At 38.4% G+C, this 144,179-nt stretch overlaps 5 protein-coding genes and 1 pseudogene across 19 annotated transcripts in view; 1 reads left to right on the forward strand and 5 right to left on the reverse strand.

The window, feature by feature from the left end:
- LOC104603991 (uncharacterized) overlaps window positions 1-15,845 on the reverse strand; it is a 17,551-nt gene extending 1,706 nt beyond the window's left edge. The window contains exons 1-9 of one of the 3 annotated variants that reach the window (XM_088901138.1): window positions 15,571-15,845; window positions 15,374-15,457; window positions 8,435-8,596; window positions 7,835-7,999; window positions 7,634-7,739; window positions 3,134-3,316; window positions 2,055-2,220; window positions 946-1,271; window positions 278-370 (exon numbers count right to left, since the gene is read on the reverse strand). In XM_088901138.1, the coding sequence (XP_088757264.1) occupies window positions 278-370; window positions 946-1,271; window positions 2,055-2,220; window positions 3,134-3,316; window positions 7,634-7,739; window positions 7,835-7,999; window positions 8,435-8,449 (1,054 nt within the window). In that variant the 5' untranslated portion in view covers window positions 8,450-8,596; window positions 15,374-15,457; window positions 15,571-15,845. Of the gene's footprint in view, window positions 1-277; window positions 371-945; window positions 1,272-2,054; window positions 2,221-3,133; window positions 3,365-7,633; window positions 7,740-7,834; window positions 8,000-8,434; window positions 8,597-15,313; window positions 15,458-15,570 lie in introns of all 3 variants that reach the window. The other 2 variants (XM_010268188.3, XM_088901139.1) reach the window with 2 other exon arrangements.
- A 3,023-nt stretch (window positions 15,846-18,868) lies between these two features.
- Window positions 18,869-19,640, reverse strand: LOC104603990 (small ribosomal subunit protein eS7 pseudogene; annotated as a pseudogene).
- Window positions 19,641-46,391: 26,751 nt separating this feature from the next.
- LOC104603989 (uncharacterized) lies at window positions 46,392-91,622 on the reverse strand. Its single transcript, XM_010268186.3, has 6 exons — window positions 91,363-91,622; window positions 91,186-91,250; window positions 90,958-91,075; window positions 90,391-90,859; window positions 64,480-64,607; window positions 46,392-47,292 (listed from the first exon to the last, which is right to left on the reverse strand). Exons 3-6 carry the CDS (start codon window positions 91,033-91,035, stop codon window positions 46,828-46,830), a joined length of 1,140 nt encoding a protein of 379 aa, XP_010266488.1. The 5' UTR covers window positions 91,036-91,075; window positions 91,186-91,250; window positions 91,363-91,622; the 3' UTR covers window positions 46,392-46,827.
- Window positions 91,623-102,318: 10,696 nt separating this feature from the next.
- Window positions 102,319-103,825, reverse strand: LOC104604096 (exosome complex component RRP45B-like). The gene has a single exon (XM_010268323.3). It carries the CDS (start codon window positions 103,211-103,213, stop codon window positions 102,371-102,373), a length of 843 nt encoding a protein of 280 aa, XP_010266625.1. The 5' UTR covers window positions 103,214-103,825; the 3' UTR covers window positions 102,319-102,370.
- A 7,449-nt stretch (window positions 103,826-111,274) lies between these two features.
- On the forward strand, window positions 111,275-121,746 carry LOC104603988 (DEAD-box ATP-dependent RNA helicase 31-like). Its single transcript, XM_010268185.3, has 10 exons — window positions 111,275-112,546; window positions 114,440-114,546; window positions 116,697-116,752; window positions 116,887-117,111; window positions 117,241-117,447; window positions 117,519-117,605; window positions 117,753-117,848; window positions 118,103-118,318; window positions 120,085-120,267; window positions 121,212-121,746. Exons 1-10 carry the CDS (start codon window positions 111,528-111,530, stop codon window positions 121,437-121,439), a joined length of 2,424 nt encoding a protein of 807 aa, XP_010266487.1. The 5' UTR covers window positions 111,275-111,527; the 3' UTR covers window positions 121,440-121,746.
- A 16,478-nt stretch (window positions 121,747-138,224) lies between these two features.
- LOC104603986 (uncharacterized) overlaps window positions 138,225-144,179 on the reverse strand; it is a 13,619-nt gene continuing 7,664 nt past the window's right edge. For 3 of the 13 annotated variants that reach the window (XR_016084237.1, XR_736307.3, XR_016084238.1), the window contains 4 exons: window positions 142,002-144,179; window positions 140,167-140,762; window positions 139,469-139,663; window positions 138,225-138,795 (listed from right to left, as the gene is read on the reverse strand). The exon at window positions 142,002-144,179 is cut by the window's right edge and continues 269 nt beyond it. Coding sequence is in view for 3 of the 13 variants with exons in the window: in XM_010268179.3 (XP_010266481.1) it covers window positions 139,519-139,663; window positions 140,167-140,762; window positions 142,002-144,179 (2,919 nt within the window). In the remaining 10 variants the exon portion in view is untranslated. Of the gene's footprint in view, window positions 138,796-139,049; window positions 139,686-139,765; window positions 140,037-140,160; window positions 140,763-142,001 lie in introns of those variants that run through there. The other 10 variants (XR_016084236.1, XR_016084239.1, XR_016084241.1 and 7 more) reach the window with 10 other exon arrangements.

A 144,179-nucleotide genomic window follows, 5' to 3' on the forward strand; every position in this document is an offset into this window, starting at 1 on the left:
TAGGGCTGCAAGATGGGTTGCCTGACTTGACTTTTCAACTACATTGGACTTGGGTTAGGGTTCTAGCCCATTGAAAATTTAACAAATTCCCAACCCAACCTGACCTAAGTTGCACCCTTACATTCTTCTGCATCATGTCCTTGAGCAGGTAATTTACATGTAACAAATGGGTTCAGTATTCTCAGACAATGGAAGAAGATTAACAAACAAATAAAATGCGTCAACTGAATTTATGAAATGAAACATAAGAAAAACAAAGGAAATTCATTTTTCATACCTATATCATCTTGCTCTGGGGAATCGAGCAGAATATTATCTGAATCAGAATGCAAGAAGGGGGAACTGGGATAATTACCAAGGGCTCCAAGATCTGTGAAAAGTTTGAAAATATGTTCAGAAAGTTAACATTTTCTAGTAAAAGTAATATTTATCTGTATAGAGTAATTACATGTATTCTGGTTTTCAGTTCTACTTTCATTTAGCTTTGTCTGCATTTCAGTAATTGAGCAACAGCTAAAAAATATATTATAATAACTGCCAATGTATTAAATTGTGGTTCTAGAATTTTAGCCTTCTCAATTGATACTTGGTCTTTTTTGAAAGAACTCTTTTTTACCTTTCACAAAACTTAAAATTATTATTATTATTATTATCAAGCATTTACTCAGTTTCTTTATATGTCACATAATAATAGTCAATGTTGAAAATGCATATATTATTAAAAATAATTAACAACATTTTATAAACCATACTCCAAAAAAATATAGGGATTTACCACACTTTAATTTCAAAATTTCTATTTATTTATTTTTGGTGGGGAGGAGGATTGATCAAAGAAACAAGGTCACTGTATATCAATTATCTGAAGTATCATAGTTTTCAGTGGCTGCAACAACAAAACTGCACACTCAAATATGGTTTTAACTTGAAAAATGACAAGATTACCTCCCAAGTTTGACAAGTCGGCTGTAAGATCTGAGAGGCTGAAATTCCAAGGGATCTGAGCCAATGATCTAAGGGAGTCCCTCAAATTTCCAGAGCCACTATCTGCTCCTAGTTGCATACCTACTGAAGTTGTTACATCTGATGTAAAAGCTGTGTCTAGTGCTGATGTGTCAACACCAATACCTGATATCTCTGATGGAGTAAATGGAAAGTGACCACTAGATGCCACTGATGTAGGACTCACAGCCATCTCTGTCATGGATGACATGGCACTGCTTGGGGGTATAACTGGTGCCACATCAGATGTGTTGTTGTCCATTATGGTACTGCAAAGACAAGCAATTGCATTAACAAAGCTTCTTGCAAGAAAAACCAAATGCATGGACAAAACCAGTAGATCAAACATTATCAGGGCACCTCACACCATACATTTCATACTGTATTCACATTCAAGGTTGGACTTGTAAAAGAGTAACTCTTTGACAAGACAAAAAGTATACACATAATAGAACAATTTATAAAGACAGAAATATGCTAGGATTCTCAAACATTCTCCGACAGAGAAATTATCAGGTTTACTGATAGGAACAATCATTTAAACCTGTTTGTACTAATTTATCTACACTTTGTGTTGACCAATAGGCACAGATTCCAAGGCTTAGAACTGAATCCCCTGAAAAGTATCAGGTCAAATACTGACATGGAAACTTGGGAACATGTCTAAAACAAGATCATTTTAACATCCTATCCAATTGGCTCTATTTCTGACTCAATAGGGTGCAAAGTTCAGGTTTCTCTTCATACAGTTTTTACCTTAATTTTGATAAAGTAAATTCTTTTATGCAGTTATTTTCAGCAAAAAAAAAAAAATCATCTAAGAGAGGAAGGTACACATGTAACCATGTAATCAGCATTTCATAAGAAGAGTAGCGGAGAAATAAACATGGAACATAATCATAGATATGACAAATTTGAAAACTAATGCTTCAACAGGGAAGCTGATTAGACGTTGCTCACTTGCTTGATCAGCCTCAAGCATAGGATTCACATGGGGAACTGAGCAACTAGGTACCAAGGAACAACAAGCTTGAGATAAAAAATGTTCTTACTCATTCCCAGAATTAACCCGAATGGGATGAAAACTTCCTGGTGCTGGGACTCCATTTACCACATGACAGCTTGATATGCCGCAGGCCATGGAATCAATATGGGGCTGACCTGGAGCTGGAATTGGGGGCTGCTGCAGGACGGGGTAGCCCATTGGTAAATTGTTAACTGCACTGAAAAGGAGGTGGCATTGAATAAGAATGATAACAGCGATCTAGCTCCTAACATATTACAGGACTGAAATTTGTAGTTATAAACTTGAAACCTAGAAACTTTTTCCAAGAAAAGGATGTGGAGAATTAAACTAGCTATCCTGACTTTTATATGATGACAAACAGAAGATTCTTTCTGTTTCTCAGGAAGCATGATAAAACATTATAAAATCAGAAACTAAACATGAACCCAACTAATTTAGACAAGTAGACCATGACTCTGGGCAATAGCTTTTATCACAAGCATTGACATATGAACATTGTTAAATTAAGGATTGAACCATAAAGTTTAACAATGCACAAATGATGCTCCATTGAAATTGTCAAAAGAAATAGGAACCAGATTGACACAACAGCATCGGATGATTAAAACAAGAGAATCATTAAATTGGAAAGTCATGTTTTTTAAATGTAGGTAAAGCCAAGCCTGAATTCTGTCAATTTGCAGCTTTAAGTTTAATTTAGTGAATTTTGTTAAACACACTTGTAATCTGGTTGATTTTATGCAACTTTGGACATTTCGGGAAGGTTGTTCATATCAGGAGGGTACATAGACTCATAGGTATATGATTAGGGAGTTTGGGGACTTGATGAAGTCATGCTCTAGCAGATGGATTGGCAAAATCAGATGTTCTGGGGTTCGGTGACCCATGGAGAGAGTTGTAATTCATAATTGTAGGAGTGGTTACCTGAAGCTATCTACCTATCTAAGGAACACTACAAGAATGTATTTTTCTTATTTTAAATACATTTGATAGTTACTGATCAAAAAGGGAGGGGGATTGTTCATCTATTGAAATACAAAGGTTATTGCAGTGCCTTCACCTTTCTGATCAGAATATACTGAAAGATTTGAAGTGAGAATTTACCAGGCATGGGGTGGATTCCATTTTGTATTGGAGCAAGCGGAACCTTTGGAGGTGCAGGATACTTTATCAAGTGGTATTGATGCTCAAGTAAATGATTGAATAAGATGATCTGTTTTTTCAGCTTTAGTCTTACATAATATGCCCTGAAAAAGTCTGCATTTTCTTCTTCCAGTTTCTGCCATACTGAATTAACAAGAATCCAAAAGAGAAAAAGAGAGACATTAGGCCAGCCTGCACAAAAAAGAGTTGGCTGAAGAATCAATAAAAAAGGTTCAGCTGAAGAAGATAGATGGTGGCTAGGATCATAGTTTCAAATGGATATACATATCCTTGTCAGATGCATTGAAACAATAATAATGCTACAATCCAAATCTGTAATGCATTTGGTGCCAATGGAAACAGTGGGACATGGAAACAATATTTTTATCCCTAGGCAAGGTTTAAAATTTCGATACGATACGCCCGACATGGGGTGTATCATATCGTATCGTATCTTTGAAAAACAGATACAGGATACGCATGGAAATCGAACGTCTCGTCTTTTTTTCATGCGTACTGGACCTGTATTGGGGCGTACCGGGGGCATATCAAGGTGTATCATGAGTGTACCGGGGCGTGTCAGTAACGGATCGACGAAAAAGATACAGCCAAAAACTGAAAAAAAAGGGAAAAAGCAAGCTTATTTTCCCTGAAATAAGCCTTCTTTCACCCCCAAATGACTCTAAAACTCCAAACCTCATTCCTAGAGTGCTAAATTTGCAAAAAAAAAAAAACAAGTGTGAATCATTAACTTTTTTTTGAAAATTTTTCAAATTTTGAAAAATATGGCAAAAATAGATATGTTTTTCCAAATTTTTATAATATCTTGTGATTTCTTTTTTTCTTGAATGTTTAAATTTATGTTGATCTACATTTCTTACATTCAAAATCATATTTTTTTTGTGTTATTAATAAATTTATGGAAAATTCATGAAGATATTTAGGGAAAATATAAATTAATAAAAAATTTGAAAATGTAATTTTTCTCTGCCTATAAAGACTAAATATGTTTTAGATCTATGAATTTATCTATCATATCCATGGAGCAATTGAAATTTCTTCTTTAGTATTTTTTTGATTTTTTATATTTTTAGAATTAAAAAATAAATAATAATTAATTATATTTTATCATTTGATCACAATAATTGAATAAATTATAATTCTTTAGATGATTTATCATATCCACAGACCAATTGAAATTTCTTATTTAATAATTTTTTTTTTTATTTTTGTATTTTTAGAATTAAAAATTAAATAATTAATTAATTATATTTTATCATTTGATCACAATGATTGAATAAATTATAATTCTATGGATGATCTATCATATCCACAAAGCAATTGAAATTTCTTCTTTAATAACTATTTTTTGAATATATTATATAATGTTTATTTATTTTTTATAATTTTTGGAAATAAATAATAAATAATTATTGATTATATTTTCACTTAGAAGTTGTGCTAGTGCATGTTTTATGGTTGGATAGGAGAGTTGGGTTTTTCCCATCCCATAAAACATTAAAATTTAAGAATTATAATTTATAAATTATAGTTAAGCATAGGATTTTTAATGAAATTATAATTAACTACAATATATTTCTTCATAAAACCATTAAAATATATTAATTTATCGTATATACACCTCATTGAGGTCTTATATTTAGTATTATTGATGTATTTTTATGATTTATTAAAGTATTTATAGTGTTTACAAGCGTATTTATGTGTATCTTAGTTTTTCTCTGATACGCATGCATATCCAAAGTGTATCCCGATACGTCTCTTAAAATTGCCTTTCCGATACACTTGGTGTTTCCGATACTTTGAACCTTGCTCCTAGGTGGTTTTTTTTTTTTTTTTGATCAGCAATTCAGAAAAGATTCATTAAATTAACAGAATGTGTACAACAAGAAGTTGTGGGTAGACAAAAAGTCCACATAAACGCCACTAATTACAATGCAGACCCAAGCTTAACACAACAAAAAAATTCATTAGTTACAGACAAGCCCCAAAAGGACCCAAAGGATATCCCACTAGCTATAATATAGCCCAGAGCATAGCTTGCCTTTGGACTCCTTGCTTAGATAGACAGACCATCAGCTATGCTATTAGCTGATCTCCTAATCCATCTTATGTGAATTTCCATATCTTTAGAAGCTTGCTTAAAGCGCCTGAACTCATTTCTTAATCTCCAGATTGATCCTTCCTCTTTTTTTAGCCAGTTTACAACAACTTTTGAATCCCCTTCAATAACCAACCTGTTAATCCCCAGGTGGGTATTTCACATTATTCACTCTATACAGGGGGTGGGTCCTCACCCATACTAATTCTCAAGCATGGTACATGGAAACAATTGTTTCATCTAATATAAATAAAATACAATTAAGTATTTCATGAATAAATATAGCAAAATAATTAAGTCTCACGAGCAAAGCTGTTCCAGCAGTTGTGGTCTGAATCAAAAAGAATGGGCAGAGGAGGGAGGGGATCCCAGGTTTGGTGTGCAAACTGGATACAGAAAAAGCTTATGACCATGTAAACTGGAGATGCCTAGATTCCGTGTTGGAAAAAATGAATTTTGGACAAAAATGGAGGAATTGGATGAAAAGTCTGTGTTTCTTCCCCAAAGTTCTCCATTCTGATAAATGGCCAATCAGCAGGTTTCTTTGAGAGCTCCAGAGGACTTATGAAAGGAGATCCTTTGTCTCCTCTGCTTTTTATTTGTATAGCTGATATCCTATCTCTCTTCAGTCTAAGGGTGGCTGAATCTGGTTTGTGGGAAGGGTTTGCAATTTCCCTAGGGGAGGAAAAAGGCAACATCCTCCAATTTGCTGACGACACCTTATCCTTCATAGATGCATCCCCGGAGTAGTTGGAAAACTTACTAGGGATTCTCAGCTGGTTTGAAGTAGTGACCGGTCTGAAAGTCAACCTCAATAAGAGTCAAATTATCCCAGTGGGTCAAGTTCCTAATTTGGAGGATTGTGACAGTGATGACTTGTCGGGTGGAGCCTCTACCTGTGAAATACTTGGGGCTGCCCTTGGGAGCAAAATGCTCTTCAGCTATCTGGGATCTAGTAATTGAAATATTGGAGAAAAAGCTTTCCTCTTGGAAGGCAAAATATCTTTCTTTTGGAGGAAGAGTAACCCTTTTAAAAAGTAACCTTTCAAATCTTCCTACTTCCTTTCCCTCTTCCCTATCCCAGCAAAAGTGGCAAAGAGATTGGAGACTCTTCAAAGGAATTTCTTGTGGAGAGGTAAGAAGATTCATCTTGTCAACTGGGAGCAAATCTGTCTTCCTATGGAAGAAGGGGGGACTGGGTTTAAGGAAAATTAAGGTGACTAATTTGGCTCTTCTTAGTAAATGGATATGGAGACTTGCCTTAGAAAGACGAGCTTGGTGGAGAAACCTGATTGCTGCCAAGTTTGGGGTAGAGTGGGGAAATTGGAGATCGAGAGATCCACGTCCTAATTGGGGCTGTTCTTTGAAAGGCATAATGAAATGCTTTCCCATGTTTAGAGAGTGCTTAAGTTTCAAAGTAGGCAGAGGAGATAGAATCAGATTCTGGAAAGATCCTTGGTGCTTGGAAAACCCTTTGGCTGAAGTTTTTCCTCTTCTTTATCAGTGAACCACCAATCAGAATGCTTTGATTGCTGACTCTTACACCTTCTCGGATAATGAGGTGACCTGGGCTCCACAGTTCAGAAGAAGTCTTTTTGATTGGGAATTGGACGAAGTTATGAGATTGTTGGAAACATCAGAGTATCAACTGCAGTCAGGACGATCAGTGGACATGGAGTTGGTCTAAAGAGGGTAGCTTCTCAATAAAATCAATGGCTGGTATGCTCAGTAGCAGATCTGCAGTGGGGAGTGAGGACTCTTCCATCTAAGCAGATTTGGATTTTGGAACTCAATCGGTCCCTCAAAAGTAAACTTCCTAGTCTGGACTATGGCTCTAAATAAATGCCTGTCCAGAACCAACCTAGAAAGAAGAGGCTTGCAGATTTCTGATAACTCTTGTGCTCTTTGTGAGTCACATCCAGAAACTACTGATCATCTTCACATTCACTGTCCGGTTGCTGCCCAGGTGTGGGACCATTTCTTAAAGGCTGTGGGGATTTGTTGGGTCATGCCAAAATTTGTGAAGGATTTGCTCTGCAGCTGGAAAATCAGAAACCTGAAGAAAAAGGGAAGCTAATTTGGAGTACTTTCCTATCCATGGCAGGTTTCTGTTTGTATCTTCAATTTTCCTAATAAAATTACCTTACCTTTTCCAAAAAAAAGGGCAGAGGAAAAGACAATGGAAATGGAATGCCAAGAAATAAAGATCAGTGTTTTTCCCTTTTTCTATCGATAATAAAAGATCTAGTAAATTTATTTATGTGTTAAGAAAACAACAGAACTTAACTCATATTACCAAACAGTTTATTGAAAAACTAATTAGAATTATATGGACTTACCCAGAGTTGTAAATCCAGGCTCTATTCTTGCTCGATTTAAGAGAGTTTTTACCACCTCATCTTTATTCATATACAACTGTAGACAGCGTTCAATCAAATTCTGGACCTGCAACAACAAATCAATGCAACAGATGTTAAAACTAGAAATCTAGAATTAATTGAAAATCCTTTTGAAAACAAGGAACATATAGAATTTCTTACAAGTTCAATATCCTCACGAGAAACCTTTCTGCTATCATTACTTGAGACAGATATTGAACCCGAGTCTGCTACAGGAGCCTCAGCTGTCGTGTTGTTTGGTTGGTCACTTTGTGATTCATGTGACACCTGTGTTGAGGATTGTATTTCTGGTGTGCTCTGTGAATCCTGAAGGAGTTCTCTTCAATTTAGTGGCATGCCGAAAATGTAATAAAGCAAGACAAATTAGAATGAAATTCTATAAAAAAGACACCAAGTTAGAAAAGTTGTAACTTAAAAGGTTTAAGGGCAATCTGAGCTGCACCAATGGCCATAAGTTAATTGGTCCCCACTACCCGGGACCTTGGGAGTGGTGGACTGGATACTGTCTTGAACTTTGTCTATACACAATTATCTGTAAGTTGAGAAAATGCAATTGACAAGTAGCAAATTATCAGTATATCTGATTTGGGATCATTAATCAGCAGCTGGTCCATTCACCGAGTCTCTTATGATTTAGGCAAGCCAAGTCATTGTTGATGATAGATAAAAATGCATGCATGCAAACATAGAAAGAAGTTTAAATTGATTAACATAAAAAATAATAGAAAAATATAATATTACCTGTGTGGTCTTCATTTCAGTTTACAGCATGCTTGACTGCATCCTCTATCCCCAATTTAGATTGGCATCCAATTAATTTGTTGGCAATTCTAAGGTTGATGAGATCAAAGCTTATCCTTCCTAATCAAGCTTTACAATGCTGATAAGTTCATAGCACTTCACCTGGAAGGAGAGAGATATCAGGGACGCACAAAAACTAAAAAAAAGGATTTATGCAGGCTATGCAGCTTAGGAATAAGAAAAGGTATCTCTCCAGGAGACCAAGATAAGTACTCTATTGGGCCCTACCAATGCAACCAATTCTCTCTAGGAGGCCAAGATGAGTGTCAGTTACTTTAAATCCCAACTTCACTCATTCATTTGAAAGAATAAGAAATCTCTAATTTGTCAGGATTTAAGGGCATTGCGAATATTGTTACTTTTTAGTTTTAGTTAAGTTTTAAGTTGTAATGTTTTTAGCAAGATATCCACAAAGTTTTCTTCGACCTTAAGCTGGAAATACCAAACTTTTCTTTAGGGCTATTTTTCATAGATCAAAACTTCTTTTTTTTTTATTTTGATATATCTAGCGATTTTTTTTGAGTGAACTATCAAACAAGACCAAGATCTTGTAAGTCCCATGTAGATTTGGAAATCTATTAACAATTTTTTTTTATCAAAAGAAATCTATTAACATATTATTAGAAGGGTATCAATGGATATGGAAGTGAAACTAGAGTTCTTGTTTTTATTTGAATCTTACTTGAAGAAAGTGTTACAATCCAGTTTCACCAAAGTTGCTTCATCTTGATTGTTTGAACATGTATATTTAGCATCCAGCAAAGGCAAGTCCACCAACTCCCATCTTTCCATAAATTCAGCAAGCCTCTAATTCCCCCATTCGATTTGGATCCCACCATTTCTTTTCATGAGCAAAGTTAATATTGTTGAGATCTCCCCCTACAACCTAGGGTTTGTCCCATCTTTAATACCATCAAGTTCTGCCTTCCCTCAATTTGTTCTCATTTGGATCATACATTGAGGTGAGAACAAACTCCCAACCATCCTTTAGTGAGCTACACCATATTGAAATAAAAAATTGCCCCATTTCTGGGCCCTTGACCTCTATTGTGTCTTTGTCCCATATCACTACCAAGCCCCCAGATGTGCCTTTATCCAACGATGTTACCCAATTTTTTTGACCAATTACAATGTTACCCAATCACAGCTATGATCTTCCCAAATGCTTCTGATAATTTGAGCTCCCACTAGTTCTATCCTGATTTCTTGCAAACAGAGAATATCTATGTCTTCACATGAGAACCGGTCACCATTCTCCTACGGCCTGAATTCAGACCGCAAATATTCCATGAGACTATTTTCATGGTTGGTCCCTCTAGTAATGTACAACTAGCACCTCCTCCCTTAATCAGGGGGAGCTTCTTCCTCTCCTTCCCTCCTTACCATCCTTTGTCGCTACCCCTACATTTTCATTTAAGTCCCATGCTAGCCTAAAGAGTTTTCTCTTAAGTCCTCCTTCCCTTTTTACCCTTCTCCTCTAGTGTTCTCCTCTCCACCTCCATCAGAAAAGTTATTGTTTCCTCCTCCATCCCTTTCAGTGGCACTCCTAGGAAAGAACCAAATTCCAAAAGCTTTGATAGCATCCAAGATGGTGGTTCTGCATTCAATCCTCCACTTGTGAGTGCCACATTCAAATTAACCTATTGTTACCATCAAAACTCCTTCTCTAGGTATTTCTCATTTTTATTTGGACTAGCTAGGCCATGGACATGTAAAGCATGTGCAAGGCTTGATGCTTTGTTTATGACAAGGGAGATGTATATGTAAAAGGTTAAGAAGGCCTGCATTCTGCAGCTTGGTACATGGTTTTTAGTTTAGGTGAAATTTCACAAAATTTCATGAAATTTTGATTTCACTACAAGAGAATGAAATCAAAAGCACCAAATTTCTCTCTAAAACGTTTTTGACAAAAATTCAAGATTTCATTGAAATTTGGGAGGGGGGGGTTAACTATTTTTAGATAATATTGAAGGTAGAGGAGCTATGAAGGATGGGCTACCCCCATTGTGTAGCCCAATGAAAATTTTGATAGTGGATTAGCAGTTTTTTAGGTTGCATGGCCTAGCCCATCCCACACCTTTAAGTGTAATAATATTTGTCTGGGCCTATAGGCTTGCCCGTGTTAATTATAAAACTATGGTTTTTTACAAATTAAAATTTTTATCTAATTCTAGTCTACTATATATATATATATATAACATTTCTATACATATTAAAATAAAATTTGTTATCTAAATATTATATAATAATATTTACCATATATGCATATAACTTCCAAGTTGAGCTTATTAGGGGTTGCTTAGCTTGGGCCATATCCGCTAGGGCCATCATTAGACTCCGAAAGTTCGATACCCAATTAGACTTCGAATTCGATTATCCTAGATTTGGATGTTAGAACTTGCATCTGGTTAATAATTCGATTGGATGTGGATTTAACCCCATCCAATTTGATTAAAATCCATGTCTAATAAAAGATTATTATTTTGTATATGTAGTATAATTATTGTATACACAAATATATTATGTGTAGCTATACATATATGCATTTATGCTTTAAAATTCAAAATTTAACATAATAATAATAAGATGTTAGAAATTTCATAATCGATGTTGTGTGGATGTAGTTGGATTTGATTTGAACCTGATCCATTTACAGCCCTACTACCCACATTATGTGTGGGCTAGACCTAACTCAAAAGAAAATAGTTGCTTGAGCATGGACATTTATAGATCAAATCGAGTTAGACTAAGTTATAAACAATTTGCTACTTTTTATTATTAATTTTAATTATCCTATCAATACTAATTTTTATTAATTTCTTAATTTTTAATAGTTGCTAGACAAAAGTTGCTAAAATTTAATACTTTTATTAACTTTAGTAAATTTTTTATTAATTTTACAGCCCTACTGCCTACATTATGTGTGGGTTTGGTGTGGGTCTGAGCTAGACCTAGCTTAGAAGAAAATATTTGCTTGAGCCCAAAGTTGGGCTAAGTTATAAATGATCATCCCTAAGTGGAAGGAGTCTTACGACATTTTAATTATTTTTTATATGGAATGCAAATGGTTTATTTTATTAAATATTTTAGTTTTTTAATTTATGAACTACTAATTTTTATTAATTTCTTAACTTTTAATAGTTGCCACTTGCTAGATAAAAACTTGCCAAATTTTAATATTTTTATTAACTTTAGTAATTTTTATTAATTATAGTAATTAGGTTTCAAATTATTATTATTATTAGTCGTAGTAGAAGTATTATAATATTAGTATTATTATTTTATAAATTACAATCATTATTACTATTTTTATACGTCGTGTATCACATGTTACAGGTTTCTAGACGAACTAGAACCATTTTCAAAAATAGGTCAACACAAACCCGTTTAGCTTGTCTTCTTTGTCTGAGTGATAAACGGGTTTTACATTTTAAATTTTCATTATTTTTTTATTTTTATATCATTTTTAATGGGTCCTCTATTTTATATAAGTTTCTTGTGTAGTATGGGCACTATGCACAATAAAGGTCTCAACTCATAAAAATTATTAACTTTAACAATATTATTAATTAATTAATTAAAAATGAATTAATACAAAGTTATCAATAAAATAAAAATAATAAACAAAACAAAATACAACATTAGAACACAGGTTTTATTTGCAATATATCAAACCCATGTTTAAATCTTAATATTATTAAAACTTCCAATTAATATTTTTTGTATTTAAATTTCTTGTTTTTATTAGTGTTTATTAAGTTTGATATTTAAGTGGAATTGAAATGTTTTTAATTTTTACTAAGTTTTGTTAATATTTATTAGTTTTAAGTGGAAGTTTGATGGATTTTTAAATTAATAATTTTTAAAATAATACTTTTATTTTTGTTATTTCATGTTTGATTGTTTAACCTCAACCTATTTATATTCTTTGACTTATTAATATTTTACTTTATTATGTTGTATTACTATTCCCTCCCTCCCTCTTTCCCTCTCTCAAATGTCTCTTTTAATAATAATAACATGCACTTAAATAAGAGGCCTTCGAAAACCCAAAGGCCATCAATAGTAGTGTACAACTTTATTGATCTAATCAAAATAGACAATGATTACTTTTTTATATTTTTAAAACAAAAGAAAATAGGAAAATACAAAAAATGGAGAAAATAGAGAAATAGCTTCTCTCAAGGGAGAGATGCTAATATGCTAATATGTCTCTCAAGGGAGAGACATGCTAATAGATAGAGAGATAGATAGATAGATAGATAGATAGACCCTTTGTCGTCCATTGCCTGCACCTCCTTTCCCTTTTAAAGAGGTCTGGTGCAAACTTGTTCCCCCTAAGATCTTGGCTTTCTGTTGGGAAGTGTTTTATGGGAAAGTAAACACCTTGGATAATTTACAAAGGAGAAGGCCCTATCTCCACATCTCACCCAATTGGTGTACCCAAGGTTCAAAATATCGATAGCCCGATGCGCCGGTAGGGGCATATCAGTACTTGTTTTTTTACTTTTTATTTTTTTCAAAACTGGTTCAGGGGAGCCGGTCTAGGACCCGTCCATCCCCTGAACCGATCAGACCCCCGATACACCCACTATAGGGGCGTATCAGAAGGGTCTCAGAATGATACGTATCGGCCGATACATAACGATACTTTGAACCTTGGGTGTACCCTTTGCAGATCCCATGGTGAGGACTGCAACCATTTGCTAATTTCCTTTACTGTTATAGCAGATTTGTGGGATTGGCTCTTCTTGGTTTTTGGATGCAGGTGGAATAGGCCAGCAGATGTAAGCTTACTTTTTGACCCTTCTACCTTTGCTTGGTGCCATCGAAGAAGAAGAATATGGAGGGTTGCAAGAGCAGCACTACTTTGGACAGTGTGGGAAGAAAGGAATGCTAGAATATTCCAAGAGAAGGTGAGAAGACAACAATATTTGAAGGAATGTATCCTGTACAGGGCTATAGTGTGGCTAAAATCTTTGGAGTTATTTCAGCAGTTTTATTTTAATGACCTATGGAGGCATTGGGCAGAAGTGGCAAGTGGTTCCTCATTGAAGATAAAGATGCACATGAGTAGGATACCCCCACTTGAAGGATCCTTGAAATCAAATTTTGATGGGAGTAGCCTAGGCAACCCAGGCCCTTCTGGGATGGGAGGGGTTATAAGGAATGAAAGTGGTGTTGTGGCTCTTCTATTTTCAGGCCCATTAGGTGAGGGGGACTCCACAAGAGCAGAACTACTAGCTGCACTACAAGGGGTACAGTTTGCTGTACAGATAGGAGGGAGCAGCTACTGATAGAAGGTGACTCTAAGGTGGTTGTGGGCGGTTACAGAATCCAGAGACTGCAGTTTGGTGCTTCAGAAATGAACTTAAAAGATTCAAATGCTCGATGAGAAACTTGTATGTTAGAATACAATGGGTAGGGAGATCTGCCAATGCTATGGCTGACTGTTTAGCCAAGCAAGGGGCAATGAGGGAACATTTGTATTTGGCTCAGCTGTAACCTTTTTTAGTGTTGGATGGGTTAAGAGGTCGCAGCTCGTGCCTCTCCAAGTGTTGGATGGGTTAATATATGTATACATATATTAAATGACATTAGCATTAATATATAAACAATGCAATAATAATACATATACATATATTATGCAAGTAGAAAAAAATTGTGTTTAGCACTTTTAGGTATACTATTAGAGAGGTTAGGTGATTTACATTTGTATTTGGCTCAGCTGTAATCTTTTTTAGTGTTGGATGGGTTAAGAGGTCGCAGCTCATGCCTCTCCAAGTGTTGGATGGGCTAATATATGTATACATATATTAAATGACATTAGCATTAATATATAAACAATGCAATATAATACATATACATATATTATGCAAGTAGAAAAACATTGTGTTTAGCACTTTTAGGTATACTATTAGAGAGGTTAGGTGATTTACTACTAGGTCAAACAGCTTGTTTAGATGGCTCCCTAGCCAGAAAAAAGGGTCAGAAAACTGAGCTATGTCAGAAAACAACACTTTTAGGTATAGTACTCTAGTGCCATACATCTTCATACTTCTTAATATAAGACATCTTTCATAAAATAAATAAATAAATAAATAAAACAAAAGATGAGATCCTCCTTCCTCTTCTTCCTCCCCTCCCTCCTCCTCACCCCCCTTCTACTAAGGAGGCTTACGCCTGGACTACACCTTATGCATCCAAGTAGTGGAATGCCTTGCGTTATGCCTCTGTGTTTTAAAACATTGGCCAAAACAACATTCATAAATGCAATTAACAGAAAAGGCCCAACCCCAAGGGGAAACCTCCAAGAATAGTCATGGAAACAAAAGCATAAAATAGAAAGTTCAATATGACAAAATACAAAAATGAGTATTGGCACCAAAACAATCATAGAACTCAACTAAAAACATAATTCTAGTATAGATTCAATGCCACAATAATTATAGAAATAAAAAGAACAGATGCCGTAAGTACTCGGAAGCTCTTCACTATATGCAACATGGAAGCAAGTAAAAAAAACAACGGAAAATTGTCAAACTGCAATAACATGCCATTGATTGTTAAACAACAAAGCAGCAAAAAATACTAATTTTGAAGATTCAAGCTTCTAACCAACCGTAAGAATAGTAACTGAATATTCTCCCAGGAAAAGAAATTCCTGACAATTAACCAGTGTTACGCACATTCAATGCCTCTAACATCAGAGACGAGATTGCACGGCAGAGGAAACTTTCTCATGTGCCATCGAGTAATCGAAGTCAGAAAGACAAAAAAGAAATGAAAATCTAGAAATGAATATATACTACAAATTACCATGTACCACTAGCTCAATCGTTCCAAAACTTAGCAAAACAAGATCCAGCAAGCATTTACCTCCACCGAACTTCTAACATCTCCAGGAAACCGTCTATAGCGGTTCGTGTCGACGAATTCGAAACCCTAAGTCATTAGAGTTTCCTAATCCACAAACACGAAGAAATACATATCAAGCTTCACGGCACAGAATCACTAATCCAGCAGGAAACCAAAGAGTCTTAAATTTACAGGAGAAAACGAGTTTCAAAGCTAACCTACTCTTCCTCCGTTAAACCACTACCGCATTACAATTTAAGAGCTTATCCTCAATGAACCAGAGAATATTTAGATCAAAGCAAATAGGAGATTAAGTAGTCCGAATTTAAAAGCCAGTAAAGCTGAAACTGCTCTTAAAAATGCTTAGATATGTAAACAAAATCCTGTTAACATAATCTAGGGTTTGCACAACAATTGATGCTGCAAGGTGTCCTGAAATTTCATTGAACGACCGAGTGGAAGGGAAGCTGAAGAAAGAAAAAAAATCTCACCGAACAAGACCATTGCTTTGGTTTTATACCTTTATTTGCTGTGAAAATACGATAATAATGACACGGTGAGTGGCATTAACATGCCGTGATTTTTTTTCGATAACTACCTTCAGTGAAGTAAATTCCTGATATCCTCCCTGCATTTAGAGATGATAACACTTAACCTCCTGATATTTACAAAATCTCCCTCAAACGTCTAAATTCCAGCATTTTGCCCCTAATTCTCTAATAAAACTTAGATTTCTCATCTAAGATTTTGTAAGGCGACAAGAATTGGGATCTACTCCTTACAGAGCGCTCCTTACACCGACCTCACAACCACATCTTACATTCTTACCCTTTATTGGGAACATCTCCCATGAATAATAACAAATTAGTATGGGAGATGTTTCCATCCATGGTTGAAACATGATGTGAGACCAGTGTGAGGAGCAGATCCGGATTCAGCTGACAATAATAAATATCAAAATAATAAAAATAATCCTTGTATAGCACAAATTGTTGTAAGACATTGATCAACCAATCATTTTCAAGTCATTCTTAAGATGAATTTTGTTAAAAAGAAATTTAGAAAAGGGAAAATCTATGATGTAGAAAAGATATGGTATTGGAAGAAATTTGACCAATCAAAACCCACCCATGAATTTTGATAAATAACACCTAATTGGCTAACACATTTATGATTTCAATTGATTGGTCAGAAGTTTTTCAGATATCATATCTTTTCCATATCATCATCGAACCCGAGAAGAAAAACATGATTTTGTTTGCTTTCACAATCGAATAGCTCACGCTTCAAACCCAAAACCCCAACCCTGGTGTAGGCGGGATTTGATACCCAGTCTCCACTACAATGAGTTAGGATGCTAGAAAAATAAAGTCAAAAAGACAAATCATCTTATAAAATGGCATAAGGATGATTTGAACTTTTAAAAATATTTCACAAAATTAATTAAAAGACTTTATTGACCAAAGTATTGAAATCTAGGGATGGCAATTTTCTCTATCTTTGTCAGGTATTCCGCTTTCCAACCTAATGGAGATAGGGATGAAGAGTGAATTCCCCACCCCACCCTGCCCATGTTTATATATATATACAAGTCAAAGAATATGGTCCCGCTCCAAACCCGTCCCATTTCCATTCTTAATCAAATTCAAAAGAGGGCAAATGCCAATTCAAAACAAAGTTGGGAGGGTAAGTGTCACTTTCCCCAAGGTGGCTGTGCGTAAGATACCCTTCCTTTTCACACTGAATTGAAGACAATACAATAGACCTTGGTGTGGTAAAAGCTAAAAACTTTAAAGTGGGTAACTATTTACAACCCGCTTTTACCGTTTTCCGTTGCCCGACGGACGGCTTCGGCTCCTAGAGTTGCGTTGCGGCTGAGGTTCGAGCAGCTGAAGCCATGCGACAACACTCATTATTCACGTGAAAACCTCTGTCTTCTTATAATCCTATTTTAAAGCTTGGCGACTTTAATTAATATTGCCTTAATTAATGTAATTTATAAGTAGTTTAATGTCGTGTGGCTGTTATGTCTATAACTGCACAACATGGTTGTCGTTTGTAAGCTCAAACCATTAGATTGGGACCTTTTTTGTCGGTAGTTGTTGTTGCACGGTAGTCAAGATTGATTCAACAGTATGGATCCTTCGATAAAACCGTAGGATTGGAATAGTAAGGACCGTGCACAAGATGTATCTTAAGAACCATTGGTAGAAGTTCCAAATCCCAATGTATGGATCCCAATATGATGGGTATTGACTATTGAGATGTTGGAGTCGGACCATGGAATAATAGATCATTTATGGTCCAGATCCAACTTGGAAAGTTCCGATCTACTCTTCAAAGAGCGCTCTCACACAGAGCCCATAGCATAAATCAGTCGTGTATTAGGAATATCTTCCAATGAATAAATAACAATATAGGAAAATATTCTAAATGTATGGATGGTATGTGTTGTGAGGTTGGTGTAATTCGAACTCCAATTTTGATATATTACTCACAAAAAAAAATCTGAAATAATTTGACTAGAGGCGTGATGACAGAATATATTTATGGCATGTTTAGAACAATCTGCTTCTCTTAGGGGGTGTTTTGTAGTATGGATAAGAAATTAGTTGGTATGGACTGATCCACACTATATCCTGTGGCATAGACCAATTTACATCACACCACAGTCCACAGTTATTTTGAACTGTAAATATTGTGTGGACCGGATTAGCCCATACTCACGTTGGCGTTCTGTAAGTGTGGTGTGGACTAGTCCATAACACACTTTTTGATTCCACTCCACGTATCTTATATACATTTTATGGGAAATCTACACAATCAATCATAAATGTCTAATTTTTGCATTTGATATGATAAATAAATTGAAAAAAGATATCAATAAATTAATATGTAAACAATAATTGTACTTTCTAAATAATTAAAAAATATTATTGTAAATATTAAAAGATATATTTTAAATATTATTTTATTGATAAAAATATTACAAAAATTAATATTTAAATAATGAAAAAAGAGTAGAGAAGGAAAACCATCGGATTTGTGCTATAATTAATATTAAAATTTATTATTTTATTGATAAAATATTAAAAATTATTAAAAGATTAAAGTAATTCGACTAATATAACATAAGTGCATTATACTGAAACCTTCCCATTAACTATACACACCATAATATGGACCATTCACGAGAAAATACTATAAATAATAATTTGGGGTGTGGTCCATCTCTGTCCATACTATTTTGTGGACAATCCTCGCCAGACATAACAAAACACCATATTTTATCGTGGACAGGACCACAAAGGTCCCGTCCACAATATTTACACACTAACAAACGCCACCTTACCCACACCTTCCCATAAAACATTATAGCCACACTGATTCAAGTGAGCTTAAGATTCAGTTAACCTGATTCAACTGCTTTGAGTCTCTCCTGATAAGCTATTTAAATATATTGTAACACACGATAATAAAAAATTGGGTGCTTTTTTTTGTTTTTTTCTTTTTTTTTAGAACCTTAGCAAATGCTATCCAAGTAGTCAAAATTTAAATAGCACCCAACATCAAAATTATGAAAAACTCAATGGAAACATAGTAACATCTCTACGCCTCTGTTATGGGATAGTCGAACACGACATCCTTTCCTGAAAGCTTCCTGTAAACTGCTGTAAAAGTTTCAAGCTTGTATTCTGTGTTGTTCCGTTCCTTAGGGTCAAGCAAAATCTTCATAATTTTGGAACCATCAATGCGGTATCTAATCCGCTTCCCCACAATCTCAGCTGGATACACGATATCCTCCAACATGGCATCATGCACAGCGGTAAGTGTGCGGCTACGGGGCCGTTGCACAGCAGAGCCTTTCTTCGGGGGCCTCGATATCCTTCTGGTTGCAATGAGGATTACGTCCTTTCCACTGAATTTCTTCTCCAGTTCCCTTACAAGTCTAACATGAATTTTGCAGAAAGGTTTTCTCAGTCGGTACTCGGTAGGGAACATGGATAACAATAGCTTTCCGGTTGCCAGAAACATCAATTTGGACTGCAGAATTGATGTAAAGATGCTTGAGATCACTTTTAAGCTCCTGGTTGGTATTCTCCAAATCAAACAGTGACTGTGCAACTGGCTCCTCAAACTCAGAAGGTTCAGCCTCCTTGTCCTTCTGGATCTTCCTCCTTGCTGTATACATCTTGACTGATCTCACTCACTGCCGCTGGAGGCTCGATCTGAGAAAAGCCTTCACTTCTATCTCGCAGGTCAGAGAAAAATTGGGTGCTGTGATAGACACAGGACCCCAAACATCCAAAACTTCCAAACTCATATGATTTTATCTTGGTGATTTTTTAAACTGATATATCACATCCCGTATTGAGTGTATCATGCAAATAGTTTAATCGGCTGAAACACAACAATTACTATAACTTTCTAAAGATTGGTCTTACATGAATAATTTATAAATCATGTTCGTGAAAAATCTAGAGAGCCCAAATTGGTTGTCTGTCATTCATTTGAAGAATTGTCCCCTTCAGCCTCTTTGAATAATTTATCGGGACAGCTTCAAATCAACTTAGCGGAAATCTTCAGCTCAACCATTTTCAACGGGCCGTCAAATAACTGACTGACAGCTGATTTGGGCTCTCCAAATTTCCAACCTAAGCTGTACATGTGAGATTCACCTGGGAGAGTCAGAAACCGCTGTGCTTCAGCCCTCCCAAACGGGCACCTAGAGGTTTACTTCTTCTGTGTGCAATGAAAAAGAATAAAAAAAAAAAAGGATTAACAGGATCCTTTATCTGTAGTGATTGCACATGTCTCCTCATCCGATTGGCATTCTTTTAAAAGTCCGACCTGGAATTGCCTCAGTCAGCTATCCAGTTTACCGATTCAGTGGTTCAATACTTCAATTGAGTGGTTTTCTTGTTCAGTTGTTCTAATGTTTAAAACAGTCCAAATCTCTAGATTGGGTCCATTGCCTGGTTCACCCGTTCAACCATCTGGATCAACACGTACTGGTTAAGAGTCAAGTGTTGGTCTCACATGAGAGCGCAATTCACCAAAATCCGGGTTATAAATATCATTCCTCACACCACCTTGTACAGGGTATAGACATCTACGTCCCATTTGACAGTATGACACCAATCCAAGGAAAAGATACATAAGAAGTTAAACATCTTTTCCCCTTTAGATATCTTAAAAATGCTAAGTTGGTAATAGGATTAGATTTGTTTTATGTTTTATTCAAATTCCAGGGTAGCTTGTGTAAGGGGAAAATCTATGATGCGGATGGTACCCGAAGAGCTTTGTTCAATCAAAACTTACCCATAAATTTTGATAAATGTCATTTGATTGGTTAATATGTTTATGATGCCGCTGTTGATTGGTCACAAGTTTTTAGATATGATATCTTTCCGATATCATACAGGAACGAGGGAAGATGACTCCAACCTAATCTAGGAGTTGAGGACCTTGAGTGGGGTTGGGTTTGGATTGAGGGTTTTTTTTTGTGATAACCCATACCTATGGCATACAATTGAATACCTACTTGTGGAATCCTCAAAAATGTACTGACAATACAGAAAGTATGATTTATCCAACACATAAAAGTGTATTTGTGGAATCCAATTGATTTGTTTGTTTTCTTTTTTAGGATTTTGAGAGGGGGGAAATTGGCCAATGGGATTTTGGTTCAGATTTGGGGGGTTTATAGAAAATTTATTTTCTCTATCCATCTCCTAGGTGGGTAGAGAAAATACCCACCTAAGGAGAAGGTTGCCAACACTTGATGAGACAAAATTACCTTTTTAGTAATGACTTTTTATGGCTAAAACAATTATTTTCTTATTTACATTTATCTGAGAAATAAAAGAACGTGGATAAATTCACTTATCTGAGTAAGTACTTTAGACGAAACATTTACCCGAATAAGTAACTTCCCGAAAAGTGAACGGGCCCTCACTTCACAGTAGAGCGGCCCATGTAAATGTTAAATATGCTTGTAATTATTAACTCTCAAGACCAGTTTAATCAACACTAATAAGCTGAACAGTATTCTACTAAAAATAAGTGCTTATTGGGGCGGAGACCACACCATTAAGCACTTATTATTGTTTGGGAAATAAGCCTAAAATAAATGCTTATTTTAAAAATAAGGGCTTATTTTTTAAGTTCAAATTTCCTGTTGTTTTTAAGTGCTCATACAATAAGCACTTATTCAATTTTTTTCTCCCAAAATTGTCTCTAGTGAATTTTTAGAATACCAATTATAACCCTTTTACAAAAATAATTTTACAAAGACAGTTTTACAAAATAAAGTATTTTTACAAAAGCACTTTTATGAAAACATTTTTATAAAAGTACTTTTTATGAAAGTACCTTTATAAAAGCACTTTTATGAAAACACTTTTATCAAAGTATTTTTATGAAAACACTTTTTATAAAAGCACTTCTATCAAAGTACTTTTATTCATTCACTTTGGATTGGATGTTTTGAAAATTTGAAAGAAAATGAAGGACCAAAAAGTCACAATTGCTTATTTAAGTGATTATTGGAGAAAAAGACCACTAAGCATCCGATATAAAGTAAGTGCTTATTTTTTAAAATAAGCATTTGAAAAAGTTGAGTGCCAAATGCAAATAAGTGAAGTGCTTATTTGAATGAATAAGCACTTATTCAATAAGAATTTATTTTTAATATAATCATTCCCAAACATGGCCTAAAGCCCAAAAAAAAAAAAAGAATCCCAATAAGGACCAAAATATCAATATATGCACATTTTGGGTATTAGACTATCAGTGCATATCATGGTTTTTAAAACCGACCCGGTGACCGAACTGATCAGGGGTCCGGTTACCGGTTCGAACGGTCGACCCGTTTTGACAAAAAAATTAAAAAATGGTCAAAACCGTTCGAACGGTTAACCAGCCGGTTCAGCGGTTTACTGACCAAAATCAACAAATTTGGGGAAAAAAGCGGTTTTGAGGAAAAACGGAACCAGTCAGATGACCGATTCCCGGTTTTTCTGATCCAACCGTCCAATCTGGTCCAGTTTTAAAAACCATGGTGCATATGATAGACTGATACTCTTTTTTTTTAACAGTGAGAGGGATGCCTTCTATCATCTCAAATTTTCAAAAACCCCAAACGCTTGGTATATACCGCATATTATATAATATTTTTTTCCAAGTGGCCATTTGAAGCGGTCTTTTCACAAAGAAGAGATTCATCTTTTGTTTGGATATGAAGATTTTATGTGCCCACAATATATTTGAATTCGTGGCTTTCCCCAGCCTCCTTCATATATAAGTGACCATTTGATGAATTGAAATGGTGTATTTTCACAAAGAGACTCATCTTTCGTTTGAACTTTGAACTTTGAAGATGAAGATGTCATGTGGCTACAAGTTTATTTGAATTTAATAATTAATAATAAATTATTTTTGAAAGACAACAATTTTATTAGCCAATTGTAAAGCTTTGTAAAGGTTTCTTATCTTTCTCCATTTTTTCCTTCAAACCAAATACAACATATATATATATATATATATATATATATATATATATATATATATATCATAATTGTCAAATTTGAATAACCTGTAGTTTGAGTATCACTTAATCAATAAAGAATTAAATTAGTACATCTTAAATATTCCTGCATTAAAGGTCAATTTGATTATTATCTCCTTCTCCGCTCAATAGATTGCACTTTTTTTTTCTTTTCTTTCGGTTGAAAGGAGAATAAGATGAAAAAGGCAAAGGCAAAGGCAAGGTTCTGAAAATAGACTCAGAAATGGAACCATTTTGGTCACCGTTTTTCTGGTCATGGCCCAATTATCTGAGTCAAGCGGTTTGACCCGTGATGTTTTAAATAAAATAAAATATAAAATATAAAATATTTATAAATTCTAAAAATACCATTAAATAATAAAATATTTATAAATAATGAAAAAAATCGTCAAAATTAAATAAATACAAGAAAAAATTGTAAAAAAACATCATATAGAAAAACTAAAAATTTATTTGCACAAATTTACAGAACATATTGTACTATTAAGTCTATTATAGACTAATTTACAGCTTGAATAATTTAACAACGCATTTTCACATATACAACATTACACAATTATGCTATTCTGATATGCTCTTACATATATATAGAATGACAGAGATTTAGGTTTTACATTTTATAGAAAATTGAAAAAAAATAGCAAGAAGCAAGAGCCAAGAAAATTAAAAATATAGAAAATAGGTAGCCATTATTGGTAATGGTAACAAGCATTTTATTCACAAAATCAAATAACAATGTATCATAGATTTTTTTTTCAATAAATAAAAAAGGATTATTTGGTGTATTTTATACCTTAACCACCGTTGGTAATGGTGGTGTCAAACAGAGAGAGGAAGAGAGCAGAGGATTTGGTGTGGTCTGGGCCGAAGTCACCGGTTTACCACTGCAAATAACTCAGGTGGAGCAAACTCAACAAGTTTAAAAATTAGATTTTGGAAGAAAAATCATTGGAGGAGAAAAACCAGGTTGTCGCTGTAAATAACGCTGGTCGCCTATCACGGTTGAGGGTTTCAAGTGTCAAGTTTGAACTGAGAAAGAAAGAGGGAATCATTAGATTCTAAGGCTAACTAATCCAATGCCCAAATTCCATTTAGGACTTAAATGTCTTTTTTATTTTTGTTTTTCTTGTATTTAATTGTAAATAATAAATATTAAACATGACAAGTGAACCACTGCCCAGTCAAACGGTTTAGAGATTTGACTGTCTGAGAGCAGTGCAGTCCAAAACCAGACCTAAAGCCATGACTGATTCACAAACAGTCCGACCATCTAGTCCAGTCCCATTTACTCCTATCAATAGCATCTCTCTCTCTCTCTCATCTTATGGATTCTTTGGAAGGAGAGATGCAGGTGCATCTTTGGACTCATTCACTTTTTGGTAAGTTATTCTTGGAAAATACTTATGGTGTAAGTGTATTTATCCATATTTTTTATTTTTCAAATTAATAAGAAAATAATCATTTAGCCATAAAAATCCATTATTAAAAGGGATAATTTTGTTCCATCCAAGTGTTTGCAATCCCCCCTAAGTGGGAAAATTATTTATTCACCTGGGAAATTAAGTAATACCCACGAAAAATAAAATTTCCATAAACGACCTACATAAATCTGAAAAAAGAACATGGGTTTCTTGGTCAATGGAAACTAAAATCCCATTGACTAACTTCCCCCCACTCAAAATCCAAAAAATGATCGGACCCTTGAAGGTAAAGGTCAGCCGGCCAATATTTTGGCCTACAAAATCAAGCACTGGCTTAAAGAGAGACAACATTTTGGACAAACCTCTCTACAACAACAGCAACTTTACGGTGCTTCAGCTCTTGAACATCCCTATCAAAGGTATAATATGTGAACAGACCTCATTGGATTTGGATCTCTTGAAAATTTGAGTCCAGATTTACTCCTCACATAGTGCACCTCATGCCAACCTCACAACACATTGCAGCCATGTAATGAAAATATCTCCCCATAAATGACAACATAGAAGTACAGGAGATATTTAGTTACAATGTGCAACTGCAAATGTTGTGAGGTTGGTGTTAGGCACCGTCCCTGAAGAGTAAAGCCAGGAAATTTTCACTTTATCACCCTCACAAGCTGAATGTGGAAGGAGCTAATAGAAGGAATTCGGGTCACATTGCTGAAGGAGTGAGTGCTAAGGAATTCTCAAGGTGTATTTTAACTTGCTTTTCACAACCACTATGGAAACCACCACACCACCCTTATTCATTCATGATTCAGGGCTCTCTATGATGGTCTCAAATGTTGCTATAATCATGTAATTTTCAAGACGGAAGTAGAAAGTGAATGCAAGAGCCTTGTTGACATCATGGAAGGTAACATCAACAACCCGTGGGAGATCGCTTACATTTTGATAAGAATCAAAGATATTCTCTCCCACATGATTGTAGCTTTTCTCCAATCTCTAAATGAGGGCAACAAATATGTAGGCTTCCTCGCCAACAAAGGCATTGACGAAGCTAGATTCTCTCCCATTACCTCAATCACTCTCCTACTAGTTGCTTTGCCACCTCTTTGAAGATTTTCTCAGCATTTCTATATGTCGCCATGCATGATCCTTTTAGTAACAATTCGTATCGGCCGAACGCGATAGTTGTTCAGAGAACCACTGGCAAATACCCCATGTGAGTGAAAAAGTACATGGAGGCTACGGTGAGAATTGAACGGTAATACCCCAGGTTCCATGTATTTTTTTTCTAGAGTAGAGATATCATTGATTCCACAGCCCACTGAACAACCATTCTGTTCAGGTTATTCAAATTCCTTTCATAAGTCCCTAAGCTCTTCTTTGTTGGCCCTAGGCAGGGTAGAGTGTGTCGTAGATTTTCTTTTGCTTATTGGGGCAAGGCGGGCCATGTCCTCTACTGTTATCTTTTAGTTCCCTTATGATAATGGCTAATAAAATTATGAATTCAATTGATACATAATTAGCTAGTTTGTTTCTAAAGAGGCATGAATTCTATTCCTGCAACCACTAACATTGGGGAAGGGGATTATTAGTGTGGTGTTTTGCTATTCAAACAACCCCTTTGGGGGATTCAAGCATATCACCAAAATGCCGAATATAGGCTAAAAATGCTGATGAAAGCAAAGTAAATAGCCAATAGGCAGTGAGAGAGAGAGAGAGGCAACTTAAACATGGGCCAAATAATTCTTAGAGATGCATGTCCAACTTTTAGGCTATGTTTGGTTTGAAGGAAAGGAAGGAAAAGGTAGGAAAACTCATACAAGGTTTATAAATGTTTCTCCACCTTTTCCTACTTTTTCCTTCAAACCAAACACAGCCTTTAGTAACAGACTAACGGTATCCATGCATTGCGTTTGGTTGCAATGCAAACATAAATATGTACACTGCATATTTATCGTCTTTTCGATTCATGAATGCAAATATGGTTCATATTTTAAACCATTTTTTGCATTCATCTTGTTTGCTTGAAATTGGTGCTAAATGTGGGCCCCATCATTAAATGTTCCAACTAACTTATGCTCTAATGCCTTAACTTTGATTAAAATATTGATTATCAAAAAATACAAAATTGTATAAAAAAATAGATACAATAATACTTTCCTTTCAGAGTATAAAAAAATGTTAGAAAATACATTTTCTATCCGATAATCATTACTTTTTTACATATCAAACAAATAAAGCTTAGGCTCAGTTTGGAAGAAGTGCAAATACAAATATGTACAGTGACTCTACAGATTTGTATTGTACTCCTTCCAAACCTAGCGTTATGTGCTTAGTATACGGTGTTTGGATAACTACTAAAGTCAGCCCAAGTTGTGGAACTAGGGGCGGCAAATCTTGCCTCAGCTTGACAAACCGCTTCCTGGTTTTTGGATTAGCCTGGGTAATTCTAACGTGGTCTCGGCCCTTTCCCAAACAAATCTACTTTGACGACCTGACTGGTTGGATCTAGGTTTAATATGCACACAAATTTTAATTTTTTTTGAAGATATAATATGCACACAATTTAGAATTGGGATTGCTCTTTCACTTCATATGGATCTCACAAACACATCCCATCATGTAATCAAAACATCTCCCATTAATAATAATACACAAGCACGGGAGATGTTTCCAATGTGTGGGGTTATGTAATGAAAACATTTCCCATAAATAATAATACACAAGCATGAAAGATGTTCCCGATATGCGGGGTTGGAATATATTGTGACTTGTGAGGGTGTGATGAATCATTTTTTTGTGCTAAGTACCTCATCATTTGGTCTGTTTCCAAGTGGCTGATAACTTAGAGGCCGAAGTGGAGAATTTTGCTGGGTGAGGACCTATATGTCGAGTTGACCAGGCCGAGATGGAGGCAGATTAAGTGTCGAGCTGTCTGAGCCGAGTTGGGCAGGTTAGGTGCCGAACTGACTAGGCCGAGCTGGGCAGGTTAGGTGCCGAACTGACTGGGCCGAGCTGGGCAGGTTAGGTGCCGAACTGACTGGGCCGAGCTGGGCAGGTTAGGTGCCGAACTAATTGGGCCGAGCTAGGCAGGTTAGGTGCCGAACTGACCAGAGCTAAGCTGGATTGATTGTTGAGCTTCGTAGTTCTTTAGAGACCTGCAAGGAATCAATGTTAGAGGACCCAGGGTGGCTAACCCGGCGAGGTTGCTCTGATACTTAAGTCAGTACTCTCATAGTAGACTGCGAGCTAAAAATCACAAAGTATGAAAGCTAGAATATGCTTACTTGCCCCCTTCATGTCATTGGGGTTGATGCCTTTATATAGGCATTGTTTGGCGTGGGCTTCACGCACTATATCTGAGATTTCCGAGAGGTAGCCTAAGTGGTCCGAGATTCCCGGAGGCAACCGCCATGCATGTTGACCACCCTCCGGATCGTTCAGTACATGGGCCAATTTCCAAGGATCGTGGGAGTGTTGGGATATGCATGCCGAATTTGTCAGTGAGCACGTCTCACAGGTCGCCAGGTCGGCGCCTGTGCTAGGTCGCCAGGTTGGCGCCTGTGCCAGGTCGGCGACGCCTATGCCAGACTACCAATTCGGTGCCTGTGCCAGGCCACCAGTTCGGCACCTGTGCCAGGTCACCAGCTGGGACACCATCATCTTGGCTAAGATAAGTTGTTGCCTAAATGATTCCGAATGTCACGTAGTTGTTCCAAGATGCCACGTGTCACAATATCATTGAAGGGCCAAATCCACCCTCATCAAAATGTATTGTGACTTGTGAGGGTGTGAGGCAGATTCCACAATTTATAACTTCTTCCTCTTTTCCCAACCCATGTAATTATTGAAATTAAACAAGAACTAATAAATAAGAGAATTAATGGATTAATGTTAAGTGAAGAACAAGTTTATGTAATTCTTTGAACTATTCTCTAATGACATGGTTTACACGCTATAAGAAAAAAGTTGTTAAGGCTTAGTTTGGGAAGAATAAAAATACAAATATGTAATTGCAAATTCAAGGTTTAGAAATACAATACACAACATTTTGAACCATGCAAAATCTTGTACACCATATTTGCAAACCTTGTATTTAAGCTTATATATTTATATTTATACTCTTTCCAAACTGAGCTTTAAAACACATCCTTTTCGTATGTATGTGTTTAACAGTAATTATGTAAGCTAATTGTCCTATCCTCATCAGATTGACCCTGCAGCCACGAGATTGGCTTCAGTGATCATAGTATTTATACAGCCTTTTATACCATTCATTGAGAATATCTTCGTATTTATATATTTTTACGATGTGAATATGGTTTTATGAGTAGATTTGTTCTTGGGCTAGGCCATGTTTTGTATATGTATCAATAGAATACATTCAGGCCCGAGCTTAAGCTCGGTCCGACCATCAGGCCTAAGTCTTGAGCTCGAGTCCAGTTAAAAATTTGAAAATAGATTTTTTTTCTTTTTTATTCAATAAAAAAGTGTTTTATTTATATTAAAAACCTTCAAAACTCAAAAATAATAAACATCCCACTATTACTTAGAAAAAAAGAGAAGAACAAATAAATAAAATATATTTTTATTATTTAATATATAGTATCAAGTCGGGCTTAAGCTCAAACCGGGCTTTTTTGAGAAAGCCCAAACCCGGCCCGAAAAAAGTCGGGCCTGGTATTTTAGGCCCAAGCCCAAATCTGTGAGCCTAAAATTATGACTAAGCTCAACTTAATAACGGGTTGAACCAGCCCGGACTACCCGACCCATAAAGAGGTCTATTTATGAGCACTGAAACTGATTTCTACGGTCACCATCTAGCCTTGTAATATAGTGTAGATATGATCCTACTTGAAATCCCATTTACTCGTTTAAACTCCACATATGTAGTATATAGGTGATTTGACTTTGTCATTCATGCCAAAAAGATTGATTTTGGTTGACAGATTTAACTTTAAATTTTTGTTCCCAATTTGGGTAAATAAAAAGTTGTACCACTATTTAGGTCAGGTTATGTGCACGAGGGTGTTGGGTAACCAAGTAATTTTCACTTTGGCACAATCTTATGTGGTGTCTATAAGTGCTTTGGTGTATATGTTTTAGAGTTCACTTTTGCTACGCAGTAAGGCTAAAACAAAAAATCTAGGCATTTGATTTATTGTTTTAGCCCCACCACATGTGCCTGTACCCAATGCTTCTGCCATGCTTCTCCTTCAGCTGCAACCAATCCCATATGATATTCTTAGAAGTTCATGAAGGAGAAGTCTGACCTTTGAGACAAGACACTATGAATATCAAAGTTAAAAATTCTGTGAAATTCGACACCAAATCATAAGCTTCACAAGCCACCCAAGCTTCACTCGCATTAATAGATGAAATGCCTAAAATGAGTACACTTCTTGTGTTCAAAGTGTGGACCCCACCCACATGCGTGGAGTGGGACCAAACGGTAAAAATTCTATTAAATTAATATTTATTTTTTTAAACTTAAGAAAAAGATTTAAAGTGAACAAAAAGAAGCGGGAATTGACCCTGGACTCCAAACGATGAAATCCTCCTTCAAGCTTCAGCCATTAACGATCGCAGAAGAAGGCCTCCTTGAAGCTTCAGCCAAGAGCGAAAAATCTATATGAAAGCATTCATTTGCGAGTTGTTTCATTGAATCTTCATGATGAAACCTCTTTTGAATTGCGAGACTCAATATTTTTTCAAATCTGATTTTTTTTCTTCCATCTTTAGTCAAGATCAAAAGCGGGATTTAAAGGTTTCATTCAAGACAAATCTGAGTTTTATTCTAGTTCTAGTCAAGACTGAATTTTCTTCTTCCATTTTCGGTCAAGAGCGAGATACAAATAAATAAGACACAGATTTTTTCTTCATCCCGAATTTGAATCTTTCAAAATTAATTTAAAGGAGGGTTTCATCATTTGGAGTCCAGGATCGGTTTTCATTCTTTTTATTCACTTTTACTTTTTTTTGAAGTTAAAAATTAAATATTAATTTAATGAAAGTTTTGCCATTTAGTCTCACTCCATACATGTGGGTAAAATCCACACTCTGAACACAAGACATATTCATTTGTTATTGGAAGTGCACGCTCGCCCACATACTTCGAATGCAGGAGATCCGGGCTCCTAAAAAACAACCAGTCCAAAATCTTGCGAAAATGGTTTCTCGCAGTAGCAGCTACTGAACAACTACCGTTGGTGGTACATCACACATCAACAAAATTAATTTAAATAGTAATTAAGAAATTAGCGCCACAGATTACGCCATTACGGTTCACGACGATAATACGTTGTTTTCTACTGGAGCATGGACCGCATTTGCTGACATCGGCGTCGTCAGTTTGTAGACATATTGTCCGGTGAATCAAAGGGACGCGTGTTACAAGGGAAGAGGCGAATTGTGGCTCTATAGATGACCGTTTATCGTTTTGTTTGGATTGCCGCGACGTGTTTGTCGCCTGGGGAGGACAGCAAAGCTCTCAAAATTCCCACTTACCCGCATCTTGATCTTGACTCTGGTGTCTGGGTCTGGACATCCCTTCATCCACTATGAAATTTGAAATGTTTTCCGACGTTTCCATCATCCCATGATCCCATCCATCGTCTATAGGTCCCACCACCATCACAATCAGTATTCACTGTCACAAACAAAAGAATGAAATGCTTCCCCGTCCCGTCCCCACGCCAGCGGCGCAGGTTCCTCTTTGAGCGCCGAAGGGTGAATCCGAACCAATGAACACTTTGATGGGAAATTTGAGTCATTGAAACTAGGTGGAGAAGTTTTGAGGCGTGTCTAAAGATATCCATCTTTAAAATGTTATTTGTTTTCATTCAATTCTATTGAGTTTGTTGTTGGATACAAATCGGACTAAGAGAGACAGGAGTGATTTTAAAAACTTATGTATAATTGCTTGATTGCTTGATTCATGCTCCTTAAGTCATTTTTGAAGAGTCATAGAACAAAGAAAATTGATGGTTCAGAAAATGCTCCTTGAACAATCATAATTTAAAAAATTGTGACTGTTAAAAGTAGTTAATTAATGATCGTTAGTTTTGAATAGTGTCTCCTGATCACACCTAATCAAATTGTGGTTGTTGAAACATCAACGGTCAGTCTCGCACCAAAAAGTCAAAACCGCCCTTTGTACGTACAAAATAATACAAAATTCAAGGTTTTGCATTCTACATTTTTGTATTTGTACTCCTTCCAAATGGAGCCTAAACTACTATTTAAAAACTCAAAACAAGTCTTTTAAATTTCCAATGTGGGACAAGTTAAAAACTAGTTTTAGTAAGAGAAAAAACCATTTTTTTCAAGACATGTGTGTAGGTGTGTTTTTCATGTAATTGATCAATCAAACCCCATTGGATTTAATCTCTAATGAGATTAAAATCCAACACACTCTCTCGATCTTTTTTTTTTACTTGATTTTTTCTCTTCTTGGATGACCACCTTCTTAGATTGTTAGCATAAAATTTAATATGATAATCACTAGCACCATCACGTCAATTTTTTTTTCCTAACACCAAAGTGTTTTCAAATTGTTCCATTCAGTCTGAGAACCATTCAAGCAACTGGTTCCATTTCACCTTTAATTTGTTATGTGGCCAAAAGATGTTGACTTGATCAGCAACCTGCTGACCCAAGCAGCCAAGTCATTAACTCATTCAACCCAACAATGGTTTTTGGTTATTTTTTAATTTTAATCATTTTTTATTTTTTTTATTTTTTTAATTTGAAATAGGTCGCCCATTCAAATCAGACGACTGATTTGGCAATCCGAAAACCGATGGCCAAATTGGTTTCGATTCCAAATCGATTTTAAAACATTGGATTCCATTCTCATTCACAAGGATTACAACAAAATAACTAGATCTGATAGGCTTAGGCTATGTTTATGAGGCCAGAAGATGTGGTACTAGAAAAATTTTAACCCATTAGAACCCTCGTGGATTTTTAAGAGCTACAAGTTGGGCCGAGTTAGGTCGGGTTGAGGCCAACCCTAGCCCAACCCTAAGTTCTAAACCCCAACCCTAACCCTAACCCTAACTAAATTCCTTCAACTCTAACCCAACCCAACCCAACCTTCTTCCCATCCCTTAAAACCTTATAGACTTTCTCGATTTTAGATCTTAACTCAACTTTCACTACATATATTAATCCTATGTTTCATTAGTATATGTTTGTTGACGTTTTTTTCTTTTTGTTCTTTTGGTACAAAATTCAAAAAAAAAACAAGTGTTAGAAATGACTATAGTTTATTATGAGTTATGACCTACGATAGGTCTTTCTTGGGTGACAAACAACATAGAGGAGATGAAGAATAAAATTTTCAAAAAACATAAAATAGTGTTATTAAGGTTTTAGTCTTCCTGATTAGGATTAAGTGAAATGATTATTTTAAAAGAAATACATGATACTATGTGGTGGGGGCTATACAAATATCATGCATCTAAACAAATCAATGTATATTATATATTACATATAACATATATTTATATATGACATGTACTATAGAGTCGGGTCGGGTTGGCTAAGGGGTCAACCCTAACCCTAACCCGACCCAACCCAACTTTTTTGGGTTGGGTTCGGGCCAACGCAGCCCAAGTTGCAGCCTTAGAATTTTTATTGAATATCAATGGGTCTAAGAACATGATACCCTATAACGTAGCTCCGTGAACAAAATATATAAAACATTATAATAATAATAATAATAATAATAATAATAATAATAATAATAATATTATTATTATTATTATTATTATTATTATTATTATTATTATTATTATTATTATTATTATTATTATTATTATTATTATTATTATTATTATTATTATTATTATTATTATTATTATTATATATCAAGGTTCAAAGTATCATTACATATCGGCCCGTATCGGCCAATACATATCATTCTGGGACCCTTCCGATACGCCCCTATAGTGGGTGTATCGGGGGTCTAACCGGTTCAGGGGATGGAGGGGTCCTAGACCGACTCCCCTGAACCAGTTTTGAAAAAAAATAAATAAAAACAAAGTAAAAAACAAGTATCGAAATGCCCGATACGCCCTTACTGGCGCATCGGATGTATCGATATTTTGAACCTTGATATATATATATATAAACGGAATATTGTATATAGCATAATAATCTCCTTGAAAGTTTTTTCTTTCTTTCTTCTTTTCTCCTTTTTAGGATGATCTCAAAATTCAAAAATATGAAAAAGGAGAAATCAAAAGAAAGGCATTTAGCATGTGGATATGAAACGAAGCTGAAGCAGGTAACTAAAATGTTGCAATAAGAGGCCTAAGACTGTCATGGTCACGTCTCATGTGGCGCGGGGTGAGCTGAGTTGGTCCAATTCAGATCTCCTGCCTAGAAGAATCCTACACACTCATAACCCCATGATACTATAGCTATAGATTGGAAATATCTTCTCATAAATAATAACATGCAAACATAAAGATGTTCTCAATGTATAGCTCTAATGAAGTGTAAATAAGTTTCTTTTGGATAGGAGATTTGCAGCAAGGTCGGACCTTGAAGTGGGGTGGCACCTTCCTTATGATTGTAAGTGTGGCCGATGTTACAAAAAGGAAATGAAGGCACTCCAACACTAGTGGGGATGGTTACGTCTAATGTGGCACCTCCACTATGTTTTACCTTTTCATGAACGGGCCATGCAGGATTCTGACCACTTTATAAACAAAAAATGACTAGACCCAAGCCAGCAGCCCGGGCTTGAGTATAATGCCCAGTTTGAACATAAATTTTGTAATATATTAATTATATTTTATTAATAATATATTATATATTATATAATGTATAGAATATTCTAATATATAGTATTATCAAACCGGGTTCGAACTTGGATCGGGCCTATTTGGGAAACCCAAGTCTGGCCTAAAAAATAATTGGGTCCGGTATTTAGAGTCCAAGCCCAAACCATCAGTCTTGAACATTTGTCTAAGACCAATATAAAATGAGTTGGATCGGGTCAGCCCGTCGGTCTACCTGGCCCACGAACAGGTCTATATTGAAGCAATAGTGCTGAAACTACTAACCCATAAAACATAGAAGATATTTAAAGCCTGGATCTGGTCCCGGTCCCAGCCTTGAAGAATAAGGAAGATGTTCCCAATGCTACAATGCACCACTGCAATGTAGCTGTTGGAACCTTGAGTTGGGACTAGATTTGAACTCGAAATTTAAGGGTTAACTTTGATGCATACAAATTCATAAAAGTGGTAACCAATTAAATGATATTTATCAAAATTAATGGCGATTTTGATTCGTCAAAACTCTTCCAGTCTTCTTTTTAACAACATGGGAAAAATTAAACAATTTACCCCAAGTTTGCAGCGTTGAGGTGTGATGAATCGATTTTTAGTGATGTATCCATTTTTTGTGCTAAGTACCTCGTCATTTGGTCTGCTTCCAAGTGGTCAATGATTCAGAGGCCGAAGTGAACTTTTGCTAGATGAGGACCTGGATGCCAAACTGACCAGGCCGAGCTAGGGGCAAATTAGGTGCCGAGTTAACTAGGCCGAGCTGGGCAGTTTAGGTGCCGAACTGACTAGGCCGAGCTAGGCAGGTTAGGTGACGAGCTTACCAGAGTGTCGAGCTGCCTGGTGGCGAGCTGGATTGATTGTTGAGCTTCATAGTTCTTTAGAGACCTGCAAGGAATCAATGTCAGAGGACCCAGGGTGGCTAACCCAGCGAGGTCGCTCTGATGCTTAAGTCAGTACTCTCATAGTAGACTGCGAGTTAAAAATCACAAAGTATGAGAGCTAGAATATGCTTACTTGCCCCAATATGTCATTGGGGTTGGTGCCTTTATATAGGCATTGTTTGGCGTGGGCTTCACGCACCGCATCCGAGATTTCCGAGAAGTCGTCTAAGTGGTCCGAAATTCCCTAAGGCAACCGCTATGCACGTTGACCACCCTCCAGATCATTCGGCACGTGGGCCAACTTCCAAGTATCGTGGGAGTGTTAGGATATGCATGCTGAATTTGTCGGCGAGCACGTCTCGCAGGTCACCAGGTCGGCGCCTGGGCTAGGCTGCCAGGTCGGCGCCTGTGCCAGGCTGCCAAGTCGTGCCTGGGCCAGGCCACCAGGTCGCGCCTAGGCCAAGCCGCCAGTTCACGCCTGGGCCAGGCCGCCAGGTGAGACACCATCAACTTGGCTAAGGCAAGTTGTTGCCTAAGTGGTTCCGGGTGTCACCCAGTTGTTCCGAGGTGCCATGTGTCACAATATCATTGGTGGGCCAAATCCGCCCTCGTCAAGGTGACCTACCCAAATGTCACTATTTCATGACTCGACCTTGCTATGGAACTCTACTAATACTCTACCAAATTGGACCCCGCAAAATACAAACACAAAAGAGCCTTGCTAAACAATTAGAATTGAGGTCCCATGTGAGTGAGTTGGAATCACCTGCCAACAAAACAAATTCTAACACCCTACCAACTTGATCTGACACCACACATCTTACCATAAAACTAGGGCCCACCAAAGTGGGACCCACCATGTATGAAATGTGTGGTGTGTTATTAATAGGTGTTGGAAGGTATTTTGTTGGCAAGTTATCCGGACTCCAAATGAGTATTGAATTGAGAAGTTATAAGATGGACCAGTGCCATTTCATTCTCCCCCACATCTTTGTCCACACACAGGAGAGGAGGTGAATATTCTGACTAAAGCCCGAGTCCACTTGCGTCAAATGTCCCAACAAGGACCACTAATGCCTTGCAGACACGATTTTCAGGGTAGGGAATAGGGACGACGGACGACCTACCCATCAATGCCTCATTTCTTTGGTGCTTGTAATCAATATTTGAGGTGTCAATGCAGGTTTTGGGCTGTGAATAAGGGTGTTCACGAGCCAAGTCTTTTAGCTATTTGAGCTCAGTTCATAAAAAGTTCAGTTTGGGTTGGTTTAAATCGAGCTTTGAGCTAAATTTGAGATTGATATATAGGTTCGTTTGCTAATCAAGTCGAGCTCGAGTCCAGTAAAACTTGGCTCATGAGACTCACAAGCTTAGTATTAAATAAATAAATTTTATTATATACATGCATACATACATACATATAAATATATATAATAATATTTTTAATATTATTAAATAATTTTTTATAATTCTTAAATTTTTGTCTAAAAAATAAAAAATAATAATTTTATACATAAAATTTTTATTTTTCAAAAAACTTGGCTTATAGTTGAGCTCGGGTTCAAGTCTCTAGCTCGAATTCGAGCTTGAACCTAATACTATTCCTGTAAGCCGAGCTTGAATAATCAAGTGTTCATCTCGGCTCGACTTGAATCGAATCCACCCCTAACTATGAAAAACAATTAAGCCAAACGTTACAACACAATTCAAGTTAGTGCCAAAAGTAGTTATATTTGTTAGGTTGTCTCGCCGGGAAAAACTGTTATGAGTTGCTACTAGAGTTGTGGTCTATAACCCATTGCTTGCATTGTAGAAATTTGGTATCTTATGGTGATTTTGGCCACAAGATGGTGCATTTTTATTATTCCATCTTAATTTGTTATCTAAGCTGCTGGAAAGACATGATACTAGAAGAGCTTTGATCAATCAAAACCCTTTCGTGAAATTTGATAGATATCACCTTATTGGTTATCACTGTTATGATACCGTTTGATTCACTAAGAATTTTTCTGATATCACGCTTTTTTATATGATAATTGAGTCCCTAAGGCTGCGTTTGGAAACGATACAAATGGAGTGTAAATTCCGGCTCAGTGTAAATTTGCATTCTGGTTCACTTTTGCCTGTGTTCGGCAACATTACATTTATACATTGACAAATGACTGAAAACATATTTTCCAATGCATATTTACATTGATAATAAGATGTAAATGTACATCAATAAAAAAGAAGTAAATTTGCATTCAAGTGAGCTTTTGATACAAAAGGCATATTATTGGAATTCGTGTTTGCATCCACAAGTAAAAGTCTGCTTGGTAAGAAGTTAAATTTGCTAGTGCAAAACTAGCCTAATTTTGCAATTTATATGGACCGTTTTACACTCTACATATTTACATTCATACTAATTTGCATCATTTCCAAATGCAGCCTAAATGGATTTTACACCAACACCGCGCTTTTGAGAAAAGTTCATTGACCTCTTGGTTACCTACCACTTTTATGATACCGGTTGATTGGTTATAAATTGTTTAGACAATACCTTTCGGATATCACAGTTGGAAATATCCATGATGCCAGAAAGGTATGACACCAGAAGAACTTTGATCAATCAAAACCCAAATTACCCTTGGCACATGGTGCATGTTTAGGCAATGGAGATATTCATTACAGAAGCAATGAGGTTTTTATCAACCGTGGTTCATGATTCCTCATTTGTTTTAAGGATCCATTTGGAAGGAGTACAAATACAAATACGTAGAGTGCAAAACCTTATATTTTATATTATTTTGTATGTATTTGTACTATACATATTTGTGTTTGTACTCCTTTCAAACTGAGTATGCTCAATTTGGAAAAAGTAAAAATACAAATATATACAGTGTAAATACATAAAAAATACAAGGTTTTGCACTCTACATATTTGTATTTGAATTCTTCCCAAATGGAGCCTTAGGCTCAATTTTGAAAGGGATACAAGGCTCAGTTTGAAAAGGATATAAATACAAATATGTATGTACGATACAAATACATACAAAATACAAGATTTTGCACTCTAAATATTTGTATTTCTAAGTAGATAGAATAGCCATCGCAGGAAAGACGTAATAACATGGAGGTAACCATTCAAAAACCTGTAATGAAGGTCATGACCAAGGTTCAAAGTATCGGACAGGCAATTTTAAGAGACGTATCGGGATACGCTTTGAATATGCATGCATATCAGAGAAAAACTAAGATACACATAGATACGCTTGGAAACACTATAAATACTTTAATAAATCATAAAAATACATCAATAACACTAAATATAAGACCTCAATGAGGTGTATATACAATAAATTAATATATTTTAATGGTTTTATGAAGAATATATTGTAGTTAATTATAATTTCATTAAAAATCCTATGCTTAACTATAATTTATAAATTTTAATGTTTTATTGGATGGGAAAAACCCAACTCTCCTATCCAACCATAAAACATGCATTGGCACAACTTCTAAGTGAAAATATAATCAATAATTATTTATTATTTATAAAAAATAAATAAATATTATATAATATATTCAAAAAATAGTTATTAAAGAAGAAATTTCAATTGCTTTGTGGATATGATAGATCATCCATAGAATTATAATATATTCAATCATTGTGATCAAATGATAAAATATAATTAATTAATTATTAAATTTTTAATTCTAAAAATACAAAATAATACAAATAATTATTAAATAAGAAATTTCAATTGGTCTGTGGATATGATAGATCATCTATAGAATTATAATATATTCAATTATTGTGATTGAATGATAAAACATAATTAATTATTATTTATTTTTTAATTCTAAAAATATAAAAATAAAAAAAATACTAAAGAAGAAATTTCAATTGCTCCATGGATATTATAGATAAATTCATAGATCTAAAACATATTTAGTCTTTATAGGCAGAGAAAAATTACATTTTCAAAATTTTTATTGATTTATATTTTCCCTAAATATCTTCATGAAATTTCCATAAATTTATTAATAACACAAAAAAAAATGATTTTGAATGTAAGAAATGTAGATCAACATAAATTTAAACATTCAAAAAAAAAAGGAAATCACTAGATATTATAAAAATTTGAAAACACTTATCTATTTTTGCCATATTTTTTCAAAATTTGGAATTTTTTCAAACAAAAATTAATGATTCACACTTGATTTTATTTTTTTTTTTGCAAATTTAGCACTCTAGGAATGAGGTTTAGAGTTTTAGAGTCATTTGGGGGTAAAAGAAGGCTTATTTCAGGGAAAATAAGCTTGCTTTTCCCCTTTATTTTTTTCAGTTTTTGGTCGTATCTTTTTCGTCAATACGTTACCGGTATGCCCCGATACACCCATGATACACCTCAATATGCCCCGATATAGGTCTGGTACGCATGAAAAAAAGACTAGACATCCGATTTCCATGCGTATCCCGTATCTATTTTTCAAAAATACGATACGATACACCCCGTATCAGGCGTATCGTATTGAAATTTTAAACCTTCATCATGACCACTGCTAGAGCAGACATGGTCGTGCATCCAAAAACCAAAATCACAATCCACATATCTCCTAAACCCCTATTTGCCAAAATTACAAGAGTTTGCAATGTCACTTGCGATATCGCACTACCCCTTCCAATGGTAGTGATGTCATGTCACCTTAAATAGACACCTGCAAAGGGTAGTATTACAATGACACCAACAAATCAAGAATGCCACACCACGAGTATCAAGTCGTGGAAATCGCAATGCATATCCAGCTTTCAATCTGTGATGAAGGCTACACGTTGTCTTGATCACCTTGCTGCTTGACTCGAATCGCCAAGACCCTCTGAAACAACATCTAACATGATCATAACATTATAGTCTTGCAAACTGAGCAACACCCTAGGTGCGCTCCCACGACGCCTTGACATCGCACCACTTGTGATGCTACCCTCAAACACTTAAAGCGTTCCCACGAGAGAGTACATCACATGATAGTGGGCAAGCTTCTACAAGGGGTCGTAGTTTCAAACGTGCCTACATGTGGACTTTGAAGAACAGGAATTCCCAATCCTGGAAAATTCACATGGACACGACTAGGGGTGGATTCGAGCTGAACCGAGCCGAATACTACCAGGCCTGAGCTCGAGCTCGAGCTCGGTTTGAGCCAGAACCTTGAGCTCATGCTCGGCTCGAGTAAAAAATTCATAAGTTTGAGCTTGGCTCAAGCTCGATTTTGAGAAAAAATATTTTATAAAAATAAAAAATTATATATAAAATTATTTTTTATTTGATATTTAAAAAATTAATAATTATAATATTATTATTATTATATATATATTATTTTCTATAATTTTATTATATTATATATATATATTAAATATCAAATGTATATATGTATATATTCGAGCCGGCGAGCTCGAGCGACTCATTGCCACCCCTACACATGACGAGAACCCAAGTCGCTTGTTTGTTTTAGATCTAACTCTAAGGGGGTATTTGTTTTTCAGATTTTAAGAGGGGGGAAAGTTGATCAATGGGATTTTGATTTCCATTGACCAAGAATCACATGTTCTTTTTTCAGATTTATGTGGGGACTAGGGAAAGTTTATTTTCCTGGGTATCACTTACCCATCTCCTAAGTGGGTAAATAACTTTTCCACCTAGGTGGAAAATTGCCTACACTTGAATGGGACAAAAATGCCCTTTTTAATAATGGATTTTTATGGCTAAAATGGTCATTGCCTTATTTAGATGAGAAATAAAAGAACATGGGTAAGTGCACTTACCTGGGCAAGTGTTTCCCAAGAAAAACTTACCCAGGTAACTGCATTTACTTGGGTAAGTAACTTACCAAAAGACAAACGGGGCCTAAGGGGGTTCTTTTTTTGGATTTTGAGAGGGGGGGAAGTTAGTCAATGGGATTTTGGTTCCCATTGACCAAGAATCCCATGTTCTTTTTTCAGATTTATGTGGAGACTAGGGAAAGTTTATTTTCTTAGGTATCACTTACCTAGGTAAGTGGGAAAGTTGTCAACACTTGAATGGGATAAAAATACCCTTTTTAATTATGAATTTTTATGGTTAAAATGGTCATTGCCTTATTTACATTAGAAATAAAAGAACATGGGTAAATGCACTTACCCGGGTAAGTGTGTCCCAAGAAAAACTTACCCAAGTAATTGCATTTACCCGGGTGAGTAGCTTACCGAAAAGCAAACGGGTCCTTACTACTTTTCCAAAGCGAAAAAGTTTTCCTCTTCCACCCTCGTTTCCTCTTAGGGGGTTTTCTTTTTTTGGATTTTGAGAGGGGGGAAAGTTAGTCAATGGGATTTTGGTTCCCATTAACCAAGAATCTCATGTTCTTTTTTCGGATCTACGTGGGTACCAGGGAAAGTTTATTTTCCTAGGTATCACTTACTCGGGTAAGTGATACCCATCTCCTAGGTGGTTAAATAACTTTCCCACCTAGAGGGAAGTTGCCAACACTTGAATGGGACAAAAATGCCCCTTTTAATAATGGATTTTATGGCTAAAATGATCATTACCTTATTTACATGAGAAATTAAAGAACATGGGTAAATGCGCTTACCCAAGTAAGTGTTTCCTAGGAAAAACTTACCCAGGTAGCATTTACCCAAGTAACATACCAAAAAGCAAGCAGGGCCTTAGATTCTTCTCCTTTCTATCTATAAAAAGGAAAGTCTCGAGGCCCTCCATATGAGATCATCCATCGAGTACCTGTAAGAACCCTAGCACTCCAGCTCTCTACCACCTACAATCTTCCCCTCCTCCTTTGCCCTTGTCTTTTATCCCATCCTTCCAGTCATCTACCATCCTTCAAGTAGACTTCCATCATTGCCTTACCCCTCAAACCCACAGTATTTGCTTCTTTAAAATTGAGCCTAGGCCCTGTTCGCTTACCAGTAGACTTGTTCATGGGTCGGGTAGCCCGATGGCCCGGCCCGCACCCTGGTCGAGCTTGGTCATATAATTAGGCCCGCGGGCCTAACACAGTAAGTCCGACTGTGTTTTGGGCCGGGCTCGGGATTTGTCAAAAAAGCCCGACCCGAGCTCGGCCCGACTCAACATTATATATTTTATAAAATACATAATATGTATTTTATATATTATATAAAATATATAAATAATATAATATTTATTGAAATGTATATATTTATAATTTAATATATACATTTTTTATTTTTTCTTTAAAATTTCTCTCTTTCTCTCTCTCTAATTCTATTCAGCCGCTTCAACAATAGTAACAGCATGGGCTAAATTTTGGGCTCGGGCCCAAGCCCGGGCTTCGGGCTTTTTATGAGGGCCGAGCTCGGGCCCAAGTTGTAGGCCCGATGGTCGAGCGGGGCTCGGTCTCGGGCCTTAGAAAAATTTGTTAATACAGAGTGAAAGCCCGGCCCGAGCCCGGCCAGGCCCGACCCATGAACAGGTTTACTTACCAGTAAATTGAGCTTAGGCCCCGTTCGTTTACCAGTCATCTACCATCCTTCAAGTAGACTTTCCTGGATAAAACTTACCATCTCCTAAGCGGGTAAGTAACTTTCTCACCTAGGAGAAACTTTTATAAAACATAATGGAACTATTTTGACCATTTTATTACTAACTTGTTGTGGGTAAAAATGTCATTCTATTATTTATTAGGGAATCCTGTAAATCAAAAGAATATGGGTAAGTGCATTTACCCAAGCAAGTTGCACTATTGTAAATGAACAAAGCCTAACAGTGAACTTTGTTAAAAAAACAAAGGGGGTAAAAGTAGGACTTTGCCCTTTGAACTTCAAGAGAGTAGCCTCTTTTTGGCTTCAAATTGAGAGAGTTAGAGACTTGCCTAGGCCAAGTTTGCTCAAAAAATCGTATCTTTATGGAATAGACGTGCTCGGTTCTCAAGCATTTGCTCATATAGAGTGATCCTAACCATGTTCAAATCCTAATTACCAAATCCCCACTCAATTCATTTTAGAAACGTGGATTCCATCCCAAGTCCCTGCTACAAACCTTACCAACTATTCACTTGGCACCTTGCTTTTTTTTTTTTTTTTGAATAAAACCCAAAGGGTACTACAACAAACGGGGGGTAGTGCACCCCCAAAAGTCATCTAAACAAATAGAGAAAAGAGAAGGGGGAAGGGAAGAAAAATTAAAAGATAAACACTCTAACGTAGCAATCTGGGCTTCGCACGTCATCCAATCTGCAGCCTGGTTCGCTTCTCTGTAAACATGCCAGAAGAAAAGACTTCTAGAAAAAGTATTCTTCATCCTCGAGCAGCTCTCAATAATGTTCCTCATCTTCCAAGGGGGTTTCGTCTTTTGGTTGAGGCACGAAATCACCAACTTTGAGTCGCCTTCAATAATGATCAGAAATTGGTGGAGATTTAAGGCCATCTTAAAGGTCTCCCAGGCAGCCCATGCTTCAGCTTGATTGATGGAACAGTAACCAATCTTGACAGCTTTGGCATCCAGGACATGACCAAGATGATTACGGGCAAATACACGCAGCAGTATAAGGACCATCTAAGTAACGAGACGCATCAAAATTGATTTTAATGCAGTCCTGAGACGGGGCAGCCCACCGGATGGGCTTCCAGGGCTCGTACAGTTATTAAAAACTTTTTGATTTCGATTCTTCCAAATAGTCCACAAAATAAAAGCTATTTTTTTCTTTAATAAGTAGTTTTTTATTATTTTTTGCCAATTCACCCCACCAGTCAATGAGTGTTTGGTCATTATTCGACGGACCCACTAAAAGGGTCACATAGAATCGACCAAATTTGGTAAGAGAAATGGCAGAATTTAAAAATATGCTCCAAGTCCTCATCCTCACCGTAGAAGATACCAGATCCGTAAATATCAAAACCTATTTTCCTCAAAAACATCTTAGCAGGTAGCTTGTTTTGAAAGAGAAGGAAAAGAAAAGTTTTAATCTTATGAGGGCATTTGATGTTCCAAATAATGTCGAGCCAATTTGTAGTGTTATTATCCCCCAAGATTGAAGAACATTTCAGCAAATAGGCTGATTTAATAGTGAACACTCCAGAGGAATTCCCCTCCTAAATCATTCTATCTTCAAATTGTCTAGGAGAGATAAAAATGGATTTGATTTTTCCCATAAATTGTTAGGAACAATTGCTCGAATTCTGGGTTTATCCCAGCACTCACCATCAAAGTTAATTAAATTCGATACTATAATACTCTCATTCTCTTCATTTTCAAAGGAAATAATTTCTGATAAAGGTTTGTTGGTAACCCATTTGTCATGCCAAAAACTAATTGTTCTACCATTCCCAACTTGGTATCTAATACCTTTTTTGAGTAGATCTCTAGAATGGATAATGCCTTTCCAAGCCCACGATGAACCATTTTTGGGGCTAATATCCCAAAAACCTTTCGTATATTTGCTTTTAATAAGTTTAACCCAAAGGTTATTTTCTTCATTTAAAATTTTCCATCCTAATTTTGCAAGGTTTGCCTCATTTACCCATTGGATATTTCTAACTCCAAGACCTCCCCATCTTTTGGGAGTACAAATGCATCTCCATTTCATTAAGTGCAAGGGCTTCTTTCCTTCATTCTTTTTCCATAAAAATTCTCTTTGAATTCTTTCCATCTCCTCTAAAGCATTATTTGGAATTTTAAATGACCTCATGGGATATTGGGGCGTCATGTTTGTAGTGGAGTTTATAAGAGTAAGTCTTCCCGTTAATGTGAAAGAATTTTTTTTTCCAATTTGCTAGTTTTTAGAACATTTTCTCCTTGACGACTGAAAACGTATTCTTTGTCACTCTTTTGTTAATTAGAGGAACACCTAAATAGTTCTTTGGATTCAATTCATTTGAGATTCTAAGCATCCTTGAAATTATTTTTTAAAGCTTTAGGTGAATATTCCTTGATATAAAAACTGAAGATTTATTGAAATTTGGAGTTTGTTCCGATGCTTTAGGAAAGTGGATCCTATCATTTGGTCCACACGCCCAATAAATTAATTTTGATGCTAAAGGCATCGGAGCTGACATGCCTTTCATTTGTTGCAGAAGGGCGCGAATATTGTGAAAGCGGTGGCACGTTGGTTAGTGGAGACAGCCTTTTCGTTTTTGGAGTGGATTTCTCTTCCAATTGCAATGGAGACAAAGATTCCTCCATTCAATTGCGCGCTTTGGGCCACATGTTTTTGAAACGCTAGCGACAATAAAAACCCATACCCCCTCCTTGTCCTCTTTGTCTTGGTCCTTAAAATTACAAAGTGCATCGTACACATGTAGATCTGGAACAATGTTCAGGTGGGTCTTCGTCCGCCACTCCATGTGGGTCACACACCAGATATCTGTGGGGATATAATGTGTTTGTAAGCAGGATTCCGGAATAAAAATCGTATATCTTGCCGCTATTGATTTGGACAACTATATTGACAATTAATAACGCCACCAGTCAAATCCAAGATAAATTGGGATTTTTTGGCTACTGGTTCATTTGTCAGTATTTAGCAGGGGTAAGTTGGTCAATTAATTATGATCCCACATTCATTTGCCGCTAATGCTGCTCAGTTTGGAAGGAGTACAAATACAAATTTACAGAGTGCAAAACCTTATATTTTGCATTATTTTGTATATATTTATACTGCATATATTTGCATTTGTACTTCTTCCAAACTGAGCCTAATATCCTACAATAACTGAAGATATGAGAAGGCATCAGTCATACACTAAAAAGGTGGATAAACAACCTACCCATGCATCAATAGCATTCTCACCTAAACACTTGCACTGGTAAATATACTTAAAAATAAACTGAGCCTTACAAGTTATATCTAATGAGCGCAATAACAATTTTAAGCAAACATGCAACAGGGCTCAAAATCCATTTCAACAGTGGACAATATAATCCACACTGGATTGACGTGGGACTCCAAGACCATCTTAGGGTTTCTGAATAAACATCAAATACTCACTAATACCACTTGGCGATGTTGTCACTTGTCACAAGCGGATCGGACATAACCATAAAACCATTTTGGTTACTGAGTCACGAGTGAAATGGTCCGAGCATTTACTTCCCTGTCGAACTCATTCAAATAGACTAGGAGGGGACTGCAATTCAGATTTCTGAGGTGGATTGCAGTCCACTTATCCCAAAAAAAGGTGTAAAACAAGAAAAGAAAATTAAAAAAATAACAAATAAATCCAGATCATCTTTTAAAACTATTTCAGATCAAAATAAGCTGCACTTTAACACATCAATCTGATACGGGTTTGACCAAGCCAAGAGTCCAATCCGAATCAGACAACACTGTCACTAGGAATAAGAATTACTCAGCATATGAAGAAAATTTTGAAAATAACGTTGCCCAGTTGCCCTGAGCAAGAGCACTGCTTATGTCATAAGAAATTAAGAATAACACTCTTACAGTCTTACTACAGCACCCAGTAGTAGAAAGAAATCATGCTATTTAATCCCTAGTCACTTGGGATTTTGTTAAGTATTTAGCCCACAAAATACAAATCTTAACACATCTGGTAGGTTGAACGATCTTGACAGAGGACACTTTTTTGAACAATTGCTCATGGAAGAGAAGTAACACTCGAATAATTTTAATTTTCCTTTCAGCATTCAAAAAAGTATTCCTGACTGATAATTTTTTAGGCGTATAGGTAACAATCTAATTTGTCCTTTAATTAACGTGTATGAGAGAGAAAAACTTACACACCTTTTTTTTCTCACAAATGCATTTCTTTCCATGTCTCCAATCTCCGTCCGAAACACACCTAATCCTTCCACCCTTCCTTACTTACTCGTCTTGTGGCAAGGCCCTTGGAGGAAAGGCTCGGTGTAACAGGTTTTGAAGGCGTCCTTGGTGCCTCTTCATCATCCCAATCATCATCCCAACTGTTATCCCATCCATCAGTTACATCTGATTCCATCTTTCCCCCACCTGAAACTGGCAATTCTGTCTCCAACTTTTGGTATCTAGAGCTGTTGGTAGGGATCAATCTCCTATAGAATTTGGCACAAATCCAGGATGATGCCATTAGTAGCAGTACAGCAGCGGTCATGTATACAATGGAGGGGACCTGTATCAGAAAAATAGCATATGTAGACTTGGGGGAGTAATCAATTCTCTCGACAGCATTGTGCAAGACTAGATCCCTGAAATCAAGGCTGCAAGAACCAGTTCCAGTTGTCAAAACAATTGTGGTGTCTTTACCAACTTTTCCAATCGGTACTTTTACCTGCAGTATTTAAGTCTCAAATCACAATTCACTCCAATGATTGGAAAAGAGGAACAGTTCAAGGTTCAAATAATTGAGAAAGAAACAACATCCATGAACACCATTGCCAATTCAAACTGCCAAATTTCTGATAATACCTTGTGTCTTTGCCACAACTCCACCAGTTACATTCTACAAATCCAATAAACCATCTACCTTTGGAATGTGTGGTTAGGATAGTCTGGTCCTGATTCCAGACAATGTTAATCAAACTAACTTACACAGACCAACCTTTTATAACAACCCAAAGAAACGAATGTGATACATGACAAAACTGTGGAAACCAGAGTGGGCGAAAATAGATAGATATAGAATAGGCACCCATTGTCCTCTCCAGAGAAGAATGCTTTAGTGCACATCCAAAAAGAGATGGTGAGGCCTGAAAGCAAGATTCTAATCTTGGTGGGAAGGAAGTTAAAATTAGCTTGATCTGCACAGAGTGCAAGCAATCAAGGAAAGTTGGTCCCACACCCACACTATGGGCAGACATGGATACATACATCAGACATTGCAAAATATTTGTCTTCCTCTAAAGTGAGACCACACAATATGCTGAGACAAAACTGCTGCATTATTTTCACTTGTAAACATAAATATACTAGGGATACCTTAGTATGCTGTAGTTGCATGGTTACTAACCACAATCTCACTCCAAAATACATGTACACACAGGGAAACATGCACATGTAATTTTTCTAAGGATAGTTAAGGCAAGGAGCTTAAATCAAAGTTTCAGAAACTTAGCATAATGTAATGGGAAAAAAAGAAGCATCTTTTTCGTAAGACTACTAGGAAGAGTTTTAAAATATTGACTCCATTAATAATAACCAAAAGCTTTGCGGTACCCGTGCAATATAGGAAGAGTTCAATAAGATAACATAAATAAACAAAGTTACTTGAAAGGCATAGACAAAGTATCAAAAATGGGATGCACTAAAACTTGCAGAATCAAACAGGAACACAGAACCCATTTTGAAACATACATACAACATGGAAAGGGTTGAATATTGACTACATGAATAACCAAAAGTTACTGGAAAGAGAGGGCACAGAACATGGAGAGGGTTGAATATTTATGTATGATTCTAGGCTGGACCAAGAATTATCATTCTAAGGATCATGCTGCAGAGCTTCACAGATACAGCAAGAGCTGTGCTGGCATATTGCAAAAATGCCACATTGCAACCCCAATCCAAGGGAACAGGGAGCTGCAAACATAAGTGCATGTCAGTGTTCTATACACATGGGGCCCGCAAGTGTAGTGGACCCCATGTCTATGGAACAATGGCGTGCTCACTTATAATTGGTTACATAGCCTGTTTCACACACCACTGTTTGCAGAAAATCCTATGTCAATCCAAGGGCATCCGACATATTAGTTTGTTATGGGTAGCATAAACATGTTAATTTCCATTTGCCAACACAATCTTAACCACAGACAAATTGAAGATTTTTTGTTTTGAAGAATTCCAAGATTTCCCATGAATGAGTCACAATCACAAATAACAATTTATAAGCTCTAATTAGGAGGACATTATCAGAAATTATCCTTGGGCATCTAGGGGAAAATAAATAAGAAATGTGCCACTATAACAATTCTAGTTATTATCAATGTATCTCTGTAATAATCCCTGTCCTTCTGACGTCATAACTTGTGATTCATATTTTAAGATTCTAACTTTGAGTACCTCTCCATAGTTGGATTTCCTGTGAAGACAGTTTGGGGTGGACTGCTAGCACCCAAATCGAGGGCTTTTTGTTGAGAAACTATTCACATGAAAATTAATACTTCTAGGAATCTTGAAAAGAGAACAATGGCTTTTTATCAAGATTGTTGACAGATATTGGAAGAGGACATTTATGGACATTTTTGAGGAATTCTACAAAATGGGAATAATTAATCTGGACCTGAAGTCCACCTTTGTGGCTTTGATCCCTAAGAAGATAAATGCTGTCCATCCAAGAGATTTCAGACCGATTAGCTAGGTGAATAGCTTGTATAAGATCATGGCAAAAGTGCTGGCCCGTAGGATGAGGAAAGCCCTACCTAATATTATAGCACCGAATCAAGGAGCCTTTGTGGAGGGTAGGCAGATTACTTATCAAAACTTAATAGCAAACGAAAGTGTGGAGGACCTCAAAAAGTCTGGAAAGAGAGGAGTTGTGGTTAAACTCGACTTGGAAAAAGCTTATGATCTAGTGGACCAGTCATTCTTGTTTCGAGTAATGGTGAAGTTTGGGTTTGGGGGCAGATGGTGCAAGTGGGTGATGCGATGTGTTAGAATTGTCATTACTCTTAGTAAATGGGATAGTAGTTGATTTTTCCCCAGCCTTGAGGGGAATAAGGCAAGGAGACCATCTCTCTCCATTTCTATTTACCTTGATAGTTGATGTTCTGGGAAGGCTAGTCACTAGAGCAGACTCTAGGAATCTAGTTAGAGGGTGGAGAGTGGGAAGAGATGGGGTACCTTTGACTCCCTTGCAATTTGCAAATGATACAGTGCTTTTTTTGAGAAGGTGGTGACTTGAGTTGGATTAGAAATTTAAAACTTATTGTACAACTTTTTGAACAAATGTCAAATTTAAAGGTGAATTTTGATAAAAGTTGAATAGTAGGGTTGAATTTAGAGGAGAGGGAGGTGGTAGAGTATGTTGGAATTCTTGGGTGTGAGGTATCCATTGAGGCAAAGTTTCTTCGACCAAGTTGTAGAAAGATTTGAAAAGAGACTGGCTTCTTGGAAGAGAAACTACTTGTGTCTTCACTGTCTTGGGGGAAGAGTCACTTTGATTAAATCCACATTAGCTAACTTCCCGGTCTACTTGCTAATTTTTAAAATTCTATAAGGGGTTTCAAGAAGGGTGGAGAAGTTAATGCGAGATTTTTTATGGGAACCAGGAGAGAAGAAAAAGGACCATACGGTTAGGTGGGAATTGGTTAGCAGAAGTAAGAGTTAGAAGGCCTTGACCTAGGAAATATTCAGAAAAGAAATGTAACCTTGTTGGGGAAATGGTTGTAGAGGTTTCCATTTGAAAAGGAATAACTGTGGACAAAGATAGTGGTAAGTATTCATGGGCTTGCGGATAATGGATGGTGATGATGCGCAATCCGGTCGATCCTAGCTGCCGGTTACCTCGCCTCTGATGGAATTGAAGGTGCCTGAAACAAGGAAGAAACTGGAGACTTTCGGGGAGGAACCCGGTTGGAACACTCCGAAGCTCAAGTTAGTGCTCTTGAGAAGGCAAGGGGAAATAAAGGACTTCAAGACCAGAAAGCACAAAAATCACATACCTCCTTCTTTGGGGGAAGGGGGCCTTTTATAATCACCCTGGTACACTCACCCCATACCTCTGCCAAATCGGGTATCATCACCTCCGCCAGATCGGGTGTCGTCATTTCTGCCAGACGCCAATTCGGGTGTCATAACCTCTGCCAAATGCCAGTTCGGGTGTCATAACCTTTGCCAGATGCCAGTTCGGGTGTCATAACCGCCACTGTCTTCCTTGTCAGGGCCGTCTCTGCCACGTCTGAGATGGCGGTGGCTGGTGGCCATTGGAGGGCGGCTGTCATGTGTCAGACCCTTAATCAGTCAGGCGCGCCACCTCCGTGTACGGGCTTCCTTGGCGTCAGGTACGGTTGTTCAATCAGGCGACTTGGAGCCGTAGTGGTGTGCGAGGTGGAGTCTTGAGTTCGGATAGAAATGTGACCCGAACTGCCCCAAGGTGGGCCAGCTCGGGTTCTTTCCCTTTGCGCTCCTTGTAAGGCTCAGGGCCTCTAGGGAGAGCTCGGGTTCCTCCCTGGGGAGCTCGGGTTGTGGGTTCCTTTTTGGGGGAGCTCGGGGCTCCTTCTCTCGGAGCTCGGGTCGTGGGCCCGCTATCGTGCCGAGCTGGCGCTCCTGCCAGGTCACTCGGTTGCTTCCACGTGTCGCACGGCCAAGGGGTCGGGCCAAATCTCCCTCCATCAATTGCCCCCCACTCCCCGTGCCCGGGGTCCTGACCCGGCATGGGGAGTTCACGGGATGACGGGTGGATTTGCCTCGTGACGCTTTGGCCTTGGTTTGGAGCTTCTCCGGTCTGACCTGCTTGTGCTTTCAGCCCGATCAGGGTTGGCTTGGTTCGACCAGGGGTCAATCCCGGGTCGCATGCAGCTCACGCGCGGACATCAAACGATTATAAATTTTCGGACGTCAAAAATTCGCGCTAAACTGACTTCACCTCGGGGGGCGCGCAGCCGGTTTTGCTGGGAGTCGTTGGATGGTTTTGATCTTGGCCGCTGATGTGCGAGTACAGTGGCTATAAATAGTGGGGGGGCCCTGGTCACTTTCCTTCGCCATTCTTCAGCATTCGTTCCTTGAACTCGAGTCCAAGGCTGTCAGCTCGCATCATTCTTCGTAGTCCAGTAGCTTTTCCCCGGTGAGTCCTCAGCCTTCTTTTCGATTCATTGTCTAGCTCGGGTAGTTTAGATAGTCTTCTGGGGGGGTCAGATGCTGGTTCCACGAACCGAGTTGCTGCCCCTGACAGCCTTAGTGAGTCCGAGGCGGGGCCTAAGGTAGAGCTCGAGGAAGAGCTCGAGTTCGAGCCCGTAGGCCAAGTCACCTCGGGTAGCTTGGCATCCACCTCCCGTCGAGGTCGGATGCCAGATAAGTTCGGGCCTTCCACTATGACGCCCGAGAAACTTCGGTCCCTTATTGCTCAGTATAACTTGCCCGGGGAGTATACTTACATTTTACCCTCGGGCAACTTCCCTTGGGAGCACGGTCCGGACGAGATCGTGATATTCCGGGAGCAACTCGTTGCCGGGTTGCACCTTCCTTTCCATCCTCTTATCGTCGAGGTCATGAATCACTTCAGCGTTACTGTCGGTCAGCTCCACCCGAACTCCATTCGTAACCTTGTTGGGACCATCTCCCTTTGTTGCGAACACTGCCTTCCATTGGACCTAGAAATCTTTTCCGCCATTCTTATGCTCAAGAAGCAAGCAGGTCCCCTGCCTGGGCGTAGGCGGGCCTACTACTTGTCTCCTCGTCCGAGGTTCAAGCTTTTGCACGATCTTCCAAATAAGGTCCCGGCATGGAAGCGGGACTACTTCATGGTTCGAAGTGCTATGGGGTGGCCGTTTCTTACCGAGTGGGGATTGGTCGTTCCTGATCCCGGTGCCACGTTAGATGAAGAAACGGTGAAGGGCCTCCAAGACTAGGCCCGGCTTGGACTCAAATGCTGGAACTACCTGACGGAGGCCAAGCTTATTCAGGCCGGTCTGAGTTCGGGTAGGTTTCTTGCTCAGAGGCTTGCTTTTGCTTTGTTTTTATTCCCGTCTTTTGACGCCAAGCTCCTTTTTGCAGGTGTTATGGAGGCAGAGAAGACTCGAGGTGCGAACTTGTTTGATGGTATGAAAAGGAGGAAGCGAGCTGCTAAGCGGGTCCGTGCTGATCCTTCCCGGGTTGCGGAGCCCGAGGCACCGAGAATGGAGCCTCTTGGGGAGCCTGAGGTGGCCCCTCTAGTTCAGGAAGCGGCAGGGGTCCCCTATGCCGATACTGCTTATACCCGAGTTGTGCCTTCAGGCTCGGGAAGTCAGGATGAGGTTGGGAGCGTGCTGACGCCGAGCTACGCTCTCCGAAAAAGTAAGAAGGCTGGCTACTTGCCCTGAGGAGGTCGCGGCGTGGGCCGATCTTCCTTCGAATCTCATAGGTGCGCGTGCTGCTTCTCACGCCATGGTGGTAAGTCGAAGTAGTTACCATCCACGCTCCATCCACGCTGATTTGTTTTTTGCCGGGCTGATTTGTTCTCGTTTCAGCAAGTGAACTCCATCCACGCTCTAACAATCCAGGCGGAGAGGGGCTTGAAGCGAGCGCAAGCTGCCGAAGAGGCTTCCCGCGCTACGCGAGTCGAGCTAACGAGGTTTCGGAGGGACAACGAGGCCTTAGGATTGGTGGTGAAACACATGGCGGACCTGAAGCTGGACCTGGAGCATCAGGTCGGGTACCTTCAGGATGATATCAGGGAGAAGACTGAGATCTTCTCTCAGGCCATCGAGGAGGCGAAGGTGAAGGCCGTTGACGATTACATCGCTTCGCCGCGTTTTGACGACATGATGGTGGGCTCGTACAGAAGGGGTTTCAAGTTGAGCCGATGGATGATAAGGAATACGTACCCCGAGCTCGACATTAGTGCCATAACTACTTCGCGCATCACTCAGGAAATGGCTGCCGCAGTTGATGATGACGCGGATTCCAAAGACGAAACGGGACCTTCGGGTATTGTCGAAGTCCCTTCCGAAGGCGAGGAAGATGTACCTCCGGGCCTGTGAGCTCATTGTTGTTTTGTTTTTTTTTTTTTTGGAATGAAATGTAAGCAAAATTATTTTGCAATGAATAGTCCCCTTTTTTGGTTAAGTGTTGGGCAGTCATTTTCTCTTTTTGCCGAACTGACATGTTGCCGAGCTGCTAGACTTAGGCCCCGAGGCAAGTTAACATAGTAAGGCTATACGCCCGATCTGCTCTCCGCCTGGGCTATGCACCTCGGGATCCATTCTCGTGCAGCCTGCTTCGTTGATGAGGTGCCGAGGTCATCTTCAGCTCGGCATTCTGGCTCTTACGGTGCCGAGGTCCTTGTTAGCTCGGCATTCTGGCCCTTAGGCTCTGGTAGTGGCTCATGGCCTGCTTAGTTTGATAATTTATAGGTAATATCGTCTTAAGTTGACGATGTTCCATGCCCGGGGTATCTGTTTACCCTCCAGGGTCTCGAGCTCGTATGCTCTCCCGAGTGCTCTCTTTACTCAGTAGGGTCCTTCCCAGTTCGGCCCGAGTTTGCCAACGCCGGGCTCAGGTACCATGATCTTGCAGAGAACCAGGTCGCCGACGCAAAAGTTTCATTTCTTAACTCTGGCGTTGTAGTACCGAGCTACCCTTTGTTGGTATGCTGCGGTCCTGATGTATGCGAGGTCCCTCACCTCGTCAAGTAGGTCGAGGTTGGTATGTAGCTCGTCATTATTAGTACTGTCGCTGTATGCTTCCAACCGAAGTGAGGGGATTTCGATTTCGGCTGGGATGACTGCCTTCGTGCCATAGGTGAGGTTGAAGGGAGTTTCTCCGGTGGCAGTCTTCTCTGTAGTTCGGTATGCCCATAGGACGCTGGGCAGCTCGCCTGCCCATAACCCTTTAGCTCGGTCTAGCCTAGCTTTTAGTCTGCGGAGGATAGCTCTGTTCGTGACTTCTGCCTGACCGTTTGCTTGTGGGTGCACAACCGACGTGAAGTTTTGTCGGATCCCCATGTCTTGGCACCACTCTTGGAATTTGATGTCCTCGAACTGTTTGCCATTGCCGGAGATCAATACCCAAGGTAGCCCGAAGCGGCACACTATGTTCTTCCAGAAGAAGTTCTGGACGCTTCGAGCTGTGATGGTTACGAGAGTTTCAGCTTCAACCCACTTGGTGAAGTAATCTATTGCCACTACTAGGAACTTCCTTCCTCCCGTTGCTGGCAGGAATGGCCCGAGTAGGTCGATACCCCATTGTGCGAAAGACCATGGGCTGGTGAGATACTTGAGGTCGGCGGCGGGTTGGTGGTGAATATTGGCGTGCTTTTGGCACTTATCGCACTTCCTGACTAGCTCAACAGCGTCTTCTTTCATTGTTGGCCAATAGTACCCTTGTCGTAGTGCTTTTTGGGTGAGGGCCCTGCCCCCCAGGTGTCCGCCACACAAGCCTTCATGAATGTCGTGGAGTATGAGCTCGGCTTCGGGAGGCCGCAAACAGCGCAGGTAGGGGAGCGTGTAGGATCTCCGGTACAGCCGCCCGTCTATTATGACGTACTTGGCTGCCTGGCACTCTACCCTCCTGGCGGCGTTGCGGTCTACGGGGAGGGTTCCATGTAGCAGGAAGCTTGCGAGTGGATCGATCCAGCTCGGCTCTGCTTGGGCGATAGGAGCGACCTCCTCTGCCCCCCCGAGAATGCTAGGCCGAGGTAAGTCCTCTATGTACGCGGTTCTCATGGTGTTGTCACTGGTGCTGGCTAACCGGGTCAGGGCATCGGCCTCCGCGTTCTCTGATCTCGGGATTTGCCTGATGAAGTGTGACTGGAAGTTAAGCAGAGCCTCCTTTACTTTTGCTAAGTAGGCGATCATAGTTGGTTCGCGGGCTTCGTATTCGCCTGTAACTTGGTTGACCACAAGCTGGGAATCGCTGCAGATAATTATGTGTTTCGCTTTTACCTCTTGCGCCAGGGCTAGCACGGCTATCAACGCCTCGTATTCCGCCTCGTTATTGGATGATTTGAGGAGTCATCTACATGAAGGATCCAGGGCTCTTCATCCCAGTTCGCGCTTGGCCTAACCAGGAGAGATACCGAATTGGATGCGACCTCACGGTGCTCGAACTCAACCCGCCTAGGAGCACCGAGCTCATCCGAACTGGGAGCCTTGTGCTCAACCGGGCTAAGGACCTCAGAGCTGAATGTGCATTCTGCAACAAAATCCGCCAAGGCTTGGGCTTTAATAGCAGTTCGTGGCTTGTACTGGAGGTCGTACTCACTGAGTTCGATGGCCCACTTCGTCAATCGACCAGAGACCTCGGGCTTGAGCAATACTTGCCTCAAGGGTTTGTCGGTGAGGACGATAATGGTATGGGCTTGGAAGTACGGACGGAGTTTACGGGCTGCAATGACCAGCGCGTAGGCTAGCTTTTCTATCTCTGGATATCTCGTTTCTGCTCCCTGCAATACTTTACTAACATAATAGATGGGTCGTTGGACCCGATCTACTTCCTTTACCAGTACCGAACTAACCACTTCGTCGCTTGCTGAGAGGTACAGTTCTAAAATATCGCCCTCTTCGGGCCGGGTCAAAACTGGGATACTGGCGAGGTATCTTTTGAGCTCGTCAAACGCGAGCTAGCAGTCTGGGTTCCACTCGAACCCTTTGCTTTTCATTGCCTTGAAGAAGGGCAGGCAACGGTCTGCTGATTTAGACATGAAACGACTCAGAGCGGCTATTCTGCCGTTTAGCCTCTGAATCTCTTTCACTTTTCGGGGTGGTCTCATATCTAGGATGGCCTTTATTTTATCCAGGTTGGCCTCAATACCGTGTCGGTTGACGATGTACCCCAGGAACTTACCCGAGGTGACACCGAAGACACACTTGCTTGAGTTTAGTTTCATGCTAAATTGACGCAGAATTTGAAAGACAGAATGCAAGTCTTGTATTAATTCATGTGAGAATTGTGTCTTGACGACCATGTCATCTACATAACATTCTATCTTTGTGCCAATTAAGGGTTCAAACAGCTTATTCACAAGACTTTGAAAGGTTGCCCCAGCATTTTTCAATCCGAAAGGCATAACCCTGTAGCAGTACAGGCCGAACTCGGTTATGAAGGAGGTTTTTTCCTCGTCGGATGGGTCCATCCTGATTTGGTTGTAGCCCGAGTAGGCATCCAGGAAGCTTAGCAACTCGTGTCCCGAGGTCGCATCCACTAGGCGGTCGATCCTGGGGAGGGGGAAGCAATCTTTCGGGCAAGCTCGGTTTAGGTCGATGTAGTCGACGCACATGCGCCACTTGCCGTTTGCCTTCTTTACCAGAACAGGGTTGGCCACCCAGCTCGGGTAATGAACTTCCCTTATGAAGTCTGCTGCGAGGAGCTTCTCGACCTCCTCATCGACCGCCCTCCAGCGCTCTAGGGCTAGGTTGCGTTTCTTCTGTCTAATGGGCCTAACTACAGGGTCAGTATTCAGCTTGTGAGTTATAAGGTCGGGGTTTATACCAGGCATCTCTGCCGTGGACCATGCAAAAACATCTAAATTTTGGAGTAAGAAACTTATCAGTTCGTTCGTAGGGGTTCCTGGACAGAAGCACCGATCTGAAGCGTCCGAGCTAGGTCTGGGTCTGAGGTCGGAACAGCGACAGTTTCTTCCGTGGGCGCAGCTCGTTCTTCGCCTTGCTCTGTAGGCCGCTCCAGTTCGAGATCGCCGGCCACCTTGGTCTTTCCCTTTAGGGCGGCGACATAGCACTTGCGGGACTCGAGCTAGTCGCCCCGCGCTACCCCCACACCGAAGTCTGTAGGGAACTTCTTTGCCAAATGATAAGTGGAGACCACCGCTCGTAGGATACGAGTGATCGGCCGACCTATTATGGCATTGTATGGGGAGGGGGTTGCGACCACCAGGAAGTCGTGGTTGAGTCTGACTACGCAGGGTCACGTGCTGACTTCCACAGGTACTGTTACTTTCCCAAGGGGCCTGACTTCTTCTCCGCTGAAGCCCACCAAAGAAGTGTTTGCGGGTTTCAAGTCACTTCCCTGCAATTGAAGCTGATCGAACGCAACTTTGAAGAGAATATCTGCCGAGCTGCCCGAGTCAACCAGTACGCGCCTGACCTCGAAGTCATTGATCTTTACCTTTATGATGAGGGCGTCGTCGTGGGGGTAGTGAACCCCGCGCGCATCGTCCTCGGTGAAGAATATGGGGTCTTCCGTCCTTGACCGCTTTGGGGGATTTTGTTCTTCTCTGGCAGCCTCCCGGGTTGATGCCCGAGCTGCTGCCGAGGTGCACCCTGCTACAATCGACCCTCCAACGATCACATGAATCGTTCCCCGAACTGGCCTTTCCTCCGGGGGTTGTTTCTGTGACTGTTCTGTTGGCCGGCTGCTGGACTAGGGAGCATCTCTGTTGTGCTCTCCCTGCTGACCTGTCTTATTACTGTTATTGTTATTATTATTATGCTGTACAAAACTTCTCAGGTATCCGCGACGGATAAGTTCTTCTATCTCGTCGCGGAGATTATTACAATGTTCGGTGCTATGACCGTGATCTCTATGGAAACTGCAGTAGTCCGTCCGACCTGCTAAGGGAGCTCAGAATTAAGATCTCGGCCATTTCACGTACGAGGCGTCTTTGATTGTCATTAAGATCTCGGCCCGCTTCGCGTTTAAGGGCGTGTAGTCCGTTCGACCTGCTAAGGGAGCTCGGAACGGTAGGCTTGGCTTCGTCCCCCGAGCTGGGTCTTTCTTCCTCCTGTCATCTGGGTTGGAGGGTTCGCCTTCCCTCTTCCTTTTTTCGGTCCCGCTTTTAGTCCTTTGGTTGATCTCCTCCTCTGTTCTTATGAATTTGTCCGCGAGCTTGAGGAATTCAGCTACGGTCGCGGCTGGTTGACTACCATGTGCCACCTGAACTCCTTGTGTGTCACACCCCTCTTGGCTGCCGCAAGCTGTACCGCGGGGTCTAGGCGGGGTATCTGCAAGCACGCGTCATTGAACCGTTTGACATAGCCCCGGATGGACTCTCCTTCCCTCTGGACTATTTCGAGGAGGCTCTCCTCGGTTCGGGGGCACCGCTTGCTAGCAACGAAGTGCGCGGTGAAGACTTGCACGAACTGGGTCCAGCTTCTTATCGACCCGGGGGCCAGGTTCCTGTACCAGGTGCAGGCCACTCCCCTGAAGGTGGTAGTGAAGGCCACACACATGCAGGACTCGCTAGCCCTCGCCAGGTGCATTTGGGACTGGAAGGCATCGACGTGGTCATGGGGGTCAAAGGACCCATCATACTTGTCTAGGGGAGGGAGTTTGAAATCTTTGGGCATGGGAACCGCAAGGAGTTCTGATGACAGGATGCGGGTGGTAGTTCGGCGGCTTCATCGGCGTCTTCGCTGCTGCTTAGAAGGCCTGGTATTGGTGCTACTTGCATCGGGGTTGCCGAGCTCGATCAGCCCGGACTGTTGGTAGTCCGCGGCCAGGACGCCGAATTGGTTCTCTGCGAGTGGGAGCTCGAACTTAGAGTGTCGAGGTGCTGACTTGATCAGCAAGGAGGTTCCTGATCCGCCGACGAGCTGCGAGGCGGGGGTAGTTAGTCTTTCCCTCCTGCCCGAGGATGAGGCCTGGCTCCTGGAGGGGTTCTGAAGTTGGGAGGCTTCCCCTCGGTGAAGGCGCCCGCCCTAAGGGGAGGGCTTGACCGGCTTGGGAGCTGCGGTTGGTTCAGAGGCAGTTGGGGGAACTGCTGTTGGTAGTGATGCTGGGAAATGTGGTGTAGTACTTGCTGCTGATGGAGCTGATGTTGCTGGAACTGCTGCATTTGGGCTTGCATTGCCCGCATGCAATGCAGCAAGTCATCAAGCTGGTTCTGGCTGGTCACCAAAGGGACAGCGGTCGGTTCGACGAAGGTTGTCTCGATAGGGAGGGGAAGGGGAACACTCGCAGGGGCCACCGTGCTTGGTGCATTGAGGCTAGGGATTCCGTCCGTCGAGAGGGGGACGGTGAACTGTCCGATGCATACAGTGGCGGGCTGAGGGTGTTCCCCTATAGCATTCAAGTCGGCGTTGTGCCTGTTGCTGCTGGAGGAAGCCATGGAAGCTAAGGTTTCTTTGAGAGAGAGAGTTAAAGGTTAGGGGAGGCTTTTTGAAGTCTTCCCACAGACGGCGCCAAATGATGATGCGCAATCCGGTCGATCCTAGCTGTCGATTACCTCACCTCTGACGGAATTGAAGGTGCCTGAAACAAGGAAGAAACTGGAGACTTCCGGGGAGGAACCCAGTTGGAACACTCCGAAGCTCAAGTTAGTGCTCTTGAGAAGGCAAGGGGAAATAAAGGACTTCAAGACCAGAAAGCACAAAAATCACATACCTCCTTCTTTGGGGGAAGGGGGCCTTTTATAATCACCCTGATACACTCACTCCCATACCTTTGCCAGATCGGGTATCATCACCTCCGCCAGATCGGGTGTCATCATTTCTGCCTGACGCCAGTTCGGGTGTCATAACCTCTGCCAGATGCCAGTTCAGGTGTCATAACCTCTGCCAGATGCCAGTTCGGGTGTCATAACCGCCACTGTCTTCCTTGTCAGGGTCGTCTCTGCCACGTCTGAGATGGCGGTGGCGGGTGGCCGTTGGAGGGCGGCTGTCATGTGTCAGACCCTTAATCAGTCAGGCGCGCCACCTCCGTGTACGGGCTTCCTTGGCGTCAGGTACGGTTGTTCAGTCAGGCGACTTGGAGCCGAAGTGGTGTGCGAGGTGGAGTCTTGAGTTCGGATAGAAATGTGACCCAAACTGCCACGAGGTGGGCCAGCTTGGGTTTTTGCCCTTTGCGCTCCTTGTAAGGCTCAGGGCCTCTAGGGAGAGCTCGGGTTCCTCCTTGGGGAGCTCGGGTCGTGGGTTCCTTTTTGGGGGAGCTCGGGGCTCCTTCTCTCAGAGCTCGGGTTGTGGGCCCGCTGTCGTGCCGAGCTGGCGCTCCTGCCAGGTCACTCGGTTGCTTCCACGTGTCGTGCGGCCAAGGGGCCGAGCCAAATCTCCCTCCATCAAATGGGATGCTGGAATTTTGGCTAGGACTACAAGAGCTTCTCCGTGGAAAGCTACCCATGCTTCTTTGCCCCTTTTCTTGCCCTGGATCAAGTATGAATTGCACTCTGGTAACCTCATTAAATTTTGGGAACAAGTCTAGATTGGGGATTCCCCATTCAAGGATCAATTCCCACCCTTGCTTGCCTCATCTAACTTGAAGAACAAGCCTATCTCCAATTTTCTAGTACCTTCACTTGCAGTCCCAGGGTTTGGGTGGAACTAGACCTGTTCATGGACAGAGCTTGGGCTTGGCTTTTGTAAAAATTCTAATGGGCCTGACCCGAGATAGTGTAAAATTGGAGCCGAAGCCCAGCCCGTGAACAGGTCTAGGTGGAACTTGGGTTTGAGAAGAGCCATTAGGGATTCAAAGTTAAAACAACACCTTGACACTTTTTAAGTATTCTTGAGGGGGTCTTTTTACATCCCACAAAACCTGATAGTAGAGTTTGGACTCTATCAGCCTCTGGAGTCTTCACTTGTGCATCCTTTTCCAAAGTTTTATTTCAATTGACTAAGTTTTTTAGGCAAGCCTTCCCTATTAAGGATGTTTGGTGTAAACCTATTCCACTTAGGGTTGGGTGCTTTTGTTAGGAAGCATTCTTGGAAAGGTTCAGCACTTGTAGAGATGGAAATTTGACCCGCCCTTGTAGGGCCCCGCCCCAGTCGAAGCGGGCTTTTTTGATTACTGATCGGGGTCCGGAGTGGGTTCGGGGAAACCCGAAACTCTAGGGATCAAGGATGGGGTGGGGATGGTATTTGTCCACCCCACCCCGACTATATTATGTAACATAATATATAAATATATATATAACTATTACTATATGTTATATTATAACATTACATATTATATTATATTATACAAAATAGTTCTAGATAGGTTTCAAGAAAAATAAAACAATAAATTTATAGTACACAAGTAGGAATGACTGGGGCTGGACGGGGCGAGGCAAATTAAGGGATCCCCATTCCCCACAGGGTTAGAATTTCTTGCTCCGCTGGGGTTCGGGGCAAGGCATTTGAGTTCGGGGTTGGGACAGGGCAGGCAAAACCTGGCCCCGACCTAATAGTTTCTTATCTCCTCGCTAGTGTGTTCTTTGCAAGTTTAATGGTGAGACTGTTTACCACTTACTAATATCCTACTCTTTTGCTAATTGTATTTAGGAGTGGTGTTTTTCTTTGTTTGGGTGCTGGACCGGGAAGAAGGGAATTGGAGAGTTTTTTTCAAAAAGAGAAAGAAGTCTTCAAGATATTATGGAGGTGATTCATGTTACAGTGGTACATTGGCATAAGTCTTTGGATTTGTTTAAAGACTTTTCAGCGGTTGATTTGATTAAAAGCTGGGGGAAATCGCAAACTCAGATCTAACTAAGGACAACACCCTACTCACTTGGACCCCCCTTCCCCATGGCTTCTTCAAATTAAACTTTGATGAAAGCAGCATTGGATCCAGGTCCTTCAGGTATCGGGGGTGTTCTAAGAAATGAGGAGGGTGTTGTAATAACTCTTTTTTCTGGGCCAATTGGAGTGGGTGATTCTCTATGGACTGAGATTTCAGCATTATTGGAAGGAGTTCAAAGAATTAGAGAGTTGAACATCACCAAGTGATTATAGAGGGAGATTCTAAGCTGGTGGTAGGTTGGCTAAGGCTAAAAGCCTAAAAGAAGACTTGGTTGGGTTTTGGAATTACAGTAATGAGAAGAGGAAATTTAAGTGGCTGACTAATGATATGGAAATAAATTTGAACTGGGTCAAAAGAAGTGCCAACTCTTTTGCAGATGGGTTAGCCAAACAAGGGGTGACTAGGGAATCTATGTTTTGGGCTCTCTTGCAATCTATTATCTTGCTTGTTTTTTTTTCTGTTTTGTGGCAGGAGAGTTAAGAGAGCTTATCTCCACCTTTTTCTGTAATTATTTTTCTTTAATCTTAATGAAAGTTTCAAGTTGTTGATCAAAAAAAAATCTTGAAAAGAGAACGCCCTATTGGTATCTTTCTCCTAACATGTAATTTATTTATAGAGCAAACTCTGAAACTACTTACCACTTGCTAATCTTCTGCCTGTATACTATTTGGAATTTCTTTTTTTCCTCTCTTTTTAGAGGTAGGTGGAACCCACCGGAAGATGTCGGAAGCATCTTCAGTACCTCATTTTTCTCCCCAAGTAAGACAAGAACCAACTTTATGTGGAGATGTAAAAGTGTGACTTTATTATGGGCAGCTTGTGAGGAAAGAAACACCAGATCTTTTGATTATAAGAGAAATGAAAGAAGCAATAACAGAAAACATCTCAGTAAAGGTAGTCCATTGGATAAAAATATTGGAAATGTTCTCTCCGTTCTCTACTGATGACATCATACATAATTGGTATTATGTGGCAAAGTCATCATTGACAAGAATATCTCTATAAACAGCATTTGCTCTCTACCAGAAACTACTGTTACTAAGCCAAATTTTGATCGCTGCAATTTGGAGAATCCAGGAGTTCAGGTAGAGGCAAAGATTTTGTTTGTGTGTTTTAAGTAGGATGGTTTATAACAGTCCCTCAATGTATTGATGAGGTTGCCCCATTGATCTATCTTGCATGCATAATCTTCTTCAATCTAGAAAACATTACATTTCCTTTTTCAGAAAAAAAATAATAATTTTTGACAGTATGGGGAAAAACAAATAATAATGATGGCAACATTTTAGTATTATCTTCTGGCCCTTATGGATATAGTGATTCCACCACACAGGCAGAGCTGCTAGCTATGTTGCAAGGGCTGAAATAGTGGAAATCATTATAATACAATGACTTCATAGTGGAAAGGGATTCTGCTTAAAGGAGTTTGGACTGCTTTAAGAAAAACTGTTCAGGTCCTTGGATGCATAAACATGTTATAAGAGAGTTAAAAAAGTTTTGGTTGGGGAAATAAGAGCTTGTTTGGTAGCTTTTGTGTTCACGTTGAAACACTGCCAATCAGTGCCACATAGGTAATTCCACTTCAACATTCAAAAAGCAAATTTGTAGAGCAGATTCCAACTTGAAATAAGAGCACCGCATTTTGCTTCATGCTTCACAGATAGAGATCATCGGAAGAAACATCAAAATGACATTTCTCGAATCTTGAGGGTATTCCTGCTTCATTTGTCCTATGTTGTGCCAAATAGAACCTAAGTGTTTGAAAAAACAATGAAATATTATATTTGGTCTTTCATGCCAAAAATCTCTTTTTCTCTGTTGATTATGTAGCTTGGAAAACAGCATGGTAGATACCATGATCAGCCAATTTTTTTGTTGATGCATTGGCAAGGAAAAGTGCAGCAAGGAGTCAATTCCCAAGTTGAAGCTTATGCAAAACATTTGCAAAATGATAAGAAAGGGTAAATGGCAGTCTAGCAGATGCTAGCCCACTGGAAGCAGTTTGGCAATAATGTGTGAATGTCATTCTTTCTAATTAACTAATAAATCAGATATATTATTGATAAAAAAGGAATTATTTGATTTTTGTGTATGGCTAAAAAGAAAAGATCTGCATATGAACTCATGGTGATGCATCTTCCTGTATGGGTATTTATAAGCATGGATATAAGCATTGTTTTGTAAAAACTTTGAAAAGGAATAAACAAAGTGGATAGACGTCTTTATTCCATGGTTTGATTACAAGAGAAAGAAAGGAAAGTGGCTAACATGAGGCATTAGCTTTACATTGAAGTTGTTCAGGCTGAACCGACCACATGCATCAAAGAAGAAACATTTCATAGATATCCATAAAAAAAACAGGCTTTTTATAGATACCTAAATGGGTTATTTTTAACATGTTTTTCAACCACCAAATTAGTTTACTTATAAGTACCTTTTTGTCTTCTTTCTCACGAAGTTCAACTTTAGTTTCTTCTAGGTGGACAAAATCAGGAGCTGTTATATTGATAGTAATGAGGCTTGTCCCTTTATTCTGAATCAGAAGTGAAAGATCTGGAGATTCTGGGAAGCACAAATTATAACTTTATCATCCACCAAAAAAATTATCTTAAGTTTTAAATATAAAAATAACTTAAGAACTCAAGACATGCTTAGACCAGTATAGAACATTGAGCTATAATGAAAACATCCCAAGACAGTTTGATGTAGAACAAGTGAAACATGGCAATTTGAATGTTTCATTTGCAGGTAAAAGAAGCTACAAATTTTCTATAATAAGAAAACTAGATCCTTGGAAAAATCTCAGTGCATCTTTTTCTTATACACAGATATGGTGTGGAAACCTAGGAATAACATCCGCAATTAGGACTGATATGAGGGATCTGTCTACGATATGAATGAGAGCCACCAATGCACGAATGACTAGTATGGCCTATGAAGCATGGGTCATAATCCATGGTGTAAGAGTCACAACTCTAGCATTCTATTAGTGGCCTCAGTCCCCCCCCCCCTTTTTTCTGATCAGAAATAGTGGTCTCAGTTTCTAGTCAAAATGCATACACACAACTCTAGACACTTCTAGGCTCATTTTTTGATCAGTCACACTTCTAAGCTCATTCCAGTAGACACTAATGTGCCTGAGACAATAATAAACCAAAAATGAATGACCAACAAAGAATAACACCCTTAACAGCATAGAAAAACTCTAGGGTCTAGAGGAAGAACAAGGTTGCCCGATAAATCTATCAGTATTGTGCTTCTGGAGTTAAGACTGTCTGGAGAGAGAGAGAGAGAAGGAGAATAATTTGGTGCCCCTACCGGTTAAAGTTCATGGAATGTTGATACACATCTCATACCTCTAGATTTCTTTTGGAGAAAATTTCAAAACCAACTAAACTCAACTCAACCATAACCCTATTATCTGCAGTTCACCATACAAACCCTGCCCTGCCATTTTGCTATATCAAAAGTCATGCTTCTGTCAAATTGCAAGCCCTTCTTGTTTACCACTTCAGACCAAAGTTTTAAAACAAAGAGGTGTGATGTGGGGTGTTCCACTACCCACGTTCCACTCCACAGGGTGTTCCACTTCATAACACAAGAAGCGTAAACCTAATCAAGAGGAGGGAGAGGAGTAGTTCTTTTATTTTCTTTTCTTTTCCTCAGAGGAATCCATACTACCCTACCTGGAGGCGCACCTCCAGTTGTACACCTCAAATTCCCGTCTTTAAAAGCATTGCTTCAGACTATGATTTCTTTGGTGCTCCCCTTGCTCTATTAGAACCTTCTACTTTAACCAAGTCACTCCTACCTGGTGCAGTCATTGCCGAGTCTGCTCTAATGCTCTCATTTCTGACTTTGTAACCTTGCCACTCATCCATCTTGGCAACAATCATAAACATGTTTCTTGATTGCTCAGCACTCTGCCCCATATAACTATGGTGAATATCCTCTCTAATTTCTCCTTAATTATGGATGCTTGAACAATGGTACCAAAAATGGTTGCTTTGGGGTATCCCTTGACCATCAATCTTAATTGCACTGCCAATGTTACTAACATCATTACTAAAATTACAATATACATCATGGGACCCCCTCTTGTAAATTTCTAGTTAGTTTATCCATAAATGATGCAAAATGATAAACTAAGTGCTGACCCTTGGTATAAAACCATTATGATTGAAAATTCTCGTCTCTCCTTCCTGAGTCCTTACATCGGTTATTGCCCCTTCACGCATATCTCTAATATATAGTTATATACCTACTGAAGGTCCCTTCCCTTCCCAAAACCCACCAGATGACTTCTATAGAGACCCCATCATATTCTTTTTGCAAGTCAATAAATACCAAATGAATCCAAATTAGTTTTCTAATACACTAGTTCTATTCATGTCTTAACCACTCACCCCTTCTCAAAGTTTCATAGTATATAGCTCACAAGCTTAACCCTATGATGATTATTGTAACAGGCAATAAAAATTTAAAAAAGTTGATGGAAGTTGATGGCTCTTAGGGAGGACCTAAAAGTTTGGAAGAAGGAGGTTTTCGGGAATATTTCAATTAAAAAAGCCGAATTGCTCGTAAAGATGGCAGACCTAGAGAGATTAGAGGAAAGGGATATCTTATCAAGGGAAGGTAAAAGGGAGAAGGAGAGTGTGAGAGGGGAATTATTGGAGGTGATTCATATGGAAGAAGTTATGTGGAGGTAGAAGTCAAGGGCAATTTGGCTAAAAGAAGGTGATAAGAATATTGCTTTCTTTCATGCACAAACAAGGGGTAGGAGGAGAAATAATTTCATTTCTAGATTAGAAGAGGATTCCAGAATCATTGATGATCCAAAAGAAGTGATGAAGGAAATTAGAAAATTCTATATCAACTTGTACGAGGCTACCCCAAGTAAAAAGGTTTTCTTGGGTAATGTAGAATTAGGAAGGATTGAGGAGGGCTTAAGGGCCTAGTTCGTGGAAAGGGAGTTTGATGAAAAGGAAATTTGGGAGGCAATAAGTATTATGAAAGGTGACAAGGTTCCAGGTCCCAATGGGTTTCATATATCTTTCTACAAAAGTTATTGGCATGTGCTAAAAGAGGATGTATTGAGGATGTTTAATGAATTTTGGCAGGAAAAGATCATTAAGAGAAGTGCTAATGCAACCTTCATATCTCTAATTCCAAAAGTGGAAGGAGTCTCTAGAATTAAAGACTTTAGACTAATCATCTTGATCTCAAGCTCCTAACAAATCACTGCTAAAGTTCTCTCTAGAAGATTAAGATCCATCTTGCATGATGTTGTGGGCCCAACCCAGATGGCTTTTGTAGAAGACAGGAAAATTCTTGATGGGGTGATGATTTCAAGTGAATGTGTTCACTCAAGGCTGAGAAATGGTCATCCAGGTTTAGTTTGAAAGCTTGTCATTGAGAAGGTTTATGATCATGTGAATTGGGGTTTTCTGGAGGATATTTTGGCTATGATGGGTTTTGGGGAGAGGTGGAGAAGTTGGATGTTTGCATGTATTTCTTCGATCTCCTTTTCAGTTCTTGTAAATGGAATATCCACACCTTTTCTTCCAAGCTCACAGGGGTTTGAGACAGGGAGATCCGCTGTCACCGTTGTTGTTTGTCTTGGTAGCAGAAATTCTAAATCACTTACTCTACAAAGGATCAGAAGTTGGGATGCTTGAAGGGTTTAGAGCAGGAAGACAATGGAATCTCCAACACTCATCTTCAATTTGCAGATGACACATTGGTATTCTTGGGTGCATCAATTGAGCAAGTGCTGAATTTAAGAGTGATTCTCATATTTTAAGAAATGTTGGCATGACAAAAGATCAATCTAAAGAAGAGTGTGATGATTGATGTGAGTGATATCCCTGATGCTTATTGGAGGATTGGGCTTCATCTCTGGGTTGTTTGGTGGGGGAGTTCCCCTTTACTAATTTGGGCCTCCCTATAGGGGCAAAAGCTTTGGTCTCCTCTAATTGGGCCTCTAAAAGGATTACTCTTTTTTTTTATGAGTTTGGTGGAAGGCTTACTCTTATTAAGAATTTGATGTCCAATCTCATGGTTTATTACCTTTCACTCTTAAAGGCTCTCTTTATGTGATAAGCTCAATTGAAAAATTGCAAAAGGAGTTTTTTTATGGGGAGTTAAAGGGTTTGAGAAGAAATTCCACTTAAGTGGGATAAAGTTTGCAAGGAAAAAAAAAAAAGATGGGGACTTGGGGATAAGAAAGTTGAAGATATTCAATAAAGCCCTTTTAGGGAAATGGTTATGGAGATTTGGGTTGGAGAAGGGTGGTGGCTTGCAATTGCAATATGGGGTTATTGGATTCGGGTGGGACCCTAGAGAAGTGAAGACATCTTATGGGGTAAGTGTGTGGAAAGAAATTATGTGTTTCCAATCAACTTTTCTTAGTCTTGTTTTCTTCAAAGTTGGTGATGGCTCAAAAATTATATTTTGGGAAGATAATTAATTAGCTGGGTATCGGAAAGTTGTGAGATCTTTGCCCTCACCTGTATAGGTTGGGCATGAAGAATATCTCTATTGAAGAGAATTTTGAGATTAATCATGGTAGAGCAATTTGGTGTCCAAAATTTAGGAGGCCTATCTTTGATTAGGAGATCTTCTAGCAAAGTTACAGCCAATTGAGCCTCAGATGGAAAGGAGATATTCAAGATGGTGGAAAGAATCTAAAAATGGTCTATTCTCACTCAAATCCTTCTACAAGTCCTTGTCAAGGTCAAGTGGAGAAAATTCTGGTTCAAAAGGCATTTGGGGAAACTCTGTTCCCCCAAGGGTGGAAGCTTTTGCTTGGCTAGTGGCATTGGATAGTATATTAACATTAAATCATCTTCAAGATAGAGGCTTTCACTTGGCTAGCAAATGTTATCTTTGTGAGAATGTTGAGGAGAATGTCTTTTCATTTGCTTGTTGAGTGTCTCTTCTCCAAGTTCATTTAGGGCTTTTTCTTCAAGTTCTTCAAGGCTGGCGGGTGGTCTCCCAATTCTGTGGAGGAAATCTTCTCCAAATGGCCTAAGATATATGGAAATGTCAAGGTAAAGATCGTTTGGAGCTATATTCCTTTCCCAGTTTGTTGGGAACTCTAGAAAGAAAGAAATAGAAGAATATTGATGAGAAAGCTCGGTCAAGGAAACATATAACACTTTATGCAGCAAACTAATTATGGACTAGAACCTCATTCTCCCAAAGTTTGAAGGAATCACAAAGGAAGATCTTGGCTCTGGATTTTGGAACTCTTTGCAGCTGGCCTAATTGTTTTCTTTTCGTTCATGTGGACTTGTTTTTCTTCTCGGTGTATCTTTCTCTTGTTTTGCTCCCCTTTGTAACTTTGCTCTCTAGTGATATCCTGTCACTATTAGATGTACTTTTTTCTATTAATAAATTTTCTTTTTTTATTTACTACCAAAAAAATCTGTGATTAGTTTGCATTAAGATAAGTTGATCCAGTGGCCTACAAAATGAAAATGTTCTAGGTTTTTATTGGTATTAGTAACTAGACTGCAGTACTTTCAGCATTACATTGTCTAATATATGAATCTTCTGTGTTGGTATACATGCTGCATGTGTGCTAGCATATCTCTGCATCTGTGTATCTCTACATGTTAATTGAATACGCAATTAACATCTGTACCATACATAGAAAGATACTGGATCAGATTTATCACCTCCCCAAGCTTTTAATTTCCAATATTGCATGTCTACATTTTTAATATATAATCCCATTTCTTGCAGTGATGGCTGAACCAGTGTTTTAAAAGGCATACCTCAGGTGCACGCAGGCACACAGGCAAGGCACTTAAGGCATACACCTTGCTTGAACTCAGGCATCACCACTTTCAAAAGGAGTGCACCTAGTGGACCTGTTAACTTTTAAGTAGCCTTTTGTTGTTGCTTGTCATTAGCAATGGTGATCAGCAGTTGCTGCTTCCTCCATCCCCATCTGTTTGCAATAAACCCTAAGATTTTCACTTCCAATATGAACTGTCTTCCTCACCACTACACGGATGAAAGTGTCTTGAATCCCCACCAGATAGTTCAACAATGCATGTGTTGATTGTGATTTTTTTTTCTTGATAAGTAACAGACAAAAATATTAGAAACTTAAAAACAGAAGCATACAAGTGTGGTTACATTTTTATATATAAAAGAAGCCATGAGAGCATAGCCTTGCTATCTCTTCCCATTTGTATCAAATTACAACTGAGCAAAAAAAAAAAACTTGACTTCAATTCACTACTTGTCTTGCAAGCCAATCACCCAAACTATTAGCAGACCTTTGAGCCCATATAACCTCTTTTTTAAGAAAGGGTAACTGAAATTTCTTTTTTTTTATCAATAACAGAAATCAATTTATTAATAGATAATAAAGTTACAATAATCCGGGTAGAGGTAAAGATGCTTAACTCTCCTGAAAAAGAAAAAAGAAAAGAGGATTACAATACAGCCCAAAACATCTGTTCCCTTCCCACCCCTTGTTTTGCCAATGTATCTGCAAAAGCATTTGCTGTCCTCTTCACCCATTGAAATTGAACCTCCATCCCCCTAGTTAACCATTTAGCTTCCCTTCTTTCATTTGCATATTTCCACAATCCACTGTCCTTCTGTAACCAGCTTTGAGTCTCCTTCAACAATTAGCCTATTAATACTCATCTCCTTTGTTTTTCGTAAACCTTGGGACCTGAAAACAAAGCAATCACCTTTCCATTATCATCTCTGAACACCCCACCAACACCTGAGGGCCCAGGATTACCTTCACTACTGCCATCGAAATTTAATTTTACAAACCCTGGGCCTAGTGGAGACCATAAGGGAGAGGCACCTGATGAGAGAGGAGCAGAATTTGCCACTTCCAACCAGCCATTCAGTAGCATAACTGTAGAGACATCAACAAACATATCCAAAGAATTCAGCCATTGCACCACCTTAACCAATATTACCTCAATGATACCTTCTTTGTTCCTTTCCTTATCAGAAAAGGTCCTAGAGTTCCTCTCTTCCCATATAGTCCAGCAAATAACAGCCCTCACACACCACCACATAACCCTACCCCTTTTCTTAGGCCAACTAAGGAAAGAGGTGGTAAACAAGCTTCGTATATCTAGTGGAGGGGCCCACCTACAACCAAATAAAGAAATAAACCATTGCCATATATCAGAAACAAAAGGACAGGAAATTAAGTGATAGGAGATTTCACCATTAGCCTTGCAGAGGGTGCACCGATTTGGGGACAAGCACCAATTTGTCCTTTTCTTCTGGAGCAAATCACATGCGTTACATCTTTCCAGGAATGCCTCCCAACAAAAAGCTCCAATCCTTGGAGGGATCAGCTTACCCGATATTTCCTTAACTGGGAAAGACTGGATAGAATTGTTGGTCTATTGTGCCAAGGACTTAAAGAAAGAAGCATAAGAAAAGGCCCCTGAGGGGGACAAAGTCCAAATTCTATCCCTTTTTGAAGGGTCCAAAACCACCCCATTCAAAACCTGAATTAAATCCATAACATTTCCCAATTCTAACTCCCTAAGGTCACTCCTAAGACCCAAATCCCAATCATACCCAAAATATGACTCAAAAAGGACCAAAAAATCAGACACACACTTGCCTTTGAAACGGGAGATGGAGAATAAAGAGGGAATTTGGTCTTTCAGGGGTACATCCCCCACCCACAAATGTTCCCAAAATTTAACCTAATTCCCAGAGCAAAGCATACCTGATGTATTGCAAAAACGAGGGAAGAATGGCATGTATGGATTTCCAAGGAGAGGCCATGTTAGTCCTTGCCACAAGTCCAAAGTCCCAGCCATCAACTGCATCTCCATGAATACTCAATATTACCTTGGTCCACAGCTTATCCCTATCCCCTCCAAACCTCCACAACCATTTACCCAACAAGGCTTCATTTTTCTTCCGAATATTACCCAATCCCAAGCCACCCTCCTCTCTACACTTGGAGACTATCTCCCAACTCACTCTATGATCTTTCCTTTCCTCCCCTGGCTCCCATAAGAAATCTCTCATCAACTTTTCCAGCACTCTACTTATTTTTTCTGGGATTCTAAACACATATAAGTAATACACCGGCAATCTAGCCAATGTAGACTTAATCAAAGTGATTCTGCCACCCAGAGATAAATAATTCTTCTTCCAAGGGGCTAGCCTTTTCGTAAACCTATCAATTATTGGGCTCCAAAAACTGTTATTCTTTGGGTTATCCCCTAAAGGCATTCCCAAGTATATCATAGGCCACTGTGACACCTCACAACCCAAAATCTCAACCCTTTCCCTCATCTCTCCTTCTTCCATGTTCACCCTTACCACACAGCTCTTATCAAAGTTAACCTTCAAATTCGACATTTTTTCAAATAATTGCACTATCATCTTCATATTTCTGACCCATCTCACATCCTCCCCTTCACAGAACAGGATTGTGCCATCAGCAAACTATAGATGTGTGATAGGTAATCTGTCTCTTCCGACCCTCCACCCCCTAAGTAGGTTCCTCGAATTTTCCCTCTCAATTAATTTCACCAACACTTCTGCTATCAAAGTAAAGAGAAATGGGGAAGGGGGGTCCCCTTGTCTAATTCCCCTAGTGGCTGGGAAATGATCCACCACTACAGACCCATTCACCAAGATTGAGTAATGACAAGTCTCAATACATCCCAAGATCCATTTGCACCATTTTACTCCAAAGCCAAAGCAGTCCATCACTTGCATTAAGAACGACCAATCAACCATGTCATAAGCTTTCTCTAGATCCAACTTAAACACAATCCCCTTCTTCTTGCTTCTCCTTAGATCCTCCACACACTCATTAGCAACTAAAATTTGGCCTACAAATGCCCCTTGATTCTGTGATATTAGATCTAGAAGTACTTCTTTGATTCTTCTAGACAATACCTTAGCAATGATTTTGTACAAACTGTTAACCAAACTGATAGGTCTATATTCTCTAGGGTGACTTGCTCCAATTTTCTTTGGAACCAATGCAATAAAAGTTGAATTTACTCTCGGATTTATCACCCCCCTTTGATGAAATTCATTGAAAACTTTAAGGATGTCCTGCTTCAATATCTCCCAACAATCCTGGTAAAAGGCCATAGTGAAACCATCCGGACCTGGTGCCTTAGATCTATCCATTGAGAATATTGCCTCCCTTATTTCCTCCACCTCAAATTTTCTTTCAAGCCACTCCTTTGCCTCCTCAAAAAGTTTTGGCCAATCTAGACCTTCCAACCAGATCCTCTAATTCAGGGGCCTTCTATATATAGACTTAAAATGCTCCACAAAAACCCTGGCAATCTCACCCTGCTGAGTAAGGGTCACCCCATCAAACTCCAATTTTGAGATCAAATTTTTCCTTTTTCTCCCATTGGCCATTACATGAAAGAATTTGGTATTTCTATCTCCTTCCTTCACCCACTTATGCCTTGATTTTTGTCTCCAACTAACTTCTTATTTAAATAGAATGTCCTCTAATTGCTTCCTCAGTCCCCATCTCTCTTCTTTATCCCTAACACCAAGCGTGCCTTCATTTTCCTTTGCATCTAACTCCTCAATTTGATTCATCAAAACCTGTTTCCTTTCCTCAATCCTACCAAAGTGAAGGGTATTCCATTCCTTAATTTTTGCTTTCAACTACTTCAATTTCCAATGAAATTTCATACCCTCCTAATTGGCCCTTGGGGCACTCCCATTCCACCAATCCTTAACTAGCTCCTCAAAACCCGGGTGGGACGACCACATATTCTCAAATCTGAAAGATGGCGGCCTTCTATTGCCAATATTCTCCCTCATTAAAACAATGAGCCAATGATTTAAGGTTACCCTAGGCAGGGTTCTAGAAGTAACCACCCCCTAGTGCTCCTCCCAATCTGTTGTGAATAAGAATCTATCCAACTTCAAACAAATAGGATTTGCCTGTAAGTTGGACCAAGTGAATGTGCCATGCATCAGTGGAACCTCCTTTAGTTCAAAGCAGTTAATAAAACTATTAAACCTCCTCATACTTGTGTTTCCCTCACCCCTACCATTATTTGTCTCCTCTACAAATCTTATGACATTGAAGTCCCCACCTAAGAACCATGGTCCTTCCCATAGTCCTCTGATGTCTTCCAATTCCTCCCACAGCTCCTTTCTTTCTCTATATCTAGGTGGGCCTTATGTATTGATCAACACCCACTCAAACCCATCTGCCCTTTGTCTAAACTTGAGGGACACAGTAAACCTCCCAATCAACTCTTCCATCCCTTCTAAACTTTCTTCTTTCCACATTGTCACTATTCCCCTTGAATTACCCCAAGCAAGGCTCATTGCCCAATTTATTCCCCTTGCCTTCCATATAGATCTTGCCCATCTTCCATCTAATTCCATTAATTTCGACTCCTGAATCAGCACTATATCTGGGTCCTCTCTGCTTATCACTTCCTTTATCAATGGCCTTTTCCTTCTACCCCCTAATATTCCAGCTTAAAATCTTCATTTCTACTTTTTTTTTATCCCTTTCTTCTACCCTTTTAGTCACTCCCCTCCTTCTCCCCTTTCTCTCACTAAATTCCTTATCTTCCTCAACATCTCTTCTTAGCCTCTCAGCCTCACTCAATTTTCTCTTTTTAATCTTGCCATCCTCCTTTCCTTTCCTAAAAAAGACCTTCAAATCATCTGGCTTCTTTACTTTACAGCCTAATTGCTCAGCCAAGTCCGCATCCGACACTTTCTGTTCACTTCCATTGGCACCCATCTTCTCTATTAAATTCTCAGATTTCTATTCTCATGTGTTATCCCCACTCTTACTTCTTTGTGAACTTCCACCCCCTAAACTCCTACCTCTGTAATTTTTCTCAGCTTCTTCTCTTTTCAGTTCCTCCAAGAATCTTTCTATTAACTTCCAAATCCTTTCCCCCACTTCCTCCTCTCCCTCTACACATTTTCTTTTCTCCAAACTCTGCACCCTAGGGTTTTCTTGAGCTTGTGGCAATACGGCTAGCAGGGAATCTGGAACACAGGCAGCAGACAGAAGAATATGATTAGTACTAGACTTAATATTCACTGCCATACCCTGGTTTGACTCCGATACGGGATCCGCAGAGGAGCAGGGGGAACCTATCGCAGTTACTACACTTGGAAACTGAGGATTGCAAATCTCCTTAGTTGAAGCTAACTGTTGGGATACATTTCCTGTCAGAGGCTTTATCTTTCGATAAACTCCTTAGGCTTGTAATTCATCCCTGTTTTGGTTGTCTCTGCTTGGTTCACGAAAAGCGCCTCCTACCTGCTCACCAAAAATCTGCCCATTGTTCATTACATGGTCGGGTTTATCTTTACTCAACTCCAGCTTATCCCCCCCTGTGGACCAAAACATACTCCACATTATTTACTACATTCACCTCCTCAGATGGATGCATACAAGGGGTTACTCTTCCCTTGATTTGCTCAACGTCAAAAAGGAGAGTAGTGTCAAGCAAGTCTTCCTCGCTGGCTACCACTACAATTTTATCGTCCAAGCTGCTCGCAACAGAATTATTTGTCGAGTCTCCTTCCTCCTCATCAGAAGATTTTCTGTCAATCCACCCATCATCTTCCACATCCATGTCTTCCAGCCGTTCCCTAGAGTATCTCGGATTGGGGCGATCCGTAATCTTCTTCCCCAATACCTGTTAATTGTACGGGGGTCGAGGCATCCATTGCCTGTTTTCTTTTTTGGAGTTCTTCGATTCTTGAGCAGAACCAATTCTCTTTGGGGACGATGGTAGACCCCAAAAACCATCTGAAATCTTCACCCCTAAATTACCCCTCACATGATTAATTGAGTCACATGCACCCTCCCCCCGGTTCGACCCAGAGGCTCGAATATCCTGGGCCCAGTTTAAACTCATAATGTTTTTATTGCTGACCCACATCAGCGTATGATGGTCTGACCACCTGAGTTTTAAACTTAATATTTTTTGAATTATTTTCTCTTTCAAGGTGGTCGCCCAATACTTCCTTGGGACCCGACTCTTCCTCTTCCTAGAAAAGTTCTCCCTTTTCCTTTCTCCTCCCACTATATTTCTGCCATGTGTGCTTCTTTCCTCCACGTCACCTTCAAACAACTCCTCCACAAAGACGCTTCCACTTCCATCAGTGTACCCAAATCTTCCTCCATAGTTCCTCCGAGAAGATAGTCACCAAGCGGGGCACCTCCTCCGGCTTGATCCCATGGATTCTTACTTTGATCGCCGTCATGTCACTGAAGTTGCAGTCCTCCATCAAGCCACCCAATGTGTGGACTATTTTCTCTACTGTCAACTTATTCCAGAAGTTGAACGGCACCCCAACAAGCTTAATGTTGAAACATCCTACTGTAATATCTCGCTCATTACAAGACATACACCATTCTTCGATGACGATCAACCCTTCCTGGGTTTCGATAGAAAGTTCTATCTTCGCCTTCCCTGTGTTGAGAATGGCTCTGTTTTCACTAAACGGCACCACAAGAACAGGTTTTTAAATGCTAAAAATCTTCACTATTTCCTTTGCAACGAGCTGCCAGTCATTAATCTTTTTTCCAGCTATCAATACAAATCTGTTCTTCCATTTCTGTTTATCTACTTCCAACTCCAACTTACTTAATTTAACAGAGCAGACAACTGACATATTTAGTCTCTGTTCCTCCACTGCCTTCTGAGTTATTTGCTCTCCCTTGCCTACCATATCACTCTCACTCTCCCCCAACTCTGCTTTCTCCATTAAAGTCTTTTGCTGAACCTTTTCAATTATCTCTTTCAATACCAGGTATTCCTGTAGCTTTTCTGCAAAACACTTCCAACCTGTCTTCCTATTTCCTACCAGGATACACACAAACTTCCTATTGCCTTCTCCAAAACATTCTGTTATCACTGTAAACCACCCCTTTCTGTTGTTTCTTAGTTCAGCTATAAAGTTCTTCCTTTCCATATTCAGATGACCTTTCCATCCAACTTCTTGCTGCAAATAACTCCATCCACAAAACCCTTCACCCAAATCACGGCGTCTCTGCAAAGAAAAATAGTTGTTTTTTTCTCTTCCCTGATCTAAAGGCACACCTGTCCCTTGTTTCTACAAGCTTCAAACACATACTTTTTGGCTTTGAACTCCAGCTCTCTTCACCATGTTGCAGCCGGCTTGAACTCCATAGCTTAAAGAGATGTGGAAGGTTATCTGGGAAAAGGCATGCTTGCTCACAGGCAAGCACACTCTAAGAACGATAAAGTAGGTAAACGAGATGTACCACATAGAAAACAAAAGAGATACACTTGAATTACTAGGCAGAGTTCTCTCATTACACAATGAATCCCTGTGAACCCCAAATTTAGATAGATCATCTGCTATTTTATTCAACCATGTAGGAATCCAAACAAGATCTGCATTCATATTTCTCAAAGAGTCTCTAGCCTCTACCAAGTGCCAAGTAATGAGCCAGCCTCCAAGGGCCCCCATCCTCCTCTACTAACCGTCCGGCTGTTTGCAGAATCACCTTCAATGGCTATGGCTACAAACCCCAAGTCTTTGGCAATTTGAATTCCCGCAAGCATGGGCAGCACTTTAGCCTTGGTTGAGTGAGCAGTCCCTACCAAGGTTTTAGAAGGCTAAAGGTGGAGGCAAGGTGGTTGAGTATCATAGAGGCAAGGCATAAGCCTCGAGGCATTTTGAGGCCTAAGTCTCACAAAAAAAATAATAATAATAATAATAATAATCCACAAAAATTGTCTAAAAGGGTATATGAAATAGATAAGCATTTTTCTAAAAAAAGAACCACTTTTTCTCATTTCAGAACATAAAAACATAAATGCGAAATATGTTTATTCAATTTATCTCAACAAAATGGAACAAAATGCAAGCAAAAAGAACCTATAGCGAAAGGAATCCAAACAATAGTAGAATCTGATCCACTAATACAACAATTCTCACAAAGAAACAATACAAAATAGAGTACTTATTTGACCTCATGATAGTGAGAGTGGCACATTGGGTGAAAACTGTTGGAATGTTAAATTTATTTCTTATGTTTGTATTCTTCTGAGTTAGGGTCCGTTTGGACTAGTTAAAGTGTTTTTTTCTTTGTTTTATGTATTGTAACTTAAGTAGGGGCACAAGGGTCCTTTCCCTTTTAATTATGGTCGCCCTATATATATTAATATAAGCTGGCGCTGCCAGCCATAGTAGTTGACTCCAAAACACTCTTCTCTTCTCCCTTCTCTCCTCCCTTTCTCTTCTCTTCTTCTTCCTCTCTTCTCCTCTGTTCTGCTGTTAATATGGTATCAGAGCGGTTCTACTAGGCCTGTGAGCAGATCGAACAAGTCTCCTCTTCCTCAACTTGTTGTCTTCTTCAACTGTGACCAAAAGGGCAGATCTACGACTGGTACAGATCCTTTTTTAATATTTCTTTTCTTTTATCTTGGTTATGTACCAAGAAAAACCAAATGAATCCAGACTGTTGAATGCCTTTTGAGAAGTTGTGAGGTTCGAACCTCTTTTTTTTATGGATCGTGTGATCCCATATCTGGAAATACAGATCTGTAGGTCGTGGATGACCTGATTTTTTTTTAACCCTTGTGGTGTGACCATACTGGTTTATGACCCCTCCTAGCAGCCGATGTGTTTGAATGGTCTGGAAGTTGGGTGGAGTGTGACTGTTAGGACAGTTCAGCACTGAGATCAACCTAAAATCTTGCCTTTTTTGGACAATCCAAGCTGGTTTGTGTCCAGATTGCAGTGTGTGCATGTGGGCTTCATGTTTTTTTGGTGATAGGAGGGATCATAAGGTGTGTGTAAGATCAGAAAAGTGTTTGAATCATGTCCTCTGAGAATTCTGCAACTTCTGGAATTTCAGGAGGTCAAAATGGAATGAGTGGGGGATGGATATGAGTTTCCCCATGGCTGTAATCCCCTTTGATGGACTGAACTATCTTGAATGGTCTAGGGGAATTAAACTTTATATTACTGCTAGAGGAAAAATTGGGCATATTAATGGTAAAGGAACCAAAGAATGGTAGTGCTGAACATGACAGATGGGACCAAGAAAATAGTATGGTGATGTCATGGCTCTTGGTTTCCATGCTGCCACAAGTAAGGAAGACTTTTATGTGGGCTGAAACAGCTTGTAAAATATGGGAACAAACAAAATCTACTTATTAAGAATAGAGACACTATGCAAAGATATATCAATTACAAGCTGAATCCTCCACTTGCAAGCAGGGGTAGAGGAGTCTCTCGGTGTACTACTCAGATCTAACATCAATTTGGAAGGAATTAGATCATTATCAAAATGTGAATTGAAGTGTGATGAGGATGCAAAGGCCTACAAATCACTTGTTTCCCAACAACGAGTATTTGCTTTTCTTTTGGGGCTGAATCCTACATATGAATCCATGAGGGTACAAATCTTAGGAAGTAAGAATGTACCTTCAGTTCAAGAAGTTTATGCCTTAGTTCAGTCTGAAGAGAGTAGAAGAAGTGTGATGAATTGTACAGAAAGGGAACTAGTTGCACTAGCTGTCCGAGGGGGTACAAGTTCAAATGTCAGAGGTTCTTTTAAAAAGGGCGATTCACGAAAGAGAGTGGATGAAAAAGACAAACTTTGGTGCACTCACTGTCAAAAGTTTAGGCACACTAGAGACACATGTTGGGATCTTCATGGCAAGCCTAAATGGGCTCAAGAATTGAGTAAGAAGCCTGACCCGAGTAAGAAGCCAACCCAGCAGAGCCAGAAGAGATATAACTCAGCAAATGTGGCATCTCGAGAGACTAGTCCCATGGTACCCCAGAAGCGACACTCTGGTTCTGACCCCAAGGAAGAGATCATCAAATCCTTTCGTGACCACTTGGAATTATATGGTAGGACACTTCGCCAGATGGATTCTGACCTACTCCTTCTACCTCCTTTGTGTCTACATCAGGTAACACTGCCACTGCTTTCCATGTGTCATCTCATACATTTGATTCCCCTTGGATAATTGGCTATGGAGCCTCAAACCACATGACTGGTAAGTCAAATTTATTTCAGGCATATAACCTCCTCTCTGGGAGAGTTAAGGTGAGACTAGCTTATGGGTCTGTTTCCACCATAGCCGGTCAAGGAACCATCTCCCTTCCTCTTGGTCTTACCCTCTCTAATGTGTTGCATGTTCCTAAATTACCTATCAATTTACTTTCCATTAGCAATATTACCCATTCCTTGAATTGTTCAATGACCTTCTTTCCTTCTTTGTGTGTGTTTCAGGATTTTTGACCTCGGAGGAGACGATTGGTAGAAGAAGCATGGTGGATGGCCTCTACGTGTTAGAGAATAAAGCCGGTCTTGTGGCTATAGAGTCCTTGAGTTCATCTAGTGACAGTCATGCCTATTTGTGGCATAACCGTCTTGGTCACCTTTCATTTGAGTCTTTAAAACTTATGTTTCCTGAGTTATTTAAGTCTTTGCCAGTTAGTAAACTGCAGTGTCAAACGCGTCAATTGAGCAAACATTGTAGAAATGATTTTCCTTTAAGAAATAAAAGATCTGAATTTTCTTTTCATATTGTCTATTATGATGTTTGGGGCCCTATTTCTCTACCTACTGAGACTGGATATAAATATTTCATTACTTTGATTGATGACTACTCTAGATATACTTGGGCTTATCCTATGCGATCTAGAGATGAAGTGCCAAAGATTGTGAAAGACTTTCAACAAATGGTTTTCACTCAATTCCAAATTGAAATTCACATTTTCCAGTCGAACAATGCAAGAGTACTACCATAGTGATCTCACGAAGTTCTTTGCTTCGTGTGGATCCCTTCATCAAAGCTCTTGTGCCAGGACACCTCAACAAAACGGTGTTGCTGAAAGAAAAAATCGTCATCTTCTTGAAGTAGCCCGTGGTTTATTACTTCATATGAATGTTCCGAAATGCTTTTGGATGGATGTTGTTATGTGTGTTGCATATATCATCAACCATATGCCATCTCGGTTACTAGAGTACAAGGCCCCACATCAACTTTTGTTTCCTACAGCACCGCTGTCCCCCATCCCAATGCATGTCTTTGGGTGTCGTTTCATTCATGACTTGTCTCCTACTCACGATAAATTCAATCCCCGTGCCACTCATTGTATTTTTCTTGGTTATCCATTATCTCAAAAGGGTTACTGTTGCTATGACCCTGCTTCACGCAAGTACTATGTCTCCAGGGATGTATCCTTCTTTGAGAATCAACCTTTTTTCTCGGTTTCTCCTCGGGGGGGGAGAGTAGGGTTGGGGAGAAACACATCCAGGTTCAACTACCTCTTCTTCTTGATCCTTATCCATTTCGTGTCTTTCTTCGCCGCCATAAGAACCAACAGAGTTCAAGAGTCGTGGAACCTGAAACTATACAACCAATATCATCGAACTCTCCAGAGGTAGATCCTCCTCATCAGCCAGGTACACTTGTTCCCATTGATATGCCTAAACCTCTTAATATTGATCCCCCTGTTATTAATGATCTTGATGTTCCTATTGCTCAGAGAAAGGGTGTTAGATCTTGTACTTCTAATCATCCCATCTCTCACTTTGTGTCCTATGATCATATTTCATCTTCATATCATGTATTCCTTTCCTCTATTAACAGTGTCTCTGTTCCTAAGAATGTGACAGAAGCTTTATCCAAACCTGAATAGACAAATGCAATGAAGGAAGAAATTAATGCCTTACACAAAAATGGCACCTGGGAGTTGGTGGATCTACGTGAAGGGAAGGAACCAGTGGGTTGCAAGTGGGTATTCACGGTAAAGCATAGGGCTGATGGTTCGGTAAAAAGGTACAAAGCTAGATTGGTGGCCAAAGGGTTTACACAAGTGTATGCAGTAGACTATGCAGAGACCTTTGGTCCAGTAGCCAAGATGAATTCGATCAGAATCCTCCTTTCACTAGCAGCTAATCTTGACTGGGAACTTCACCAATTGGATATCAAAAATGCATTCTTGAATAGTGACCTAGAGGAGGAGGTTTACATGACTTAACCTCCAGGTTTCTGTGCCAAAGGTAGTGAGCAGAAGGTGTGTAGGTTAAAAAAATCATTATATGGGTTAAAACAATCACCTCGGGCCTGGATTAGAAGGTTTCATTTAGTTGTACAATAAATGGGATTCAAACAATGTCAGTCAGATCATACTCTGTTTGTGAAGAAAGGTGAAGGGAAAATTGCAACTTTAATTGTGTATGTTGATGACATAGTAGTCACCGAAGATTGGAAGACTAAAATACAGAAGCTAAAGAAATTCCTAGCCACTCAATTTTAGGTGAAAGATCTAGGCCCCTTACATTATTTCCTTGGAATTGAAGTTGCCCGCTCTAAAAAGGGCATCTTTATTTCCCAAAGGAAATATGTACTAGATCTATTAGAGGATACAGGCAAGTTAGGAGTGAAACCAATTGATTCACCCATTGAACCCAACCATAAAAAGGGCATTTTTTTTTTACTCATCAAAAAAAAAGATATGAAGAAGTTCCAAGGACTTGTAGGGAGGCTCTTATATTTGTCTATGACCAGACCAGATATTGCCTATGCAGTGGGTGTCCTTAGTCAATTCATGCATAACCCTAAGACAACTCACTTTGAAGCTGTAGAAAGAATCCTTAGATACCTCAAGAAGTTCCCAACAGCTGGTTTGCTATTCCAAAAACATGGGCATTTGAAAGTGGAGGTGTATACAGATGTTGATTGGGTAGGGGCAATCGATGACAAAAAATGTACCAGTGGATATTGTACCTTTGTGGGGGAAACCTAGTCACCTGGAGAAGTAAGAAGCAAAGTATGGTGGCTAGATCCAGTGCTGAAGCAGAATACAGGGCTATGTCTCATGGAGTTGTTGAAATCATGTGGATAAAAAACTTGTTAGGAGACTTGGGTTTTGCAATTAACAGACCTATGTCACTCTACTGTGACAACAAAGCTGCCATCAATATTGTTGCTAACCCAGTCCTCCATGATAGAACAAAACATATTGAAGTGGGCAAGCATTTTATTAGAGAAAAACTTGTGAGCAGAGAAGTGTGCACTCCATATGTCAGTTCAGAGGAACAACTTGCAGACATCTTCACCAAGAGCCTTCATCATGTGCGGCATAATAATTTGTGTAACAAGTTGGGCATGATTGACATCCATGTCCCAACTTGAGGGGGAGTGTTGGAATGTTAAATTTATTTCTTATGTTTGTATTCTGCTGAGTTAGGGTCCATTTGGACTAGTTAAAGTGTTTTTTTCTTTGTTTTATGTATTGTAACTTAAGTAGGGGCATAAGGGTCCTTTCCCTTTTAACTATGGTCGCCCTATATATATTAATATAAGTTGGCACCGCCAGCCATAGTAGTTGACTCCAAAACACTCACTTCTCTTCTCCTCTGTTCTGCTGTTAATAAAAAATTTAAGCCTTCTTAAACCCTTCTCTACCAATAATATTATTAGAAATTGGAGGCTGATAGCAAGGTAGCAACTTCTTTCATTGCTAGAGTATCTGTCCAACCTATTTGGGCCCCTCCACGCATGCTTTTTTAAAGCTCAAGTTGATGGCTGCAGTAGAGGCAATGCTGATTTTCTGGTATAGAGGGAGTATTTAGAAATGTTGATGGAAGCATCCTTGATTTATATTCTAGTCCTACTGGTTATTGTAATGCAATTAGAGGAAGTAGAAGAAGAGGTGATAAGAAATCACCAGCCAAAACATAAACAAAATCTCCTGGAACAAACAGACCATGAATAAAGCACACCTGTTCTAACCAGTAATCAACATCCAGACCATGAAGTTTCAAACGTTCTCAGAGATTAGCCAGCTCTTTTCCACATATCCTATCTTTTTTTATTGGAAATGGTAAATTTTAATTGAAATTAAAAATATTACAATTGCTGAAAAACAAATTACAAAGCAGCCCAAAAAATGCTACCCCCCCCCCCACTAGTCCCTTGTCTTCATATCCTGTCTTTCCTGTTCAATAATAAACAACCCACTCAGATTCAAACATCTTGTGCTCTTTTTTTTTTTTTTTGATAAATGATAGCATTTTATTAAAAAAGAGGGAATACATCAAGATTTAGAAGACAAACTATCCCAATAGGGACGTGAGGTGCGACCCCATTCTACAATGACCCAAATTACAACTGAGACAAGAACAGTTCAGACTTAAACACCCCCATCTTCGCAAAATAATCAGCCATTCCATTTGCAGACCGCCTTTCCCATTTCACAAGAACTGTCATGTCTCTAACTAGCCATTTGAACTTTTTCATAGATTCGTTGTACTTCCAACTCACTGTTTCTGGTTCCTTCAGCCACCCAATTATCAATTTAGAGTCACCTTCAATGAGTAGTCTATCAAAATTTAGCTGTCTCACAATCTGTACTCCTTGCAAGACTGCTTGGAACTCTGCAAAAACTGAGTCCCCTATTCCAACCGGGCCTGAGAATACAGCAACAATGAGTCCTTCATTATTCCTAAAGACCCCTCCTACACCAGCTAGACCTGGGTTCCCTAGGCTGCTGCCATCAAAGTTCAACTTAATAAAACCTTCATTAGGAGGTTCCCAAGCTACCACTGGTTTGTTCCTTGCAGTAGAACTTCTAGCTACAGCTCCCCAGTTTCTCCACAAGTCATGAACAGAGAAGTCTGAGAACAAGTTTGAGGCTTTAATCCAATGTATAGCTCTATTAAAAATACACTCCCAAACTGCCTCCATACTCCTTCCTCTGTCACTGAAGAGACCACCATTTCTCTCCTCCCACACCGTCCATATCACAGCAGCCCTAATGCATCTCCACATGACTTTACCTCTCTTCTTTGGCCAACTGAAGGTCGTGGAGTCAAAGAGATTTCCAATCTGCAGAGGCACAATCCACCTATAACCAAAAAGATCAAAAACCTTTTCCCAGAAGCCTACAACAAAAGGGCAAGAAATTAGGAGGTGGTAACAGCTTTCACCACAAGCTTTGCAAAGGATACACCAGTTTGGGGAAAGGCACAAGGTAGGTCCTCTTTTTTGCAAGGTGTCTAACGTGTTTATTTTTCCAAGAAAGACTTCCCAACAGAAAGCCCCAACCTTGGGAGGGAGAGATTTGGACCAGAATTCTTTAAACGGACAAGGGGAGTGAGTCAGGGCTGAACACAAGCAAGAGAAGAAAGAAGCACAGGAAAACAAACCCCTAGGGTGTGGAGTCCAAATACGACCATCAGGTTTAGAAAGATCCAAAACAGCAGAATCAAGGACTTGCAAGAGTGAAGTTGCCAGTTCAAGCTCACTGCCTCTCAAGTTTCTTCTTAGTCCCAGGTCCCAACTTACCCCAGACAACTGAGAATAGGACACAAACCGATGTACAGGTTCTTTTTTAAGCAACGAAAGGGAATAAAGAGAAGGATAGAGGTCTTTAAGGGTTGAGTCACCAATCCAAAGATCCTCCCAAAATAAAACCTTGTCTCCAAAGCAAACATCATACCCGATAAGGCTAAGAAACTGAGGGAGCACTCCGTAAATGGATCTCCATGGAGAATCCAAAGTAGCCCTCGAAGAAACCCTAGCATCCCAACCATTGCCTGCACCACCGTGAATACTGCCTATCACTTCTTGCCACAATTGTGCCCTCTCCAACGGCCATCTCCACAACCACTTACCTAGCAGGGAAGTATTTTTCTTACCTAGATTTCCTAACCCTAAACCTCCTCGTTCTTTACTCTGACACACTACCTCCCACCTGACCAAGTGACCCTTTCTACCTTCCCTAGGCTCCCAAAGGAAATCCCTCATCAGCTTTTCTGATTTTTGCACTTCCCTTCTAGGCATCCTAAAAACCAACAAGTAGTAGACTGGCAAATTCGCTAGAGTGGACTTTATCAAAGTAATTTTGTATCCCAACGAGATATAATTTCTCTTGCAAGCTGCCAGTCTCTTGGTACACCTCTCCACAACTGGGTTCCAAAACCTAGATTCTCTTGGATTATCCCCTAAAGGCAAGCCAAGATACTTCAAAGGCCAGGTTTCAATAGCACAACCTAGGGACTCAATAAATGCAATCACTTCTTCCTGCCTCAAATTTACCCCTACCACACAGCTCTTCTCAAAATTGATATTTATCTTGGAGATATGTTCAAACAACTTGATCACCTCCTTCAAGTGCCTTGCATTCCTTGGATCTCCACCCTCACAGAAAATGATTGTATCATCCGCAAATTGTAAGTGAGTCACTACTGTATCACTCCTACCCACTCTCCAACCTCTAAAAAAGCCCAACTTGTCCGCCCTTTGGAGAATTCTTCTAAAGACATCCGCTATGAGAGTAAAAAGAAAGGGGGAGAGGGGGTCCCCTTGTCTTAGTCACCTTGTAGCTGGGAAAAACTCCCTTACCACACCATTCACTAGCACTGAATAATGACAAGTTTTCAGGCACCCTACAATCCAGCTGCACCATCTTTCCCCAAAACCATAACACTTCAAGACTCCCAAAAGGAATACCCAATCCACCGTATCATAAGCCTTCTCCAGATCTAACTTACACACAGAGCCTCCTTTCCCCCTTCTCTTAAAATCCTCCACACATTCATTTGCTATCAGTATTTAGTTTGTAATTTGTCTCCCTTGAATGAAAGCTCCTTGAGATTGAGAGATCATATTTGGGAGGGCTACTTTTAATCTTAGTGAGAGGACTTTAGCTAGGATTTTATACATACTAGTCACCAAGGTTTAGTGAGAGGACTTTCAATCTTGTGCTCTTATTTTACAACCACTCTGATTACAAGGTTCTTCATTCTTTTTTGAACAGCCAAATCCCATTTACCCCTTCCTTTCTCCTAAACACTTTTACTTCTTCCTTTCTCCTCTAACTCCAGAAAAGCTTTTTCTAACAAAGTCTTCTCCTCCTTAAAACAACAATCTCAGCTTCATGCTAACCTTCACCTCCTTTTCCACCACTCTATTTAAATCTACCTTCTTATCTACTTTATATACTTCATCAATTTATATTACATTTTCTTCCTTTTCATTTTCCTCTAAATTTTGACACCTTCTAGCTCATGTTCATTCATGTTGAGCCCTACATCCACCTTTTCATTGACTAACAGTATTCTATAATTTTTCTTCAAATCATTTATCATTGATAAATTATGCAGATCCTGTAACTTATCTGTTGAGGCTTCTGTTAAATGGCCATATAAACATATAGTTGTGTCTTGATAATATCTAAGTGTTTCCCCTTGATGTGATTCATGCTTTTAAAATTCATCTATAGTTCGATTAAAACTGCCACCTTTGTTTTGCAGAGAAGTGTCATTGGCTACACTCAAGCTCAACCAAACGATCTTAGCAACTTCATTCCAGTGACAATTATTCTTAACCCTCTTCTTCTTATAACCTTCTTGTATGGCCCAACACCACATAAGTGGATAAGCCAAACCACCTTTAGCCTGGAGTAATTTTTGTAATATGAATTAGGTTCTGTTGATCCTGTCTCTTTCTTTTCCCCATGTAAACATGAATATCCCCTCCAGCAGAATTATTAGTTCATCACTTCATTCAGGCTCTAAGACAACTCTCTAGGAAAAGCTCCTTCTCCTACCCAAGTCAACCCCAAATATCTTATAACAACCTCAAAGCAAGAAACCATTTTCATTTTTTTGGATAAGTGTGAACCCTTTTCACTTGACTATCATTGACAGTTCCACTATAGCATCTGCTCTATGTGCTCCCACATCTTGGAGATTTGACATGCCTGACACCAATTCAGTAGCTATCTATGTGATGTCCAGCTTTTAACCTATCTCTGCAATCACACTGTCAGCACTTAAATCTTCCAGTCCAAATGCTTCATGTCTGTCTACCAATGAGGCATCAATATCTTGCTTCCCCAATGACTCCTTATCCCCCTTTTGTACGTCTTCCTTATTCGAACATATGTTACCTTCCATCTCTGTTTCATGTGAGTGCTCTTCAACAAATCTTAGTTATCAACCACTCCATGATCATCCCATTATATGTGAGTGCTCTTCAGCATGTCTTCCACTTCTACCCAATTTTCTACATCTGCAGTCAATCAATCACTTTCAATATAAACTAATAGGTTCATGATTCAAATTATATTACAAATTATAAATCCAAAATGTAGAATGTCCTTAACACATCAAGACAAATTGTAATACTTCTAGTGGATGACCAGAAAAAAGTATGGAAATGGGCCAAAATAGGTCAAGCAGATAAAGGGTTAGGCTAATATACTTTTGATCTAGCAGATCTCCTAAATAATAGAATTAGAAGAGTACAGCCTTCAATTGACTCTCTGCAAACAATTTCTACTCTTCTGTTCCTTGAACATATATGTATTTTTTTTTTGATGAATAATAATAAGTTTATTGATTCAGAAGCAACTTTAGAGTGAGTTCATACATCATCCCAACGAGAGGCACGAGCTGCAACCCCTCCTTGAGTCTTACAAGTAAAGTAGGAAAGAAAAACAATAATCACAACTGAGCCCAAAATAATTCTTCCCTATTTACCCCTTGCTTAGCTAACACATCTGACAAAGTATTTGCTGATCTCCCCACCCACTGTACAGTGACCACCATATTCCTTGTCAACCAACTAAATTTCTTCATTTCATTCTTGTATCGCCACATAGCCTCTTCAGAATTTTTTAACCAACCCACCACCACTTTGGAATCCCCCTCGATTATTAGGTGTTGTACCCCCAGTTGGTTTGCAAATTGCACCCCTTGTACAGCAGCTAAGAGTTCTGCCCTGATGGAGTTCCCAATTCCCAAGGGACCTGAGTAGAGCAACAAAATATCTCCCTTCTCATTTCTCAAAGCACCCCCCACTCCGAATAATCCTGGATTACCCATGCTGCTTCCATCAAAGTTCAACTTTATTGAGCCTTCGGGTGGAGGAGACCAGGTTGTAATTGATTTGTCCTTTAAAGATGAGCACCTTGCTACTGCTGACCAATTTCTCCAAAGGTCATTAAAGGAGAATTGATGGAAGATTTCCAAGGTCTTCAGCCAATGTATTGCCCTGTTTAACACACAGTCTTTCAAATCTTGGTTGTTCCTTTCCTTGTCTTGAAAAATTCTGAGATTCCTTTCTTCCCAAAGAGTCCAAGTCAAAGCAGCACGAGCACATCTCCACATAATTCTCCCTATTTTTGTAGGCCAATAAAAGGTAGAATGGTTGAAGAGCATGTGAACTTCTGTTGGTAGACTCCAACTACCCCCAAACAACGAAAGTAGCCAAGCCCAAAGGTCTGCAGAAAAGGGACAAGATACTAGTAGATGGTAACAATCCTCACCGTGAGCTCTATAGAGGATACACCAATTAGGAGAAATACAGAGAAAAGGTCTTCTCTTTTGTAGGTTGTCTAAAGTGTTTACTTTCCCATGGAATACTTCCCAACAAAAAGCCATAATTTTGGGGGGACTGGCCTGCACCAAATTTCTTTAGACGGAAAGGGTTGGTGAGAAGAAAGTTGAGAGATGGACTTGAAGAAAGAAGCACAAGAGAAGGTTCCAATGGGTCTAGGAATCCAAACTCTCTTATCTGGCTTTGAGGGATTCAAACAAACCTGATTAAGACAACCAAGCAAAATAGAAAGAGACTCAATTTCAGCATCCCTAAGTCCTCTACGAAACCCAAAATCCCAAGTAGGATTTTGTATTCACTACACACATTTCTTTGTTAACTATCCACTTTACCCAATATGCACTATCACTGGCAACAAGAATGATTTTTCTGTAGGTTATGTAGCTAACATAAATATATTCTGATTCATTCCTTTTCTTCAAGTAAGAATTTCATTAAATGTGTACTGTACAAGAATCAAACAACTTCTCTACTTATTGATCACTAGAAAACTGATCCAATAGGCAATAACATGCCAAGTATGCAATAATGCTAGTCAATAAAATGCAAACTTGTGTTGGTGTAATAGAGACAGTCTTTGACTGTGTTGGTGCATGTTCTTTCCTACAAGCATTTGGGAAGCAGTGTTGTAATTTTTCTGGTTCAATTTTATTGACACACTGCTTTTTATACCAAAAAAAAACAATAAGCAGAACTTTCAAAATCATAATGTTATATTAGAAAAGGGAAGTGACTAGAGTAATGGGAACTTCAGTGAAGTGGTTCCCTTGATCAAACACATAAACTGAAGTATGTCTGAAGAGGAATTCGCAATAGCATATAGAATTGACAAATCAAATTATCAAGAGCATGCCAAACCCAAAGAAAAAAAAAAAAAAAAAAGCCTACCAAAAAAATATCAAGGACATGATAAAATATTATCGATGGATATGGCACTGAACAGAACGGATGGGACTGCCTACCATTCCCAGGAACTCTTAAACAAGCAACCAATTTGCTTTTCTCATCCATGCACCTGTTGGATGAATCGCATTCTTCCCCCCAAGAACTCTCCCTTCTCGAAGGTTCCAAGGGGACTGTAACCCCATTCTTGTTTCCCTCTTCATGCACCAATTTAGAATCAGATCCTTCAGTTGGCTTCTCTTTTGTGTGCCCCTCCTTCACCTGTGACTGAATAGCCGAATCATTTTTATGCGATGCTATTTTAGGACCTTCTTTCAAACCCAATTGGTTACTTGAATTGCTCTGCCTTGTATTCTTTTCCAATTCCTCTTGTGTTCCACCTCCAATCTGACTTTCGCCCTTCTTTTCATGGTCAATTTTGGAAGAATTCAGAAGTGGATGTACTCCATTCACAACAGAACCATTTTTATCACTCGAGAGCAGGAAAGTTTTCTGATCAGATCCGTTATTTGAATTCGTTGTGTTGACCTAAATTCAGAATATAAGATTAATGAGATTAACTCTGATTTTCTGTATCATATGCCCCTTACAGCACAAGAAAGGAAAAAAGAAAATGGCTCTTTTACCTCTAATTCAGAAACAGCGCAATTTACAACAAGGAACAGCAGTAGAGAAAACCACATAATGATTCTGTAAGGCTCCATTTCCTTCAGCTTAACTTATTACTTTCACTACATTGGGACCCTATTTCAGTTCGTTCGGTTGAACCGGAACCAGAGATTCAAAACCAATAATCAGTGTGTGTGGATCAAACTGTGATTCAAGCACTAAGTAAACTAGACCAGATTGCTAACCTCAGAGCCTATGGCATTTTTCTTCATTCTTCTAGATAAGCTTACCTCCACTGTATAAGGTTGGACTGAAACCAAATATTGATATAAGCATGGTGCAGGGTTTCGCATATCACAGATTCACGGTTAGAGCGTTAGCACAAAACGAACTTGGAGCCTTAAACCAGATAAATAACCAACCTGATAATATCCTGTTCCAAAGCACGAGAGGCTTCAAATGGATCCGAGCCGCATCTCCATACTCTGTCCAGCTCGAGCAGAGACAGAGAAGCCGACCAACTAACGTCAAAGTGAGGTTTGGATTTATTATTGTTAACTATTAATCTATTGTGGCTGAGCATTCTAGCATCACGGGATTTTGTTCGACAATAACCCTAAATTGCACAATATCAAAACATAGATACTTTTTAGTTTGGCAGACACGAAATACGAGGAGGAGGTGGCATGGATGATTTATCTAAGTGCGGTTTGCCAGATAGGGTGTTGCTTATTGTCGTTTTGTGATTTAAAGCTTACAAGTTACAACTTTTTGTTTCTCGATCATATCCTATAAAATAAAAAATTATTAGGATTAAAATAGATCATTTTTAAAATTTAGAACATTCTCGCATTCAGAGTTGATAAGAAAGAAAATTTCACTAATATCAATATATTATGAATAGGCTACACGATTAGGATAGCCCATCCCCCAATGGCCCAACCCATAACCCCCCAAACCCAAGTAAAGTCTCTTCTACAATCAACACGAGACCAACCAACTGGTTTGTGGTTTGATTTAGTGTGGTTTATGGTATATCTCACATCAAATTAATAAAATTCAGTATAGGAAATTTTTTAGACCAAATTAAATCATTTTATTATGATTTGGTACATTTTTTAATTAAAGTTGGGCCATTCTATTAGCATTGACCTAATTAGAAAGCCCAAACAATATATATATTTTTTTTAATATTTCTTTTGAATAGCTACACAATCAGGGTAGCCCATCCCCCAACTCAGGTATAGGTGGGGTGGGATTCAATCCCAAGTCTCTGCAATAACCAACAAGAGACCTTACCAATCAGTTGGTTGGCATAAATAATAAATAGTCTTTTAGTCACCATGAAATCATTGAAAATCATTTTAATTGATGTGCTATACAATTATCAATTTAATTATAATTGATGTGCTATACAATCATCAATTTAATTAGAAGGAAATAGTGTTTTGAGAGTTTTTCTTATTATATGTTATAATATTAATATAATATATATTATATATGTTATTTGGTTAATATATATCTTATTATATATTATAATATTTATTTATTTATTTTGGTTTATGATTTGGTTTGGTTTCTAAAATTCAGGTAAGTCTAGACCAAAGCAAACTGCAAATTACAGTTTGGTTTAATTTAGTCTAACAGTTTGGACTATATAATGAACACCCCTGATCATCATAACAGCATTTTCATTAATTATTTGTTTGTTTATGTTTTTTAATGAGTATATGCTTTGTGTGTGTTCTTCATTCCAGCAAGAGTAAATTTTGTTTATTTATATCCCTCAACTTGAGGTTGTGTATGGGTCGAGATCTTGGCTTTGCTTACCAAAAGCAAGGTTTATATTTTTAGGCTTTAAGCCAATAAATGGTTTTACTTTTAGGCTATTTTGGTTTGAAGGAAGAGGTGGGGAAGGTACTTTTGACTTCAAAACAAGCACAACCAAAGATGTTGACTTTAAGCTACGATTTCAAAGGTAGCCCAAGCTTTAACAAATTAATCATGAAAGAACAATTTAAGTTTGATCTAACCCCATTCACTTTAAATACATTTTATTTTGTTGTTTCTTTTATATATATATATATATATATATAATCATAGATTGAAATAGTAAGAATGACAATGGGCGTAGTTCTAAGAACTATAGAACACTCGATATAGTTGGGATAAGGCTTAGATAACGATGATGCATATAATATATTGCATACATATACACATCCCTTTTTTTCTAACTATATGTATTTGAGTTATAATGATATTTTCATGGATAATTCTATGATTTTTTTCTTGGAGTAACTAACATGGATGGGAGCACCATAATTGAATATAAATGGGGATTGTGGGGGCCATAGCTCCACCCCTTAATATGCGTATGTGTTTTTTATTATGTTGTTTCTAAGGGGGTGTTCGATACCATGAATATATATTAGACAAGACTGCTTTGGTATCGTCCACAATTGAATGGTGTGGACAATTAGTGGGAAGGATTCGGTGTAATGTACTTGCATTACACTGGCCCAACCACCATCATTTTTATTAATTTCCAACATATCTTTATATATAATTAATTTCATTTTTATATTGTTCATCAAAATGGTTTTGTACTATTACATAAATTCATATTATATGCATTTTATCTTCTAATAATTGACACAAATGGTAAATATGTTTATTAGTAATTATATGTTGATGTTTTATTTTATCCATTATTGTTTTATATTATTATTTCAAATTATTTATTGCTTAAATTATGTTTTTTTTAGTCATGACCAACGTATATCTCGCAAATTGTACATTAGATGTATGGAACCAACAGGTGGTCCACACCACACCTGTAGAACGCCAATGCAAATGTAGATAGTTTCTATCCATGCAATTTTGTCCATGATTTAGAACAACTGCGTAGAGTCTGCATGGTGTGTTTGGTCCCTACCACAATGTGTGGTGTGGTCCAGTCAATACCCACCAATTTCTCATCCACAGTACACAATACTACCTAAGTTAGACTATAAATTATTTAAATTCCAAGTGAAAGGCAATGGTGCAAGATATAACTAATACCACTTTCAATATTAACAAGGCCTACAGTTTAATAGTAAACAAGCCTTTAACTAACCCAAATTGTGCACCTGAGTTGGATTGGGTGGCAAACTCAAATTTTGACATTAGGTTGGACCATGCTTGGCCTCAATGTTTATGTCTTAGGGTAAAGTCAGGGGTGGCCCTAAACCTAGTCCAACCCATTCAAGATAAACCTTAATATTCATGATTTGAAACGTTGTTGATATCATAAGTTATACCACACATAATTCTTCTTTTTTTTATTTATCTAATTTATATGCATTGCTATGCTCGAATATACTACCAATAGCTACTTGAAAGACATTACAACTATACATTAGGGACATTTTCCATATTTCTATATTGTGATTCATGGAGAGATGTTCCCGATGTGTGGCTTGTAGTGTCTTGTGGTTGTAGGTAGTTGTGGGTAGCATATCTAGATGCCCATGATACCACCATGGCTTGACCATTCAATACCTTATTATAAAGTTTATATAACTTGTGCATTTAATCAAGCATTTGAACTATGATTACATTGCTTTAGACAGGAAATTTTTATTATGGCAAGATACTATTCTTGGTCTAATTGAATTTTGTAATAATTCATTATATATAGTATTATTATATGATTGTCAATGGATGCTTGACTATTGATTATGCATCAATTTTTTATACATAAAGTAACACCTACATTTTGATGTTTATAGGCAAATTCAGTAGTGTCATTAAGCATGACATTAAATCCATCAGAGTTTTAGTTTCGTCCAAGGTGAACTGAACTATAACATATTTATTGAGTTGAAATAATTTAAGGTGAAAATAGCAATGTAAATAGAAATATAAAATATATATATTATTGAAAGATAAAAAGAAAGAGCAAATTTATAAACATATGGCATATAAAAGCAATATAGATACCAAGAAATATATATACATTATATATACCAAGAAATATAAAAGAATTATCTATATTATATAAAGTGGATACTTGCCTTAGTTTTTGTGCAAAATGGTAAAAGTTAATTTTCATTATATAATGTTAATTTATATTTGATTATTTACTTGCATGAGTGCATAGTTGTATGCAGAGATTTGATTATATAATGTTAACATATATATTTTAATGTATATATTGGCTTGTATAAAAAAATACATGTAATGAGTTATATGTTGATATCAAAGTTGAGCCAAGTCCCCTCCCCCACACACAAAAAAAAAAAAAAAGTTTTGCCCCTAGTTGAGGTTTTAGCCAAAAATCAAAATATTTTATTTTTTGATCAATATATGGTAATATCAAATGTTAACTACAATGTGATATTTATCTATATTTCTATATTATATATAAAAGTGCATATGTAGAGTGAAAGTTTTGTTGGACTAAAATTACCCTCTAATTTTTTTGTTTGATAAAAGCTATAAAAGTTATTTTATTACAAATTGAATGCCAGTTTAATGGCTCCTAAAATGCCCATATTTGTGTATGTAGTCCATCTCTAATTGTAAGGGTTGAAAATATAATTTCAATTATTACTTTTCATTTCATTTAATCACCTTTCATTAAGTCTTATACTTAAGGTATTAACTCCCATTTTCTCTTATTAAATCCCATATTTAAGTTATTTTCCACTAATAAATGCTACTAATTAGATAAATGTCAATATTTTTAGCAATGTAAACCCATATATTTTGAAACTTAAAAAAAAACCATTATTTATCCAAGTAGTGTGGCATAAGAAATTCAAAAATCCAAATCAAATTGATTAACCTATGAAGTCATAATTGGGTAATAAAATATAAACAAATATAGACAATTACAAAAACATAAAAAAATAAGACACATTTATGATATTTTTATTAATAAAATTAAAAAAATAGGTTCAATAAACAATAATTTTTTTATTGATAATGAAAATGAAATACATAATTTAGAATTGACCAAAAATGAAATTATTTTACTATTTGAAAAAGATCAATAGGTTAACTTTTGGGTTAAATGTGTTAACATTTAATGTCATAAATAGACAACAAAAATTAATAAAATATAAAAAAATACAAAAAATGAAAAAAATACATAAGTTTTGCAAAAAAAAACACTTAGGCACATGCATAGTATCATATAATTATCGTATTAAACAAAAAGTAAGTGTAGACATATCATAATTATTTTTACACACAAAAATACAAAAAAAAAAAGAAAATTTTGAACACATCTATAATTCTATATTTACAATACTATTAAGGATATGAATAAGATTATGGAACTTTCTTTTGACTAAAATACTCATTTTGTAATTTAGTCCATATTTAATTGTGAGGTTTAAACTTTAAGTTGAACTACTACTTTTTACCTCATTAAATTCCCTCTAAATAAATCCTACATTTTATTGATAAATGAACAAAAAAAATGCACCAAAAGGATAAAACGTTACAAAAAGAATAATCCAAACGTTACAAAAAGAATAACACTTGAAACTTTATAATTTGGTCTGATTATCACATATTTGGATGAGGTCTACTCATGTTTGGATGTTTCAATATGCACCTGATTAATAATACAAAATATAAAATATAAAAACAAAAAAAAACATATTTATATAAATTTTTGGATACATTACTACTATCAATATCAACATCTAGAATTGCCACGTGCAAAGCACGTACACACTTACTAGTAATGCTAAAAGGTATGCTATCTGAACTCTGATAACTTGGAGGTGAATCCCTCCGCCATGGTTTCAAATTATGGTGTGTTCCAGATGAATAATAATTGAGGTTTTATTGGTTATAATAAAGCTAGCTTTTGGTGATGTGATTAGAGAATGATGAGGAAATTGTGTAGTAGATTATTTTGGACCTTGCCTCTCATTCTCAACTATTCAATATGAGGCAATTGCTATGTACTAAGGCTTGTTGTTGGCCTATCAATGTGGGCTTTCTCAAATTATCCTAGAATCAGTATAATTGAGTAAGGTTTCTAATGCTAATAGGAAATTCTTAGATTTTAGCCTTTAAATTTTCTTTGTTTTGAGGGACACTTTAGAAGTTGTATCATTTTTAAATGTGTAGTTTGTTTATGTAAGTAGAAAATGTGGCCTAGCTCTTTCTCTAGATAAGAAGGGCCTCTAGGATCAAGGTCATTTTGTTTTTAATTGTCATGGGGCTAATAACAATTATCTCACTAAACTTTCACTTTGCGACAAATACCCCTCCATTAGAGTTCCATCATTTAACTTTGAAAAAGTATTAACATTCAGTTGTTTAAAGTTTTTAAATCCCTGAGCTACCCCTTTATTATTTAGTAGAATAATTCATGGCTCGATTAGTTTTCTAAATATAACATTGAAGTCCTCTCAATTACTCTGACATGTCCTTGTAGATTTCTCGTTCGATTCAATAATCATATGAAATGGTAGAGGTATCTTTATAATGGGTAGAAATTTAAGATTTTGTCTTATTTTTCTTAGCTTGTTAGAGAAACGAGTGAATAATTTTTATATTTTAAGATGAAGAGGGACATTCATTTTAAGTTTGAGTGTATTATTTTTGTTGGATTTTTAATTACGATTAACCTAAAGAAACATGTTTTATATGTTAGATAAGTGATTCTTGTTATTTTAGTTGGTTACGTTTGGAGAAAATGGAGGTATTTTTTTTCAATTAGTGTTTAAGATAAAATGATGAAGAAGAATAAAACAATGATAGTTCATGTGGGTATTTTGGTAATTTAATGCATTCTATTAGCTAATTTAATGGCCAAGGTATTTGTCATAAAGTGGAAGTTAGGAGGGATCTAACCGGTTGACCATAGTACAAGGGGTCCTTGTAATTGACCCTTTTTAAATATCATACCTATAATTGATTGGTTATATATATATATCAATTACCATTCATTCCTTAATGGCATGCTAGTTGAACTTCAAATTTAAATGTTTATATATTTTTTGGGCAATTTATATGATGGGGGAGGGTATTATACTAGGAAAACTTTGACAACATTAACTAGTTACCACTATTATGATACCTTATCATTGTTCTTCAAAGTATGATGTCCTTTCAATGTCATAGTTTGACTCAATTTTTACCATCTTATTATTGTTTTATCATTGTTAGTACATTAATTAATATTCTATTAAATGCCTCGATAATCTTAAGAGGGGCATGCAACTATACGAGATTTTGTTTATTTGATACAAAAAAGCAATTGCTAAAATATAGTAGAATTCACATCTTGTGTTCATCAATATAGCAATTTTGCATTCTTAAAAGGGAGAATGACCATTCAGCCCAGGGTCAGAATTCATAGGCCCAAAGTACAGTTGAGGTAGGTGCTAGCTCGGAATTGATGTCAATTCACGGGTGGGTATGGATGCATAAGGTGTGGGTTTTTGAACTTTTGAATGTTTATAAATTTGCAACAGAATTCAGAATTCTGCATTAGGCATGTCCGTACTTCTCCATTTTTAAAACGGTAAGAACCAAAACATCAACAAATGTGTGTGTTTGTGTTTCTGACATAGTAGCTGTTTTTATTTTAAAAGCACAACCATTCATGTCGATAAATAAATTGTCCTTACCATTCCTAAATCTGCATAAACACTTATGGTTATAAACCTGTTTAATTTTTCCTCTCAATTTCTCAATAACCACCCCATTTCAAACTCATTAAACCTGCCATGACCAATTTCACCCGATTATCATTTAATCAATTAAACCTGCAACGACCAATCTCACTCGATTATCATTAAATCATGTTGGTTTAAATGTGTCACGATTGGTAGTACCAAAAAATCATTAAAAAAAATGCTAATTACTCAACATCAAACTTCAAGTTCAATATTAAAGTACATCAAAAAGTCCTTCAAAATATATTATTAACTAATAACATTCAACAAGATCCAACATACAACTTTAAAATATTTGACATTATATAGAACTCTTCTATATAAGATACATTTAATAAAATATATACAAGTTTATAATTGGGCATCAAGAGCAGGTACCACATTAAATATAATAAAGTTTGAATGTTGAGTACATTGATATCAAAGACCCAAACCTAAGGTTTTGGTACACAAGTCCCATTAAGGTTGTGACGAGTTGGGTACCTGCAAATTTTCATGAAATTAGCATCCCTATCCAATTGCACATTAGAAATATATTCCCATAAATTTAGCATGCATATATTGTAGATATTATCGATGTGCAGCTAGATGTTGTGTGTGCAAACTTTTTACTTCAAGAGATCTGAGCTCACACAACAAAGAGTAGCACTCGGGATTTCCTACTCACTTTTCCTACCCACTTTCTACCCGCCGTGAATTGGAGTCACACATCTCTATTATGAATTAAGAGATGTGTGGCTCCAAATCACGACGGGTAAAAAGTGGGTAGGAAAAGTTTATAGGAAATCTGGGCTCAAGGAGCAGTGGCTTCTATGTTTGTTAAGTTATGTTGTTTAAGCTACTTCAAAGAAACTACATGAGGTAGCTTTATCGGAAAAGTGGATTTGGTGGCTTTTGTAAGTGTAATTTTGGTTTCTAGATTTTTAACAAACACAACTTCATGGTATTTCAGGTTTCTTAACTAATTGAGTGTCAAAAAGCCAATGTATGAAAGCCCTCCTAAATGAGCTCGCACTAAATGGACTGCTTGGTCTATAACATACATGTACATTCCAATTAGATTTTACCACGCTATCAATAAGATTTGATGACAGTTATGATTTTAATGCCATTGATGAGAATGTGAGACTAAACAACTACTCTTTTCACATTTTTACTCTCCCTTCTCCACTTTAGCAATGCTGTTGACTTAAAGATAAAGACATCTTTGTTTTTTTTTCTCTTGGATACAATTTCCTTCCTCTGCCTCAAACCCAATAGAGCCACCACTGTATACTAAACAAGAGCCTCAAACCCAATAGAGCCACCTCCATTGATATAAAGTTTATTTTGATTCTCTTGAAAAAGGAACGATTGGTTCTATTGGTGAATGAAGACATCATTAGTGGGCATGAATCAACGTCAATAATGAGGAAGATGGCATTAGAGAGCATAAACCATAATTTGTTTTTAAGGAGAGTTGTAGAGGAGAGATGGGGCAAGAAGAGATAGAGGAAGATGGAGAAGAGAAAGGTCAACAAAGAGATGTTCTTCACTTTTTGAGGTATCTAAAGGAAGTTAGGTTTTGACAACTTTCTCTGGCTTCTTTAATTGTTGTAGTGACTTTTCCTTTATTAGACAGAGATTAAAGGGGGTTCGTGAGTTGGGAGATGTTCAATTCGCTGTGAGTGTTCGGATTTTGATTCTAGAAAGAATTTGGTCAAGGTTGGAAGTTTGGGAGGAGGCCAAGGAGGATTTTAGTTAGAGGTATAAATCGGGTTGTGTGCTGGGTCGGCACAGCACGGCTCGTGTGCGGCTTGTACAAAATTGCAGGTCGTGCTTCCCTTCCTTGGGGGATACTTTTTTTTTGGGGGGGGGGGGTCATCACGGCATGGCCCATGGCCCGAGCCCGCACAAGCCTATGTCGTGTCGTGGGCCAAGTCTTGGGCCAGGTCGGGCCACGAACCGGGCCAAGCCATGCTTTTAAAAATTTTGAAAAATTAACATAAATTAAAAAATAGTAAAAAAATATCTTAAAATTTTATTTTATATGAAATTTGATGTATACAATTGTTTATATATGTAATTATAAAATGAAACAATATAATAAGATTGAAAATAAAATTATATAATATAAGTATTATATTATATATATAATATAAATATATGGGTTGTGCCGCACGGCCTACTCGGTCGTACCGTTCCATGCCGGTCCATGGATATAAAATCTTAGGCCCAACGTGGCCCATACGATCGTGTCGTGCCTGACACAACCTGATTTACACCTCTAGTTTTAGTTGAAACCCATTTGATGTGTTGAGACATTAGTCTCTTAGATAAACAATATAGAATAAGAGGTACGAATGGGGTCCATAGACCGTAGTAACTAAAAAACAATACTAAGTTTTAATTTTTCTTATTAACAAATATTGCCTATTACAAGAGTGGTTTACCACTATCGCTTGTCGTTGGTCATCGATGGTCTGATCACTTGACGATGGACTATGATTTAGATGTGAGAGAGAGAGAGACAGGAAGAGTGTTAGTGTTGAAAGAAAGTAAGAAAAAAGGGGGTAAAAGTGAAAGAAGAAGCTGAACATTCTGATTTTTGTAGTCTTTTGTTTTGTGCCTTACTGTCACGGGGGTAGTTCTACAGCGGAAGAAACCCGTGCGGCGTCCTGGCCAAGGCAGGCCAGGACAAGCCTTTATACGCTTAGAGGCTAGGAGTTGCCCAATGGGATGGCTCCACCAAAGTTAGTAGCACTGGATCATGACCTCAAGTCCAATGGCCGGGGCACTCTCCTGGCTTAGACCGGTCCATGGGAGGCGCCGCTTACGTGCTAAAGGGGGACAACCATAATGGAAGGCGACCATGCGCCGATGAGGTGACTTGGCACCGATGTGAAGGGTCTCCTATATACCGATGATGACAGGCACCTGTGTGCCATGATGATAGGCAACCGCTTGGGCCGGAACACACCCGTGCGCTAGGGGCAACAGGATAGCTCAATCAGCTTGGGCAAGGGGCTGGCGAGGTGAAGGGACATGCTTGAGCCAGGCCCGCATGCCAAGCCTCCCTTGAGTATCAGTAGCGCAGTGCCGGTCCAACACTGTCCCCATGAGCAAGTGTGCGCCCATGAGGAACCCTGGTAGCCATGCTAGCCGTTAATCAGGGCCGCCCCGCAAGGGGATGAAGGTCTAGGAGTGCCAAGGTTAGGCACCCAAGGAGGTCGACCACCCCTCCTCAAAGAGTACATTAAGCTTTTGGTGGTTTGCTTGAAGATGACATGAGTTCTCCCAAAAATCTTACAGGCGAAAATGACGGGCATGTCCCTAACGTAAGCCTGCCAAGCGTAGGCAAGGCTAAGCCTGCTTTGAACCGTAACATTACTTCACAATACAGAACTGATGATGTGATCATTGAGATGTTCTCTGAAAAAGTTTATTGCAGTGTTTTTTTGTTAGAATAATTTCCTGGTTTTCAGGAAAGTCCTAGTCTTTAGGGATAACTACCTGTATTTGAATTATTTCATGAAAGTCCTAGTCTTTAGGGATAACTATCAGTATTTGAATTGTTCAAAGTCTCTGTTACAACTTAGCTTTATTCTCGCTAAAGTGGGCTGTTTTCAATGGTGTATTGAACGGCTATTTAAGCCAAGATTATTGTTAATAAAAGTAGTCATTCAACCCAGTTCGTTGTGTTCTTATTTTTAGCTTTCATATTAGATTAAAGATCCCAACATTCTCAATACAGAACATGTCCTTATTCTTCAACCGCATTTTTTATTTTGCTTGTTATGTCAGTGGCCGTCACAGAAGCAATTCGCAAACACTGCATAATCACACTCTGCATGACACCCTCTCCACCTGCTTTTTGGACAGCACAGACATCGCCATTTGTATTCAATGTGGCAGTCATTCTTCCTCCCATAACCGCCTCTTCATTGTGAGTTGGATCTATCACCACAGTGTTCCCATCACCAAAAAATGCAAAGGTTACTGCTATAGGAAGATGATGTATTGTCAGAGGGAGTGGCTCCTTCACCTCAGGTGGATGAATTATCACTTCCTGACCATCTTCACCTCCTAATGTACATTCTGGCCTTCGGAATGTCAGTAGCGCAGCCAAAGCAGCAATATTAGCAGCATCAACCAGATTCCCTCCATTATCAAGAATGTGAAGATCAACACGAATGGACCAGACTAACTTTCCAGCAAGCACACAAAGTGATTCTGTATCTATTGCCCTGCTCTCCCTTAAACCTCGGTCTATTATTCGTCCAAGTTCCACAGCAAACTCCCCAGGACGCCCCGCCTCAAATGAAGGGTCAGCCATTGGTGAAAACTCAGTATATATTGTTGAAAGGGTTCCTTCATTTGGCCTGTCTCGATATGGTTGTACTAGTTGAGAAGTGACAAATCCCATAACATGAGTCTGTCCTAGCTGCACTTCTGAAGATCCATCCTCTCTCCCAAACTTAACAGTCAACTGACGATAATCGAAAGGACGACGACCATCAACCCTGAGGTCCGAAAGTAATACTGTCTCAATAAACTTCTTTTCATTGACTGACATCCGCCAAGTGTTTGCCAATCTTTGTTCCATTTCCTGAGTGATGTCCTGGCCGTCGGTTTCTTGATGCCGCGAATAGGAACTCCAGAAGAATTCGATGTGTTTTGTGGAACAGGGGAGGTCGCGGTCTCCTACCGAATGCTAAAAAGAATGCAGAAATCCACGGAGATTGATGGAGAAATGAGAAACGACACCGAAAATGACGGATCCTTTACCGGATCTGGTAGAAAACAATGCTTCCGCCGATGAATATGTGCTCTGTTCTTCACAGGAAGAGGTAACGACGAACGGAGCAAGGAGGGACGATTTTGTTGGATTCGTAAGTAGAAGCGGAGAGAAATCCGATGGATTGGTAGGTAGAAACTGAGAGAGCTCTGATGGAGGGGAGGTTTGCCGTTGCGGTGACGAACGGAAACAGAGAGAGGAGGAGGAAGAAGAAGAAAGAAGAAAGAGCAAAGAAGAAGGAAGAGAGAGAGGTCGGAGAGAAGAGGAGAGGCCGGAGGTTTGGGGGGAGATCGTCGCCGCTCGCTGGTTTCGTTCGAACAGGGGAGAGAAGAGAACAGTCGATTGTGTTGGTGAATGTTTCTTTTGTCTGTTGAGAATAGGCTTGCTCCCTTAGTTTTCCCATTTTTCTACTTAGTAAACACGGAGGTTTGTTATTACACACTTCATGTAGATCAAAGGTTGCATAAGAGAGACGGGATCTGCTCCTTACGAATGGGCGCCTCACATGCACATCCACCGTGCATTAAGAACATCTCCCGTGAATAATAATTAATTAGTACGGGAGATGTTCTCAATGCATGGTAGGATGTGCATGTGAGGCGCCCTGTGTGAGGAGCAGATCCGGTCTCTGCATAAGATGTTGAGTACCTCCCAAAGAATCAGGATTTGGTCATCATTGAGCGCACCTCACACCGACCTAGAGCCCTATCCCAATAACCTAAATAATCTCTTCTCCTAAATTACCTCCTCCACTATTGCCACTTTCTCCAAAATTATCTCTAATTCCTATTTATCTCCAAAATTATCTCTAATTTAGTGGAGAGTTTCTCTCATAAAGTATCTCTAATTCCAATTTATCCTTTCCCCCGCTTTTTATCTATATCTATCTAAAGAAAGTTTTGATTGAAAATTTTAAGAATTATTTAAATATTCTAACAAAATTATATAATAACTTTAAAATATTTATTAAAAACACAAAAAAAAATTATATTTTTATAAGATATATCATGAAATTATGTACTAACAATTTAAATTATGTTTTCCTGGATAATCGATTTAAATATTTTTCAAATATTTAATAATATGCAATAACTTTAAATAAATAAATTCAATTAACAAAACATTTTAAATATTTTGATAGATTATTTAAATATTTATCATAACTATATTTTAAATGGTTAAAATAACAAAATTATGTATTAAATTTAAAAAATTTCTTCAAAGTAGAAAAATAATTATAACATAATATTGAAACTAATAATAATTTAATATATTACAAAATTAATAATGAATTATGTAATCAAAGTATAAATTATGATTTTATGGATATTATCAATTTAAATGTTTTTCAAATATTTAATAATATGTAATAGATTTAAATAAATAAAATTTAAATACTTTATAGATTATTTAAATACTTAAATAAGTAAATATTTACCTTAATTAGATGTTAAATAGTTAAAATAACAAAATTATGTAATAAAATTAAAAAAATGTTCAAAATAGAAAAACAATTATAGCATAATATTAAAATTAATAATAGTTTAATATATTACAAAATTAACAATGAAATCATGTAATAATAGTATAAATTAGGATTTTATCGATAATTAAATTCAATAATAATTAGTATTTTAAAATGTAATTCTTTTACATATTACTTAAGTATTTAAATAACTAAATATTTTAAATAAAAAGTATTTAACATAACTAGATTTTGAATAGTTAAAATAAATAAATTATGTAATAAATTAAAAAAAAATTCTAAAAAGAAGAAAAATAATTATAACATAATATTGAAAATAATAATAATTTAATATTTTTACATAATATTGTAAGTGACTAATTTCACTTATATCAAGTAATAATTCGAAAAAATAACTTTGAAAAAGATTAATATTTATTAATAAAAAATTTAAACTCTTAATATGTATATATTATATGATTATATATACTAAAATTAATATTTATTGTATTTCAATAATTATTTTATTGTTTTTTGTGATAATTGCATTTTCAAAGATTATGTATAAATTTATTTTGTTTTTTTATTTAACAAAAAACTTTCAATAACTATTGGAGATTAAACTACTATTTTTGAAATTTTTAAATTTAATTTATTGCAGTTTTGTTATAACTTATTGATTAGTATTTATTAGAGATTAATCTATTATTTGAGATTATACTATTTATTGACTAAGTTAATATATTTTTAGTACTTATTGTATTTTTTCATTATCAATATATTTTCAATAATTGTGTATTTTCGTTATAAAATTTCAATAATTATTGGAGATTATACTATTGCTATTGATCAGATATGAGACTATTAATTTAGCTGAAATTATGAGTGTTCATAAGTTGGTTTAGTTCGGTAATAGGCTATTTGGCAAACCAAATTGACCTAGTTAGGTTGGGGAGTTGGTTAGTTGAAACCGACTGACCTTTTATGAAAATTGACCCACTCAGATTGTACCAGTTTGGGTCTATTTTTTGGTTTTGTAAGTCGGTTCAAAAGATTTAAGCATAACAATTAAATTTAATTTTGAAAATTGTAGTGCAATTATTAATTTTAAAACATTTTAGAGTAAGAAATGTGGGAAATTTCCCACTTTCCATGTTAAAAATTATATTTGAATATAAAATATTAATATATCCATGGTTAAGTTGTTCAATTTTGATCAGTTTACAAATGGTCAAAGTGAAACTGATCCAACTTGGTCAAATTGGGATTTTTTTTTAACCAAAGCCGACCTAAAATACTAGAGAACCGACCAACTTGGGTCGAGTTGATTGGGTTGGTTGGTTTCACCAGTTTGATGAATAAACCTAACTGAATTAATTATTGTTATTTTTGTATTATAAAAAAATTATTATATAAAATACGAAAAATTATTAATTATTTAAAAAGTTGAAAATATAAAACAATTGTATATTCTTATGTGTTTTTATTAAATATAAAACACCTTATAGTTCTACATATTTACTTAAACCTACCTTTTTCATTTTACTAAAACATCTCATATATTTTACAATATATTTACTTAATCAACCTTTCTTTAAGAGTGTTTGTTTTTCCATTAGACCCATAATTTTTTATTCCAAAAATACACTTGACACTTTTTTAGTATAGAAAAAAAAATTGACCAAATATAGCCAATAGAGTAGTTGCCCATGTCTTATTAAGGGCAAAAATGGTATTTTATTTTTATTTTCTTTTAATTAAATTTATTTAAATGAACATTAGGGTCAATACTATCATCTAATGGAAGATTGATTAAATCCATTTCAAATTATAAGTGGTGTTTTAGTGAAATGCTAACTATAGGATAGATTTTAGTAAATCCATGAAACTATAAAGGGTATTTTAGTAAATAACCCTTTCAATTATTTATCTTTCACTTAATAAATCCCGTGCATTGCACGGGTCCCTGCTAGTATATATTAAAACAAAGCGGTCAAGAAATTTTCTCCTTTTTTGTTTTTTTATTCCATGTCATTTTTGAAACAACCAACGATATGCACTTTCCCGATAACCTAAATATTCTCTTCTCCTAAACTACCTCCCCACTTTCTCCATAATTATCTCTAATTCCTATTTATCTCCACAATTATCTCTAATTCCTATTTATCCTCTCCTTTTTTTTATCTATATCTATCTAAAGGAATTTGGGATTATAAAATTTAAGAATTATTTAAATGTTATAATAAAATTATATAATAATTTTAAATATTTAAATATTTGATATATTATTTAAATATTTAAATAACCAGATATTTATCATAACTATATTTTAAATAGTTAAAATAACGAAATTATGTAATAAATTTAAAAAAATCTTTAAAGCAAGAAAGTAATTATAACATAATAATGAAATTATGTAATAATAGTATAAATTATGATTTTATGGATAATTAAATTCCATAAATAACTAATATTTTAAATTTTAAATATTTTATATATTATTTAAGTATTTAAATAACTGGGTATTTTAGATAACAAAATATTTAACATAGATAGGTTTTAAATAGTTAAAATAAATAAATTATGCAATAAATTTAAAAAATATCTGAAAAGTTTAAAAATAATTATAACATAATATTGAAAATAATAATAATTTAATATTTTTACATAATATTGTAAATAACTAATTTCACTTATATCAAGTAATATTTCAAGAAAATATTTTTTAAAAAATTAATATTTATTAATAATAATATTAAACTCTTAATATGTATTTATTATATAATTATATATACTATAATTAATATTTATTGTATTCTAGTAATTATTTATTGTTTTTGTGATAAATGTATTTTCAATGATTATGTATAAATTTATTTTGTTTTGTTATTTAATATAAACCTTTCAATAATTATTTGAGATTAAACTACTATTAGTGAAACTTTTAAATTTAATTTATTGTACTTATTGTATTTTTTGTATTTTTCTTATAACTTATTGATTAATATTTATTGGAGATTAAACTATTATTTGAGATTATACTATTTATTGACTAAGTTAATATATTTAGTACTTATTGTATTTTTTTGTAATTTTCAATAATTGTGTATTTTTGCTATACATTTTCAATAATTATTGGAGATTAAACTATTGTTATTTATCAGAGATGAAACTATTAATTTAGCTGAAATTATGAATATTCATGAGTTGGTTTGGTTTGGTCGTAAGCTATTTGGCGAACCAAATTGACCTAGTCAGGTTGGGGAGTTGGTCAATTGAAATTGACTAACCTTTTGTGAAAATCGACCCACTCAAGTTGTATCGGTTTGGGTTGATTTTTTGGTTTGGCCAGTCGGTTCAAAAGATTTAAATTTACAAATTAAATTTAATTATAAAAATTATAGTGCAGTTATTAAAAAATAAATATAAAAATTAGATTTATGATATAAAACATTTTAGAATAAGAAATATTGAAAATTTCCAACTTTGCCATATTAAAGATTATATTTAAAATATCAAAGATTTTTATGAAGTCTAAATTACGTAGCATACTACTACAAAGACTTGGCACAAGACCGTTTGTTGCTCCAAAGGAGACTGAGAAATAATCCCCCTGAATGGAATGAGCAGTTCACCCAAATAGTGAAGAGAATCAAGCAGATAGTCAAAACCCTTCCATGTCTCAACATTCCGCATCCAAAATTTCCTAAGATTGTAGAAATCGATGCTAGTGAGCTATGATATGGAGGAATCCTGAAACAAAAAAGGACAGGGAAAAGAGGAAATTATTTGATTTACCTTGGGAACCTGGAATGAAACTTAGAAAAAATATTATACCGTCAAAAAAGAAATGCTTAGCATAGTCCTCTACATCACTAAATTTCAAAGTGATTTGATAAATCAACATTTTACTCTTCAAATAGATTGCAAATCGGGCAAAGATATTTTAGAAAAAGACGTTAAAAACATGGTTTCAAAACAGATTTTCGCTAGATGACAAGCTATTTTATTTCGAAATTAAATATACTAAAGGATCTGAAAATGCTCTGCCATATTTTTTAACTAGGGAATTCTTGCAAGGTTATCTAATTCAAGATGACCGACTGAATGCCGCATCTTCCAATAAGTCCCAATTTCAGGCAACCAAAGAGATATAATGAGATCAATCCAAGATCTAATCAGATCGGATCTAGTTCAAGGACTAATCAGTCTCTCCCTTAATCAATGATTCATCACTTGACATGAAAGATGCTATTTCCAGCCAATATATCTATAATTCAACTGAGTTCGTGGTTATTGTTTACCGATAAGAAGCTTCTTATGTCTAGTCTCATGCCAATCCGGAATGAGCTCTTCAACATCTCGCTTCAAGGGTTCTCGACAGTCATCATTTTACTGTCTGCGGTCTAAATAAATACCAAAAATATTATGAGAAAATCCTGTTGCATACAGGATCCGCAAGAATCCAGCATTATTTCAGAGATCTTAACAAAACCGAACTAGCTTATTCTAAGCTAGTAATAGTAAGATTTATGACTAAATTAGCATGGGGTGACTCCAGCAAGCCCAGATTTATTACCAAGCCAATTGACAGAAAACCCATAATGTTCAACTACTGGGACTATCAAGATGCTTGGTATAAAGTTTTTTCTGCTACAAAACTCCATCTTTAGACACTCATGGTTCATCCGGTTTTCTTAAGACTTTCAAAGCCCCTTCCCCGATTGGGCCTATGTTTGGTGGACCTCATGGGGAGCCTCAGACGATATTTCCCCTTGTAAAGAATTAGCTGACAAATATAAAAATTTTGAAAAAGGGAGAAGCTATTTAGAATTCAGTCACATTAAGCAGTTTGGATTCTTTAAGACCTTCTGCCTCCCATGGATTTTAAAATTGAGTTATCAACTAGATGTTTCTTGGTTGCCTATGGATAGATAGATAGATAGAAAGATATGTAGATAGATGGATATTAATGATAATTCAATATTGGGCTTTTTACAAAGAAAAATGAAAAATAAAGTTTCATGAATTTGCAAACTTCGATACATTTTTTTTGCCAAATTGCCCCTTTTCATTGAATTGAGAAGGGAAGTATAATTTACTATTCATATTATTCCTCCTCTCGAAATGACCTCAGGCTGTTGTTTATACACAATTGAGTATAGAGGTGGATGAAAAGTCACTGTTCATTTGTTTGGATCTACAAAAACAATGACATGGCTTCACTGAGTATCAAATGTTGATGTTGAAGAGTAGTCTCACTGCCCGGTTCATCCGAAATTCTAAAGATCTAGCACAACTCCTCCAGAGTAGTCTCACCGTCTGGTTTAGTTTCAAGGTAGAAGACAATGAACAATGTATTATTTTGAAGGGTAGTTTAAACATTTTTTAACATATAGCTGACAGTTGGTTAACAACAATGACTAACTTGACACTTTTTGAAAGTTTAGATACTGCATTGACACATTTAAAAGATCGGGTAGTAACTTGAGAATTGGGATATACTCCTCACACAGGGTGCCTCACAATAACCTCACAAGCACATCCCACTTTGCATTGGGAACATCTCTTGTACTTATGTATTTTTATTTACGGGAGATGTTCCCAATGTACGGTGGGATGTGTCCGTGAGATCAGTGTAAGGTGCCATGTGTGAGTAGCAGATCCGGTCCCATAACTTGACACTACCCACAAAGTTATGAGTTCACATCTCCGCCCCACAACATATCCCCGTCGTGTATTGGGGAACATCTCCCGATGATGTGACGACTATAAAAAATTGTGAAGACGGTGTGAGAACGTTTATGAGGACTAAAAAACCCGATCTCTCAAACAACCACTAATTCTTAATTCCTATATCCCCCAACCGCACTCAAGGCGTGATTCGGGACTCGGGATTTGGTCCCCGGTCTCTAAACATACACAATGTTTGACCCATTATACCAAAATACTGAATTGGGATTTGTTCCTCGCAATGGGCACTTTACACGGGACCTGCTCCTCACATCTGGCGCCTCATATGCACATCCTATCATGCATTGAGAATATCTCCTGTACTTATTAGTTATTATGCACGTTGGATGTACCTGTGAGGCGCCCATTTGTGAGGAGCAGATCCCATCACACTTTACATCGACCTCACCGATCCCACAGGCATATCTCACCATACATGGGGAACATCTCTCATGAATAATTACACGTAAGTACGAGAGATGCTTCGGATACATGGTGGGATGCGCCTATGAGGTTGGGGTGAGGAGCAGATACCGGAGAGTAATTTCAAAGGCCCATACTCAACCCTGAGGCCTGAACCGTTTTCTGCGGTTTAAGGTCTGGTCGATTTTCAAACCCCGCGATTGCCTCGCGGGCACAAAACCGCGCAAAAAAGCTTATCCGTTTAATCGACTTAAACCCTACTACAACCCTAACTAATGACCTTCCATCCTCCCTCGTTGATGCCTGAAGTTCTACAATCCACTCGTACTTTCGTATATGCGTCTCGACTCGAAACTTGGACAAACCCATCGCCTCTGCAACAAAATTTCATACAAGAATCTCTGTCGTTGTTCGTGCAAGCTTCGTCACTTCGGTTCATTTACGTGAATCTTATAGCATTGACGGCTGACATTTTATTGTCACCTTTTTGCTGAAGCTGCTATGCCTGGCCAACTTCTACCCATCCGTTTGATCAACAGTTCTGTTTCAGCCAGAGGTTTCTCCAGTATGAGACATGCTGCAAACTTTCAATGTTCTCGAGGAGTCTCCAATTTCCGCCAGGTATTTCCTTTTAGGTTGAAGTACCTGGCGTTTTCGAGAAAGCTAGGGTTTCCTGTGTGGGTAAATAAAGAATCTGGAGTCCGGAGGTTTTCGAGCCGTTCATTTCTGTCTAGAAATGGTGGAGGTGGTAGTGACAGTAGGTCTAGTAGGAATTTGGAGTTCGAACGTAGTCGTGGAATGGAGAGAGGAGAGTTTCAGGCGGGGGGTTTTGGAGGGAGAGGTGGACAAACGAAGAGTCTCGTTGAGGACGAAGCCGAGCTTAGTGATTGGATCGATGAATTGAGGAAAGATCCTATCCGACTTGGACTGAGCAGTGAAAGCGATGATTCAGACATGGGAAGTAGTAAGGGTAGGGGTAGGGATGAATTTTCATCCATGAAGAACCGGAGAGTCGGGACTTCGCGTTCGAAGAGGTGGAGAGACAGTGATTCTGATGATTTTGCTGTTTCTCAGGGGAGCAAGTCCCGGGGCACAAAGGGATCATTTTCAAGGGATTCAAGGTTTTCCTTATCTGAATCAAAGAGGCGATTCCGTAGTGAATCAGAGGAGGATGGAGATGAAGACTTTTCCCCAAGAAGAAGGGATATTGGGTCTCGGGGTGCTGCTGTCCCTGTGAAGAGCGGTGGGAGAAATTCGAATTTGAGCTATGGGGGTAGGAATTTGCAAAGAGGGGGGAAGGGTTCTAGAAGGCAACCCCCTCTGATTTCTGAAGATGATGAGGATGAAGATTTGCCATCTAATTTTGGGGATTTGCTAAGCGAGGAAGGTAGTGAGGAAAGTGATGATAATGACGAATTTGAGGATGCAAATTTGTTGCCCGGATCAGCGAAAGAAGCTAATGTGCAGACAATGCCTAAAAGTTCAACTGCGAAAACTGATTCTTATCTAAGTCAGACGAGGCAAGTTTTCAACTCCATTGGAGTCCCAAAATACTACCTTTCATGGTGTGTCATCTGTTTTTTTCCTTCTTCTATTGTTAAGACTTTTCTTTTCTTTTTTTTTTTGGTATCAATATCAAATAATCTGTTTTATTAATTTCCATTGCATGTGAAGTACAAAACTGCTTTCCAAAAGTCTTTAGAAATTTAGGACAGAACCTGCTATACAACCACTGGCTGACAAAGTAAGACCAACGAAATAGATATCAACAGTTATAGAGTTACTCAGTTACCCCCTTGGAGAAGTGCTAGCAGGCCAGCAGTTCAGCCCTTAATGAATTACTGATCCGAGCTGGGTTTGAATAGCTCACCAAAAAAATAGCCTCTGATATATTATTATTTTTTTAATGAGAAGAGCTAGCCACTGCAGACCATCCTCTTAGAATTGACTATTGAGTCAACTGGAACTTCTCTAAATTTATCTCTAGTTGTCATCCAGTGTGCTTCTGCACTGTGCAAATATCAATAAGGCTATCTATATCTTAAACTTTTGGTCTGAAAAAGAATTCTAGAACTGCACTCACATGAACACTTTGTGGAACAACTCCTTGGCGCAGTCCCAAAAAAATATAATCCCCTATTGGTGTGAATGGGGATGAGTTATGAAGAAAACAACTAGACACATCTGAAGGAGCAGACCAAGTAAAACTGAGAAGGTAAAAGAAATGACTATACCTCTATTGTGAAGGGCACTTCAGAAGGAGGTAACTGGCATTACCTTCACTCCTTAATCAGAGGATGCACACTTGAGGAGATAGGTAGTTAGGTACCAAGTAGTCCTTTTATGCTGGAGCATTTTGCCTATGTTGTTTACCATCATGGAGGCTTCTTAGCAAGAGACTTTGTCTTTGGTGAAAGAGGGCCAATCCCAAAGGTACTTGTCAGGAAAAGGGTGAAAAGAGGAGCAAGAGAACACCTCAATGGATTTGAGAATTAGTTAAGACTTATATGCTAAGTTTATGCAATGAGTATTTAAATTAGATGGATTTCTAAGAGATATGGCATTGACATAGGTGTAAGCATCTTATGCAATGTCATTTACATGAGGCTTGGATATTTGATGCCAGGGCACCCAGCATCCTCACCTTTAATCAATTAATTCCAGCAAGACTCTAAGTGGCAGCACATAAGATGGTATGAACAATTAAAGCAAAAAGCACATGGGTGCTTGTTTGAAGTTTTCTACAAATATATGACCTTTAGATGTTAAGAACAATATTACCGAAAGAACAATATTATGACAAAGACTCAAGATGGGACCCATCTACCGTGCAATCTATGATATTCCCTAGGACAAACTAAGAATATGGAAAAGTCTACATGAACTATTTGTATTTTTGTTTTAGTTAATCCAATTCATCAAAGAATGAATGTATAAAGCCTATGCTTTACGCTGTAGCAGGTGAAAAGTGTGAGTCTGTCCAGTTTTTAATGTCAGTTCCTCACTAGAAATGGGAAATAACATGAAAATCTCCTCAGTTTTATTTATTTTTTGAGATCGGATGCATAAACAATTTTTGCTTTTAACTACTAAAGGTGAAGTTTTGCAAAGGAGCAATAAAATTAATGTTTCCAATAGGAATGGGTGTATAAAGCCTATGCTTTACATTGTAGCAGGTGAAAAGTGAGTCCCTCACTCCACTTTATAATGTCAGTTACACATTCCTTAGTTTTTTTTTTGAGATTGGATGCATAAATATTTTTTGTTTTTTAACTACTAAATTTGAAATTTTACAAAGGAACAATAAAATTCATGTTTCCAATAGGATCAATGAATTAACAATCACTAATTTTATGTTGTTTCTCTAGATCCTTCTTTTGATTGTTATCTGGATATTCATTTTATGTCTACAGATTTGATCAATGTTCCCTCTCTCCCTTGTCACTAAAGGGAATAAAGGATGCTGGATATGAGAGAATGACTATGGTGCAGGAGGAAACTCTCCCCATCATCCTGAAAGGTTTGTTCCTTAAACATGGTTCATGATATTTAAGTAAAAACCATAGTTTTCAAGGTGCCAAGGCGAGGCTAGGCGACAGGGGGCGCCTTGTTGCAGTCTCTTAGGCGATGGATTTTTTCAAGTAAAAATATGTACCCTAGGGTAGTTCCCTAGGTTCCATAATCATATTTCCTTAATAATTATCCATAATTTTCATGAGAAAAGTATAAACTTCATGTTAAAGTATAGGAAATCAACATATTCCAACATATTCATGAGAAAAAAAGAAAGAAAAGAAATTTCAAAAAATATAAGGGCTGAACCCTATTTCTGTTATAGGAAAAGAAGAAAAGAAAAGGTGGAAGAAGAAAATTGGTATATAGTATAGACACAAAATTAGTAAAGAAAAAGAAGTAAATGTGTTGATTAGAAAACATTTTAAGTTCTTCCTTACTTATTGGTTCAGGTTTTGAAGTCTTTCAGGGTTCAATACAGCATTTAGCAATGTTTGTGTTGATTAAACCCTAACAAATAAGAAAATAATAAAAATAAATTAGTATATAAACACTCAAAATGAATATTTTAGTTTAAAAATGTCTATTTTAAAACTATAACCTCAAAAAATTAAGAATATAAAAGTTTTGTCTAACATACTATAGAAAACTGCTCGGTGATTAGGTGAGGCGAGCCTCTAAGGGCGCCTTGTCACCTAGGCGTTGCCTTGATAACTATGGTAAAAACCCAAAACACCTAAGATGGTGTTTGGAAGCGTGGGCGCTTTTTGGGACCGATTTTCAAGAAAAATGCCCATGCTTCCAAGACCCGTTTTTCACAAAAAAACACTACTGCCACGTAGGCAGTGAGCAACACTATGCTGTTTGGTAAGGTGATTTTCATTACCATTTTTCATGTATGTGCTGACAGGTAAGCACCACATAGGATACACATCAGTCAACCGTTGGGGGAAATAGTTCATATATATGGGCGTTTGTTGAAACGCCTATGTGGATCTGACGTGGTACCATTTTTTGAAAAACGGCCACGGTTCCAAACATCCCCTAAAGAAGTAATCAAAATGTTTTGAGTTGCTGTATAAACTAGTGTTTTGTCCAAGTCAGCATATTCAAGGTGTTTTGTCGTTGGAGATACACAGACTTTTCTCCTTTATTCATCAAGTACGAACCATTGGTTCATTTAGGTGGTGTTTGATAATGCTGAAACATATTGATAAAAAAAATGCTGAAACAGGGTCTGACATCGAAGGACTTGCTTTTCATAGGTTTGATCTTGTTTATGTCAATATCTGAACCATACCTATGAGAAATGGTAATAGGTGGCTCATGAGTGGAATGCGAGTAGATGTGTTTTAGATGACTCATAATGACTAAAATACCCTCTTTTTTTTTTTTTTTAATATTACAGAGGTTCTGAAAAAGCAGAAAAGCAGATTTGCTGTTTTCAGATATCAAAGCTGTCAAAAGAGCTTTTGTGCTTTTTAGATATCAGAGTTCAAATTTATCCAATATCCTTAAATAGATTGCAAGACACATCAGTATTTGTTCAACTGAGCTGAAATAGTTGAACTTGCTTAGACAAAAGTTTGTTGTCTCTGTGGAGGGTATGCCTGTAAAAATAAGTGCTTATAGGGAGTTCTCATTTCAGCAGCTAAAACTGAAACCTGTGTGGGGATTGCGGAGGGTATGTCTGCTCAAATAAGTGTTTGTAGGGAATTCTCATTTTAGCAGCTAAAGCTGAAATCTGTATAGGGATGGTGTATCCTTAGAAGATGTATCAGGGTGTGTCCATATGCTACTTCTGTTCAGACCCATCTAAGCAATTTCCTTGCATGTATGGAGGGGATAGAGCAACATAAGGACTCCTTATGTGCTGATCTGAGAAAAAACATATAAGGACTACCCGGGCGTCCAATCTATAACATTTCTTGAAGAAGAAAAGAGAAAAAAGCAATCTTGGATGGTTAGGATCATCTTTTTGATTGATGATGGTTTAGATTATCTTTCTGTGCCTTTTTTGTCTTTGTTTTTTCACCAGAGCTATATCAGTCCCCCAGATGTGGGGCAAAGCAAAAAAAAAAAAAAAAAAAAAGAAAAAAAGAAAAAAAGAAAAAAGTATTTCACTAGAGCTAACTATAAACTGATTTTACTCTGCAGGCAAGGATGTCTTGGCCAAGGCAAGAACAGGCACTGGAAAAACTGTAGCATTTCTGGTAAAATGCCTCACCTTTTTGTTTCTTCATGAATGCATGCTTACCTATTAAAACAACAATCATTGTTTAGTGGCACTATGAAAGAGATGCCAATAGGTTTTCTTCATACTCGTCATTGAAGTTCTTAATTTCAGCTTCCAGCAATTGAAGTAATTGTAAAATCACCTCCCATTGACCGTGATCAAAAGAGGCCCCCTATCAGTGTGCTTGTTATATGTCCAACACGAGAGCTTGCAACGCAAGCCGCTGCAGAGGCCAACACTTTGTTGAAGTATCATCCTTCTATTGGTGTACAAGTTGTTATAGGTGGCACAAGACTTGCTCTGGAACAGAAGCGCATGCAAGCAAACCCTTGCCAAGTGAGTGTCAAGGATATCTTTGTAGAAGATACCAAATTTGTGGTTCTATGACTTTATCCCTGAATATGTGGCATTTATCAAGTAGGGGGTCAACCTTATTAAATTACCTTCAACTCCTGAAATTCTCAGATTCTTGTAGCCACACCTGGCAGGCTTAGAGACCATATTGAGAACACAGCAGGATTTGCAACTCGGCTGATGGGTGTAAAGGTGCTTGTCCTTGATGAGGCTGACCATTTATTAGATATGGGATTTCGAAAAGACATTGAGAAGATCATTGCTGCAGTTCCGAAACAGCGTCAAACACTTCTATTTTCTGCAACTATTCCAGAAGAGGTTCTATTCTTTCTCAAACACAAATTAATATTACACTATGGAAAGCTCCCAGTAAGCTGTTTGTTATGCAGGTCCGCCAAATCAGTCATATTGCTTTGAGGCGAGACCATGAATTTGTAAACACAGTTGCGGAGGGTAGTGAGGAGACACACTCACAGGTGGACACTTTTATTGGTTCATATTTTAGTTTATCGATTTTTTATGTCTTTAAGATGTCATGAGAGAAACTGACTGTGTGTTTGCTTCCTTTTCATTCTCCACACTAAATTGTAATCAAAACAAATTTCAAATTGAGATTGTTTCAGGTCATCCAGAAGCACTTAGTTGCTCCACTCGACAAGCATTTTTCACTGCTATTTGTTCTTCTAAAGGAGCACATTTCAGATAATGTTGATTACAAGGTATAGTCACTATATATTCTTCTATGGAGTTTATTGGCAAGACAAGTTTTCTGCCATTTTGTTTTCTTTTTTGGTTTTCTTAAAAAATGACTTGGATGGTTAGAAGTGAAAAATAAGAAAAGTTTGTGGAAATAGAAAATGCAAGTGTTATTTAAAATATAGGTTCCATGTTTCTAAATATATAGTACAACATATAAATTGCATTCTCCAAGCATGTACCATAAATAACCCACATTATGCTATGGGGGCTTCAGGTTCTTGTATTCTGCACAACTGCAATGGTCACAAGACTTGTTGCTGATCTTCTTTCTGAGCTGAACTTGAATGTTCGGGAGATCCATTCAAGAAAACCACAGAGTTACAGAACCAGGGTTTCTGATGAATTTCGAAGGTCAAAAGGTCTTATTCTTGTGACATCTGATGTATCCGCTCGTGGAGTTGATTATCCAGATGTTACACTAGTTATACAGGTGATGTAATGTTAATCTTTGCTTGCTTTAGATGTTTTAAAGTAGGCATTATGTTCAGGTAATCTAGACTATTGTGTGTTTATTCTGTTTCTATATAGTACCTGGTAGGTGGTGCTTAAATGGTATAGCAGTTTGAATGAATGGAAGCTCTACTTATGTGGGCTGTACCCACTTTAGGTACTGAAGGAAGAAGGGTAAGAAATCAACAGATTGATGCCTATTCTTGAGAACACTGCCAACTTTACCTATGATTTCGACAACTCCTTTGTTCTTCCTTCTTGATAGTCACCAAAAATGAATTACAAGAAGCTTTATTTTTTTTTTCAGCAAAAAGGGATAACATGCATTATGGGTTGGCTATCAAAAAACTGCCATTTATCATATAAATAACATACTATCTTTCAATTGGCAGCGGCTAGGATTACCAGGAATATAAAAAATCGGCAAAGGGCTATTTCAACTCTTCAATTTGAATAATCAGTTTCCTTTGATCAGTAAACTTGTTCAAGGTTCAAAATTTCGATACAATACGCCCTGTATCGGGTGTATCGTATTGCATCTTTTGCTTACCAATATACCTAAAAAACTAAAAATAAAAAAAAAAGCGCAAGGTTCATAGTATTAATACACCCCTTTCAGCGTATGGGGAGGTATCAATGTTTTGAACCTTGAACTTGTTCATTATAAGAAATTGACACCCTAACTCTTCCAAAATAACATAATCCCTCCCTATTAAGCAGAGTTCCCTGTCCCTCTATCCCATCCTCTAGTCAGAAATAAGTAGAAGAGAAGAAAACTGGGCATATCTCTCTCAAACAGGCCTTATTTTTAGTGGTTCCATGCTAGTAAGATTATTGCTAGTTTTCTGCATTGTATTATATATGTGGTTTGACTTCTTATTAATAAATTCTTTTGTGATGTACATGCTTAGATATGCTTAACTTAGAGACAATTTTTATGTATTATATTGATGGTATTTTTAGCTTAAAACATTATTATCCGAAAGGTTCTTATTGTTTGTTCTTGTGAGATGGTAATTGAATCCGTCTAAGTTTTTCTCCTTGCATTTGAACATAAAATTAAGAAAAATAGTAATGTTGTTACTTGTTAGATAGTGCATTTACAATTGCAAAAATGATAATTGAGTGAATTAAGTTGGATGCCTACCAACCCAATATAAGAATTTGGTATGCAAAAAATTTTAATAACTTTTCTAGTTTTCTATATAAAGCATGAATGTAAAGTTCACTGAAGTTCAATTTGTCTTTTAGTTTCGTCAAATCTTTCTGAAACATTGGAGATTTTTGTTTGGTTCTATATGAAGAAATTAAAATACCATTTTTTATTTGTTACAGTTTCTGTAGATATTGAAATTTTACTTAACGTCAGCATATTTTGGGCTAAATTTTAGGTCAAATTGATTTAAAAATTATAAAATGTCAAACATAAAAAACATTTACAATTTGTAAGGTTTCAATTACAATTATACAATCTAAAGAGCTTTAAATGATAAATTAACAAATTATGCATTGTTTTTGCTCTCTCTTGATCTATGGTTAATCATTGTAAGTTATCTTCAGTATTTTTGTTCCGGCCCTCCAAGAGAAATTTCTGGTTGGGCTCTTGCTTCTTGAGGGATAAGTAAAAGCCATTAGAGGATGCTTTCTTCAATTAGCTTGGTTTATTGGGTGAAATTTGTTAATTTGTTTTTAAGGTTTCTCCATACAGCTTAACAGAGATTAATATGCTGATCATTGCAAATGCAGGTTGGTTTGCCGTCTGACAGAGAACAGTATATTCATCGACTTGGTAGAACTGGCCGAAAGGGTAAAGAAGGGCAAGGAGTTTTGTTGCTGGCACCTTGGGAGGAGTTCTTTTTGTCAAGTGTCAAAGATTTGCCAATAGAAAAGATCTCAATGCCCTCAGTTGATCCAGATACAAAGAAGAAAGTGAGTATTGATGGCATTCCTGTTTCTCTTATTTATCCCTTACCCTTCCAGAAGGAAGATGAAATTTTCATCCTTAATGCTTCTAAATGTGCCATGGCTGTAGAAACCTGGAAAACATCAGGAGCAGGGTTAGAGCACAACCATTGGTTCCAGCTTCTGCTGGTTTTGTCAAACTAGTGTCTAAACCCTGAGGGTTGAAACTTTCATCCTACCATTGTTGACCACATAGACGCTAACAAAAATAAAAGCATGAAGATAAATATACACATTGTGTGTCACATGAAACTTTTTGTTGTAACAATAGAATCTAGAATGGAGTATGGAGGTGTAACTCATCAATGGAATCTAGAATTTTAGTAACAATAAAATCTAGAATTTTAGGTAGTATGGAGTATCATGATCCATGGAACTCCCTCAAGCTGGCTTTGGGAATATTTCTCTGGACCCAGCACAGTATGGAGGTGTAACTTATCAAAGTAAATACATTTGGGAAATTAATTTATGAATTCTGAGGTGGAGTGGACTGTAAAAAAGGCCATTTATTTATTATTTTGATTTGATAACTTGACAAGGGTATCTCACATCAAGAGTTAACCATCAAAACAATTGAAATGATCCAACTCCCATTATTTAGCATTTCGGTGACTCTGAAAACTGATATGTACTTGTCGATACACGCCAGGGTATCTCACATCAAGAGTTAACCATCAAAACAATTGAAATGATCCAACTCCCATTATTTAGCATTTCGGTGACTCTGAAAACTGATATGTACTTGTCGATACACGCCCACATGTCTTGATGTTTTGAACCTTGCTTGTGCCTTGTTACTTTTATGAATGCCTTAAGAGTAGTAGAAGTCTGGTTTTTTTCCCTGGATCTCTGACTCTTTTATGGGTTACTTTTAAGACTAGTACTAATTTAGATGAGGGTTGACTGAACAGGTGGAACGGGCATTGTCCCATGTAGAGATGAAGAACAAAGCAGCAGCATACCAAGCCTGGCTTGGCTTCTACAATTCGAACAAGATTGTAGGCCGAGACAAATGCCGGCTTGTGGAACTTGCAAATGAATTCAGCAGGAGCATGGGGTTAGACAATTCTCCTGCCATCCCAAAACTTGTTCTTGGAAAGATGGGGCTCAGGAATGTTCCTGGCCTGCGCTCCAAATAGGCAGCGAGTCATGCAAGTTGGTGCATTCTCAATCCTTGCAATTCTTCATAATTTATCACAAAGGAATTTAACCGGTTTAATTCATTCGAGAAGTGCACTTTTCTCCCATTTTGTTATGTAGAAGGGAAACACTTATACCACTTCTCTGCAGGCGGGAATACTTCCACCAAGAGTTGTTGCTACTAGTGGAAGATTTTCTTTGCTTTTGAAAAAATGAATTGAGAAGGGAAAAAAGCAAGAAAATCCCTATTTTATTTAAGAAAATCCTGGTGCTGCAGGCTATAATAGATGTAGGTTTTCCGCTGTCTGATCCATGCAGTTGACATGTTTCTGACCATCTAATTGGTATTGCTCCAATGGTCCGGATGCAAAAGATATACACATGAAATTGGGGCATATGATCCTCTCGAGGGTATAAAGCTTAAATTCATCATTATCTAAACCTTGTCTCAACTATATGGGGTCGGTTTGTTTCACCAGTCCGATACGTTTGTTTAGTGCCATCCCGTTGGGGCTTGTGATACTCCGATTGGATAATTATTTAAGAAAATCCTGGTGCTGCAGGCTATAATAGATGTAGGTTTTCCGCTGTCTGATCCATGCAGTTGACATGTTTCTGACCATCTAATTGGTATTGCTCCAATGGTCCGGATGCAAAAGATATACACATGAAATTGGGGCATGTGATCCTCTCGAGGGTATAAAAGCTTAAATTCATCATTATCTAAACCTTGTCTCAACTATATGGGGTCGGTTTGTTTCACCAGTCCGATACCTTTGTTTAGTGCCATCCCGTTGGGGCTTGTGATACTCCGATTGGATAAAAGCTTTAACTTGTAATACATAAAGAAAGGAGAGAATGATAAACATGGCATTCAGGGGAGGTAATGTGTATTTCTCTTTTGGGTAAGAGACTTAGCCTCCCTCAATATTTGTTGTAAACACTGAAACCTCCCCTCTTTTTAAATTGGACTAATACTTCCCTTGTTAAATTATGGCTAATAAAATTATCATAAAGTGCATTTCACTTTTTTTTTTAATTCTTCAAATTTTCAAAATAGTAGGATTACAGCAAGCTGATTAAAATTGAGATGTGAGATTTTCTTAAAGTAGCGTCTTCATAGTCTCCTAATGTATAGACAGACCAGTGGACCACCACTGCAAATAAAGTGAGGTGCAGATCAAACCTCATGACAGTTTATTTTTACTTGAGCCTAGTACTTGTACTTGAAAAAACGTGAGAGAAATCCTTAGAGATAATTGCTCGAAGCTAAATTTATTCTCATTCTAGATATTCCTAGACGTATTATGAAAGATTGAATCTCATACACATTTCGGCCCATATACATCTTCGCACTAAATTACATTCAACCTAGATAAATATGTTCCCATTTCACTGAACCGACTAACTATTGATGGAGCAGATTGCATAGAGTGGTTAAAATTGTAGAAATCAGGACACGAGCTCGTGGACATCTTGTCACAGGTGACCATTTTGCCGTGCCTTCAAGTGCCATCATCACGCCCACAACATGCCATCCAAGTGTCCAAGTGTGTCTTGAGTGAGATATTGCATGTATTTTGTATGGGGGGATTGCCAATGACATTATTGTAATTCTGTAGTATGATTTTTTACCTTTTTGATGTTTCTTATTGTCACTCCCCCAAAAGCTTAATGTACTCTTTGAGGGGAGGTAGGTAGTCGAGTGAATCAGTAGTGTGTAAAGGTTAAGCACGAGATCCCCTCGACACTGAACTGTGTGGTTGTGCTTGCCATCTATCAATGCAATACAAATAGCCTTTTGCTAATTCGTGTGTCATCTTGTTGCCTTTTTGTGTGTGTTTTCTTTGTTGCTTAGGCTTACTCGCCCCATTCGAGTGCCGCATGGGGCTTCAACGATTACCCCCGTGACAGTTGGTAGCTCCTTCCTACCTATTTGACCCGTGACGAGAGTGACAGCATGAAACACAACAAAGACACCATGGAGGAGATTGAGCATGGACTCTCCACATCCCATGAGCTCGACGATGCACCCGACGACGACATCGGCAAGGACAAGGCACCGAAGCCCAACAAATGTGAGAAATCTACCAACAAACATGCAACCATTGACTTGCACATGCTACGTTGTGAAGCCATCGTAAGTGAGATGCGAGACTTGATAAACGAGCTGCATCAAAACATGGAAGCCATGGACAGTACACTGGTCGAGACGGAAGGCCGCCTGAGTGGAGTTGTGGATGAGGTCCGTGACATAATCAATGGCATGCTCAAGGAAATTTGCAGCACTACGCGCCAACAAGAAGCAAGCTCATCCAACTCAAAGGTCCAAGACAAGCTTGACAGTTTTCAAGCCCAGCTCGATGAGATGAAGAAAGAATGGGCAACATGGAGAAGAACCATCTCCACATCAATGGCCGTCCAGGCCCAATTAGATGAAATGAAAGCGGAGTGGGCCTTAATGAAGTCAGCCGCGTGTGCCTCCTCCGACGTCCAAGCTCAACTAGAGGAATTCAAAGCTGAATGTGCAATCTTGAAGAGGGCCATCACCAATCCAGCCAGCACCTCATTTGCACATACTCCCTCCCACATCAAGATTAGGGAGCCAACTCCCTATTCGGGTGCCCGCAACGCACAGGAGCTTGACAACTTCTTGTGGCAAATGGAATAGTACCTTGCCGCAGCTAATGTGACTCATGAAACGACTCAGGTGCGTACTGCTACTATGTATTTGACTGATGTCGCTATGTTGTGGTGGTGCAGAAGGTGTGTTGACATAGAACATGGTACGTGTGCTATTCGTACCTGGGCTAACTTTAAGCGAGAGCTAAAGAGACAGTTCTACCCGGAGAACGTGTAGTACCTCTCTCGCCGCAAGATGAAAACTCTCAAGCATGGCGACTCGTTCCATGAATATGTCAAAGAATTTTCAGCCCTCACACTAGAAGTCACCGATATGTCCGACAAGGACTTATTGTTCAACTTCATGGATGACCTAAAGCCTTGGGCCGAGCTTGAGCTCCAACGACGTAATGTTCATGACCTTTCCTCTGCCATGGCCGTGGCCGAACAACTTGGTGAACTGAGACTGTCAGATGATGAAGGAAGCAAAATAGTCAGCCCGCGTGCCACACATTTGAGTAGGGGAGATAGACAACCAAATCCCCCAAAGGAGAAGCCGACCTTCAACCACAAACTAGTCGAATACCACAAAGGGAAGCGACCACAAGGAAGTCGAAGCTACTACAACAACAAATATCAAGGGAGACCAAGCTGTCCTCCCACTTGTTACATTTGTGGGGATGAGCACTTGACCAGGGATTGCCCAAAGCGGGAGAAGTTGAATGCCATCATCGCCAAACTAAGTGATGACGAGCAGAGTAATGGGGAACGGAGTACCCAGGCGCCAAGAGTGGGCACCCTCCAGCTTTTTAATGCTATGATGAAGAAGGGGGCTACCTCGAAGCAGCCCGCCTTAGTCAAGAGAGGACTGAGGTATGTTGATATAAGCCTCGGCGGAAGGCTGACTAAGGCCCTAGTTGACACAGGGGCCACTCACAACTTCATATCCATTGCAGAGGCCAAGAGACTTAATTTGGCCATCTCTAGAGAGCCAGGCTGGCTCAAAGTAGTTAACACAGGTGCCAAACCTACTAAAGGCATAGCTCGCCAAGTTAGGCTACAACTCGGCACCTGGGATGGGGAGATTGATCTCTCCGTTGTTCACATGGATGATTTTGATGTTGTCCTAATGGACTTCTTGGTACAGACAAAAGCGGCACCGATGCCTCACCTTGATACTTTGATGATCTTGGACGAGCAGTTACCTTGCATGGTCAACATGATCGCCACAGTCAGTACCAAGAAGAAGCAAGTTTCAGCCTTGTAGCTCCAACACCAACCTCAACATCAAGGGATGGTAAAGAGATCTACAACAACCACCATTACTGCAAGTAGAAGTGATTGTAGCAACTCCCAGAAGACGTCAGTGCCAACGCCAACATTGCCACAACACCAGTAGCAGGAGCGAAAGCTACCTTCGTAGTAGAAGCCGCATACGCCCGCAACAGATGGGCTCAAGAGAAGACCCAATGCCAACTTCAACTGTAGCCGTACCCACTACCTCACTCATCTGGGAGAGCGAGTGCCACCCAAACTGTATAGGAACAATCCCATTCTCACCCCTCCTCAAGCCAAATCACGTAATAGCATGGTGAGCAACCATCCTTGGACAAATATGCAGGGGAACCAATACTTGAAAAATCCAAACCATCATTTTGACCCAGCCTTGGCCACAAGTTTTCCTACCACCACCGGGGAACATCCAAAATCCTACCTTGAAGCAGCCAAGTAGGGACTTAACTTAGGAACTAGCCATAGGTTTTCCCACCGTCAAGAACATCCAAAAACCTTCCACCCAACCTCCTATCCGGGCCTTGGAAGAAACCCTGTTCGTGGAGCAGTTGAAGAACCTTCCTTCACCAACAAGAAGTTCGAGCCACAAGCTGGAGCTGGTCTTCAAGGACGAAGACGGAATTGAGTGGGGGAGAATGTCACAAGTGACCATTTTTCCACGCCTTCAAGTGCCATCACCACGCCCACAGCATGCCATCCGAGTGTCCAAGTGTGTGTCTTGTGTGGGACATTGCATTTGTATGGGGGATTGCCAATGGCATTATTGTAATTCTGTAGTATGATTTTTTACCTTTTTGATGTTTCTTATTGTCACTCCCCCTAAAGCTTAACATAATCTTTGAGGGGAGGTAGGTAGTCGAGTGAATCAGTAGCGTGTAAAGGTTAAGCACGTGTGCTTGTGCTTGCCATCTATTAATGCAATACAAATAGCCTTTTGCTAATTTGTGTGCCATCTTGTTGCCTTTTTGTGTGTGCTTTCTTTGTTGCTTTGGCTTACTTGCCCCATTCGAGTGCCGCACGGGGCCTCAACAATTACCCCCATGACAATCTGGCAAGATTACAAATAAATTATGTATTGTATCTAGAGGTGTCAATTGGACTGGATTTGGTCCAATTAGATCCAATCCAATGTGAGTCCACTTACAAATGGACTGGACACAATCCAGTCCATATCCAATACAAACCAAATCCAATCCATTAAAATGTAAACAGATTGGATTGGATCCAATCCAAACTAAATGAAAGATAAAAAATTATATAAAAGCACTTTTGGCATTGAAAGAACACTTTTGTAAAAGTGCTTTTATTAAAGTCATTTTGTAAAAGTGCCTTTGTTAAACTACTATAAAAGTGTTTTTATAAAAGTACTTTTATAAAAATGCTTTCGTAAAAATACATTTCATAAAATTACTTTTATAAAAGTGCTTTCGTAAAAGTATTTTTATAAAAGTGCTTTCGTAAAAATACATTTCATAAAATTACTTTTATAAAAGTGCTTTCGTAAAAGTGATTTTATGCTGGTTTTAGTTTTGATTGATCAAATTGAACAAGGGTTTGACCTCATGATCGGATTATTGGAAATTTGGTTTAGGTCTAATTCAAACCAATAAGAATATAGACCAATTTATTTAGGATTGGCCCAATCCAATAATTATAATGGACCGTCCAAATCTGATTTGATAAGGTTTGGATCCAAACCCAAACCAATCGATTTACACCCTTAATTGTAGCAACCTAAATATACAAACCAAATATCTACAATGATCAAATTTTCACGATTTAGGGTATTTAATCGTGGCCAAAGTATCATTAAGGGGCAATTTTGGATTTTTGAAATATTTTAGCAACATGTGATAACTGATCTTAAAGGATTGTTAAGGGAGGGGGGATCTTTGTCTAATAACTTCACCCAACAAAAGAGATTTTAGTCTAATATGAAAAATGAGGGGATGTTTCTGTATATATGTGAAATGTCAAGGGAGGTTTAAGTTTTTTAATCTTTCTCTTTTTCATTAATTTGAAGGTCTTTGTAACAAAGTGTAGAGTGTTTTTCCTCATTTCAAGTGAATGTAAATCAAGTTCATGTTGATCACAACCAAAAAGAAATCTAAAGGCCTGTTTAGTTTGTGGGAAGAGGGGTTTAGAATCAAAAGTGGAATGGGCCTTTCTGATTCCAACTGTTTTGTTGGACTTAATGAGAATCCCATTCCCATTTCTAGTGGAATGGGATTCTCCCATTTGAGGGAATGACCATTCCATCCCCTATCGAATTTCAATTCCTATTCCGATTTCAATTCTGACATATTTTGATTCTGATTTCGATTCCAATTCTGACTGCAAAGCAAATAAACCATAACAGTTCTAGTCATTGAGTTACTTCTTTAAGTTTAAAAGTCTAAAACTCTTAAATCATGAAGACAATTCATACCAAAATGTCAATCCAACCATTGCTGTAATTTTTAGGAGAAAGATATGTGGATTAAATGGAATGACATGGGAGGGAAGAGCAACTCAGAGAGACCCAAAGACAAAATTAGGTTGTTAGTGAGGTGGTTAGAGACATGTTGGACATGATAGGACTTAAAAATTCAAATGCTGATAGGTAGGGGTGTCAACTGTTGGAAGGGTTAGGGTCCATCATATGGATCACCGAACCATGCTAGATGGCTGGACGAAATTTCAAAAATTTCCTAATTCTTTTGGGAATTGAATTCTCTATGTTTTGAAAAATTGCATTTTTTAAGGTCGGTCTTACATTGAATCAGACTAGATTTGAAACCAATCAAAGAGGATGTATATCTGATACAGATACCACAAAAGCAAATCCCAATGTGGAAGTTCACGCCGAAATCAGTCCTAAAACCAACCTCTACTAAAGATGACGCAGTGTATAATTGAAGCCGGTTCAAATTCAATAACACACTTTTCAGCAAAACTGCAACCCAATTTCTTGGATCGAATTAGGGAAGTTGAGCCTGATATCCACTGAATTTTTCTTGTAAAAATCAAAGGAAAAATTGATCTATATCAGTCCTAAATAGCTAAGGTTGAACTGGAAAAAACTGGGAGACAAAAGGGTGTAGAGAGAACAAAAAACTGCAAAAATATGAAACTGTCTTGAACTGGTCCACCTCCTCCTCTTTTATAATCTCTTATGGAGCTATCTCCTAATCTATTTAGGAGATAATCCAGATCTAAATCAGATCTGAACTCTAATTAGAGATATACCTTATCATCTTATAAGATTAGGTGCTCTATACCCAGATCCAAACCCATATTAGTCCCATGTCACATGTAAAATTAATCATATTAATTATGGGCCTTATACCCATCAGCTATAAGGCTCACGACCCAAGGGTGTTGCATGGCCAACTTGGGCCTGATTTGTATGGCGTGAGACCCCACAATGACCTCACATAAATCCACATGGGTTTGTCCCAACCTCTGCAAAAAGGCTTGGCCGAATTCATTGCTAAATGCAGTGAACCCCTGAGCACATCACTATGGGCTCAATATGGGCCCAACATTTACACTTAAATGATCATTGAATTCAGTCATCTTATGAAGACCCGAGGATAATGGACTTAAGTAAGATAAAGCCTATTAGGTAATCAACCTTTAATGGTCTCTTACACTTAACCTCTCGGCCCATAATGATCAAACACTGCCTGACAGGGGAGGACCTCTCCCCTGGCTGCAAGGTGCAGTGTCACACTCTCTGCTTGGATGTATCCCGGGAATTAAAATTTTTTGCAATATATATTTATATTGCAAACCAAATCTCAAACACAGTTGAAATCCATTGCCGGCAATTTAGGTTTCCATCAGAGAGTGTAAGTCCTATCATTCACTTTGTTCGACAAAGGGGCCAATCCTATCACTATGATCACCCACTCAGATGAATTCTCAGACTGCCCCAACATACTCAGGTTTTGATCCTCAATGGATCTCACTGATTGGCATATCAAAGCTAGCCCAATCCGACACCTAGTGCAGTACCATAATCAAGTCTAGGGGTTATGTTTAACTTTCCAATTTTTTCCATCAATCTCCAAGGTTCAGGGCATAACTAGAAAATAGTCTGGGTTCAGTGTTTCAACCAAATACACACTGCATCTGCTTTGGGTCTAACCCTAACAGTTAAGACAAGCTGCCCCAACTTCTTTGGCAGCACTTCAGTGTCAACCTTGGCAACATTAACTCCCGAAGTCTATCCAACGTCTGAGAACATTCTAAACTAACACGAGTCTCATAAGTGTCCAGTTTAAGGGGTAATTTCATAGAAACATACCAATATCAACATGAAATAATAATGTACTTTTATTCATTTACAATAAATGTATCTGTACATTAATTTGATTGGAGCTAAGGGCATACAATAAAGATCTGTGATTAAAAGGAATGACACGGGAGGGAAGAGCAACTCAAAGAGACCCTAAGACAAAATTAGGTTGTTAGTGAGGTGGTTAGAGACATGTTGGACATGTTAGGACTTAAAAATTCAAATGCTGATAGGTAGGGGTGTCAACGGTATTCGAAAATCCAATTTTGAATTTTAGATTCAACATAATCAAGTCGAATTCAGATATGATTTGATTTGATTCGATAAATATTCAAATTCGACAGATTATTTAATCTTATATATAATATATAAAATATTTAAATGTTTTATATACTTTATATAAATAAAATATTTATTTTATATATTTATTAATTACCTAAAATAATTAATGGGTCGAATTCAAATCGAATCGAATATTTGGATATTTAATCGAATTCAAATATTAATTATAAATATCTATTGGATATCGAATTCATATATTGTTTGACTCAATTCGAATTTGATCCATTTACACCTCTATTGATAGGTCATCTCTCTACTCTCTAGGAGAAGGATTGGCAAAGGGGCAGGGTGATGATAGGGAGCCACTCCCCAAGTTCCCATCCTGTTCTTGATCCCTGTCCACACCAACGAGATAGGGATTTCTCCATTTCTGTTTTCATGGGGATTCTCAAGGCCTATGGGCACCCCTATTCTTTCTATTTTTTTATGATGTCAAATTAACTTTATTTTTATTTTTATTTCATTCCATTTTTTTTAAATAAATTAATTATAGTTTACAATCCTATAAACATAGATTCAAATATATTCAAATACATTTAAACATATTCAACCATATTTATAAAGATATTAACAAAAATCCATTAATTAATTTATAGGAAAAACATAAATACTCAACATAAATCCCAAATAGAAAATACAATCACCATTCAATTTTGGCTTGAGTTCGGCTCGAAGTTTGGTTTATAACGAGCCAAATTGAGCTTTTCATGAGCTGATATCGGTGTTATCATACTATGACTGGACAACATTGAAGCTGAAGTTGTAAGGAAAAGGATTTTGAGAGGAATTGACCATTTTAAAAAAGTTTGAAATATTGAAACCCTAAAAAATGAAAATTGATTACCATTTACCCAATCTACCGGTCCAAAATCTCAACTTGATTTCAATTGATGAAACTTCTAAGCCTTCCAAATTGCTAACTTGAGACATTTGAGCAAGCCCTCTCTTTGCTGAAACTTGAACAAAGTTGAGAATTAGGGACTAAAAAACAAGAGACTATGAGAGTATGAGAGAAAATGTTTGAGTATATGAGAGTATGAGAATTGGTGTGAGGAGAATGATGGAGGGTAAGGGTGTTTGTAAGAGTTAAAAATAAAATTCAACTAACCAAAATACCCTTAAAAACTAACAATTTTATAGTTGTTGGGAGGGGAATTTCGGTCTTTCACAAAGATACTTGTCACTTTACAAGATACCTCCAAACTAACGGTTATATAGCTTTTATGGGCATTTAAGTCATTTTTCCTCCCTAAAGCCAAAATACACAAATACCCCCAAACTAGTTGTTCATAGCTATTTAGAGCTATTTCTGTAAACCCCTCCAAAAAAGTGAAAAATAGTTGTAGGGGTCCCCAATGCCTATATTATTTGGGTAGGTTGGTGCATGGCATGTTGTGCCGTGTTGGTCAGTAACTAGCTGTGTTGGCACGACCCATTTTTTCGTGTTGTGCTGGCCTTTGGGCCTCAAAACCCAAGCCCAACATGACACAAAGGTTTGTGCCAAGGTTGTGACAACCCCATTGCTACAATGAACGGGCTGCGCCGACTCATGGATGGCTCGACCTGCTTTACAACTATATGTATGTGTAAAATAAGAAAAGCATGATTTAATGACATGGGAATTCTTGAAATTGAGAACTCTAAGAGCACCGCATCCATCCACACATCAGAAACATCTCCCCACAAATTTGTGCACTTGGATGCCCGTGCTCTTAGTTTGACCTTTCACGAGTGTTTTCAACCTGCCATTGATTTAGATGGTCCGTTTGAATCATCACAATTTCAGATCCGATTTAACTGAAACCTAGCGTTTGACAAAAAAAACTATTGGTAAAATCCATTTGGCCCCGAGAGTTGAACTGTTGACCCATTCAATCCGATCATTGAATCACAAGTTATATACATTTAATGTATGTGTATTTTTTGCACTGGTTTTTAAAACATTGCTTCTCACACGTCACAATGATCAGGGGCAGAGCCAAGTATCTAGGTGGGCCCCCAAACATTTTATTAAAACCATTATTTATATGCAATTACTAAGTGGAGGTTGGATCAAAACCTAATAAAGTGGGTTTTTGGCCCCTCCAAAACATCAACTAAAGTGTAAAGGATAGAGCAATAGTTTTTTTAATATATTAATTTCAATACTTTCAAAGATATAAAGCAATTTCATATAAAATCAGCAAATGCAAATGTATAATTTTTTATGAAAAAAGAATAGATAAAAAGTACGTAAAGGAAGAGAACCTCCTTATTCTTCTTTCTGTTCTCTTTCAAAAACCTTTGGATGCTTTAAATTTCAATGTTAAAACTTATTAGTAATGATGCATACGCGGCTTGTGATTTTTATCGCTTGGGCAAGCACCTAATTACTATAATTCAAGGCATGGATTTTGGACCGTTTGACGTAGACCCAAGAAGGCAAGAACTAACAGGTCACATGGCTCTGGGCCCAGTTTTGGACCCAAAAACCGCTTGGCTGGGGTTTGAACTGAAAGGTTGAACCATTTGTCCTGAGAATCAATTGTCCAAGTGGTTTCATTTTTTGGTTGGTTTTTAAACCATGGTCATCATGTGAAGCCTTGACAATTATGCTCGGAGGCCTGATATGACTGAATTTAAGTAAAGGAGAAGAGGGTCAGAAAGAGGGAGAAAGAAATAATTCTACGGCAGAAAATGCTGATGATTTTTATTCATATAGCCTTACTGTGTAACAACAATGCTACAAACTAGGAAATAAAATAGGAACTGCTCACCCCTGGGGCTTATCTACTAAAACAAACTAAGCTTATCTACTACTGGCTAAAAGATATTCAAAGATACTAACAGACTAAAGAAACAAACTTGACCAAGTCTCATGCTACCACTGCCACATAATTCGTGCACATATCATTCCCCCCCACTGAAGGATCCTTGTCCACAAGGAAATCAGGATATGACTTGGTGAAGTTTCACTCATTTTCCCAGGTTGCATCCTCTGCTGGTGCACCTACCCATTTCACCAAAATTTCAGATTTTGGACGGTATTTACCCTTGCGGATAATACGTCGATCTAAAATAGCTTCAGGTTGTGGAAGAATGGTCGAAATATCCGAGATAGGGGGAAGTTGGGGTGATTGGTCCTAATTGCTTCCGTAACAAACTGACATGAAACACATTATGAATTTGAGAGCTAGGAGGCAAAGCCAATCGGTAGGCCACCGAACCCACTTTCTCAATGATTTGGTATGGCCCAAAGTAACGTGGGGCGAGCTTCATAGAGCGCTGAAAATCCACAGAAGTCTGTCGATAAGGCTGCAGTTTCAAATACACATAATCACCCACAACGAATGAAGCCTCACGTCGGTGCTGGTCTGCTTGACACTACATTCGATCCCGAGCTAGCCGAAGGTTGTGTTGCAACTCATGTAGAATGATATCTCGATCACGCAGGTACTCATCTACTGCTCCGATGCAGGCAGTACTTGGTACATAAGCCAGTAGACATGGGGGTGGGATACCGTAAACTGCTTCGAAGGGTGTCATCTTGGTGGAAGAGTGAGTGGATGTGTTGTAGCTATACTTCGCCCAAGGAATCCATTCGAGCCATTTCCGTGGCTGGTCACCGGCAAAACATCGTAAATATTCTCCAAGGTTTGATTTATAACTTTGGTTTGGCCGTCGGTTTGGGGGTGGTAACTTGAGCTCATACACAACTTCGTCCCATGCATTTGGAAAAGTGTTTGCCAAAAAGAGCTGATAAACACATTGTCGCGGTCGCTAACAATTGATGTTGAAATTCCGTGTAGGCGAACAATGTTGGCGACAAATGCCTTAGCGATAGTCATGGCGGTAAATGGGTGTTTTAGGGGTATGAAGTGGGCATATTTTGTCAATCGATCAACAATTACCATGATAACAATATACCCATTAGAAGGCGGTAACCCCTCGATAAAGTCCATCGAAATGTCTGTCCACATTTGAGCGGGAATTGGTAGCGGCTGAAGCAACCCCGCTGGCCTCATGCAATCTGTCTTGAAGCGTTGACATACATCGCATTGTTGCAAAAATTCCTTCACCGCCCGACGCATATTAGGCCAAAAGAAACTACGCTTGATACGAGAGAGAGTTTTATGGAATCCAAAGTGCCCACCTACTGGAGATGTATGGCAGTCAGCAATTACCTTTGAAATCAAGGTTGAGGCAAAGCTCAAATAAATTTTGTCTCCTTTGAACCACACTCCATCTCGTTGGATCAGCTTGTGGTTTGAACGAGAGGGGCATTTCTTCATCAATTATTCATAAAATGCATCCTGTTGGACTTTTTTTTGCAGCATCGGCCACCAATCTGCATGTGGTATTGAGATTGATAGAAATTGAAATTCAACTACACGTGACAAAGAATCCGCACCTTGATTTTCAGCCCCTTTTTTATACTCAATTTCGTAGTCATAACCAAGTATCTTTGGCAGCCATCGTGTTTGTGCTGGTGTAGTTATTCGTTGCTCGAGTAGATACTTAAGACTTTTTTGGTCTGTGCGGGACTGTAAAGGGTTTCCCAAGCAGATATGGGCGCCATTTCTTAATTGCTTTGACGATAGCTAACATCTCCTTCTCATAGGTGGATAGTGCCAAGGCCGAACCCTTCAATGCTTCACTAAAATATGCCACCAGTCGATTTTGCTAGGTAAGGATTGCACCAAGTCCAGTTCCGCTCGCATCGCACTCAATCATGAATCGTTGAGAAAAATCCAGAAGACATAAAATTGGTGGTGAAGTTAGTGCCTTCTTCAACTTTTTAAAAGCCATCTCTGTTGCCTCGTTCCATTGAAATCCTTCCTTGGTCAAGAGTTGGGTCAAAGGAGCCGCTATGCTTCCAAAGTTACGAATAAACTTCCGGTAGTAACCTGCTAAACCGAGAAAACCACAGACCCCTTTTGTTGTTGTAGGTGTAGGCCACTCAATAACTTGTATTTTGATTGGATCAATCGACACCCCTTGCTCCGAAATTATATGACCCAAGTACTCGACCTGCGAAACACCAAATCAACATTTCAACATTTTTGCAAACAAATTGTTAGAGGATAAGATTTTTAGAACAATTTGCAAATGAGAGATATGGTCTTCCCATGGTTTCGAATACACCAGAATATTGTCACAGAAAACCAAAATAAATTTCTGGAGGTATGGACGGAAGTGATCGTTCATGAAGCTTTGGAAGGCTGCAGGTGCATTCGTTAGGCCAAATGGCATCACTATGAACTCGTAATGCCCTTCATGCGTCCGGAAGGCTGTCTTAGGGATATCTTCTTCTCGTACTCGGATTTGATGGTACCTAGACCGTAGATCCAATTTGGAGTAGAATTTGGATTCGTGGAGCTCATCTAATAGTTCATCGATCATAGGAATTGGATACTTATCTTTAACCGTGATGTCGTTCAGTGCTTGATAGTCTATACAAAATCACCAAGCTCCATCTGCTTTCTTCATTAACAGAACCGGTGACGAAAATGGGTTGTTACTTGGCCTTATCAATCCTGATTGCAAAAGCTCTTTCACCATCTTCTCTATCTCAGTTTTCTGATAATATGGGTATCGATACGGCCTCACACTAACTGGTCCTTTGTCTGGAAGGAGCAGAATCTGATGGTCATGTGGTCGTCTTGGAGGCAAGTTGGTGGGTGGTTCAAATACATGGGAAAACTCAGTTAGGAGGTGGTCCATCTTAGGTGGGTAACAACTTGGTTGGTTGCTGCTATTGGAAGGAACTATTTGAAAAAGGAACCCAGTACCTTGTAATCCATTGCACTCATTGTCAGTTAGGGCTTCGATGCTGACTCGTCCCAATCCTTGGAAGGTGCGAGAAATTCCTTCCCTCTTGAACGTTATGGTCAACTGCTTGTAATCCATCTCGATGGGTCCAAGAGTTTCAAGCCATTTCACCCCTAATACCAACTGGCACGCCACGACTAGAAGAACGTAGTAGTTGGCAGTAATGGAATATCCTTGAATGGCGAGGGTGAGAGCCCGACACTGCCCAACACATTCTATGTTTTCTCGGTTGGCGACCATGACTTGAAATTTCTTGCCTCGGCTCACTGGTAACCCAAACTTAGAGACTATTGCTTGGTCAATGAAGTTGTGAGTGCTGCCGCCATCAATTAGCATCGTCACATTCTTGTTTTTCAGCTTGCCTAGAACACGTATGGTTTGTGGGTGTTCAGTTCCTGCAATTGCATGAAAAGAAATCTCAGGGATAACTTCTTGATTTTCTGCCTCTGGTTCGACATCCTCAATATCCGCATGGACTGGATCCTCGATCATAGATAATTGTGGTCGTTCGCAACGGTGGCCAGTAGTGAACTTCTCGTCACAATAATAACATAACCCCTTCTCGCGACGTTCTCACGCCTCTTGGTTGGTAATTCGCTAGAATGTTGCTGGTGGAGCACTGGAAATCTGGTTCGTGCGCTGGGTTGGTGGAGGCCCTAGCACACCGGCTGTTGGGTTAGGTGACACCCTATGTGTCACTAAGGCTGGTTGGGAACGAACTTGCTGGTTTGGTTTCCTTTGTAACTGATTTCATTCCTCAATTATTCGAGCCACTCCGATTGTATCTATCAAGGTTCTAGGCTGTTTAATTTTCACGTCTATGCGAATGTCATCACGAAGTCCTGCAATAAAAAAACCAATTAGAAAACTCTCGGGCAGGCCGTCAAATCGATGGGAGAGCTTTTCGAAAGCTTCTTGATAAGCTGCCACAGATGTGGTTTGTTTAAGGCGAGTTAAAGCTTCCGACGGGTCCTCGTAGTCGGTTGGAACAAATCGATGTAGCACAGCCCTGGAGAATTCTTCCCATGTGAGTGGTCCGCGATGTTTTGTCAACCACTTGTGCCATTGCAAGGCAATGCCTTCTAAATGGAAGGAAGCTAGTTTCACTCGTTGGTCTGGTACAATATTTTTGAAATCAAAATATTGCTCTGCTTTGTAAATCCAGCCACTTGGGTCATCCCCATTAAACTTTGGGAAAGACAAATTGAGGTGTTGATGAGGGCGATCATTGGTGGGGTTGGAACGAGACGTATGTTGGTGTGAGGACTCTTCATGTGCGAAGGGGTTGATCTCGGGAGGGGTTTGTGTGGTTCGTAGGGCTTGGAGCTCGGTTAACATTGCTTGTAAGGTAGCATTCACCTGATCAAAGCTTGACTCAGGTCGTGCTAAGATCTCGTTGACTTCGTTGCGAAATTCTGTGTTGGTTTTGCTGCGAGTGTCCATGGTCGGAACCGGCTCTGATACCACTGATATGACTGAATTTAAGTAAAGGAGAAGAGGGTCAGAGAGAGGGAGAAAGAAAGAATTCTACGACAAAAAATGCTGATGATTTTTATTCACTCCTTCAGGCTATATTTATTGCATTACTGTGTAACAACAATACTACAAACTAGGAAATAAAATAGGAACTGCTCACCCCTGGGGCTTATCTACTAAAACAAACTAAGCTTATCTACTACTGGCTAAAAGATATTCAAAGATACTAACAGACTAAAAAACAAACTTGACCAAGTCTCATGCTGCCACTGCCACATAATTCGTGCACATATCAAGGCCCTTTCTAACTTTAAATTAATTTGCCGCATACAAGATTCATTGGTCATTTAGGCTGCGTTTGCGGTGCAAGTACCGGACTGGTGTAATTAAAACTCTGATTCAGTTATGTAGCTGTTTGGATGAAATATAATTAAACACCGAAATTTGATGTAAAATTTCATTCACATCGAGACAACTTCGTTAAAAAACAATCTAAACATTTACATCGATGTACAACTCCAAGTGTAATTGTTCTTTTACACTGCAATCAAATGCAGACTTGCAAAAAAAACTTGCTAAATAACCTATATAGTAGATCATCTCCCATTGATTTGTAAGACATTACTTTTTAAAATATTCCATCCTGTATTGGGGGTTTGCAAAATTAATATTGGCTGTTCTGAGCATCAAATTGCGAATATGAAATTTACATGGCGACAGAAAAAATATGAATTTACAAGTATGACTACTCGGAAAGAGTGACCGGGTTATTAGGGAAATAGCTTACCAATCCATTCCTTCAACATAGTTTGTACTTGTTGTATATCAAGGTACCAACTCCTTAAATGTAGGATGCTTCGAATTCTTTTTTATCGTAGATTATATTTTTGAATTTCAATTAAGATTCCTAAGATTTGTTCCTTTCAGCTTTACACGATAGCAAGATCCAAGCCAAATCGACTCCGAATTGAATCTATTTTCTTAATTACTACATCCATGCACTGTTAATTCACATTGCCATTAATCAAGGTTGACCTGCTTCATAAGATATCTTCATAATGTACAAAGAAATACGATAACCCATGCCGCATTACATGAAACATATCCCCCTTCCCAGAGAATCAGAGATGAATGCAATCTGTCATTATAAGGTAGACGCGTAAATTGGCTGGCTCCTTTGAGTTCGGAACGACTAAACTCCCATACAATTACAACCTGCCACACATGAAACATTATCACCAGGAAACCTGTTTCATTTAAGATACCGAGTACTGCACAGCCTTGCTGCTATACCAACAAGGCAATGACATTCAAGAGTTACCAGCATCCATGAGAGAACAAAGCAGGATATAGTTTTGATCTTCCTTTGAGATGGGCTCTGTTTTTCCTTTTAATATTTCTTGGTATTTATATCGTATACATCTTACAATATAATACCTTTCCACGAATTGCCTTTCAAAGTTGATGACGTTAAAAAAAGCAGTCACTGTGCACACTTCCAAGTGGGTTTATCATGATTGTTCTGGAATCTGAAATCATACACAACCACATTGATTTTACAGATATTGATCTACACAAGACAAAATAAGTAGACTATATTATTCCGTCTAAGTTATATGCTAGTTAACCCGTGAATACGAGTGCAGTTCTGCAGTCTGCTACACAGTTTCTCCACTATTCCAAGAGGAAAGAAAGAAGAACGATGATTGGCAAGCATCAAACAAATTGGCAAGGGTAGTACAGATCCCACTAGAATAAATTGAAACGTAATATATGGCGTCAGTAAAAAATGGAAATCTTCCATGAACTAATTTATCATTTGACAATAATATGCTACACTGTAAAACAGAGCATGTAAAATTTAGAAAGTCAGTTCTAATGGACAATGAACTGATGATTTTTTTTTTTAAAGAAGCTAGTCCTTCATGTAAAATAACACCTAAGATGGGCAATTTTATAGGATGGTGACAGCTAAAGTCCCAAGCCATTGAAAGATCCTAATGTCAAACAATTAAATGCTCAGTGTAGTACCCTTCGAAGAAGTACAAGAATGGAGAAAAAGATAAAATGGAACTAAATACAAGGATTGCCCTGTATTGTCTTCTCCACCATCCTTCTGTCCTAGTAAAACGGATTTAGGTCAAAATTTTACTTTGTAGTGTACATACAAGCACTACATTAGCATGATGGGTCTCCACTTACATGAGAGAAATGTACAGAAACTCCTTGGGCAACAGGCCCAGATCCCCTTTTCAGGAGGAGGAAGGTGTGAACAAGAAGGTCTGATAATGAGGTCTGTCATCATAGTTGTTATCACCATTATTACCTCCCTGGTTTGGAAACTTCAGAGGTGGGAAATCTTCATCTTTCAACTGATAAATCCTCTGAGCAGCCGATCTGGCAAAATAATCAAACCCCCCTGTTAAGATAATACATTGACAGCATCACAAACAATCCCAACATAGGAATAAGGAGGAATTACTAAAGATCAAGCATTACATGTATGGCAACCAACTAGATTGATGAGCATGGGGGGCTCTGAAATTCCCAACAACTGAATGCCACTACCATCCAACCAATATGATCAGGATATTTTTGTTTGGGATAATAAGATTGGGACGCTCTACAAATTTGTTATCAATAACAAAGATAGTTGGTCAAATTGAGTTTCTAGATTGATGAGCAATTGAGCATGTCCACCCCATCCATGTATGGCAAAGAATTGGTCTGCTAAATTGTGCTAAGCTTATCCTGTAATACAAGCCCCTTTCTGTAAAGAAAATCAGCACTTGGCTTAAGAGAAAATTAAAGACTGAGAAAATCATTCCCTAGGCCAGTAAAAGTTTAACATTACATGTAACTAAAGTTTATATTGCACAAGAAAATGGCAGCGCTATTACCTTTGAAGTTGAGGAGACGATGGTTGATCAGGCGAAGAGCGTGCAGGAGAACTGACTTGAAATCTCTGCTGCTCATACACAGTCCTAGCTGGACCTCCTTCACTGAGCTGTGATACTTCACTTGTACCTGAAAAATGCACTGGCCCAAGAGAGCCAAACTCAAGTTGCTCAGCAGGTGAACTATAATTGGAGGTATGATCATAGGAGTACAACATGACAACAGATGGAATAGCAGGTCCAGTTGGTGACACGCCATTGGGGTTCATGGGAGGAAGTGGGTACATGCTGTATGCAACATTTGCAGAGCCACTGTGCATGGAGTTTGATGAACTGAATAGACCATTCTGGGACTGGTAAGGGAACGAATCATGCCTGTATGAATCCCATGGCCTGTCAGCTCGGTTATCACTTGCTGCCAGTCGGTCTGGCTTTGAGTTTGGCTTCTCATTGCGGCCATGGCTACGACCAGTAGCTCGTGGTTTCATGTTTATATTCCACTTTCCTTCTCTGTCACCATAGTGGTCATTCTGATCATAGTTGTAGTTTCCTCTGTGGTTTCTGGTGGTTGAAGTTTGCCGATCCCGGAAAGAAACCTTCTGAAAAATAAACAAATAATAAATAAATAAGTAAAAGTGAATACGTGAATTCTACCAAAAGAAGCTTGCAAAATAGAACAATGTCAAAGTAATTGCTATTATTGCTACTGCTAATGCATTACTTACCCCTTAACCTCAACTATTTGGGGTTGGTTAGTGCTATCATCTTTAATATCTGAAAGAATATGGAAACTAGCAGCATGTATGAGAGGAATAGCCATGTTTTGGTGGCATTCTCCCATATCTATGAGTATCATTCAATACCAACTCATACACATTGTGTGTCTCTGAAATATCGGTTCATATCAAATTGATGCAACGCCCCCCCCCCACCCACAAAACTATATACGTACCAAACCTTGTCCATTTGGCCTGAAACTTGGTAGGAAATTTCAAACAGAAAAACAACAGGTTGTGATATCATTCTTTTGAGGAAGAAAACACTTAAATTGTTTTTTTTTTTTTTGAAACAAAGTTGGTTTGGGGTGCTTCATCACCACCAAACAAGAATTCTTCTTTTCTTTTGCATTTCTTTTTTCATTTGATCTTTCAAGTTTTATTTGTTTACATATTTGGATACTTGAAATGCATGGATGTGCTGATCACCTGTTGACGGTGCTTTTGCTTGTATAGGAAGATCTATAAATTTTCTTTGAAAAAGTTGGGGAAACCCAGAACATGCAAAAAAAGAAAAAAAAAGGTCCATCAAGTATGCCATGTGGGGCAGACACATCAAGCATATGAATTATCCTTGTGCCTAACAACAGGTTGTGATATCATTCTTTTGAGGAAGAAAACACTTAAATTGTTTTTTTTTTTTTTTGAAACAAAGTTGGTTTGAGGTGCTTCATCACCACCAAACAAGAATTCTTCTTTTCTTTTGCATTTCTTTTTTCATTTGATCTTTCAAGTTTTAGTTGTTTACATATTTGGATACTTGAAATGCATGGATGTGCTGATCACCTGTTGACGGTGCTTTTGCTTGTATAGGAAGATCTATAAATTTTCTTTGAAAAAGTTGGGGAAACCCAGAACATGCAAAAAAAGAAAAAAAAAAGGTCCATCAAGTATGCCATGTGGGGCAGACACATCAAGCATATGAATTATCCTTGTGCCTAATAACTTAATACCCAGCCTATTTACATTAGAGATTAGACAAAACAATTCATTAAGGAACAAATTAAAGTAGGTTTCATGACAATGGAAAATCAGTGGCAAGTAATTGTCATATCATCTTACAGGATTTGGCAGATAGGTCCCTGTTCCACCACGATATCTAGGAACTTCATCACCATAACGCTGATAAACACCCGCAGGCCTATTAGAACCAGGCTGGAGAGCAACAGGAACAAAGCGGGGGCCATAGTTCATAAGCTGAGTGAAGAGGTTCATATTGGTGGAAAGAGGTCTTCCAGGGCCATCCCATGGGAAATGGCCCTGTAAATGCATTGGTGGTACCATAACAGGTGGTGGATATATCAAAGGTCCATGATATCGAGGGTTTTGGCAAGACCGTCCATATAGCAGATTTTGCCAATGACTGGCAAAATCACTATTAAGAATGTCAGATTTGTGCTCCTCAGAAGATTCCACAGAAGCAGTGCCTTTGATAGAACTAGAAGCACTGAAGTTTTCCTGCTGCTCAACACTTTCAGCTGAATCAAAGTTCTGATCAGATTGATTATGGCTATTATCCACACTCTCTTCTCCATCAAAATGGCTTGTAGATGCTTCAGAATTTCCCATTTCAGTTGAGAAATTGAACACTGGAAGCATTGTTACAAACGGAATAGGTGGCCCTGTGGGGTAAAAGGTAATAGGTACCATTCCAGAATTGTCCATAGCCCTTATTTGTAAGGGTTCATAACCAGGCATATGATGGCTTCGAACATGTGGTGAAGCCACAGATGATAGCCCCACACTTTGTTCTGCCATTTCAGTGCCAACGGTTGATAAAGGAATCCAGTCTCTGTTGTCATCATCTACTTGAGTAGAAACATGATCAAATGAAGGACCCTCGTGCTGCCAACCGCTCTTACCTTTCCCATACAAGGTAGAAGGAACTGCAGATGGAACCGTTTTCCTTCCACGTTTGTCCCTTGCTGACTTAGAAGCTCTCATAGACCCATCCCAGGAACTTTCTGATGACAGTTTACCTCTTGAAGAACTAGCCTGTGAAACAGATGAGGATCTTGAACTTGTAGTTCTATCTGTAGAGTAGATCTCATTTCCTCTGTTATTTTGGTACTGGAAAGTATCACCATGCTCCTCCCTTATCGCTCTGTTTTCTTTGACAAATTTCTGTTTAAAATAACTAGAAGAGCTACTCCCCCGAGAAGGAGGAAAGTTAAACCCTACTGAAGTTGACTGTTGCCTATCATCCGACTGTAGCATTTGGAGACTTCCATTATCAGAATCAAAGCCTCTGATGGAACCTTCATCCTGCTCATGCCAAAAACTGCGATCAACATCCTCTTGGTTTGTTTCTGTCAAACCCAAATTTTCATTACCTGTTTCACTAGTTTCTTCAGCATTTGACGTCAGTCCAACACCAGGAAAATAATGGGGTAATGAAGAAACTAGGCCAGGAGGAAATTGCATGTTTGAGCCCCAAGGAGGCTCAATAAAGGGAAAGTTAGTAGGAACCATCCCAGCCAGATTCCTTTGTGTACTATAACCCATTGTAGCAAGAACAGAAGGTGATATTGGAAGAGGTAGGTGAGCAGAAGCTGCTAAGTTTATTGGTATCTGAACCTGCCTATCAAAACTATGGACCCCGGAAGATGCCATCATGTTCACAAGGTCTTGCTCTTCTTGATGCCTCTCTATTGCCTCAGCAACAGAAGTAATCTCTTCTCTCACTGCACCCAGCCCAACCTCATCATTATAACTATTTGAAGCGCTATTTGAATCAACAGCAGCATCAAGGCTTTGATGGGATGAACTATGCCTCATTGATGAAGGATCATCAATTGAAGGTTTTGTATTTTGATTGCCAGAAACATCAGAGACCAAGTTCTTCCTCCTAGAGCTATAATCTGGCCTTGCAGAAATAATCTGATTTTTTCCTGTCTCTGGTACTTTATTACGCCTTCCTCGAGTTGAAACTTCACCAGATGAATCTGTAAGTTCTGGACTAGAGCGTGTCCTTGCAAAATGATACCTTCCCTGTACTTCATTCACCAAGTAGTCTGTTCTACTACTTCTCTGACCTTTCTCAGCATGTACACTGTCACTGGAGCTAATATTTCGTGCACTCTGATCAGAGGCCCTTGAGCTAGTTGTGCTGCCATAACTCTTCTGGCTTTGAGTGCAAGATATTGCAGATATATTACTAGTCCTAGACAAGCCTTCTGAGGGAGGGTTACTATGTTGAGAGTAGATACCATGATAAACATGAGCTGCCTCAATCTCAGA

Source organism: Nelumbo nucifera, chromosome 3 (genome assembly GCF_055504915.1).
Source record: "Nelumbo nucifera cultivar China Antique chromosome 3, China Antique-T2T, whole genome shotgun sequence".
Classification (NCBI taxonomy): Eukaryota; Viridiplantae; Streptophyta; class Magnoliopsida; order Proteales; family Nelumbonaceae; genus Nelumbo; species Nelumbo nucifera.

Bases quoted from the DNA above. Each gene is read 5' to 3' on its own strand.
- LOC104604096 (XM_010268323.3), bottom strand. From the start codon at position 103,213: ATGGAACAAAGATTGGCAAACACTTGGCGGATGTCAGTCAATGAAAAG.
- LOC104603988 (XM_010268185.3), top strand. From the start codon at position 111,528: ATGCCTGGCCAACTTCTACCCATCCGTTTGATCAACAGTTCTGTTTCA. The intron at 117,112-117,240 runs GTGAGTGTCAAG...TGAAATTCTCAG, and splicing joins TGCAAGCAAACCCTTGCCAA to ATTCTTGTAGCCACACCTGG. The intron at 117,606-117,752 runs GTGGACACTTTT...AGATTGTTTCAG, and splicing joins GTGAGGAGACACACTCACAG to GTCATCCAGAAGCACTTAGT.
- LOC104603989 (XM_010268186.3), bottom strand. From the start codon at position 91,035: ATGGAGCCTTACAGAATCATTATGTGGTTTTCTCTACTGCTGTTCCTT. The intron at 64,608-90,390 runs GTAGGCAGTCCC...TGTGCTTCCCAG, and splicing joins TTTAAGAGTTCCTGGGAATG to AATCTCCAGATCTTTCACTT. The intron at 47,293-64,479 runs GTACTTATAAGT...TAAATACTGCAG, and splicing joins GTGAGAAAGAAGACAAAAAG to GTAAAAGTACCGATTGGAAA.